The 142,961-nt window shown below is 45.9% G+C and overlaps 3 protein-coding genes, 1 long non-coding RNA gene and 1 pseudogene across 7 annotated transcripts; 2 read left to right on the top strand and 3 right to left on the bottom strand.

Moving 5' to 3' along the window:
- Positions 1–12,216: 12,216 nt before the first annotated feature.
- Positions 12,217–39,669, top strand: CRB3 (crumbs cell polarity complex component 3). The gene is made up of 5 exons (XM_080988406.1): positions 12,217–12,341; positions 26,084–26,332; positions 32,756–32,817; positions 33,874–34,014; positions 39,316–39,669. The coding sequence occupies exons 2-5, from the start codon at positions 26,257–26,259 to the stop codon at positions 39,397–39,399; spliced, it is 363 nt and encodes a 120-aa protein (XP_080844532.1). The 5' UTR covers positions 12,217–12,341; positions 26,084–26,256; the 3' UTR covers positions 39,400–39,669.
- A 1,487-nt stretch (positions 39,670–41,156) lies between these two features.
- DENND1C (DENN domain containing 1C) lies at positions 41,157–96,772 on the bottom strand. Of its 3 annotated transcripts, none has more exons than XM_080988109.1 (24): positions 96,723–96,772; positions 95,630–95,766; positions 92,331–92,395; positions 85,909–85,952; positions 84,190–84,239; positions 82,930–83,049; positions 78,701–78,770; positions 78,491–78,571; positions 77,105–77,194; positions 75,740–75,790; positions 73,738–73,848; positions 73,072–73,172; positions 70,902–70,947; positions 69,107–69,208; positions 65,842–65,967; positions 64,114–64,215; positions 63,785–63,872; positions 60,738–60,778; positions 56,861–56,932; positions 53,900–53,956; positions 50,702–50,839; positions 46,225–46,280; positions 42,557–42,779; positions 41,157–42,460 (listed from the first exon to the last, which is right to left on the bottom strand). In XM_080988109.1, exons 2-24 carry the CDS (start codon positions 95,644–95,646, stop codon positions 41,837–41,839), a joined length of 2,475 nt encoding a protein of 824 aa, XP_080844235.1. In that variant the 5' UTR covers positions 95,647–95,766; positions 96,723–96,772; the 3' UTR covers positions 41,157–41,836. The 3 variants fall into 3 exon arrangements, with proteins under 3 accessions (XP_080844235.1, XP_080844234.1, XP_080844236.1); XM_080988108.1 differs by having other exon boundaries at positions 41,157–42,463; XM_080988110.1 differs by lacking the exon at positions 50,702–50,839 and having other exon boundaries at positions 41,157–42,463.
- A 17,341-nt stretch (positions 96,773–114,113) lies between these two features.
- On the bottom strand, positions 114,114–132,113 carry TUBB4A (tubulin beta 4A class IVa). Its single transcript, XM_080988236.1, has 4 exons — positions 131,954–132,113; positions 120,743–120,851; positions 118,807–118,917; positions 114,114–115,906 (listed from the first exon to the last, which is right to left on the bottom strand). The coding sequence occupies exons 1-4, from the start codon at positions 132,008–132,010 to the stop codon at positions 114,849–114,851; spliced, it is 1,335 nt and encodes a 444-aa protein (XP_080844362.1). The 5' UTR covers positions 132,011–132,113; the 3' UTR covers positions 114,114–114,848.
- LOC308466982 (large ribosomal subunit protein eL21 pseudogene) lies at positions 115,913–118,374 on the top strand (annotated as a pseudogene). The gene has a single exon. The product of its transcript is annotated as a large ribosomal subunit protein eL21 pseudogene (transcript).
- A 2,086-nt stretch (positions 132,114–134,199) lies between the features above and the next one.
- Positions 134,200–138,006, bottom strand: LOC308467038. The gene is made up of 2 exons (XR_013981112.1): positions 137,796–138,006; positions 134,200–134,299 (listed from the first exon to the last, which is right to left on the bottom strand). It is a non-coding gene; the product is annotated as an uncharacterized lncRNA (long non-coding RNA).
- Between the last annotated feature and the right edge of the window lie 4,955 nt (positions 138,007–142,961).

The raw sequence follows: 142,961 nt of genomic DNA on the forward strand, positions 1-142,961 counted from the left end.
GGCAGCAAAAAGGTATTGGGCTGGCTTTGTGTTAAAGGCACAAGAGAAGGTAGGACTTTGGTTAAAAAAGAGCAGTAACTCTGAACTCAGTTGTGTGGTAGAAGTGAAATAAGTAAGAAAAATGGGGTCATCCCAGAACTGTGCATGTTGCAGTTTTATTTTTAATCCCTTTCCTAGCAATTTCAAACATGGGATTTGCCGAGTGGTTCATTGTTGAGCTGATGTTTTCTGTGAAATATCCACTGCATTTTTCGCTCCATAAGATGCACCTGACCATAAGACGCACCTAGTTTTTAGAGGGGGGATGCAAAGGGGGGGGGGAATTCTTTAAAGGGAGTGCTGAGCAGAGCCTGTACGCATCCCAGGCTCTGCTCAGCGCTCCCTTTCACGAGCCGCGTGAAGCGTGTGTGCAGCGCTTGCAGGCTTTTCGCTGAGGAGGGAGACGGGCAGCCCGTCAGTGACTGACACGTTGATCTACCCTAACCACATGGTAATTATTGTTTTGCAAACTTAATTTTTCTTCATTTTTAGTTTTGTAACCTAAATATTTGTATTTTTCAGATCAGACCATGGCTTCTTCAAGTAGGCAAAAATGTGTCAGTGTCCACTTATCCCCAGTATAAATATGACATATTGGCAAAAGTCAGAAATTGAAAGATAACTATAGCACGTACACGAAAATCGATTTCAGATTCGAAATCAGCATTGAAAGAACATATAACAGCAGCTGAAAAATCTCATGCAACAGAAAATGGGGGGAAAAATGTTCCCCAGTATATTGTGTATCCCAAGGGAATACATTTTTTTGCATACCTCCAACTGAACATGTTATGTTCAATGCTATATGTCACTTACATTTATACTCATGTTGCACTACTTTGACTATGTGTTTAATAAAATATTGAATTCTTGCGTTGTGAAAAACAAAGATTATGGTGAAAAGTGAAAAACATGAATTGCAAAAAAACCCCTAGAGCTTACAGAACAAAGCCAACTTCAGATATGAAATCAGCACATCAAAATTAGGTTAGAACAACTGCAGGTGTCAATGCAACAAAAATGTTGTTTCCCAGTGTCAAAGCACCCCAGGGTGCCACAGCACCCTGGTTGAAAACCACTGCCATACTGTTTGAGGAGGGCAGATCACTAGCAGAGAGGGAATAGTGGTAGAGCTTGGCAGCAGGGTGAGATGGGGGGCGGGCGGGCTACACATCGCTTGAGTAATCTTTGGATGGACCTTGTACTGGAGCTTGTACTCTTTTCCCCAATTCTTGCCATTGCTATCCTGGTGGCAAGTGAACTGGCAGAGTGAAGGGACTAGCAGGCTGAGCTGAAAACCAGGAAACCCCTGGTTTGAATGTCCCCTCTGCCATGTAGGCGCTGGATGGCTTTACGTAAGCCTCCCCCGCCCCCTCTCAGCCGTAGTCCTCTGCAATATGGTAGATAATAATGCCAGCTTGCTTTAGGATTGAGTAAGGAAGATTATGACTGAATGATCAGGTGATGGGCTTTGAACGCTTGAAAGGACTACATAAAGTGAAACTTCACAGCTAAGTACGGTAAGTTTACAGTACTTTGAATTTTTTTTATAAAAAAACTAGTTAGGTAATTAGCTCATAACATACTGTTAAAAAGAGGGTTTTGGGGGGATCATTCTGTATGATCCCCAAGCCCCTTTAAAAATATTTTTTTTATTATTATTTTCACATATCAAATTATTCCAGCAATTATATTTCCCCCCAATTTTTTCCTCTCCCATCTCCCCCTCATACCCCTCCCTCCCCCCTACAACTTCCCTCAGTTCCTCTTTCTGATTTATTAACACATACTATTCTCTGCATGTTATAAAAATGTAAAAATCTCTGAATTGTCCATCTATTATATTAACAAATAAATTTGTGTATGTTTATTCAAAACCTGCCAAGGAGTCCAATTCGTTTTGTTGTTTCTGTATTTTGTAAAAAGTTCCCATTCTTCTTTATAGTCATAGCTGTCCTTCTCACGCAATTTGTATGTCAGTTTAGCCAGTTCTGCATAGTCCATCAACTTCTCTTGCTACTGTTCTTTTGTCGGGATTTTTTCATTCTTCCATCCTTCCCCGAGCCCCTTTCAAACCTATGATACTGTGTCAGCGGGGGTGGGTGGGTAAGAAGAGGAAACCAGCCAAACCTTTGTTAAGGCTGGCCAGTTCAGTGTTGTCGTTTAACATATCCAAAGAAGCAGCTCTGTAGCCATTGAGGCAAATCGGCAGGCCTTTCCCCCTTGTGTGGCTGGGTGGCAAGTCAACTTAGGATAGATTCACAGTATTGCAGAGTTGGAAGGGACCCCAGGTGTTATGTACTGAAGTTCTCACCCTGGGCCAGCAGGGGGATACTGTAGATAGTTATGCAAATGAAGGATCGAAAGTGACGTTCAGTGATTGGATAGCTTTAGAAAATTGTTAGTTACGTTGTACTGGAGCTCTATATAAGCAGGCTGACTGAACCCTTCAGTTCAGTTCTGTACTGGCCTCTGAATAAACAAGAGCTGTTTGAAGAATCACTGTGTCTTCTGATATGTTCACCCACAACTTAACACCAAGGATCATCTAGTCCATGGGTCGGCAAACTAAGGTCTGCAGGCCGGATCAGGCCCAATTGCCTTCTAGATCCGGCTTGCGGACAGTCCGGGAATCCAGGCAGCCGGCATAGTGCACGCGCATGATGTTTTTTGTGACTCAGCCAGGCTTGGGGGGTCAAAAGTGAGGTGGGCAGCTGCTTGAGAGAAGCCCCTTCTCCGTCCGTCGCGCATGCGCAGCAATCTTTTCTTCCGGGGTGGGGAAGAGGGAAAAGGAGCCACAGGTCGAATTTCCACCATGGAGCTGCCGGTGACTGACCTCAGGAAGGGCAGCTGTGGTGGCAGGGGCTCAGAGGCGACTCAGGAGCGATACCTGCCGGTGTCTGTGGCGGCGGTGCTCGCTGCTGGAGGAAGCAGGGAGCGCCTGGGTGGCTGCACTCCGAAGCAGTTCTGCGCTCTGCTGGGGAGGCCACTCGTTAGCTACATGGTGCGAGCCATGGAAAGGTAAATAGCCGCCACCGCCTCATCTTCCCTCACGCGGGGAAAAGAACGTTTTAGCTTGAGTGGCACTGGCCTGACTTAGCGTGGCCAATGGCTTTTCCCTTCACCCACGCAAGCGCACACGCTCTCCAGGGCTGACAGGAATGGTGCGCTTACCTCAGCCCCCCACCCCGTCTTACGAGAGAAATAATAACTGTCAACGTGTAAAAAGCAAAGGAAGCAGCGTGGATGTATGAGGGAAACCCCCCCCCCCAAAAAAAATCACATTTGGGCAACGTTGGGGTTGGTCCCAATGAGGGTTTTTGCCAAAAATGCAGGTCATAATCATGGCAACATATAGTCCGGGCCCCCCACAAGGTCTGAGGGACAGTGGACCGGCCCCCTGCTGGAAAAGTTTGCTGACCCCTGATCTAGTCTAACCCCCTGCAAGCCAGGAATATGCAGCCCCAGGCTTACACCAGCTTATATACACCACAGTTACACCATATAACCAAAAATAAAGATGAAAAACAATAGGTAAAGGGGTGCTAGGTATGGGAGTTGTATGTGAGAGTTGGAAGGATGCTAGAAGGTGGAGACAGAGCTGTGTCTGCTCTGTGTTGGATCCAAAGTTGTGTCTTGGATGCTCCCCTGGAAACCTAAGAGAGAAACAAGATCTATTGGGGTGTGCTCAAACATACCTACACTCAGTCCCACAGATAATTCCTTTTCCCATCACCATCCACCACCCCTCACCCCACCCTTCTGTTAGAGCACTTTTAAGGATTGTATGAAATGTAGGTTTGTATGCTTGTATATTTGTAATACATGTGTATTAATGCTGAATTATTTTAACAATAAAAACTTTGAATTTTTTTTTAAAAAAAGATCTATTGGGGTGTTGATGTTGTGAGTCCCTATCTCCTGAACTTAAGTTAAATATAAATAAAACTATGTATCCTAAAAACACTTCAGTCTCTGCTGACCTTCATTCCAAGGAAAGTGAACCATCAGTAAAGCACTTGGAACCCCTAAAGTATCTTGCCGCTTGGAGACTGGGATGGTGTGAAACAGTACAATAGTTCTCTGCAGGGACCTGTTGCCATCCAGCTTGCTGCTCACTTTGATCTCTTTCTCCTGATGCATTCCATTTTTTGTTTTTTGGTTTAGTCGTTTAGTCGTGTCCGACTCTTCGTGACCCCATGGACCAGAGCACTCCAGGCACTCCTGTCCTCCACTGCCTCCTACAGTTTGGTCAAACTCATGCTGGTAGCTTCAAGAACACTGTCCTACCATCTCGTCCTCTGTCGTCCCCTTCTCCTTGTGCCCTCCATCTTTCCCAACATCAGGGTCTTTTTGAGGGAGCCTTCTCTTCTCATGAGGTGGCCAAAGTATTGGAGCCTCAGCTTCAGGATCTGTCCTTCCAGTGAGCACTCAGGGCTGATTTCCTTAAGAATGGATAGGTTTGATCTTCTTGCAGTCCATGGGACTCTCAAGAGTCTCCTCCAGCACCATAATTCAAAAGCATCAATTCTTCGGCGATCAGCCTTCTTTATGGTCCAGCTCTCACTTCCATACATCACTACTGGGAAAACCATGGCTTTAACTATACGGACCTTTGTTGGCAAGGTGATGTATCTGCTTTTTAAGATGCTGTCTAGGTTTGTCATCGCCTTTCTCCCAAGGAGCAGGCGTCTTTTAATTTCGTGACTGCTGTCACCATCTGCAGTGATCATGGAGCCCAAGAAAGTAAAATTTGTATTAAAACTTGCATCCGGTTTACTTTTGTGTGCCCTGGGCTTCCTTTGTCTTGGAAGGGGGTTGATTTATCTCCAAGTAATGATGGCATGTAAAACAAGTATGAGCTTCAATGTAGGTTGAGGTCTAGCGTTCAAATTAATTATTATAAATCTGCTTAAATTCCTGCTGGCATGAGAAACTATCCAAAGTATTTTGTTTCCCCTCAAAGTAGAAACAGGATGTGTGTGTCTGTAAAAAGAATGAACTATAAATAAACTATAGGCAACTCAAGTAGATATTGTAACTGTAAACAACTTTAAATAAATTATAAATAACGATAGGTAAATAGACATGATTCTTATACCATCTGAATGGAAAAACAACAAGAGCAGTCAGATGGGATCTCTTGATATGGTTGTTACAGTATTTCATTGAATTAGAAACCAACATCAGAAAACTGTAAATTTGGGGAAGCTAGAGAGAATTCTGCATTAAACTAGGAAGGGTCTGCATCATGAATACTGTATATTTGTGAAACACCCCCCCACACAGAGAATCCATGTTTTTCAAGCTGAAAAGATATAGGCGATATGAGACTGCAATTCTCTAGGTGGGAGCAAGTCCCACTGAACTCATAGATATATCTATAGGACTGCAGGGTAAATGGTGCAACAGCCAATGCAATAGCTGTTTAACACATGATATAATTTAGATGCATACTGAAATATACTGCTAGTGACTGAGACGAGGAGGTATGCACCCACCTATCAAAGAAAAGGCAGCATTTGTTCAAGCAGTGTGTGCAAATATGGAATGAACACAGAAAAGGTAGCGTTGTAGACTTAGGATAAACATAAGGTAAAGGTAAAGGGATCCCTGACCATTAGGTCCAGTCATGGCCGACTCTGGGGTTGCGGCGCTCTTCTCGCTTTACTGGCCGAGGGAGCTGGCGTACAGCTGCCGGGTCATGTGCATAGCTGTCAACTTACAGATTTGACAATAAGGGACCAGCAGCCTTGAAAATAAGGGACCAGCAGCCAAAATAAGGGACCTGCAGCCTCACCTGTTCCAGGCACTCCAGTCTTCCTGTCCTCCTGCAATCTGGTCAAACTCATGCTGGTAGCTTCGAGAACATTGTCCAACCAACTTTGTAACCAGAGGTTCAACTGAATAGAATCTGAATCATAGGCACCACAAGGCCTATGCAGCCTCAACTTAAGATGGCTCGCCGGCCTGGCTTTGCACTGCAAAGTCTGCAGCAGCATGTGTAACAAAATGGCGTCCAGCATTCAAAACCCCCCTCAGCTTGCATTAACTAGCCACACACAAGGCATGCAAGCTCCACCCCCCAGTCATTCTTAGACTTCTTATTGGGTGAGCAACACACCCAAGCAACACAGTTGGAGCTTCCCTCCTCCCTGGCCGGCAGGGAGGGAGGGAGAGGAGCTGCTTCCTTTGAAATTTAAGGGACATCATTTAAGGGACATCCATCAATAAGGGACAGCAGCGGGACATGGCGCTGGAATAAGAGACTGTCCCTTCAAATAAGGGACACTTGACAGCTATGGTCATGTGGCCAGCATGACTAAGCCGCTTCTGGCAAACCAGAGCAGCACATGGAAGCGCCCTTTACCTTTCCGCCAGAGCGGTACCTATTTATCTACTTGCACTTTGACGTGCTTTCAAACTGCTAGGTTGGCAGGAGCTGGGACCTGAGCAACAGGGGCAACAGGAGCTCACCCCGTCGCAGGGATTCGAACTGCCGACCTTCTGATCAACAAGTCCTAGGCTCTGTGGTTTAACCCACAGCACCACCCGCATCCCTCAGGATAAACATAGAAATTAATAAATTCTAGGATTGGGATTATTTGGGGTGGGAAGGGAGAAATATAAACGGCAAAGGAATTATTGGGTAGCCTGGCCAAACTAGGGCCATTAAGGGAACAATAGAGAGCCATTGAGGGTCATCAACAAGACAGCGGGAACTTCTTGCCCCAGGTGTGACCAGAGACTGGAGATTTGGAAGATTGCCAGGTAACTGCTCTGGGGGAAGAGCAAGGTGCTCCTGGGGAGAAGGAGGAGGAAGTAGAGCTGAGATCCATCTTGGAGGAAGAGGTGAAAGGTTCCCAGCACTGTTGTGAGCCACGCTGGAAGACCTGGACTCCCTCCATGCAGACTGAAGGTGTAAATAGGCGAATAAACCCTATTTCGTAAAGCACGACAGTCTCTGCCGTGTCTTTTATTCTGCAAAGGGACACAGACCCTGTGTGTGTGCCTATGACCCCATGCGCTCTGGCCACTGCTCGGTGGAGAGAGGGACGGGCACCGGGCTTTTCTAACAATATTAACAACCCAAAGGTAAAGGGACCCTTACCACTGGGTCCAGTCGTGACCGACTCTGGGGTTGCGACGCTCATCTCGCTTTATTGGCCGAGGGAGCCGGCGTACAGCTTCTGGGTCATGTGGCCAGCATCACTAAGCCGCTTCTGGCGAACCAGAGCAGCACACGGAAACGCCGTTTACCTTCCCGCTGGAGCGATACCTATTTATCTACTTGCACTTTGACGTGCTTTTGAACTGCTAGGTGGGCAGGAGCAGGGACCGAGCAACGGGAGCTCACCCCATTATGGGGATTCGAACCGCCAACCTTCTGATAAGCAAGTCCTAGGCTCTGTGGTTTAACCCACAGCGCCACCCCCGTCCCTAACAACCCAAAAGACATCTGCAAAGGTTTCATACAGCTCTCCTATTTGTGTGCCATATTTGGTAGCCCAAACCCGGCAATATCTTTGGCCTTTAGTGCAAACTCCAGCGGCAGATTGTAGCCACCGTTTGATAATTACAGCCTGATATCTACCCCTCTGATTAACATCCCTGCTGCCCAAAAGAGACATTGTGGCTGCATCTGGGTACCCAGATTCTAGTAGCCCCAGGCTGCCTCGCTCTTAACAGCTTTGCTGCTACCATGTTCCCGTACAGCTCCTGTTGGTTTCAGCGAGAACTTCCCGGCGGATTGTAACCGCTGCTAATAAACAGAAGAGGGAGCAGAATGACTTTCTAGCGCAGAAAACTTTTAGTATGTCCCTGGGTAGCACAATAGCCTTCCCTGATTAGTGTGTGTGCGTAACATTAAAAATACAATGGAAACTGCAGGTAGCTGAACTGTTCCCAATTTGGGGCAAAGGGAAACATCTTCTGTGCCGGGACAGTCCCAATCTAAAATTGGGTCAGGCCCTGCTTTGTATGGGCATAATAAGCTTATTGGAATTCTTACTCAGCTGCATGTTCAAGTCAAATAGTGAAACGAGAGGGGACAAGGTGGCTTGTCAGAGCTGTTATTTAGTCCCAGTACAGAAACTCTGTTCCCCCTTATTTACTCAGGCAATGCCGCCAGTTCATTCACCAGAAGTTCGTTCACCTGCACACCTTGTTTGTTACAGGATATCATCTGCAAACAGTGCCTTTCTGTCAGTTCTATAGTCCAAACAGGTCAGCCTCTGCTCCAGAGAAAAACTGGATATCCATCAGATGTGAAATATTGCAACAGGTTGAAACCAGACACGGGAGCATTTCAGTCTCAGACCCCAGGTTCCCCAGCCCTCTTCTGAGTCATCAAACTCAGACCCCTTTAAAAACAAAAATTGGAACCAAAGGAAGACTCCGGTAAGCTTACAGTCACTGTTTGACACTGGGGAATTTGGTCTCAACAGTTCCTGGAAATGGCTACCTCCTGAAAGAAAATTATTTTTCTTTGTTAGGAAACTTTGTGACCCAAAGCATCACACTCACCCTGATTGGAGTGTGATTGGGTCATTCAGAACATTGGTGCTCCTCATAGCACTGTGGCACACCTCATGGGCTTAGCCAGGGGAGGCAAGCAAATAAATAACTTGGTTTCTCCCCCCAAAAAACATAAAGCCTGCCCCCCTAAAATAAATCCTGGCTACACTCATGGCACACCTACCATCGTCTTGCACATTTCTTAACTTTTTTTTGGCCTGCCATCGTTTACACACTCACCTAGGCAACCACTGCAGGGATATGAAATAGTGCTTAATCTGTAAGAAATGGGTCGGTACTCAATTAAGTTTTATTTATATTTATAGACTTGTTGAAATTATTGGACCTAATGTAGTAATATTCATTAATGTTAATAGGTTCACTCTGAGTAAAACTTAGTTGAATACCACTCTTGGCCTATACAGAGCCACATGATAGATACAGATGATAGTTAGATAGATAGATAGATAGATAGATAGATAGATAGATAAACAGATGAGAGATAGCTTTTGTTGTGATAGGCCTTCCCCTTTGCTTTTTATTCCCCTTTTGGCAACAGACCTTCCAAGTGATGTAGAGTACATTTTTCTCCCACTAGGGGGAGACGTTTCACTAGAAAATAATATTAACAGGTGTCAAGTGGGGAGTTAAAACATGTAAAGTTGGAAATATGACTTCAGAGTTATTGGCAAAGAGCAGAATGGACTTGTAAATGCAGCCAAGAATCTTGGATCCTATTCCCAGCACAAGAAGTGGAATGGGATCTAGTGGCCCCCTCGTCATTATGAAGACTCTTGTGATTCCCAGCGCATAGTTGGATTGTATGCATGTTTACTCAGAAGAAAGCATCGCGTTAGTTCTGTGAGACTTACTCTCAAGAAAGTGTGTACAGTAACCACCACTGCAAAGCGGTGTGGCCTACTCTCATGCCTTTTATAGCTGCTTAGCATGCAGAAATAAGTCGGTGAAACTTCTCACAGCATAGAGATTTACAGTCAGTCAGTCGGTTTTATTGAACATAGCCAAAGGCTGCCGCAATGTACACAGAATCATTCAACAATTAAAAGAAAATATACTGGATTGATACAAAAGACTTAAAACATTTATATTATCAAGAAATTACCTTCTCTAAACAGAGCTATAAAAGTACCTTAATATACAAATTAAGACATTAAACAATAAAATTTATAAGCTAAAATTATCATATGGCCACTAATATATTAAAAATAATGTTAATTAATACAGTGTGCAATTATATTCGGAGTTTGGTGATAAAGATAGAATATAGCTTGATGTAGATAGGGTCAAATAAATTCATCTCCTTTACAGTTGGTGGCTACCTTAGCTATATAATTTGCTCTAATTTTCCTAGCGGCAGTTGTAAAGAGTGCTACACACCAGATCACATACTTATCTGTGTCTGCGAGGAGATATAAAATCACGTCAGAGGGGTTCTGGCCAGGGGACCTTGTCATTATAGGTGCTAAAAATATTTCTCTTGCTTCATTATATAAGGGACAGTGCAAGATATAATGCATAAGGTCCTCTACTTCAGGACATCCCCTAATGCAAACACGTTCGTTTTTTGCATAGAGATTTACGTTAATATCTGCTCACTACATCAACTGGCTTTTAAAGGCCCAGCTACAGGAGCAGGTTGAAAAGTTGGCAACCCTTTGCCTCCTGAGCATAGTCCCATCCTTGTTTGAAAGCTTTTCAGCTCAATGCCCTTTCCCCCTTTTACTGGCTCTGCTCCTCTTCCGTGCCTTTAAAAGCAGCCTGACACCAGAGACGCCAACTATTCAACCCATCTCTGTAGCTGTGCTTTTCATTGCAGCTTCATACAGTTAGGTGATACTGCTACTTCCCTTGCTGACTTGAGATGCGGTGAAGGCACAGCAGCAGGCCAAGACATTTTCTGATCTCTTGGCAACCCTGACTGACGCGTGCACACAAATTTAGCAGCGGAAGTTTTTTCTGACATGATGGTAAGTGCCCAGGAAGTTTCAGCTACTAAATTTCCTCTGTGTTTTTGCAAATGATTGAGGCTAAGACAATTTGGAAATACGGCATATAAGATCTTCCGCCTGAGCTGATCACCTCACCTTGCCTCAAGACCAGAACAACCATCTTCTTTATTGGCCAACACACTTAGGGCTCTCACAGCACCTCAATCTGTAGATTTTAGCAGATACTGCTGCTTAATCCCATACCATAAAGACCTTTACCTGCTCTTTCTGTGCATCAAGCTGCTATTAAACGTTATATAGAAGTAAACGAGACCCCCACCCCAAACCAGACTTTTTACTTCAGGGTGGTCCAACTTTTCATATTAAGTGAGCGGGTGGTGCTGTGGTCCAAACCACTGAGCCTCTTGGGCTTGCCGATCGGAAGGTCAGTGGTTCGAATCCCCACGATGGGGTGAGCTCCCGTTGCTCAGTCCCTGCTCCTGCAAACCTAGCAGTTTGAAAGCACACCAGCGCAAGTAGATAAATAGGTACCGCTGTGGCGGGAAGGTAAACGGCATTTCCGTGCGCTCTGGTTTCCGTCGCAGTGTTCCATTGCACCAGAAGCAGTTTAGTCATGCTGGCCACATGACCTGGAAAGCTTTCCGCAGACAAACGCCGGCTCCCTCGGCCTGTAAAGCGAGATGAGTGCCGCAACTCCATAGTCGCCTTTGACTGGACTTAACTATCCAGGGGTCCTTTACCTTTTACCACACAGAACCTGTGGGCTGCACACTGTCTTGTCGCATGAGGGGGTGGGGTGAGCGAGGGCAAAATTTGATGCTCCCCTCAGCCCTCCCACCTCTTTTCTAAAGCTGAGAAAAACGCTAACTAGGCTTTGGAAGCACCCTGCCAGAGCCCTTGCAGCTCATTCCCAAAGCCCAGAGCCTCGCTTACACTGTGCCAGGGCTGGGGCAGGGGCATCAAAAGTTGTCAAGGGCTGCCCAAAACGGCCTTGAAGGCCACACACTGGACCACCCTGTTTTATTTCTTCATCAGCTTCTTGCCAAGCGGAATTCAACAGGTGATGCTGTTTTCTGTCCCGCACCTGTAAGCTTCTCCTGGAGAATTTCGAATTTAACATAGGTGTGGTCAAGATGCCAGAAAGAAAAGCTGCCAAGCATACTTAAAAACAGCAGAGCCAATTGATGGGGATTTTGGAACCCAATCTTGGATATGCGACTGTAAAATTCTAATCTGAAAAGCCAAATAAATAAATTTATGTACATATAAAGGATTTTGGAACTCAATCTCGGAACAACATCTCTTCCCCACCCCAATATACCTATCAATATTCCTGCCGCCGGAGTCCATCTGCCTCCCCTTTGTAGCTTTGCCGAGGGAGGAATTTTGGGTCCTGAGCTCCTCGGGGCAGAGACTCACCTCCGTCTCTTCCTACTCCGTCCAGCTCCAGGGGCGCCGATGGTTCCAGCCAGGCTCCCGCGTCCCAGGCAAGGCGCCGCGAAGTGGAGGAAGGTCGGCGCCCACGACGATCGGACACTCGCAGGGCAGCTCGTGGGAACTCCGGTTGGCTGGCTGGCTAGCTGGCTGGCTGCCGCCGTCCAGGCCGTGCAGTCCTGGCTTCGGCCGCCGCCAGGTGAGCGGGGAGGCGGCGCCTCACCTGACTCAGGTGCACGGAGGGAAGTACCTGGGCGGGTCACGTGGCCAGGAGCGGGAGGCGGCGCCGTCGCGGGGTCGCCTTCGCGGGGGAACAAGCGCTCCGGCCGAAGCAGCTCCGGGATCGGGAAGGGCCCGACGGCGGCTGAGCAGGTGAGAGGCGTCGGGGCTGGGAGGAGGAGGGGGGGGGGGAAATGATTGGGGGTACCGGCCCCAGAAGAGCCCCACCGCGCGGCCTGGCAACCCACGGCGAGGGAGCCAAGTTCTGCCCGGGACACCTGCCGGACGGGCGTGTGTGTGTGAATTAGTTTCTCCTCCTCCGATCTTGCTGCTCTTAGGGTGATTTTCGTGGCACAGGTGGGGTGGAATAGAGGAGAGCCCCCTCCCCACTTTGGGGTCTGGACCTTTCCTGCCCCCCCCCCGGGGCCTTTGCGGCTGCCACCGTCCGGCCCGGACTTCCCTAAAAATGGGGAGCGCCGGTAGCCCCCCCAAAGCCCCCCAACCTCCACTTTCCCGTTCTTTCCTGAGCAAGAAGGTGTCTGCAGTCCGAAGCTTCCTGGCAAGGGGGCGCTTCTGTTCTGCCCCGGATCTGGGGCGGGGGGAAAGTGATTTCCCTTTTCTTCCTCTTCCCTCCTCCTCCCCCGCATCCACCTCTCCTGCTCGAGAGGAAACCGAGGCAGCTTTGCGTGGCATCTGCAAGGAGGCGCCGGACGAGGAGAGCCGGCTGCGGGGCCGAGCGAGGGGGAAGAGGAGAGTTGCTGCCACTGCTCGCTGTGACTTTGGCTTCCCAAGCGGCCGAGTTAACCATTAAGCAGCACGCCTGAACTGATCGCAAGCCAAGCGGGGAACCCGGGGAGAGGGGGGGGGGCACCTTCTTGACCCCCCCCCCCAATCTGGGCTTTGCAGGCTGGGAATAACCCAGAAATTATCCTTTGGGTTTGCAATAGTCCCCAGCCGGCTGGCTTCTTGCTGCTGCGGGTGTGTTCCTCGGTGTTGTTATGTTTTTAAAAACACACCACAAATTGCTATGGCCCGTCAGTGTGTGTTCTGTTTACCGTGCTGGGCTGTGTATCTGCTAGTACTTTAAAAAAAACATAATTACTCTGCTAAGCAATTCTAGGGTATGTTTGTGTGTGCACTCTCCTAGTTTAAGGACACGAGGAGCTGCGCCTTACTGGGCCAGACCAAGGTCTGCTTAGCCCAGCATTTTTATTTTCATTTTTGCAACCGGCGGCATGAAATAGCCTGCAGGAAACTTGCTAGCGCTTTACATTTGGCTCACCTGGTTATGCAAAGGAGGCCAGGGCTCCTGTGCCCATAAAAAGCACCACAATGGGGTAGGAGGAGGAATTTCAGCTGGCGAAGCCCTGGGTTCCTGCCCATGGTAAGAGAGCTGGTGGTGGTTCCAGGCCACCCAGTAGGATTGCCAAATGGCCAACTGGTAGAACAAAAACAAAGCAGCTTCACCCCATCTTGCTTTGCTTAATGGCAGTTAATATGTGCAAAACAACAGCTACTACTATGCTATAAGATCCACTGTCCTGTGACATCATATATAAGTTTGTACTACTGGTGAAGCCTAGGGTGGCGAAACAAGGCTAATATTCCGGAAATCCTTGTCTTAGACTCTGTGAAAGGATTCTGTGGAACTGCAACAACCTTTCGTGTGGATTGTTGGACTCTATGAACAGACAGGTGGAATAGACACTTTCACATATATGGACCTTATGCATAAACTGATTAGAGAATGAACTGATCCACTGGGTCTTCTACTTTTTTCGTTGAACTTTATGAGCTACAGTCATACCTCTGGTTAAATATGCTTCAGGTTGAGCGCTTTCGGGTTGCGCTCTGCGGCGACCCGGAAGTAACAGAACGCGTTACTTCCAGGTTTCGCTGCTTGCGCATGCGCAGACGGTCAAAATGACATCACGCGCATGCATGGAAGCAGCGAATCGCGACCCGCACAGGCGAGGTTGCGTTCGCTTCAGGATGCGAACTGGGATCCGGAACGGATCCCGTTCGTATCTAGAGGTACCACTGTACTTCTGTTGTAATCTACAATTCAATACAATGAATAGTATATATTATTTTTTCAAACGTACAGCCGGTTACGTCTTGTGTGTTTATTTAATGGCAGTTAATGGCAGCAGTTTGGAACACGCTTGGAATCACCGCATGGAGACCAGAACAGACATCTGGGGTGGTTGCTGTTCCTCCTCACACCTCCCTTTCGTTTTCAAATTTGACAAATATGCATGGCGCCAAATTAATTTTTAACCCTTTCTTGGTTAACATTTGCCTTTGATTCCCTGGCTAGAGCCATGCTGACTTCCTGAGATGTGTTTTGCTCATGGGTCGGCCTTCCTGGGGCCTTCATTTCCCTTGACTTCCACTTCCCTTGGAGATGGCACTGAAGCTTCATTTGGGGCTAATACATTTATGTCAGACTTCTGGCTGGTACAGCCAGGTTTTCAGAGTAAATAAATGCCCAGGTTTCCAACTTTTCGGACCAGGCCTTCGCTAGCAGTATTGCTCTGTTTTTGTGGGCAAATAATTGTGTTTCTTGAGGGTCTGGTGACTCACGTAACAAGCCTGAGAAGAAGGGTTGCCAGTCGTCTTTTCTCCTGGTCTCTGTGACTCCCTGGCCCTTTGACTGTTGGATGACAGGCAGAAATGAGCAGCTGAACTTCATTTGCGTGTTTAGAAAAGCTTTACCTGCTGAATTCTTGCTTGACCTGCTGCTATTAAAAACTCCACTAGAAATTACATCCTCCTGAATTCATAAAGTTTGTTTTTAAAAAATGCCTTGGATTGGCGTATGCTGGAATATTATTCAAATAGTTCTCAAGCGTTTCAGAACTTTGTATCTATTAGTGGAGTTAGATGTGTCCCTCTGTACTGAGTTCAAAAGGATTTTGTACCTTCTAGTTACCAGCTCCTGAACTGAGTATGAACAGGTGCTGGTATGCCTCTAAGCTATTAAAAGAGAGACACTCAGTAACTATTTGCAGGCAATTAAACTTTATTTACTTTAGGATTATTCCATGCTGTGTTTATTTCAGGCAGGAAAAAGTTCAGTGGTGATGGCGGGCTCACCCACCTGGGCTACAGGGAAAGCCCACGTCATCTAAGGCATAAAATCTGAATGGCAACTACCTTCCACTTGCTGACATGGGGCATAGTCTACCAGGGTGTTCCCAAGAATGGTGCTCTTCCATAGTGCCCATCCATCTAAATCAGAGCTGGGGAACCTATTGTCCTCAAAGTGTTTGCTGTACTACAACTCCCATCATTCCTGATGGGAGTTGGAGTCTAACTAAACACTGCCACAGTTCCCCCATCCCGATCAAAGTGGGAGCGTTTTCCCCTCAGAGGGGCAGATCTGTCTATGGTCTTCAATGGTTCCCCAGATCAACTCGCAGTGATGGCAGCCTCTGCTACACTGCAGAGAAGGGAATCTGAAGCCACTTTTGCAAAATTCGCATCACTCTCTGCTATCCAAGCCATAATGGTTGGGCACCCCTTTGTGTATGTCTCTGCATTCTCTTGGTAGACTAGGGACCTTGCCAAATACTCTTACGGCTTTGGCACACTGGCACCTCTTGACCTAAATTGCCCCAGGTTATATTTGGGCAGAGAAAGAAAAATCTGTCTGCTACTCATTAGGAGATACTTTCTCGGGGATGAGGAAAAAAATATTTGGTAGTAGTTATTGAAGCTATGTATCTCTTGTTGGCATTGGTCTAATTTTGTGCAGGGCTGGCCGGGCCTAATAAATAAATAAAAAAATAAAATAAATAATTACTTTTGCCCTGCCCATCTGGCCGGGCATCCCCAGCCATTCTGGGCAGCTTCCAACACGATATTAAAAACACAATAAAACTACAAACATTAAAAACTTCCCTAAACAGGGTCTTAGGATATTTCCGTTCCACCTTAAAAGGGAGCAGGCTTTGAGAGTCACAGAGTCTGCGTATTTCCTGTTCACAGGATGTTTATGTTTCCTATTGCTTTCGTTTCTCTCTCTGTGTCTGGAGACACTGATGCAGGCAGTCATGTTTTTATTTGTTCTGATCAACGCTGAATAAAACTTGTAAATAATGCTCTCCTGCATGCAACTTCTGCTGTGAATTATCTGCTGATAGAGTGTGCATGAGCTCTGGAATGTGGCAAGCTATTTCTAGAAACTCGTGTCGCTAATTGCTGATACTGTATCTACGGGAGATTGATGGATCGTCCGGCAGCCGGCTTGGGGGCCATGATGGACTTTGTCTCCCTGGCAGTATCCCAACACAGGGCTGCCTTCGGATGTGTTCTAAAAGTCAGATAGTTATTTATTTCCTTGACATCTGATGGGAGGGCGTTCCACAGGGCGGGCGCCACTACCGAGAAGGCCCTCTACCTGGTTCCCTGTAACCTCGCTTCTTGCAGTGAGGGAACCGCCAGAAGGCCCTCAGAGCTGGACTTCAGTGTCCGGGAAGAACAATGTGGGTGGAGATGCTCCTTCAGGTATACTGGTCAGAGAGGGGGGTACCTGGGGGCACAGAGTGGCAGTTGGAGAAGAGAGCCCTGTGTGCCATATGGTCTGCACTGTGCTCCCTAAAGTCGCCTGCTGCCCTCGGGCATGGTGGAGGACCTTTTTCTGGCTCTGGCGTTGAAGTAAGATCCGGTTGCCAGTTCAGTCAGCTTCTGTAAGTGGAACAGGGGGTATGGGATGTGTCACTATCTTGTCCTTCATCTCGGGCAGCAAAATGTCTTGGGCTAGCTAGCCGTGAGCCTTGTGGGCAATTTGTGCATGATGTGGTGTACGTAGTTCTGGCGCTTGCTCAGTCTTTCTGGGTATGTTTGCTTTCTTGCTTTGCACCATTGATAGTGATGCTGGCATTTTGAGTCCCGTCAGGGAAGAAGGCAGGGCATGAATAAAGACGTAATATATAATAATGATAATAATTTGTTCCTGACAAGGATCCAGCCTCACACTGTGATTCAACGTCACACAGTTACTTCACTCAACATAAAAGGAGCTTGTCATGCTTCCATAGAATTGGTATCACCTCCCTTTTTGAAAGATGACTCACAGAAACCTGCAAAGGTCATGGGAATGAGTCTTTGTCTTGAAGCTGCCTTTCTGACCTAGACTTCTCTTTGCCAAGGAATTTGAAACTGCAAGGATGTCTTGCATAGGAGCCCCAGGCAAGGAGCAGAATACAATGCAAATGTTTGCTCTTTCATATGATAGCACCAAGGTGCCTATCTTATATAAAGCCCAATAGCTCCTCGGCATGTTGGAGAGGATTCTAGATTATAGGTGCATACCAACATATGTGGAGGGAATGTCCACAAATAGAACAATGTTGGGAGAAAGTTTCTAAAGAGTTACTTCCGATTACGGTTCAGGCAATCCCAATGACTCTAGCTTTAGCCTTACTTAATTTATATACTGGTACTTCAGATATGGACCAATTAAAAAGTAGAGAATTAATAGCATATATATTAACAGCAGCTAGAATGGAAATAGCCAGAACTTGGAAAATTAACTTGCAATTAATGAATGTTGATCACTGGTGTAATATAGTCTGGTAAACAGCTATAATGGAAAGGTTGTTGCAAAAATTGAAGGCGGCAAGAGGAGAGAAAAAACAAGACACTTTTTTCACTGTATGGTATGATTTTATTAAATATACAAAAGAACCAGCATATATCACACTAGGGTGTAGATATGCAGGCAATATTCTAGCTCACTCCTATTATTGTGTATTTTCCAAGTTTATTTATTGAATAATTCATTGGACTGGGTTACTGTAATCACCTCATTATTGTACCCTGTAAAATAATATATTAAGAACCGTATTTTACACACCTCCAGTGATGCTTTTTTGTGTCAGATGTCGTGTTTTATGATTTATCGGTCTAAGAACGGAATTTAAACAATGGAAGGGTACCAGCGGTGGGAGGCCTCATTAGGGAAAGCGTGCCTCAGTTTAAGAATGGTTTCGGTTTAAGAACGGACTTAATAATAATAATAATAATAATAAATTTTATTTATATCCCGCCCTCCCCAGCCGAAGCCGGGCTCAGGGCGGCTAACAACAATCAAATAATCAAATAATCACACAATCTAAAAATATTTCATTATAAAAATTAATTAAATCAAATTGATGGCAACCAATTAAGCAAAGTTCTGTGCAGGTTGCCAGAGGAGGGAGTCAGGCTGCGCCCTGATCAAAGGCCTGGCGGAACAACTCTGTCTTGCAGGCCCTGCGGAAAGATGTCAAGTCCCGCAGGGCCCTAGTCTCTTGTGACAGAGCATTCCACCAGATTGGAGCCGCAGCCGAGAAGGCCCTGGCTCTAGTTGAGGCCAGCCTAACCTCTCTGAGGCCTGGGACCTTGAGGATGTTATTATTTGCAGACCGTAGGTTTCTCTGTGGGGCATACCAGGAGAGGCGGTCCCGTAGGTACGAGGGTCCTAGGCCGTATAGGGCTTTAAAGGCTTTAAAGGACTTCTGGAAAGGATTGAGTTCGCAAACCGAGGTACCACTGTATTGGTAGAAAATTAATTAATTGATAAAAGGCCCAGCTAGTCTAGTATTGTGGCCAGTTAGATGCCCCTGGGAAGCTCTTGAGCAGAGCAAGAGGCGAAATAGTTGACTCCCCAGTTATCTCCATATTTGTTAGGTGCCATAAGGTCATTAAGGTAATCGGCCTTCCCCAACCTGGTGCCCTCCCGATCTTTGCTAGAGCCGCTTGTAATGTGGTGGTGATGGTTTGTGCAAGTGTGTCTGTCCGCAGTTCCAAGTGGTGGTGGCGGGAGGCAAAAATCCCATGGCGGGGGGAGCACATCGAAGCCCACGAGCATACTGAAAACAGTCCTTTGGATCCCCTCCAATGTGTAATTAAGCAAAAGAATTCATCGCCACAGGACGTGGTCAAGCTTTTAGAAAGGGATTAGATTGATTCACTGGTGGGTACCAGACACAGTAACTACAAGAGGCAACCTTTTGTGTTGTTGACGGTTGTGGCTGCCAGATGTGTCTTGCTGGTGAACTTGCTAGGCACATCTCATGGTATTGTTGCAGGCAGAAAGCTGGGCTTATGTGGATGATTGATGGATCTGACTCAGTAAATTAAAATTCCTGCCGACATGACTATTATGCAATGGTGCAGTTTTGTTTCCAGCGCTGGAAATGGAGCGGCGCTTGACGTGTACTCCCACTGAACCAGTAATCTGGGGAATGTTCAGTTTGAAATGTTCTGCTGTGAAGCTGGTGGGGTGCTTGTGTGTTTTTGCTTGTGTGTGAAAGATTACCGAAATCGCCTGAAAACGGAAGGCACCAATGAAGTACTAGAACAGGGGTCAGCAGACTTTTTCAGCAGGGGGCCGGTCCACTGTCCCTCAGACCAGGTGGTGGGCCGGACTACATTTTGAAAAAAAATAATAAATGAATTCCTATGCCCCGCAAATAACCCAGAGATGCATTTTAAATAAAAGCACATTCTACTCATGTAAAAACACACCAGGCAGGCCCCAGAAATAACCCACAGGTGCATTTTAAATAAAAGGACACATTCTACTCAGGTAAAAACACGCTGATTCCTGGACCGTCCGCGGGCCGGATTTAGAAGGTGATTGGGCCAGATCCGACCACGGGCCTTAGTTTGCCTACCCATGTACTAGAACTTCACAGAGCTCCTTGAGGCCCAAGGTCTTTGGAGTGTTGTTTATATAGTGGCTTCAATGTGCCGTGTGCTTTGCAGAGAACAAGACTGCAGGTCCCTGGTGTGAGGAGCTTGCAGACTAAGACTTGACACACAGGAAGTGGAAGCAAGAATAAATATGTGGATTTCCCCTCAGTTATAGACGGTTGCAGACTTCGATGTAGTTGGCTGTGGCAGAAAGTCATGCTTCTCAGCAAACAACAATGTCTAGAATGTACATAAGGCCTGAGGACTGTTAACATGTGGGGGCCTGCTAACATTGGGGAGGTTGCTATGGCATAAGACAGCCTCCACCCTAACGTGATGCCCTTCAGATATTTTGGACTACAGTTTCAGTTGGCCTCAGCCTGCATGATGGGGGTTGTAGTTCACCCAGCAGAAAGGAGTTGCTGTGGGCTTCCCTTTCCTGGGTGTAGAGGCTTACAGATGTCTTCCATCTGAATCAAAGCACTTCTTCAGCCTGAGAAAGTGGCAAATATTTTGCGTTTGGATTAAGCCGTGGAGAGATGGGGTGGGGTGAGGACTTCATACAGGGGGGGCATACTAAGTGTTATGTACTGAAGTTCTCACCCTGGGCCAGCAGGGGGATACTGTAGATAGTTATGCAAATGAAGGATCGAAAGTGACGTTCAGTGATTGGATAGTTTGTATGCAAATGAAGGATCGAAAGTGACGTTCAGTGATTGGCTAGTTACAGAAAATGGTTACTGTTGCATTCTAGTGGAGCTCTATATAAGCAGGCTGACTGAGCTCCTCAGTTCAATTCTGTTCCAGCTTACAAATAAAGAGCTGCTTTGGAAGAATCGCTGTGTTGTCTGATATGTTCGCCCACAACTTAACACTAAGGGTGAGTACAGATACACGTTGTTTGAGCAGTTGAGAGCAGCTGTGGGTGGAAATGTAGTTGTGCTGTTTTGCAGCAGAGGCTGGCAGTGAAAGAGTGCCGACCGATGAGCATTGTAATGTCAAAAATTGACCTTCCCCCTCCACCCTGCTCAGAACAATCTTTCTGCTCTAAAATGGATCTTCATTTCTGAAATGGCAAACAAATGTTTCAGTCGGGGTGTTGCTAGACTCCTGACTCACATCTGTCCCAGCCAGCAGAGCCAGTGGTCAGGGCTGACGTTGCGGCAACATCTGGAGGGCCACAGATTCCTCATCCCTGCTTTAAAAGAATAAGCAATGAATGTTGTTACTGCCCCCTCAGTCCTTACAGAGCTGTGCTCCAGGAGTCTTGGCCCTCAACCAGGGTCTGTGCCCTGAAGGCAACCCTGTATCGGGAAATTTTTAATGTCTAATGTTTTACAATTTTTTATGTGCTGTAAGCCACCCAGAGTGGCTGGGGAAACCCAGCCAGATGGGTGGGGTATACCCATTTACCTAGTAACCTTCAAAATTCCCAGTCTCTTTTCACAGTGGTGAGATGGGGGAGGACAGTTCTCTTGCATTGCCAATGACCTTCAATGGCCCTGTGTTCTTTCTTAATAGCTTTAGCTTGGCCAGGTAATTTGCACAGGCTAGCTCAGGAATTCCTCTGCAGCTTGTATTTCTCTCTTCATATCCCAAATAATCAAAATCCTGCCATTTATTAATTTCTAGGGTTAGGGGATCCCCTCCCCAAACTTATAACAATATATACACTTTTGTTGTTATCTAGCTGTTTAGTTGTGTCCGACTCTTCGTGACCCCATGGACCAGAGCACGCCAGGCACTCCTGTCTTCCACTGCCTCCCGCAGTTTGGTCAAACTCATGCTGGTAGCTTCGAGAACACTGTCCAACCATCTCATCCTCAGTCATCCCCTTCTCCTTGTGCCCTCAATCTTTCTCAACATCAGGGTCTTTTCCAGGGAGTCTTCTCTTCTCCTGAGGTGGCCAAAGTATTGGAGCCTCAACTTCATGATCTGTCCTTCCAGTGAGCACTCAGGGCTGATTTCCTTCAGAATGGATAGGTTTGATCTTCTTGCAGTCCAGCCAGAATACTGGCAGAGCAGTTGACTGAGATCAGTGTTCAAATCACTGATAACTTTATAGCATGTCACAGGTATGTTTGTATGTTTTCTTATTTCTGAAATTGTATCGCTACCCCTTCAATGTTGCTGGCACTCCCAGGGTGCCCTACAGAAATAACAACAATAATAATGGCGCAATAATATTATAATATAACCAGAAAATAGTACAGCGTAAAACTCTAGTCAAAGAGGGGGCTATATGGTACCTTGAAAGAGCTTGGGTACAATACTTCAAAAAACGTAGGTGGGTGGAACAGTGCGGGGTGGGGTGGGGGTGGGGGTGGGAAGAGGCAGTGAGTCCTGCTTAAAGGTTGTTCAACAAGACTCCCCACTTCGCTTTGGGCTGCTTGCCAAAAGTGGGGGAAGTTGAGCCAGGAAGAGAGATCCTGCCCAGGTGTGGTTTAAATAAATAAATATGCTCTTAGCTTGCCTTCCTTCCTTCCTTCCCAGTTCCTGTGTGATGTTGCAACGCCAGGCTCTGTTCCTCTGCCATGTTTTCTTCCCTCCCTCAGGTTTCCTCCATGTCTGGAAGTGTGATGTTGCTTACAGGGACTGATGTCATCATGTGAAATAACTCTGTCACTCGGTGACTCTTGCCTAGCCCCAGCTTATGAATGCAAGCTGGCTATTTTTAGACCTCTTTCCCACCCAACCCTGAAGGTTTGAGCATTAAATTACAGTATAACCCTATAATAATGATGATGTTGATGATAGGGCCTGTGTCACTTTATGTTTCCCCACAACGTCCTTGAGGTGAGGTTTAGGCTGAGAATGTGTCTTGCCAGAGGCAAGACCCAACTCTTCCAAATCCAGGAAAATCCATTGTTACCCCCCTAGGCAGCATCATTTAAATGCTAATCTGTTGCCTTTATATCACATTGCCTCGGAGTGTTCCAAGCTTAATCTGGGTCAGTTTTGCAACTCTTTGTTATGTAGGCCTGTGTTATGTACCCTCAGTGCAGGGACAGATCAATCAGTGGCTTGCCTAAAGCCCAGCCAAAGAGTTCCTGCCTGAAGTGATCCAAACTGGGGTTTTCTGGTTCATAGCTCAGCTACTGAACCACCATGCTGTGCTAGTGGAAGTTAGGTCATAGGTTTCAGTGGGACTTATTTCGAAGTAAACGTGAAAAGATTGCAACCCTTTGTCAGCTTGGCTCCACTGCCTGCTATTTCACACATTTCCCAGCAACAACTCTTGAGGTTTCTCCCACTTTGCGCCCCAACACTGTGTGTCTTCTGAAAAATGAGTTACGGCCAATCCTGGGTCTCCAACAAGTATACCTAAATGAGGCACACATTTTTGAACACCTGCTCATTGCCCATGGGTTATCTTGATAGTGTAATGTGTGAAGAGGCCCTGGTAATCGCATGCATGATGAAGTCTCGCACAGGGTTGCTTTGGGTGGACTTTGGTGACAACAGAATATCTTTCTTCTTCTTCTTCTTCTTTGGCGATCACTCATAGTCGAGTAAGATTGTCTTCCATGAACACTATCTTAACAGTGAGTCCGTAAGTGGAGGTCAATTCTGGATCCACACATCCTTCCACAGTGGGAACATAGGTTTCCGGGCAGGAGTTGATCACTGTGAGGGTTTGCCAGACATGCCTTCCTCTTAGCACATTTCTCCCTTTCATCCTGAGTTCGAGCATCTTTGAAGCCCATGACACCTTTGGTAAAGGCTGTTCTCTAATTGGTGCTCATAGGCCAGTGTTTCCCATTTGCCACTGTTTATACTACATTTTTGTAGATTTGCCTTGAGAGAGTCTTTAAGCCTCTTCTTTTTACCTCAACCACAACATAATGTAACAAATGGCGCACAGATTTATGGTAACTGGTGACTGTGGAGAGGCAAGAAGTTGTAGAAGGAATCTAATATTGGTAAATAATTTATTGTATGCTACTTTTACGTGACTGCATTTAGTAGGAAAAACACTCAGGGCGATGCATCTCTTCTTCCCTTCATGGATGAGGTGGGCCTGATGTGTAAATTCACATACTTCAGAAGACAGGCACCGCTTGCTCTGTCCCTCTCTCCCCTGTAGCTTGTGGTGGTTTGGCCAGAATTTGACATAAACGACACTAAAATGATAACCTAAATTCTTATTTGTTAGCATTTGTTTAGATTTTACATGAGTTTCTGGCATAGGAATTAAATGAATAAATAATAAGTATCTTATTGTTAGAAAGGTAAAAGTAAAGGACCCCTGGATGGTTAAGTCCAGTCAAAGGTAACTATGGGGTGGCGGCACTCATCTCGCTTCCAGGCCGAGGGAGCCGGCGTTTGTCCACAGACAGCTTTCCGGGTCATGTGGCCAGCAGGACTAAACTGCTTCTGGTGCAATGGGACACCATGATGGAAACCAGAACGCACAGAAACACGGTTTACCTTCCCGCCACAGCGGTACCTATTTATCTACTTGCACTGGAGTGCTTTTGAACTGCTAGGTTGTGCCGACTCGAACTGCCGACCTTCCAGTCAGCCAGCCCAAGAGGCTCAGTGGTTTAGACCACAGTGCCACCTGCATCCCCATCTTACTATTAATGGAAGCCGTGGACCCTCCAGATATTGTTGGACTGGAACTCCATATCATCCCTGACTATTATTGCCCTTGCTGGCTGGGGCTGATGGGAGTTTGAGTACAACAGCCTCTGGTAGGGCACAGATTCCCCATCCCTATAACAAAGCACAACAAAAGAAGGCAGAGGGCCTTCTCGGTAGTGGCACCCACCCAGTGGAATGCCCTCCCACCAGATGTCAAAGAGAAAAATAACTACCAAACTTTTAGAAGACATCTAAAGGCAGCCCTGTTTAGGGAAGCTTTTAATGTTTAATAGGTTACTGTATTTTAGTGTGTGTTGGAAGCCGTCCAGCGTGGCTGGGGAAACCCAGCCAGATGGGTGGGGTATAAATAATAAATTATTATTAGTTATTTATTATTTTATTTTATGCAAGAAACGCTACAGATTGTTATTATAGAACAGCAGCAAATTTAGTACGCACTATTCATTACCATAGTGAGTAAGAAAAACACACAGTCCCTATTTTTAATAGGTATAGCTGCAGGGTGTGGTGCCGGCCCCTAGAAAAGAAAAAAAGGGCAGAACAGGAAAAAGGGCATTATGACCCTGATAATTGGTGAGTTGCTTGGACTTGCTCTTTCGCAGACCCACTTAGGGAGTGTTGCTAGGATAGACCTTGCAAGCTCACTTGGGGCCTCTCTTAAACTGACATGCCATCCCTGAGTATATTGGACAGGAAGGAGCGGCTAGTTCTGGCTCCCTGATGAGTGGACCTGCACACACGCACGCATACACATTTGCAAGTTTACATTACATTTTTAAGTAGAGGCAACTCCCTGTTTGCACGGCGGTTGTGTTCCAGGTCATTGGGCGCTTGCGTGAACTTGCGTATACTCGGAACACCTATTGAAAAAGCCTGCAAACACCCCATGTCACTTCCGCCCCTTTTTGTGATGTTTTGGGGTCGCTTCCGGGTTCAGCACGATGCACGCGTGTGCGGTCACGTACATATCGGACACACCGTTTTGAGTGTCACACTTCTGTTTTGAGTGTTACGCTGAGGTCTGTCTGTTTCTGCTACTTATTTTGCATTTTTGTTTTTGCGGCTTTTTTGTTTTGTTTTTGTGACTGTGTGGAACCCAGTTCAGCTCCTGATGGATTGATTGTGTGACTGCAGTACATTGTTTATTGCTTTCATCAATGATCTTGTTAGATAGTAAAATTCATGTTAAATAGCTGTTTTAGGGGTTGTTTTTCAAAGTCTGGAATGCATTAATCCATTTTGCATTACTTTCTATGGGAAAGCACGCCTTGGTTTTGGAACGCTTTGGTTTTGGAACGGACTTCAGGAATGGATTAAGTTTGAGAACCAAGGTACCACTGTACTGCTTTTAAAATAAGTAGTTCATATATATTGGTAGTTTTTGTAACTTTGCCTTTTCAGGAAAGTTTTCCTCAAATGTGGGGTATAAATAAAATAAAATAAAATAAAATAAATAATTTCCATGTTGTCAGGGATGCTGGGAGCTGGAGGCCAGCAAAGTCTGAGTGTGTTCAGGTTTTTCCATCCCTGCAAATGCAGGTAGCAGAAGTAGCCGTAGATTTTGGAGTATCACAGATTTCCTTTCTCTCTCCCTCTCTTTAAAAATTCAGGCCTTTAACTCCACCGTCGGATATTGCAGGACTTTAAACCGGCTGAAGTGTTTTGGAGGCAGCTGCGGGGCAAAGGGAGCATCTGGGCCTGTGGCTTCCCTTCCTTCCTTGGTGGAGGCAGTGGGGTAACCTCTGCCTTCCCCTTGCCCCACTCCTGGCTGGGGAGGAGGGTGATGGCTCGCTTGAAACAGCTTGGATTCCTTCTGGCAGTCTCTCTCCAGTCCTGCTTACAGCCCACTTTGTGTCAAGGTGAGTGCTCCCTTCGCTGTTGCAAACAGAGGAAAAGTGATCAGTATGGTGTGTCTGTGTGCGCACTGGCCTATATCTCTGGCCCTTAGAACTCTCCCAGGACCATGTTCCCTCCACAACCACAACTTCTTCCCCAAGCCTCATTTAGGTAAAGGTAAAGGGACCCCTGACCAATAGGTCCAGTCGTGACCAACTCTGGGGTTGTGCACTCATCTCGCTTTTTTGGCCGAGGGAGCTGGCGTACAGCTTCCAGGTCATGTGGCCAGCATGACTAACCTGCTTCTGGTGAACCAGAGCAGCGCACGGAAAAGCCATTTACCTTCCTGCCGGAGCGGTACCTATTTATCTACTTGCACTGGCATGCTTTCGAACTGCTAGGTTGGTAGGAGCTGGGACCGAACAACGGGAGCTCACCCCGTCGTGGGGATTCGAACCGTCGACCATCTGATCAGCAAGTCCTAGGCTCTGTGGTTTAACCCACAGTGCCACCCACGTCCCTAAGTCTCATTTACCTTGCTTCAAATCTTCCTTGAATGTTTTTTGTCTGGCTGCAATCAGTGGTGGGGCCTGGTGGCTCACTGCCTGGCGGCTCACGCGCGACATCTTTACGGGGTGCGCATGTGTGGCATCCCGTATGAGGTGCACACATGCGGCAGCCCATCGCTCACGTGGCGACCGCATGGGTTTCTGCGCATGCGCACTCTGTACAGCATGCTGCACATGCGCACTCCATACGGGCTGTCACTCGCACAGCATCCGTACGGGCTGTCGCTCGTGCATGCCGTCCATACAGCGCATGTGCGGCATCCCGTACAGATTGCACACACGCGGCAGCCCATACAGTCGCTGTGTGAGAGGCGCCCATACTGACTGCGCACACCCTCGGCCTCTCTACAGCTGGGGAGAGGCCCTAGGCCTGCAAAAGGGTTTCCCTCTGCTGCACTAAGTGCTTAGAGAGCATTCAGTGACCAACAGGCAGAAAGCTTTCTCTAAAATCAATTGTTTGCATCAATTAAGTGTTTTAAATTTGTTGTTAGCTGCCCTGAGCCCGGTTTTCTGAACTGGGAAGGGCGGGGTATAAATAAAAAATTATTATTATTAAAATCGCCTTCCCCAACCCCAGTATCAACAAATCTCCCCCTTTGGCATTAGCATGGATCTCAGTGTAACAGAACCGCCCCCTGGAAACCTGCCATGAGTCAACCGTGCAAAGAAGCCATAAAAGTTACTGGCATGCCTTAAAAAAGAAAAGAACCTGCTAAGCGGCTAGAAGCCTGTATTTTCGTGCTGGCCAGAGGGGAAGCCCCCCTGCATGGAAACACAGGGTGGGATTCAACAAATGAGTCCCACCAGCAAGGACTTCTGCTTGTGCAATGGTTCTTCCCCCCGCTCTCCTACCCTTGCACCCACTGCACCCCCCCTTAAAATGGACTCGGTGGAAATTGGGAGAACACCCAGAACAGCACATGGGGAGGGGATTGTTCTGTTTGGCAAGCCAAATTGCTTGGCGTGATGGAATGGTAATGTTAGCGGGGTGCTGAATTTCTCAAGCTAATAAAGAAACATGTTTTGAACCAAACAAGCTGGTTGGGGGCGGGGGGGGGGGCAGGGTCCCCTTTACCATTCTGCTTGGCTTCTGTGCTAGCTGTGGGTGGAGGAGGAATGGAGAGAGCTGTCACTCCTCTGTGAACCCACCCACTCACCTGCATGGAATTCCTGGTCTATTTGTTAAATGCAAGCCTGCCATAGGTTAACCTTTTTGGGGGCAGCCGGGGGTAGGGGGTGGAGGAAGCCATTCATACCTAGGAACCTTTAAGTTCCTAGGTATTACTGAATGTCAGCCCAGGGGCAGAGGAAGGTGGGGGCAGGCCGCCCTGGGTGTCACCACTGAGGGGGGGTGACAAAATGCCGGGCGGAACTCACTACGGGGCCTGCAGCGCGCCTGAGCCACACGTCTCTCCTGGGAGAGACTCAGTGGCTTGGGCGCGCGCAGGCTCCGCTCTGCCCAAACGGTCCACCGCTGCCTCCCCTCCCCCCAGTTGTAGGGTGGCTGAGTGGGAGGAGGCAGGCCTTAGAGGCCCTGCGGAGCGTCCTGCCCCAGCTGGCCCCGCCCCATGGGCAGCTGGCCCCACCCCTGGGCACAGGGCACACACGCTTTCCCAGGTGCCCGATTGGCTTGCTCTGTCGCTGTTTCAGCCTTCAGATACTATTCAATATAAAACACTGTTAGATGTTGTATCTTGCCAAACAGTGTTGCATGTCAGCAATAGAATACAGTGATACCTCGGGTTACAGATGCTTCAGGTTACAGATACTTCAGGTTACAGACTCCGCTAACCCAGAAATAGTACCTCGGGTTGAGAACTTTGCTTCAGGATGAGAATAGAATTTGCGTGGTGGCAGAGCGGCAGCAGTGGGAGGCCCCACTAGCTAAAGTGGTGCTTCAGGTTAAGAACAGTTTCAGGTTAAGAACGGACCTCCAGAACGTATTAAGTTCTTAACCCAAGGTACCACTGTCCTCTGCTTGAGAACGGGATCCATTCCGGGAGCCCGTTCGCAACATGAAAAGCCGGCAACCTGAAGCGCCATATCTGTGCAGGTGTGCAGCGCGATTTAGCACTTCTGCACATGCGCGAGCGGCAAAACCCAGAAGTAACCCTTTCCGGTACTGAAAAAACCTAACATGAAGCAAACGTAACATGAGGTATGACTGTACTCTTGAATCGCAACTACTAAATGTTGAGATTCTATCAAAATAGCAAGGATTGTCAAAAAACGGTTATCAGTACAAATACAGATGTAGATTGTCTGAAGAATATTTAACTTTAAAATTTTCAAAAAAGGGGGGGGGAGCAAATTCCTTCATGCAAATTCATTTTGGGGGTCAAAGTAACGCACGCTTCTTGCTAGGATTCAATTTAAGGGTGGATAGGTCTTTGGATCATTCTTGATCCTGAAATAGTTTCAAGGAAAGAGGCCAGGTCATCCCAGAAAGCAGAACGGAGCTCCTTTTTCTAGGAATGTGTCAGAGCCACTCTGGACTTCCTTGAAGTGTTTTTGTAGGCTTCACCTGTCAATTGCAAAGCACTTTCAGGGCGTGCCTCTGGCTCCCTTGGCCCAAGGAGTGAGCTCTGTCTGACTCACTCGTGCCGTCCCCAGCACAGTGGGTGTGGATTCCCCGAGAGAAGGCACAAACCAGGTTGCTCCACCATCCATCCTCTGGTTCCTGGGCAGTGCCCAGCCTGAAATGGAAACTGAATGCCTGAGAGAAAGAACTGTCTCAACAAGAACCACACCTGTCCCAGGAGAGATTGAAAGCCATGGGCTTAGCTCTGTAAGTGAAGGCTTCCGGAGGAGGTGCAGGTCTAGTAATTAAGGCCTCATGTGCCCAAGGGAGGTCCTTTCTGAAATGCACCTGTCTCCGCATCACGTGTCATTGATGAAGAATCCCCATGAAGAGTGCAGAGCCTGAGGACTAGTTGGTCTGTCATTAAACAAAAGTACTGTTTTGGGCAGGGGACAGGGGTGGACAGGTTTGGGAGACTCCCTGTTCCTGAATGGAGTAACTGTGCCCCTGAAGGACCAGGTTCTCAGCCTGGGAGTCAGTTTGGACTCACAGCTGTCCATAGAGGTGCAGGTCAATTCTGTGTCCAGGGCAGCTGTCTACCAGCTCCATCTGGTACACTGGCTGAGACCCTACCTGTTTACCACAGCATCTTAACAAAGTGGTTCATGCACTGGTTATCTCCCTCTTGGACTACTGAAATGGGCTCTATGTGGGACTACCTTTGAAGGTGACTCTCTTTGAACTACAACTAATCCAGAATGTGGCTGGCAGACTGGTGACTGGGAGTGGCTGCTGGGACCATATAATACTGGTCCTAAAGGATCTACACTAAGCACAATTTTTCTGAGCACAATTCAAAGTATTGGTGCTGTCTTTTAAAGCCCTAAACGGCCTCAGCCCAGTATACCTGACGGAGTGTTTCCACCCCCATCATTCAGCCCGGACACTGTGGTCTAGCTCCGAAGGCCTTCTGGCGGTTCCCTCACTGTGAGAAGTGAGGCTACAGGGAACCAGGCAAGAGGGCCTTCTTGGTGGTGAATGTTGACATCTTCCAAGTCTAACAGTCTTGGGGGCCACAATGCCAGGTCTGAAACCACGTTTGATAGCTCAGGTAGAGAATCAGTTGGGCAATAACAGTGACTGCTTGCCCCCTCCAGCCAGCCCCCAATCACACCCTGGAGGTACACTTGGTACTCGGGGGGCATTGCTGGTGGAGGCCAACCCCACACTGCTGCCCCACCCAGGCCTTAGTTATAGATGCCCCATCGGCTTCTTCATCCTTGATTAAATTGTGGGTGAGGGACACCTTATTATGGTCCAACCTGGCATTTTCAAGCAGCACCCAGAGACCCAGGTCAAGCTGGCATAGTCACCACCAAATCTTGAGATGGAAAAAGGGTCAGGACATGACACAGGCTGTATTTGCCTGTGCCACAGTCCAGACTCCAAAGTCTGAACTGAGCTCTCTTCAACTGGTTCACTGTTGACCCAGTGTCAAATCTCTGCTTGTCCATGACCACCGGAATTGGGCTCTCTGATGCTTCCCTCAAGCAGTCCAAGGTTTGCTCTTCCAGGCACATGATAGACTTAATAAATAACTCCTGGATGCCTCAGCAAAAGCAATACACCCACCCACTAACCAGCAGGTAAGAAATAAAACTCAAACCCTGACACCCCCCACAGGCATGGAGGAGGGTGTGTGTGGTGGGTGCAGTCCACCCTGAATGTCACCACCGGGGAGCGGGGACAAAATGCCGGGCGGCACTCACCGCGGGGCCTGTGCGCACCCCTGAGCCACGCATCTCTCCTGGGAGAGACGCGGTGGCTTGGGTGCGCACAGGCTCCATGCTGCCCAAACGGTCCGTCTGCTGCCTTCCCCCCAGCTGTAGGGGCGGCTGAGTGGGAGGAGGCAAGCAGACTCCAGAGGCCCCATGGTGTGGCCCGCCAGGCGCCCGAGCAGCTTCTCCCACCGCTGACCCCCCATTCCCTAGAGACCGTAGTGTGTGAGATGCTGTTTGTTTCTCCATGTGTGCACATCACTGATACATGCTCTGGCAACAGCTTTCTGCAGTGTTTGTTTGCAGTGCACATGCAGTGGAATAAATGTGTGAATGTGCCTCATGGGTACATGGTGTTCAGTTGGGTGCACTGTTGACCTCTGCTGTGCAGAAGCCAAAACTCTAATGTGTGGAAACTTTTCAATCCTGTTTTAAATTTGTTATTATGTATACTTTTACATACATACAAGGGACGTGGGTGGCACTGTGGGTTAAACCACAGAGCCCAGGGCTTGCCGATCAGAAGGTCAGCGGTTCGAATCCCCATGACGGGGTGAGCTCCTGTTTCTCGGTCCCTGCTCCTGCCAACCTAGCAGTTCAAAAGCACCAAAGTGCAAGTAGATAAATAGGTACCACTCCGGTGGGAAGGTAAACGGCGTTTCCGTGTGCTGCTCTGGTTCACCAGAAGCAGCTTAGTCATGCTGGCCACATGACCCGGAAGCTGCACGCCGGCTCCCTCAGCCAACAAAGCGAGATGAGCGCCGCAACCCCAGAGTCGGCCACCTTTATGCTTTTATAGTTAGGAGTCAGTATGAAACATTTTATGTCGTAAGTAACAAATCAATGCAAGGAACAACAATACCCCCCCACACTTATCTCTCCTCTCTGCATGTCAGATTCACATGCTCTTGGTTAAAAGGTGTATCTTCAGTGCATTCTTTGTTCTTTGTCGTCTAATCTGAACCCCTAAAAAAGAGACATTGCATATTCTTTTGTAATTCATGAAAATCTTTTAATAAAATTATTTATTTAAAAAAAGTGTGTCTTTTTGTGCAAACCTCATGAATTGGGCCATTCTGCAATACGGCTCTCCATGGGGAGAATGCCCTATGTTGCATGTTGCTTCTTGGCTGTGGTCTAATGAAACAGGGAGGAGTGTAAAATGATTTGCTGCCTGGCAAAAGATGGCCTGAGTCAGGTGGAGGCTTGTCCCTTCTCCTTCTCCAGGGATCAGCAACCTTTTTCAGCAGGGGGCTGGTCCACTGTCCCTCAGACCTTGTGGGGGGCCGGACTATATTTTTTTGGGGGAAATTCCAATGCCCCACAAATAACTCAGAGATGCATTTTAAATAAAAACAGACATTCTACTCATGTAAAAACATCAGGCAGGCCCTACAAATAACCCAGAGATTCATTTTAAATAAAAGGACACATTCTACTCATGTAAAAGCACGCTGATTCCTGGACTGTCCGCAGGCTGGATTTAGAAGGCGATTGGGCCGAATCCAGCCCCTGGGCCTTAGTTTGCCTACCCATATTCTTCTCTAACGCCTACTGTTTGTCTCTCTCCAAAACAAGGCACTAACAGCACTCCAGTGGAAACCACATCCTTGCCTCCCTCTCCTTCATATGGCCTTTCGGTATGTATGTCTGTCTTTCTTGGGCAGGGTCTGTGTGTGTCAGCATTTTTTGGGGGGGTGATCTTGAAGTGGGCATCTAATGCTGCCTAAGGGGGGGGGGCATCATTGTCTGGGTAAGGCAGGTGCAGACTGATCATAGCTTAGCTTGATCTGTCTTTCCTTACCTCAGGCAAGGGCACCTTGGGTCTTTTGAAGCTCTTGCCTGCAGTGGCAAATAGATAGATATTTACATGCTCGAGGCAGCTGTTATCACCACTACCCAAAAATAACTGCGGCCAATTGAGACAACATGGTAAAAAATTCAAGGGGAAAAAATGGAAGAGGGCTGGATTTGGCCCCCTCCCTCTGCTGTGGTCAGTTGATGATGGTATGTTACGTTAGCAGCAATGTTGACGACAAAGGACTGGGTTTGGGCAGCATCTCTGGGCTTAAAACCTGGCTTACAGTTCAGGTTTGCATCTGACGCATGACCCTCCTGGTGCTGTGCTGCCCATCAGTTTGCTCATAACAATTGGTGCAGCCACACCAGCAAGCCAAGCTGTTGATCAGGGCAGCCATATTTTTAAGAGATGCCCATGAATCTACACTGCGCATTTTGATTTGTGCAATGCAGGTGTGCAAGTCTAAGGAGCATGCAGGGGAAACCAGGCTTCCTCCCCCCCGCGGCATGTTATAATAATAATAATAATAATAATAATAATAATAAATTTATACCCCGCCCATCTGGCTGGGTTTCCCCAGCCACTCTGGGCGGCTTCCAACAAAGTATTAAAACACAGTAGTCTGTAAAACATTAAAAGCTTTCCTAAAGAGGGCTACCTTCAGATGTCTTCTAAAAGTCTGGTAGTTGTCGTTCTCCTTGACATCTGGTGGGAGGGCGTTCCACAGGGAGGGTGCCACTACCAAGAAGGCCCTCTGCCTGGTTCCCTGTAACTTGGCTTCTCACAGCGAGGGAACCGCCAGAAGGCCCTCGGTGCTGGACCTCACAGTGTTAGGCCCTGCCTCACTTTCCTCCGCTGTAATGATGTTCTCCCCCTTTTTCTTTCCCCGTGGCAGAAGTCGGAGCTGGCGGCAGCCATCGCTGTGCCCTGTGTTTTTGGGGGCCTCCTGCTGATCGGCCTCCTGGTTTTTATGGGACTCAAAATCCGGGAGAAGCGGCAGACAGAGGGCACTTACCGGCCCAGCAGCGAGGAGCAGGTGGGTGCCCGCGTCGAAACTAACACCAACCTCAAGCTTCCCCCGGAAGAGCGACTCATCTGAGATGGGGGAATGGGCTCTGCTTTTGGGTCTCAGCTTGGATGGAGCCACTCAACACACTGGACTCCAAAAAACCAAAAAACACTAACATTTAAAAGGGTGCTTCTGCTGCTGCCAGGCTTGAGGTTTCCCAGCAAGTCTCTTAAAGCTTTCCCTGCGGGCTGGATGTGAACTGCTGCACACAGGAGACACATGTGTTTTAGAATGGGCTTTGAGGAGCGGCTGGATCTCATGCATGCACACTGCCGGGAATGGCTAGAGGCAGACAGTTCAAGGCAAGATTGGATCCTGCCTCTCTGGACACACAGAAGAGAGAGGGCTGCCCCCCTCAGCCCACACAATGCCAACCGCCCAGTGCTAGATTTCCCTTCTCTTTGCTGCCCCAAAGAACGAACTCTTCTGACTCTAAGTGGGAGTGCGTGGAATTGCCACTCGAGCTGACACAGGAGTTGTTGCTTTTGTGTGAACAGGACAAGAGCAGAGGGTGGGTGGGGAGGCTGCTCTTTGCTTTAAGGGTCCTGCCGTGTGAGATCTGGGGCAGGCTTGCCTCTTTTGTTTTTAAAGAAAATGTATTGCGCTGTGCCTTTCAGTATGCCACTATTTAATAAAAACGAATCTCCCTTCTCTGGCAAGAGAAAAGTCGACACAACCTAGAGTGTTATTACCCTGTTGCCTTACGGTTGGCCAGTTTGAGTCGGCAGGTGACTCTTAAATGTTTCATAATAGGGAAGGGGAGAGCTGTGGCCCTTCTAGGGGCTCTTGGGCTACAGTTTTTCTATACTGGCCGGGGCTGATGGGAGCTGGAGTCCAGCAGCAGGGCCACAGATTCCCCCAGCCCTGTTTTAAATGACCTAAAGGAGGACCATACCAAATGGAAACCCAGCAAATAAACAGAGGCAGGCCCCCAAAAGGGTCTCAACAAGATACAGTGGTACCTCGAGTTACATATGCTTCAGGTTACAGACTCCGCTAACCCAGAAATAGTACCTCGGGTTAAGATGAAAACAGAAATCTTGCTCCGGTGGCGCGGTGGCAGCAGGAGGTCCCTTTAGCTAAAGTGGTGCTTCAGGTGAAGAACAGTTTCAGGTTAAGAACAGACCTCCAGAACGAATTAAGTTCTTAACCCGAGGTACCACTGTATTGTTAACCCGATTCCAAAACTTTGCTTTAGGTATTTCAAGTCTGCTTGAGCCTGTTCAAAAGCACCTTATACACATTATTTCAAGTCTTTCCAACAACGCTGTAAGGGGTAGGTCAGCATTATTATCCCCCTATTACAGATTGGGAGGGAACATCCAGACCAGCCCAAGTCGTCCTCCTGAACGCATGATTTGAACTGAGGCTTTCCTGATTCTCATTCAATCTCCTAGCTTTTGCTCCACGTCAGCTTTCATCAAAGGCAACTGCCGCTGCAGGTCTTCCAATCCTTGTTCCACTTTGGATATCCTATCTAACCTCTGCCTCAGGACTGCAACAGACACAATGCAGGAAGTTCAAAACCAAATAAAGTGTGTTTATGTGGGTGGGAAATGTCAGAAGGTCCCATTGGAAACCTTTGCTTCGCATTTGTATTAACCCAGGCATAGGCAAACTCGGCCCTCCAGATGTTTTGGGACTACAACTCCCATCATCCCTGACCACTGGTCCTGTTAGCTAGGGATGATGGGAGTTGTAATCCCAAAACATCTGGAGGGCGGAGTTTGCCTATGCCTGTATTAACCCCAAGGCCCTCTTAAGGAGGGGGTGGATGTGGAAGAGTTCCATGTTCATTTTACCCTTATATCCTGCTTTCCTTCCAAGGAGCTCAATGTGGCAAGTAGAGTTTTCCTCTCCCCATTTTATTGTCACAGCTCCAGGTTAGGCTAGGCTCAGGTACTGACTGCACAAACTGATAAGCCTTGGCTTAAAAAGCTACACTCTGCATGAACTGCAGGTTGATGCACAAAGCCGGCCGCTCCCACTTTGTGCAAGTGGTAAGACTAGGATGGGGTTTTAGCATTACATCCAGACTTGGGATCCTGGTTCGTTTCTCCCTAATCAGCTAGCTTGACGTAGGGTTGCCATATCTCCAGAATTCCCCGAAAATAGCTGGCAATTGGCCGTCGGAAACAGTGTCTGGGCGGAAATCGGTGAAACGTCCGGGAAAATCTGGGCGTACGGCAACTGATGTTGGCAGTGTCATTTTGGGCAATTTCCCTCAAAATTAGCTCAACAACTTTGCCACCCCCCAAAAAGAAAGCTCAACAACTTTTCTGTCCGGATTTTCACTTTTTGAAATATGGCAACCCTAGCTTGTCTTAAATCAAGGTTTCTTGTTGGTTTGCTAGGGAGAAACCAACCCTGAGCCTGCATTCAGATGTAACACAAATTGACTTGCCCTTCCTGGCTTATTTATCTGCTCCTATGAAGGGAAGGTTGACATATGAGTGATTGGGCTGTGTGCATGTTATGAAGCCAAGGTTCATAGGTCCAGATGTGGCCAGTAATTGCCTGGCAAGATGTGCAGACAGGCTGCCACATGGTTACTGTTAAAATCTCTTTGTACAGTGGCTATCTCCACGGGGCAAATTGGATGCCGTGCCTCGCCCTACAGTGCAAGATATCTGGTCTGTCTCAAGTTGATGGTGAAGCCAGGGCACTTGTGTGCCTGAGGAGTGAACTCCAACCACAACAACACTGTTGCTAATTAATATAAAGCACAACCCACCGGGTGCTCTCCTGCCTAAGTCCCATTCCAGCTCACTGGAGCTGTACTAGAGCATAATTAGGAGCTGCCCAAAGCTCAGTTGTGGAAGGTATTTGAATTGTACAGTTCTGGCAGCTCCTTCCAGGCAGTAATTTTGAGCAGCAGCCTTGTGCCTTGAGCTGGGGCGGGGGTGTATCCTAGATATTTTATGTGCCCTTTCCAGAAGCCTCCTCAGACTAACTTTAAAAAAAACAGAAACCTACCCTTTTGGGAGACTTAAACCTATTGGGGGGTGGTAAAAAAATCTCCCCCTTCCCTGTCTTTATAAATTGTGCCCTTGTGGTTTGTTTTTGACCCTTCACATTTGTGCATCTCTCCTTTGACTTTTTCCCCATTTGCCATCAACTGGATAGAGTTCAGATTGTGTTTCTATTATATTCTTAGAAAAGAGTAATTATTATTATTTTCTCCAGAGGGCAAAGAGCTACCCTGGCATCCTAATAATAATAATAATAATAATAATAATAATAATAATAATAATAATATTTATGTACTGTCCTATACCTGGAGGTCTCAGGGTAGTTCACATAAAAAGATCACAGTATATAAAATCAAGATAAAAACAATAACCCAATAATACCCCCCAAAAGAACCACATTTTAAAAGGGTATGGGATGTTAATCAGGTCAACCAAATAACCTGACAGGACCTGCTTCAGTGGAAGAGTGACAATTCAAAGGGTGGCAAAGTCTCGTATCCCACCACAGGCACTAGGTGGCAGAACTGCATTGCACAACTGGTTTCAGCGGTTCTGTGCCACCAAAGTCCTGTCTCTTTAAGGGAACTTTTTTTAAGGGCAGCTCCGGGTTCTTTTTGCACTTCCTTTCTGATCCATGACTCTCTTAGTTCTCCCAAGGAAAGGTGATTGTGCTTTGCTCTGTTTCCACCTCCATGCCTCTTGGATTTGGAAACGCACCATGTTTTACCTGGGGAAAGTAGGCTGGAGACTGCAACTTGCCTACAGACACACCATTTCAAATTGGCAGAGCTGCACAATACATAAAAAAATAGATAAATCTCCCATTGAATCCTAGAACTGTAGAGTTGAAAGGTAACTTGGGGGTCATTTAATCCAACCCCTTGAAATGCCAGAATAGCAGGTGTTTCAGCACTCATTGACCCCGTGTGAATGAGGGCAGACAAGCAAACCATTGTTGTTTTTTCCTTTCAGAAGTCTCCACTGTTTGAAACACTTGGTCCATGAACCTGCCCTCTAGTTTTGTTTTTCGTTTCTTAAAGGGAGGGGCCACTCAACAGATTGTCTCGGTATAAACTAGAGTTACCCTAAAATGCCAATGGACAATTAAGGCTGGTTACAAAGACTTGTGCCATACATTTAAAGCACCCTAAAATCCTGAGAACTGTAGCTTACCCCTCACAGAGCTACAATTCTCGGGATTCTTTTTTGAAGCGGGGAATGTACTTTAAATTTCCATGAGGAATTTTTCCTGCATGCGCTTGTGGGGCTTTTCTACAGCTCCCTTTTGCCTCAGTGGGATGTCTGTAGGAAAACATCTCTGGGGAATGTTGTCCTGTGGGTCAGTTTGGCTATCTGCAGCTCTAAGGCCGTCCAAAAGCCTGCCACTTGGAAGTGTCAGCCACTGGCACAGGTCTTTGTAAATTGTGGCTGTGGCCTTGAGGAATAGGAGTTTGGCTCTCACTGTGCTTCACTCATGTTATGTTTCCAACAAAATATCATTAAAAAGACACAGCATTTATGGGACACTGCTTGCTTTTAGTTCTGGGTTTCCTTAAGCTTCTCAAACAATATTATTTACACGATATCTTTCCAAACTTGAAACCACTGTCACAGAAAACTTGAATGGTTATTGTGGGTGTTAATGTTTATAATGCAGACCGAATGAAACGAAAGCCAATCGGGAAATGGGTCTATTGACTTTTGTCCTCCGCTTAGTGGTTCAGTCCACAGTAATCAATGCAATATACGACAGCATCTCAATTGGCTTTTCACTATAATAATCAGGATCTCATCACACGTTTTTACATCTAAAGTCATACCTTGGTTCCCGAATGCCTTGGTACTCATATGTTTTGGCTCCCGAATGCTGAAAACCCGGAAGTAAGTCTTCTGGGCTGCGAACGTTCTTTGGAAGCTGAATGGCTCCTGCAGCCAATCGGAAGCCGCGCCTTGGTTTTCGAATGGTTTCGGGAGTCAAACGGACTCCTGGAACGGATTAAGTTTGACAACCACTGTATGCTTGATAAGGTACAAATGCATGTCATATCTAGGCATGTGCAACAGGAGGTTGCATTGGGCTTCTGTGATGTTTCCTCAGTAGCATTTTGCCATGAGAGGCATTTTACCAAGCTGTTTGCAAAGGCAAGGCAATGTGCATGAGTTATATTATGTCCCTGTTTTTTAGGAGGAGGGAGAAGGCAACTTAGAAATGTACTCTTCTAAGTCTGAATGCTGAGATGTCTCCTTGTATGTCCTTGCACCCCTGATCCAATTGTTCTTTCACATCCTTGAACAGGTGGGATACTCAGCCAAATCAAATATGACAGTTGCTAAAACATGCAACTCTGATGCCAGAAGTGAAACCACTATTGCTGTATGATTCCCTGGTGGATCTCCCGGTGGATCAGGTCCCCCTCCACAAGCCAACAGGCTCCACTGCTTGCAGACAAATCTCCCCATAAGGCAGTAGCATTGTGCAATGCCTCAACATGGAAAGCTTCCACCCTAGAGGAGGAACGGTTAGCACCTGTTACAGAGAAGGAAGGGTACCTCTCTCTTCCTTCTCATTGCGAAGTCAATCCACTATTCTTTCTTCACTGAAACTCTTCCCCCTCCCTTTTCCTAAAATAAACTGATTTTTTATATTGTTGCTGGTTTCTGTTGATGCTTTGAGAAGACAAGACGTATGGGAAGCCAGTGGTGTTACCTTGTGCTCTGTGAACATAGGCACTGCCCTGTCCATAAGTATTCCCCTACTCCTGCAAGTTCTTATGTACATATGACTTTATTTCCCTAATGCCTTATGCTACCGACAGGTACTCTACTGCATGGATGGGGAATCAGCAGCCCCAAACAGCCACCATGGCTAAATAGTCTGGGATGATGGAAGTTGCAGTTCAATAAGATCGGGGTGGAGGTGGCGGATAGGGTCCCCATTCCCTTTGCAAGTTGTCTCAGAAAATTCAAAGCTTACCCTCATCTGCAAAGTGTAACATCCTCTGCTTTCATGTGCGTCGGCTGGGCACTGTGAAGTAAAAATCCCCCCAAACAAAAACTGCTGGCCCATCGTTCAGCCCAGACACTGAGGTCCAGCTTCGAGGGCCTTCTGGCAGTTCCCTCATTGCGAGAAGTGAGATTACAGGGAACCAGGCAGAGGGCCTTCTCGGTAGTGGTGCTCATCCTGTGGAACCAACACCCTCCCATCAGATGTCAAGGAAATATGCAACTATCTGACTTTTAGAAGACGTCTGAAGGCAGCCCTGTTTAGGGAAGTTTTTTATGTTTGATGCTGCCCAGAGTGGCTGGGGAAACCCAGCCAGATGAGTGGGGTATAAATAAAAAATTATTATTATTATTATTTATTAGGAGGGGGAGAGATTTTGGACAGATATTCCATCTGATAGTTGCTTGCTCTAGTCTCCCTCTGGCATCCTTTCCTCTAGAAAGGAAGTTCTCCTTCCTTTTAGGTCTTTAAGTAGAGGCTGGATGGCTATCTGTTGTGGATGCTTTAGCCAAGATTCCTGCATTGCAAGGGGTTGGACTAGATGACCCTTGGATCCCCTCCAGCTCTAAGATTCTACGATTCTGTAGTGTGCAAAAGGGGTTTGGAATGGCTGGAAATATAGGTATCATCTGTAGCCCTTGAGAAAGGGCTGCTCTTCACTGTGTAAACATTACACTGATGCTGATAGAGGCTGTTCCTGGCCGCTCCTTCCTGCTCCATTATTCATTCTCTGAGAAACAAGTTTTACCATCTGCATATGACAGCTATAACCTGGAAGAGTCACACATGTTTCCCAGTTAGTACTAAGATGGCTGTCTGGCTTCATCTCTGCAGAAAAAATAACACAAACTACATGGATTTCACTAGAGTGCCCAGGCACAGGATGATGGAATGAACTGATTCAGTGCAAAAACATCAGGGGCATAAGGATGCCTTTGGTGGGTCAGACCAAAGATAGAACTATTTGTGGGACATGGGTGGTGCTGTGGTCTAAACCACTGAGCCTCTTGGGCTTGCTGATCAGAAGGTCGGCGGTTCAAATCTCCACAACAGGGTGAGCTCCCATTGCTCTGTCCCAGCGCCTGCCAATCTAGCAGTTTGAAACACACCAGCACAAGTACCACATCTGGAGCTAAAGTTCCTTGGTTTTATTTATGTTTATTCACATGTGTGCACCCCCCCAAATTAACTGATGTTGCAGCCACTGAGTAGCAAGCAGTACATATGTTGAACCACCCCATGATGATAGCTTGTCCTTTTCCAGTTACATACTTTCCCTGATATGGTTTCCATATTGGGAAAAATTACATGAAGAGCAATTTCATGTGTTTAGGAGAGGAATGGTGCTAAAGCAGTCTTTCCCCCAGTCCCAGGAATATGACTGTACACACACACACTGATTTTTTCTTTAAAAATGTTTAGGGGTACTCTCATTTTCCTACTCATATTGAAATTCTGCCCTTCAATGAGGCCAAACGTAGATTCACAAAATGTTCAGGTGTATGAGTATCCCCAGAAAAAAAGCACTACTGTCTCCTAGTAGTGAGCAGGGGGCAGGTTACAAGTCAGGCAGCAAACGAGTCCTATGCACTGGGACTAGGAGGAGAACCCACTTCTGCTTCTAGAAGTCACTATTGATACCCGGAGCGATGGGGTGTTTCCCCCAGTGCCTTTCAAAGCCCAGAGCTGCCTTGTGGCACCAGAGGAGAGGCCTGTAGTGCAGCCTCCAGCCACAGAAGCTACTACTTCACCCCGGTAGTCAAAAAACAGACAGGTGTTCCTCTTCCAAGGCTACAGACTCCTCACTCACTTTCTAGGCCTCAAATCTTTTCTTCAGCTCTGACACTTTGGCCAAGGGCCGGGAAGTCAAGGAGTATGGTGGTCTAGTGACCACCCCAAGGGCTGACACACCGTGCTTGGTTTTGAAGTCGGTGTCCACATTCACTTTTCTTTGGGACAAAGCCGCAGGTGACTGGATGCCGGAGCAATTGGTTGCTGGTGGCTCTGCCTTGGCGGCGGCAATGGCTGAAGTGAGTTTGAGCATCTGGTCAGTCCTAGACTCCTGTCCGGACTCCACCTCAGTGCAGCTTTCAGTTCCATTTTCATTTGTGCTGGAGTTCTCGTGGTCTATATTCCGGGTCCATGCCACTTGCGGCAGCTCATAGCCAGCGGTAACAACTGCTGTCTCCCCTTGCGATGGAACTGCTGACTTCTCAGGGCAAGGAATCTCTTCGGGTTCAGGGACGTCACGGTCCCACTTCTCAAAGCTATTTTCTGCTGCTCTGGTGGACACTAGCAGAGCACTCTGCACATGCTCCTGATCCGGAGAGGCTGGGAGCAGGGTGCCCTCGGACAATGAGTCGTCATCATCATCATCATCACCACCATCATCCTTTTCCTCAGACAGGGGTTCATGGAGTGTGTTCCTGCTGGGCCTCTGCTACAACAGACAAAGAGACTGAGTTGGAATTTGCTGCTGTCCATGCTTGGCCTCTTTGACAGGTGCACAGAGAGCCAAACTAGGAGGGCTTACCTTGGTATAGAAGTTCCTCTCTTCTAGGTTGCAGAAGTCCAGGCTCCGCGTCCCATAGAGTGGCCGCTGGGCTTGGCTTGGCTCCAGCAAGTTTAGAGTCTCAAAGATTTCACCTAAGAGATCAATCCCACCTGTATCCAGAAAGTCCGGGTGCAGATTTTCAGTTTCTCCAGGCTCCAAAGAACAATCCAGCGAGCTTGAGCTGGAAGAGTTGGAAACTTCCCTGGAAGAATATATGTTTCACATGAGAAAAGTGATCAGGAATAAAATGCTGTACAGTACATCAGGGGTCAGCTTTTTCAGCCGTGGGCCGGTCCACCGTCCCTCAGACCATGTGGTGGGCCGGACTATATTTTTTGGGGGGGAAATGAACGAATTCCTATGCCCCACAAATAACCCAGAGATGCATTTTAAATAAAAGCACACATTCTACTCTTGTCAAAACACCAGGCAGGCCCCACAAATAACCCAGAGATGCATTTTAAATAAAAGGACACATTCTACTCATGTAAAAACAAGCTGATTCCCGGACAGTCCATGGGCCGGATTTAGAAGGCAATTGGGCTGCATCCGGCCCCTGGGCCTTAGGTTGCTGACCCCTGCGGTACATGAAAACAATGATGTTCGAAAGGTCCATGTAAAGTGACATGGGAGATCAGCATGTTCATGCAACACAATGGCCAAGGGAACCAGGGTTATTTGTCCCTCCTTGTATTGTTTCTGGCCCCGCTCAGCAAGATTTTGACTTCTGTAGTTTATGAAGAAAGCTGGAAAGGCAATTCATCCTTGTTTTGAAACTGGGTATGTTCAGTTGTCCCTGTCCCATGTGAAAGGCAGTAGGTTGGTAGGTGGATTTGCGTTGTTGTGATCGTTTATGGACTAGCCCCGGGCAGCGCTTGAGCTAAACACTGCTAATTATCACATTACCTGCACAACAGTTGAGCTGCACCACAGAACAGCTCCCAAATTTATTTTGGGTGTAGGTGACCTGTAAAAGCTTGTTTGGGCCTGCTCTGTTACCCTCTCACCACATCCATGCTCTCTGCAAAATTTCTGTGGAGCAAAACTCACAGGGACTTCACGAAAACAAAACTCAGCTTGGATGGCCACAGGGCATGGCTTACGCGTCTTTACAAGAGGGGCTGTGCAGCTACTCCAAGTACAGTGGTACCTCAGGTCACAAACGCTTCAGGTTACAGACTCCGCTAACCCAGAAATAGTGCTTCAGGTTAAGGACTTTGCTTCAGGATGAGAACAGAAATCGGGCTCCGGCAGCGTGGCGGCAGCAGGAGGCCCCATTAGCTAAAGTGGTGCTTCAGGTTAAGAACAGTTTCAGGTTAAGTACGGACCTCCGGAACAAATTAAGTACTTAACTTGAGGTACCACTGTACGACATTGTCCTGTTTGCTAAAGAATTCAAGAGAAGCCAGTTTGAATTCATTAGCAGATATGATCCTGTGGGAGGAGCCATCTTGCTACCGAAAGGCAATGCCCCACTTTGCATTCTGCCTTGTTGTAATGCTAATTTTTCACCAGTGATGTATCTGCAAGTTAATCACACCCGCTCTGGTATTAATCAGGGCTCCGCCTATTAATGGGACACAGTTCCTGCTGTCTCTTGCATTGCTGTGTGGGTTTTTTTAAAGAGGCATTTCTACATAGGCAGCTCCTGGCACCTTTCCATGCTTTGAAGAGGGCGGATATTTTCTGTCCATTTGATATGTCACTATGCACATTAAATACATGCCTCTCCTTAAAAAAAAGAAAGAGAGAATAGTGCTAAGGAAATCTGAAGATGGTGCTACTACTCTTCTCCTTCCAACACTTTTCTGTGCTCTCAGATGGCAGGAACCAGTGCATGCTCTGGTTATCTCCCGCTTGGACTACTGCAGCGGTGGGAAACATAAGGCCCAGGGGCCAGATGCGACCCAATCGCCTTCTCAATCCGGCCCTTAGACGGTCCGGGAATCGGCGTGTTTTTACATGAGTAGAATGTGTGCTTCTATTTAAAATGCATCTCTGGGTTATTTGTGGGGCCTGCCTGGTGTTTTTGCATGAGTAAAATGTGTGCTTCTATTTAAAATGCATCTCTGGGTTATTTGTGGGGCATAGGAATTCGTTCATTATTTTTTTCAAAATATAGTCCGGCCCACCACATGGTCTGAGGGATGGTGGACCGGCCTACGGCTGAAGAAGGTTGCTGACCCCTAGACTACTGCAATGTGCTCTACGTGGGGCTACCTTTGAAGGTGACCCAGAAACTGCAACTAATCCAGAATGTGGCAGTTAGACTGGTGACTGGGAGCGTCCACCGAGACCATATAACACCGGTCTTGAAAGACCTACATTGGCTCCCAGTATGTTTCCGGGCACAATTCAAAGTGTTGGTGCTGACTTTTAAAGCCTTAAACGTCCTCTGCCCAGTATACCTGAAGGAGCGTCTCCACCCCCATCGTTCAGCCTGGACACTGAGGTCCAGATCTGAGGGCCTTCTGGTGGTTCCCTCACTGCGAGAAGTAAAGTTACAGGGAACCAGGCACAGGGCCTTCTCGGTGGTGGCGTCCGCCCTGTGGAATGCCTTCCCACCAGATGTCAAAGAAATAAACAAGTACCTGACTTTTAGAAGACATTTGAAGGCAGCCTTGTTTAGCGAAGATTTTAATATTTGATGCATTATTGTATTTTAATATTTTGCTGGAATATTACCCATTCCATTGCCCATGGAAAAGCACAATAGAACTGTGACTGGCTAATGGCACCTGATGCCCTGTCAACTGCCAAGCAGTTGTCAACCCACTTTTTACCTGTGCATTTCCCCATCACTTTCCTTACTGCATAAAGTTCAATTTGGTGCAGCGGAGTGAGTTTCAAATCTACTTTAACTGCACAACTTGAATTTACTAGTATGTGATTTAATCCTACTGGCAAAAGAGCAACAATCTGCTAGTAGTGAGCTCTGGACCATAAAAGCTTATGCCACACTTTACTTCTTTTTTAAAAAACGAGGTTTATAAATAAATACATAAATTCCTCCTCAGAAGCGCGATTCAGAGGGGATGTTCTGTTTGGCTGTCTAAATTACTATTTCAGATTTGAAAATCATGAACCTAGAAGACAAATTAACTAAACAGTAGAACAGTTTTTCCTCAAGGTGCCAGCAGACTCTTCTGTTTTTACCACAAAAAGATGATGGCAGCTTATGATTATTTTTAATCATTTAACAAGACACAACAAATACCTCATCCCTGAGTGTTTATGGAAGAACAAATGAGTAAAACCACTGGTCTGTTTGTTTTTTAATCAGTTTGGAAATTATTTGTTTAAACATCTGTGGAACTCTGGAACACAATGACACCCCCAAGAGCAGTGATGGTTTCCCCTAGAGATAATCCTCCCATCCCTATAGGTTTACTCAGAACTAGGAAACTTCCTCTGAGCTCAGTGAGACTTATTCTCAGATTTAAGGGTGCACAACACTGTAGCCCAAGAGGTTTAACTGAACATGGTTTCCCCCCAGTCACAGAACCTAATTCATTGCAGCGAGGCTTGTGTAGGATCATTTCCCAGCAGATTCTGATCCACCTGCTGGGCCAGCCCTGAAACACTCACAGGATGTGGGAAGCAGAGCTGAGAACAGCAAAGAGAGTTCGGGGGTAAGCAGGCCTTACCTTTGTGACTCCAATTCTGTACTGCTGCTCTGTCTTTGTGGTCGCCTGGGGCGAGACTGTGAAGAGAAAGAGAGCACAACATTTATGCTATATGGTAATTTATGGACCTAATAGGTATCTAAAGCCATTTGCACATAACAAAATATGTAATTTTATCAAAGTAATAGTTGAACTGAAATACAATTAAGAAGAAGTATATTAATAGTGCAATACAATTAAGAAGAAGTGAAATAATTATTAAGCTCTAACTTAAAATGATTGGGGACCCATGACTTACATCATAGGAGCCTACACAACACAAAACACTGTTTCTGTACGTAGGTTTTATTTTATTTGTTTTTTATCTTATATTTTAGAAATGTACACCCAGGTTTTTTCCCTTCAATTTTTTTGGGGGGCCCAAGAGAGTGGGGCCCTAAGCTATAGCTTGTTTAAGGTAAAGGTAAAGGGACCCCTGACCATTAGCTCCAGTCGTGACTGACTCTAGGATTACGGCGCTCATCTCGCTTTACTGGCCGAGGGAGCCGGCGTACAGCTTCCCGGTCATGTGGCCAGCATGACTAAGCCGCTTCTGGCGAACCAGAGCAGCGCACGGAAACACCGTTTACCTTCCCGCCGGAGCAGTACCTATTTATCTACTTGCACTTTGACGTGCTTTTGAACTGCTAGGTTGGCAGGAGCAGGGACTGAGCAACAGGAGCTCACCCCGTCGTGGGGATTCGAACCGCCGACCTTCTGATTAGCAAGTCCTAGGCTCTGTGGTTTAACCCACAGCGCCACCCAGCGGCGTAGCGTGGGTTGTCAGCACCCGGGGCAAGGCAAGTAATTTGCGCCCCCTAACCCGGGGCAAGGCAAGTAATTTGCGCTCCCTAACCCGGGGCAAGGCAAGTAATTTGCGCCCCCTAACCCGGGGCAAGGCAAGTAATTTGCGCTCCCTAACCCAGGGTAAGGCAAGTAATTTGCGCCCCCTAACCCAGGGCAAGGCAAGTAATTTGTGCCCCCTAACCCCTAACCTGCCACCGCTGCCAGCTTCTTCTTGCTGCTGCCTGGTCTGGTCTGGTGTGGTTCTCTCCCGCGCTCAGCGCTGCACTGGGTGGCCGCTGCACTGTCCCTCCCCCAGATAGTCCCTCGCGCTCTCTCCGCACCGCACGCCTGGCACCCACCCCCTCCACAGTGGGCGGCGACCCAGCGGCTCGGATCGGATTCGCACAGCCAGCACTGCAGTGAGAGAGAGTGAGTGAGCCAGGTAGGGGCAGAGAGCTGCGAGTGCGAGCGCGCCCCCCCCAGATGTTGTGCCCGGTGTGGCCAGCCCCCCTGCACCCCCCACGCTACGCCACTGGCGCCACCCGTGTCCATAGCGCCACCCGTGTTTAGCTTATATGTAAATCCGGCACTGGACAGACACCTGTAGGGGTTCTGATCCCCTTGTCCAGAACAAAATGTCCTGGTGCTTAGCGGCCCTTTCTCCATTATTCAAAACTACATATTCCCCACTCTAGTGTAAGGTGGGGCATGGATTCAGCTGGAGACTCTCAGGACAGCCAGGCTGCTTTCTCCATTAGTAATACTACTACTACTACTACTACTACTACTACTAATTTGTTATTTATACCCCACCCATCTGGCTGGGTTTCCCCAGCCACTCTGGGTGGGTCCCAACAGAATATTAATAATAATAAAAAGTGATAAAACATCAAACATTAAAAACTTCCCTAAACATTAGCCATCATCCTTGGCAATCCTTAACACTGGATGTCTCTTTACTGCCAACAAACCCGCTTTCAGTCATTCCCTCTCACCGGGGAATTGTTGATCTGCAAGGAGAGCTAAGGATCTCCAACAGAGAATATCTGAGCACTCTCAACAAACTACAATTCCCTGTATTCTTTAGCAGAAGACATGGCAGTTAAATAGTACACAATGCCCATATGTATTGTGCAACTACAGTGGTGCCTCGCAAGACGAAAATAATTCGTTCTGTGAGTTTTTTCGTCTTGCGGTTTTTTTCGTCTTGCGAAGCACGGTTTTAACGGTATTAACGGTGTTAAGAAAAAGGAAACAAACTCGCAAGACATTTTCGTCTTGCGAAGCAAGCCCATAGGGAAATTCGTCTTCCGAAGCACCTCAAAAAACGAAAAACTCTTTCGTCTTGTGCGTTTTTCGTCTTGTGAGGCATTTGTCTTGCGAGGTACCACTGTAATTCAGCCAAATTTTCTATCCCGTTTTTCTGCTTTGCATATTGTAACTTATTTTTCGGTACAAATGTGAACTCAGCTCTCATGATTACAGTGCTGCTCTCTACATTTGACACAAAGAAGCACAGTCAGAAGTAGACTTTTGAATGCAAGGGGATATTAGGCGGTAAGATCCACTGAACCTATAAGGGCTTCCTTCTGAATAACATATTTAGGAGCTAGCCATACATGGGAGCCTTAAGGTAGCATTTTTTAAAAAAATCATCTGCCCCTGTTTCTTTACTTATTTACTCCCAATTTATTTATTCCTTAACTTTTGCATACTGATGCCTTTTGCATATAAAGCCAGACACAGGCAAAATTTGCAGAACATTTCTATAAAACAATGGGAGCTGCACTAATCTGCTCATTTCCTTATGTTAGAGCATGGGTCAGCAAACTAAGGCCAGCAGGCCGGATCAGGCCCAATTGCCTTCTGGATCCGGCCCATGGACGGTCCAGGAATCGCCGCGTGGATCGCCAGCGCGTACGTTCTTTCCCTCTCCTTCACACGGCGGCGGCAGCGGCAGTGCCTCCTCCCTCCCTCCTCCTGGCTTCTCCTCGCCCTGCCTAGAGGAGGGAGGGGGCTGGGCTTTGTTGGTGCCAGCAGCAGCAGCGCTCGAGCGGCCGCCATTTAAAGCAGACCCTCTCCAGAGCCCTTTCGTGCACCGCTCATTGTGCCACCGTTGCCAGCCCCTGACGCTGGCAAGACACAGGTAAGCAGCCACCGGGCTCGTGGTGCTTTTGCATCATTTTGTTTTTTCAAATATAGTCTGGCCCCCCACAAGGTCTGAGGGACAGTGGACCGGCCCCCTGCTGAAAAAGTTTGCTGACCCCTGTGAAATAAAAAATTAAGGTCTTATATATATAATAAATGTTCATAAATGTACCAAGCAAACACGTACATAAATATATAAACCACATGTCTGAAGCAGCACAGGAAAACAGTCCTGGAACCATTTTGACTCCTAAACTGACCAAATGTTTTCTCTGCAAAGTCAAAGGAAAATGGAAAAGATTCCCCATTTTCTTTTCATTAACAAATCCCGTTTTAAGGGTATGTCTGTGTATGAATAGAGTGAGCCTGTGACCTGGCTCAGGAACTAAGTATTTATCATTACAAAAGACTGGCCAGGATCCCCAGGGTATCCAATCAAGTAAGCATTAACAGGTAACTTGCCAGACAGGAGGTAAACAAAGCACTCAGATATCTCTTGAGCTACACCCCTTTCTGTGATGTAGGTATGATGTGTCTGGGGGCGGTCTTGGACTCCAAGGCTGGCAATTTAATATGTCTATATCAGGGCGGGCACACCTGGGTCCTGGGTCCACCTTTTCCTGTGTGTGAGGGGAGCACCCTGTTGCAACAGTTCAATAAAGATCAGGCTTACAAGCTGCTTTGCTTCTCAGTATTCTCTGGTTGGCCTCTGTTCTTGTCTCCGACTGATGAAGAACCTACAAAGGACTCTATAAGGGCTCATGTGTCCCCCATAAGGGAATAAGGGCAGATTTTGATTTATTACACCTGTGTTAGAGGTAAGCAACCTGGGCCCACCAGATATTGCTCGACTGTTGGGCCATAGTGACTGGGGCTGGTGGGAGTTGGAATTCAACAACCTCTGCGGGTCACAGATTCTGCCTGTTGTGTTGTTGATGCAACTGGCTTGCGACTATCAGACAAGTTCTTGCACTGATCTCCTGCACAGGAACATCCGTGACTCCACATTTGCACAGAGTGCATGCAGCAAGTGTTAAGGCTGCCCATTTGCACCAATGCAGATACAGTGGTACCTCGAGTTAAGAACTTAATTCTTTCCGGAGGTCCGTTCTTAACCTGAAACTGTTCTTAACCTGAGGCACCACTTTAGCTAATGGGGCCTCCCACTGCCGCCACACGATTTCTGTTCATGCTGAAGCAAAGTTCTTAACCTGAAGTACTATTTCTGGGTTAGCGGTGTCTGTAACCTGAAGCGTCTGTAACCTGAAGCATCTGTAACCCAAGGTACCATTGTACACTCTTGGGGGGATCCTCTTCCGGGTGCCCCCTGACCCGGTTCCTCTTCTTTTCCTCGCATGTTGTTTTAGGTGAGGGATAGGGAAATTATGACCTTTCAAGATTCCCAGTTCCCATCAGCTCCAGTCAACTGCCAGGCATGATGGAACCTACAGTCCAACACTATCTCAGGGTGGTGGCGGCAGTGCAGGCTCCCCACCCATTTTCAATTACTCAGTTCCCCCCTTACCTTCCCAAAGTGCTGGGTGATGGGCAACCGGCTTTGCAAGCTTTCAGACTGCCTATTCCTGGTGGGCATGATGGGGTCGGAGATATGGTCACAGTTCGAGGAATGTCCTCGCTGTCGATGAGGGCCTGTACTGGAATCCTAGAGAGGACAAGATTATTCTGAGCATAAGCTTTGCTTCCCATCCTGACCAGTGCCGGATTTATGTATAAGCTAAACAAGCTATAGCTTAGGGCTCCACTCTCTTGAGGCCCCCAAAAAAACTAAAGGAAAAAGAAAGCGGATGTACATTTCCAAAATTTAAGATAAAAAATAAAACCTACGTACAGCAACAGTGTTTTGTTTTGTGTAGGCTCCTATGATGTAAGTAATGGGCCCCACCTGCTAGCCTGTTCCCTAAAATATCACTGATTTGCTCATTTCTATATATAGGGTGCCTGCATTCTGCATTGACTGGTTGTAATAATTACTTTGATAAAATACATATTTTGTTATGCGCAAATGGCTTTAGATACCTATTAGGTCCATAAATTACCATATAGCATATATTCAACACAAAAAACAGCGACAATTTGTTGTTGACAAAGGACAGCTGGACATATAAAGGGCCCCATTACCTTCAGTAGCTTAGGGCTTCATCCAACCTAAATCCAGCCCTGATCCAGACCCCACACCAGCAGCTAGCTTGTCAAAGAAGAAGCTAACTGGAGAGGCTGCAATAGTTAGGTTTGCCATATGTCCAGAATTTCCTGGACGTATCTGGAATACTGCAGCCAGAAGCAGCGTCCGGCAGAAATTGCTAAAAATGTGCAGGAAAATCCGGATGTATGGCAACCCATGTCGGCAGTGTCATTTTGGGCAATTTCCCTTAAAATTAGCTCAAAAACTTCATTTGAACAGCCTTGTGTATAAAGAAGAGTTTGGATTTGATATCCTGCTTTATCACTACCCAAAGGAGTCTCAAAGCGACTCACATTCTCCTTTCCCTTCCTCCCCCACAACAAACACTCTGTGAGGTGAGTGGGGCTGAGAGACCTCAGAGAAGTGTGACTGGCCCAAGGTCACCCAGCAGCTGCAGGTGGAGGAGCGGGAGATGCGAACCCGGTTCCCCAGATTATGAGTCCACTGCTCTTAACCACTACACCACACTGGCTCCCCTTCTGGCAGGGGGTATTTACAGAAATAAGCTATATTGCAGGTCAATATGTGGAACGTACCCTGAGTTTAAGATAGTTAACTGTTTTTAAAGAAGGGCAATTGGACCTTGGTTACTTTTCTTTGAGTAGCAGCATGTCTACTAGCAGCACAGAATTGGAAAGGAATTATAAAATTATGCATGGCATAGAGAAAGCAGATAGAGAAAAGTATCTCCCCTGCCCCTGGCAACACAGTGTTGGAAGATTCAGGACACATAAAAGAAAATGATGATGATGATGATAATAATAATAATAATAATAATAATAATAATAATTTATACCCCACCCATCTGGCTGGGTTTTCCCAGCCACTCTGGGCAGCTCCCAACCAAAAATTAAAAGCACAATACAGCATTACATTAAACATTAAAAACCTCCCTAAACAGGGCTGCCTTCAGATGTCTTTTCAAAGTAAGATAGTTGGTTATTGCCTTGACATCTGATGGGCGGGCGTTCCACAGGGCAGGTGCCACTACCAAGAAGGCCCTCTGCCTGATTCCCTGTAACCTCACTTCTCGCAGTGAAGGAACTCCAGAAGGCCCTCGGCACTGGACCTCAGTGTCCAGGCTGGACGATGGGGGTGGAGACGCTCCTTCAGGTATACAGAATCACAGCCGTTTAGTACTTATTCATGCAGCGCATAGTCAAGGGTGTACAAAGGCGGGGCAGGCTGCCCTGGGCATCACTTGGGGTGTGTGTGACAAGATGACCCACTGCCCCCCAGCTGTAGAGTGGCTGAGTGTGCGCACGCAGTTAGTATGGCTGCCTCTCTCGTACACCGTCCATATGGGCGTCCTCTCACACGGTGACCGTATGGACTGCTGCATGTGCACCATTGGGCAGTTCACCCTGCCCCTCGGCATCCCATCCTGGGTGCTGGAGAGGGTTCCTTCGCCACTGTGCTTAGTTAATCTATGGAACTCCCTCCCACAGGAGTAAGTGATGGTCACCCACCCCAATGGCTTTAAAAGAGGATTAGACAAATTCCTGGAGGTGAGGACTATGGATGGCTACCAGCCATGATGACTACCGTATGTTATGCCTCTACAGTTGGAGGCATTAATGCTGCTGAACATCAGTTGCTGGAAACCACAAGAAGGGAGAGTGTTGCTCTTGTTGCCCTTGCGGGTTTCCAAGAAACACCTGGCTGGCCAAGGTGAAAACATGATGCTAGACTAGGTAGAGCATCGGCCTGATCCAATAGGCTCTTCTTCTGTTCGTAAAACATTCAATCATATTTAAAAACAATTTTCACCCAGGTGTTGGAAAAGGTTATTTATGTATGCCACTACTGCGGCTCGTGTTTTGTTCGCCCAAAAATGGAAAACAAGAGAAGTCCCAACTAAATAAGATTGGCAACTTAAATTGATGGAATATGCGCAGCTTGTGGACCTTACATCTAGAACAAGAGAACAAGAAGAACATAGGTTTAAAGAAGATTTGAAAATGTTTATTGTATATATGGGGGGGAACTGTGTTTATTTGAAAACATGGGCAGCATTAAGATAAATTCCACAGTGTAAATAAGTTTTGATGGATGTAATAATGGAATACTGAATGGTTCCGTTTATATAAAATACGAAGGGATTTATGTTGTGCAAAATGAACCATGGAAAGAGAGGAAGGGAAGTCAATGACCCTAAATTTTTGAATTTTATTGATATTGCATTTTATGTTGTATTCTATGCTGTTTTATGCTGTTTTCAAGTTGCATTTTAATCAGTGTTTTAAATTTGCTGTTAGCCGCCCTGAGCCTGGTTTTTAAACCAGGAAGGGTGGGGTATAAATATTTTTTTAAAAAAATTATTATTATATTATTATTATTGATATTTTAAGGTTGTTTAAGTGAATATTCTAACATCTAAAACAGAAATTTAATTTTAAAAAACCTCTAAAAGCAATTTTCAACTGGGTTTTAAACAAATGCAAAACAAGAGCCACTGAACACTCATCCAGCAGTACATCACCTTTAATCATTTTAAGGAAGAAGTCTGGAGTGGCTTACCTTTTCCATCAGACGGCTCCGCATATTCTTCAGCCGCATTTTGGCATGGCCTTTGGCCTAGACAGAACACGGAGTGGTTGTGAGGAGATATGCAGCACTCCAAACAGTGGGTTTGGGCCATAGCTAGTCTTACTCAGAGGAGACCCACTGACAGGGCTGGCCTGCCCATGAGAAGGGCTGAGGCAGCCACCATCATGTGCCAGAATCCCATGGGGCACTGCCCCCACAGGCCCCCTGCCTACCCCTGCCGCTGCAGAAGTGAAGAGAGGTGATGGCAGCAGATTCCACTGATATTCAGATGACCCTGGAAAGCAGGACTCCAGCGCAGGGGCAGTGTTAGGGGGGAAGCTGCACCTTCCTGTTTCGCCTACTGTCCCTGCCCATTGACAATAATATACTACACAACTAACGCAAGGTTCTACTCTGAGTAAAACTTAGTTCAATACTTCCCAGAATTTCAAGGACAAAGAAAAAATAGATCAGTTGATTGAAATGTGTAGCTTCTCAAGGCTGCACACACACACGGGGTGGGCTTTAGGTTTAGGGTGTAAAAAAAGAGCCATTTTGTGCAGTCTTCAGCATTGCATCCAAGTAGTTGGAATTTGCAAAATCCTCATTGCAACTACGGTCGTACCTTGGTTTTTGAACAGCTTAGTTCTCGAACGTTTTGGCTCCTGAACGCCGCAAACCCAGAAGTGACTGTTCCGGTTTGCGAACTATTTTTGGAAGCCAAATGTCCGACGGAGGCTTCCGATTGGCTGCAGGAGCTTCCTGCAGCCAATCAGAAGCCGCACTTTGGTTTCCGAACATTTTGGAAGTTGAACGGACTTCTGGAATGGATTCTGTTCAACTTCTAAGATACGGTTGTACTTAAAAGCACATTCAAAGCACATTTCCCCCCTGAAAGAATTCTGGGCAACGTAGTTTGTTAAGGATTGCTGGGAACTGAGGGGATGCTCATCAAATTTGCAGGTGACACCAAACTGGGTAGCTAATGCTGCAGAAGACACAATCAGGATTAAAACAACCTTAACAGACTGGAGAACTGGGACCAAACAAACAGAATGAAATTCAATAGGGTTCATAAGGTTCTACACTGAGGAAGAACCAGATGCACAAATATAAGATAGGGAACCTGGATTATTAGCAGTGCATGTGAGAAATTTGGGGTCTTAGTGGACCACAAGCTTTAACATGAGTCAACAGTGTGATGCAGTAGCAAAAGAAAGCTAATGCTGTTCTAGGCTGCATCAACAGAAGTCTAGCGTCCAGATCAAGGGAAGTAATAGTATCACTCTACTCTGCCTTGATCAGACAACACCTGGAGTCTTGTGTCCCGTTCTAGGTGCCACAATTTACGAAGGATATTGACAACCTGGAATGTGTGCTGAGGAGGGCAACCAAGATGATCAAGGGTCTGGAAACTAAGCCTTATGAGGAACAGTTGAGGGAGTTGGGGATGTTTACCCTGGAAAAGAGGGGATATGATAGCCATCTTCAAATATCTAACGGGCTGTCACATGTGTTGCAGGAATTTATGTATAGGTTGGTTGGGGGTTGCCCCTCCAGTAGCTATCATGCACAGGCAGCCCACTACCAAAATCAGCACAATCACTTTTGTGATTTTTGTGATTTGTCCCCACAAAACACTTCATCACAGTTTCTTCCTATCTATTCAAAGGGCCTCTGCTGCACAATACCAAATGTAAGAATTCACTGATAAATGTATCTATGTACTGGCTCACTGGGAAAACTTCAGAAATTCATATAGACATGTGAGCTCAGCTACTCAGCAGCCCCTCTGCCTGAGTGATAATCCCTGGCATCCTGATACCTGAGGGCCAGACAGGTAGCCATTCCAGAAATAAGAAACCCAGATGAAGACAAAAGGGTGTGATTAACTTGGCTGGGAAACAGGGAAATGGAAAGATCTCTTTTGTTACACTTGATGGGTGTTTGGTGGAGGGCAAGGGGAACCATGGGGTAGGGTCCAGGATGATCAGATTACTGCCACCAGACCTCTCCTTTCATGATGTAACCATGATGAGTGATGTAGTTGGGGGGGGGTGTAACATGGGGATTAAAGGTAAAGGTAAAGGGACCCCTGACCATTAGGTCCAGTCGTGGCCGACTCTGGGGTTGTGGCGCTCATCTCGCTTTATTGGCTGAGGGAGCCGGCGTACAGCTTCCAGGTCATGTGGCCAGCATGACTAAGCTGCTTCTGGCGAACCAGAGCAACACACAGAAACGCCGTTTACCTTCCCACCGGAGCGGTACCTATTTATCTACTTGCACTTTGACGTGCTTTCGAACTGCTAGGTTGGCAGGAGCTGGGACCAAGCAACGGGAGCTCACCCCCTCGTGGGGATTCGAACCGCCGACCTTCTGATCGGCAAGTCCTAGGCTCTGTGGTTTAACCCACAGCACCACCTGCGTCCCTTAACGTGGGGATTAGCAGCTAATAAAAGTTTGAGGGCTCTTTTGTTCGGGGCTTCCATCTTGTTCCACCTTGTGGCAGATGGGAGTCCTGTTGCGACAGTCTTCAATAAAGACCAAGCCTACTGGCTGCTGTTTTGCTCTGGTATTCCTGGCTGGTGTCCTTGTTTTTTGTCCAAGGGAACCCTCAGATTTCTCTGTTAACACATGGAGGATGGAGCAAGCTTGTTTTCTCTTGCTCTGGAGGCTAGGACCCGAACCAGTGGCTTCAAGTTACAAGAAAGGAGATTCTGACTAAATACCGTATTAGGAAAGACTTTCTAGCAGTAAGAGCTGTTCAGCAGTGGAACGGACGCCCTCGAGAGGTTGTGTACCTTTCCTTCCTTGGAGATTTTTAAGCAGACATTGGATGGCCCTCTGTCATGGATGCTTGAGTTGAGATTCCTGCATTGCAAGAACCAGATGACCCATAGGGTCTTTTCTAACTCTACAAGTATGTGATTCTATGAAAAAAAAATGCCTTACGTATTGATATGCATTCCTGACAGCTGGATTGGCCTTGTTTTTCACGGTACTTATCAGGGCTCCTCCACCTTTCTAAGGAGAGAGAGAGAGAGATGAAGCTTAGGCACACATCTATTAGGAACAACACACTCAAAAAGCACTAGTGGGCAAGGATGCTAGCAAGGGAGCTTGATTTAATTCCTGGCCAACCAAAAAGAAACAAAAAAAAAAAAAAGCAATAATCTTGCAAAGTAGGTCACCACTATTACCTCCATACTGCAGATGCGTGCTGATGTTGAGAGAGAAATTCATGCTCTGACCCTTAGCTATTATATTTCACCAGCCCACATCAAGGACAAAAACACAGAGCTTGGAGAATCCAGGAGGCCTGTGTTCACCCTGCCCTGCCTGGTGGATTGGCAGAATCGCACCACTGCTTTCTCGGCTCCAGACCCTGCTCCAACTGCGATTCCTGTGGCCAGCCCCCTCTCCCGTGCAATGGTCAGATCCTGACCTCTCCCACTCTGCTACACTTAATGGTGGCTCATGGCTGGGTGAATTCTATTCATTGCATGGGACGCAGGTGGCGCTGTGGTCTAAACCACTGAGCCTCTTGAGCTTTCTGATCAGAAGGTCGGTGGTTCAAATCCCCACAACTGGGTGAGCTCCCATTCTGCTTTTCCAGCTTCTGCCAACCTAGCAGTTTGAAAGCACACCAGTGCAAGTAGATAAATAGGTACCACTGCAGTGGGAAGGTATTGACCTTACAGGAGCCAGAATCCAGTACAAAAAGGGTATTGGAACGGATTCAAGAATTTGGACAAGTAGCAGGTTTCAAGCTGAATAAGGCAAAAAACTAAGGTCTTAGAGAAACAATTAACTGTGAATGAGAGAGAGAAGTTTCAGGAAGAGACAGGACTAACACTGGTTAAGAAAGTGAAATATTTAGGGGTTAACATGACTGCTAAAAATGTGAATCTATTTAAGGATAATTATGAAAAATGTTGGATTGAAGTGAAAAAGGATTTAGAAATATGGTCAAATTTGAAGTTATCACTGTTAGGCCGAATTGCTGTGATAAAAATGAATGTGCTGCCAAGGATGTTGTTTTTGTTTCAAACATAACAAATTTTGGATAAGATGGATTGTTTCAAGAAGTGGCAGAAAGATATTTCCAGATTTGTTTGGCAGGGCAAGAAGCCTCGAATAAAATTTAAGATATTAACTGATGCTAAAGAAAGAGGTGGATTTGCCCTGCCAGACTTTAAACTTTATTATGAATCAGCGGCTTTTTGCTGGCTAAGAGAATGGCTGCTTCTTGAAAACACTGACGTGTTGGATTTAGAAGGTTTCAATAATGTATTTGGTTGGCATGCATATTTGTGGAACGATAAGGTAAAAGCACATAAAGCGTTTAAAAATCATATTGTTAGAAAAGCATTGTTTAATGTTTGGATAAGATATAAAGATTTCTTAGAAAAGAAAACCCCAAGATGGTTGTCACCAATGGAAGCGGAGGCACAGAAAAAACTCAATATGGAGGCCAGATGGCCGAAATATTGGGAAATTTTGGAACAAGATGGAGATAGATTAAAATTGCAGAGCTTTGAAAAATTGAAAAATAGAGTGCGAGATTGGCTCCATTATTATCAAATAATGGAGGCATACAATTTGGACAAAAAAGTTGGCTTCTAGGTGGAAAAATCAAAATTGGAAACAGAATTGTTAGATTCAAAAATTAAGAATTTGTCAAAAATGTATAATTTGCTGTTGAAATGGAACACTCAGGATGAAACGGTGAAATCAGCTATGATAAAATGGGCACAAGATGTTGGACATAACATAATGATGGCTGACTGGGAACAGTTATGAACCACAGGTATGAAATTTACGGCATGTAATGCCCTAAGAGAAAACTTAATGAAAATGATTTATAGGTGGTACATGACACCAGTCAAGCTTGCAAAAATTTACCATTTGCCCGAAAATAAATGTTGGAAATGTAACGAGACTGAAGGCACATTCTTTCACCTTTGGTGGACATGCCCAAGGATTAAGACATTCTGGGAGATGATTTATAATGAAATGAAAAAGGTATTTAAATATACCTTTTTGAAGAAACCAGAGGCTTTTCTCCTGGGCATGGTTGGCCAATTGGTGTCAAAGAAGGACAGAACTTTCTTTATGTATGCAACAACAGCAGCAAGGATACTCATCGCAAAATATTGGAAGACACAAGATTTACCCACCCGGGAAGAATGGCAGATGAAGTTGATGGACTATATGGAACTGGCGGAAATGACTGGCAGAATCCGAGACCAGGGAGAAGAGTCGGTGGAAGAAGATTGGAAAAAATTTAAAGACTATTTACAGAAATACTGTAAAATTAATGAATGTTAGAAAAATGTTGGAATGAAGTTATATGGCTTTAGTAGAAATGTTATAAGAATCAAGTACAGATAGATTAATAGAGCATTAAAGGAAAAAATAAGGTTAGAATGAGTTAAGATAATTATAGGATAGAAAACAGAGGAAGATGGAAAGGAATTGCTGAAATAATTAACAGAAGTGGAATACAAAAAGGGAGGTGTGAGGAGGTCGTGGAAATAAGTGAATGAAAGATGGGATAATGAAATTGTTTGATTTATTTTTTTGTTTTTGTTTTGTTTTGTTAATTTAATGTATTGTATTGTATTGTATTGTATTGTATTTTTAGTGTTTAAGTTTTTGGAAAAATAATAAATATTATTTTTTTAAAAAAGTAAATGGCATTTCCATGAGCTCTGGTTTATGTCACGGTGTCCCATTGCGCCAGAAGCGGTTTAGCCATGCTGACCACATGACCCAGAAAGCTGTCTGTGGACAAACGCTGGCTCTCTTGGCCTGAAAGAGAGATGAGCACCGCAACCTCATAGTTGCCTTTGACTGGACTTAACTGTCCAGGGGTCGTTTACCTTTTTTTTTTACCTACTCATTGCAAGGTCAAGAGACCCAGACATCTAGAGTTGGGCTTGGATCTGGAAGTCAAGGGTTCAAGTCCCACATCTGCCACAAGCGGCCTTGGGCAAACCCCTTTCTTAGGTTTTCTTCCTCAACAGCACAAGCATGTTTATGGCCATACTGTTAATAATCACAGCAAAATTTATTTGTAGCCTCTCTAAAGATAAAAATACAAAACCAAACCTCCCTGAAGTCAAGTCACATTTTTAAAAAAGATGAGAATAAAAGGTGCTGAAGAGCTTTACATGTTTGTATGGTATTATCCTGAGATGAATGTTATTTATCACTGTTTTGGTTCCACTGCTATTCTATCTTTATTTATTCCTAGTGTAGTCTTTCATGAGGGACGTGGGTGGTGCTGTGGGTTAAACCACAGAGCCTAGGACTTGCCGATCAGAAAGTCAGTGGTTCGAATCCCCGCGACGGGGTGAGCTCCCGTTGCTCAGTCCCAGCTCCTGCCAACCTAGCAGTTCGAAAGCACATCAAAGTGCAAGTAGATAAATAGGTACCGCTGTGGCGGGAAGGGAAACAGCATTTCCATGCTCTGCTCTGTTTTGCCAGAAGCGGCTTGGTCATTCTGGCCACATGACCCGGAAGCTGTATGCCGGCTCCCTCGGCCAATAAAGCGAGATGAGCGCTGCAACCCCAGAGTCGGCCACGACTGGACTTAATGGTCAGGGGTCCCTTTACCTTTAGTCTTTCACGATACTTTATGGTGGATGCATTTTTAATCAAACGTCCTAATTTTATAATTTCACGCTTATATTATGTAAGCTGTTTTCTGGGGGCTCAGCCCTAAAAGACAGCCTAGAAAAGACCTCAGCGCAAACAAAACAGGTAGCTGTGAGGAAACGAGATCACAAGGTAAAAGAAGATGGATGGAGTTTCATTCATTTACCTTTAGGTTCTCCACCCAAAGCTGATAGGAATGCATGCTACCTGGGGAGAGAAGAGAATACAGGTGAGTGTCCCTGAGGGCCTTGACTTTGCCTTCACAGAGATTTGAACTGTATATTCAGAGTAACTCCTTATATCTGCCAACCAGTGTACAAAGGATCCACATCCTGTGAAGAACTGGACGCAGAAGGCAGCTCTGAACACATTCCCTAAACAAAAAAGGCTCCTAAATGTAGGGGGAAATGTGTGGGTGGGTGCTGGTGGGGAAACGGCATGGGATTCCCACAAACTTATCCACTTACTTATTTTATTGAAATTCTATGCCGCTTGAAGGGGGGGGGGGACCTCAAAGCAGTTTCCAAAAAAAATGATAAAACAATATACTTATCACTAAAATGTACGACCGTAATTTAAAACATACAGAAGATTAAAAATAGGGTTGCCATATTTCAAAAAGTTGTTCAGCTTTCTTTGGAGGGTGGGGCCAAGTTGTTGAGCTTTCCTTAGGTTTTGAGCAATTTTTAAGGGAAATTGCCAAAAGCGACACTGCCAACATGGGTTGCCATACAGATTTTCATGGACATTTAAGCGACATTTTTCCAACTATGTCCAGGAAATTCTGGATCTAGGGCAACCCTTCCTTAAAATCACAATAAAATAAGACTGAAGCAAATTATAACTCCTATATATTTTCCAAACATCTGTGTAGGCTTGTCTGGGGCAACCCAGCCAGATGGGCACAGTATAAATAATAATTTTATTATTATTATTATTGAATAAGAATGTATTCAGCAGGCACCAAAAGGAATACCGTAAAGGTGCCTGCTTGATATCAATAGGCAGGGAGTTCCAGAGTTTATACCGTATTTTTCGCTCTATAGGTCGCACTTTTCCCCCTCCAAAAATTAAGGGGAAATGTGTGTGCGTCCTATAGAGTGAATGCAGACTGCGCGGCTAAGCCCAAAGCCAGAACAGGGAGATGGAGCGCTGCGATGAAGTGTTGCCTTCACCCCACTGCCCTGCGGAGGCTGTGGAGGCTGTGAAGGCTGTCCCCGCAGCCAGAACAGCGAGACGGAGTGCTGTGGAGCACTCCGTCTCACTGTTCTAGCTTGCGGACGGCTGCACAAAGCCTCTGCAGGGCAGCGGGTTCCTTTCACCCCGCTGCCCTGCGGAGGCTACTAAGGCTGTACAAAGGTGGGGGGAAGGCTGCAACGTTCGAGGGGCAGCGGGAAGCTTGGGGGGCAGCGGGAAGGCAGTGCGCCACCTTTGCGCTGCTCCCCGACTTGGTCTTTGAGGCTGCCGGTGGGGAAAAGCAGCGCTTCCCCCCACCGCCAGCCCTACAAGCTCAGGGGGCAGTGGGAAGGCGGTGCTCCGCCTTTGCGCTGCTCCCCGACCTGGTCTTTGGGGCTGGCGGTGGGGGAAAGCAGCGCTTCCCCCCGCCAGCCCCAAAGAACAGGTTGAAAGGAACCCAAAGCCTCCGGAGCCCAGCTTGAACACCTTGAATGCACAGAACGCACCTTGTTTTAGAGGGGGAGAACAAGACCCCCCCCCCGTTCTCCCCCTCCTATGGTCCGGTGTGTCCTATAGAGCGAAAAATACGGTATATCATTGGAAAGTGTTGCTAACCACACCTTCCCTAAGGCTGTATCCAATCAAGTTACACTCATGGGAGACCCACAATTAATGGACCTAAGTGAGTCATGTCCATTGCTTTCTATCAGTCTACTCCATGTCGGAGTAACTGGTTACTAACGTGGAAGCATCCTACAATCTCAGGAGTCTCCCAGTAAATTCTTGCTGAGATTTTGGAGACTTCCGGGTTAGAGCCATCGGCAATGGCGGAGTTCCTCTGACCGAGAGGAACCCGCTCCGTGAAAATCGGGTCTTGCCGCCGCGGCGAAGGCGGAGACCCTCTAAAAATCACAGGCAGAGGAAGCCTGGGAACGTGGGATTCGGCTGACACCAGGAGCGCCTCCCCTACTCGCAGGGAAACCCTTTTTCGGGGATCAGAAGCGACGTGGGGTGAGTGGCGCGGTGTTTTGAATCAACCGCTACTTTTACGGAGTGAAGCCGCACAGCCGTTGCCGGAGAGTGCTGACTTTTTCCTGTGGACAATTGGACTCTAAACAAGTACCCGTGAGTAGAATGGAAAATTGGATTAAGAAACATTTTAATTTGGCACTGAAGAAGATCTGCAGAAGGTACATGGAAAAGACTTAAGAGCCTCGGACATAAGATCACCAGGTTGATGGACTAGATGGAATGGACAAGAAGGACTGACAAAACCCGAGAACAGGAAGAAGAGACGTTGGATGAAGATTGGAGGGAAGTTTTTAAAAAAAATTATTTTGAGAATTAGTGTAAAATTGACGAGTATTAGGAAAATTGTTGGAATGAAACTATTTGGCTTTAGTAGAAATGATATAAGGAGTTATGTACAAATAAGTATTAAGTTTTAAGGTTTAAGGTTTTCTTTTTTATGGTAAGATAAGGTTAAATAAATTAAGGTAAATTGAATGACAGAATATAGTGAAAGATGGAAAGGATTTGTTGAGTTAATTAAAAGGTTAGATTGTTAAGATAAATTATATAAAAAAAATTGAGAAAGATGGAAAGAATTTGCTGAAACAATTAATTAAATTAGAATACAAAAAAGGGAGGTGTGAGGAGGCTGATGAAACAAGTAAATGAAAGATAAAGATATGGAACATTGGATGTGTGTTTTAATGTTATTGTTTTTTTCCCTTTTTTGCTGTATTGTTGTATTGTTTTTTATGCTTTTCTTTTTATGTATTGTAATGTATGTTTTGTCAAATTTTTTGCTGTTTTCTTTTTTTCTTTTTTCTGTAATTTTTAAACTTTTAATAAATATCATTTAAAAAAAAATTCTTGCTGAGACTTTGTTGTTGTCAAAGCTTCACCTTCACCCCACAAAGGGAGGGGTGTTGAGGAGGCCATACGACCTAGGGCTGTGGCTTGGTGGATCGTTGGTGGATCCATTTCCATGTTATCAGCAGAACAGCAAAAACAAGGGAGGTTCTGCCCTACCTGGGGACAGGCTTCTGTTGATCTCCTGCTCAAAGAGGTCAGAGAAGTCCTCTCCTGCATTCAGCTTCTCTAGGCGGTCATCTACGAACTGGTGGAGTTGAGGTTGGGTGCAGCGTTGGGGAGAGAAACAAAGGAAGTCATTAGAAAATATGCAGGAAGAAGTCATCTTCCATGGGAGAAGGAAGCACGCACAGTGTCAGCAACAGGTACACACAAAGGAAGAGGAAAACAGTCAAATGCCTTTTGCCTGTCGATTTGATAGCGGTGCTTAAATAGTGGGAAATCATCTTGTTTGGAAGACCTGCTTGGGTTTCTCCATCAGCCCATACCTGCTTGAAGAGCTGCAGGTGCACGGCCCGTTGGAGGAAAGCCTGCATGGCACTGGAGCCTTGTTGCAAGAAGGTGTCTTTGCAGAAGGAGATGGGCTCTCCCTGCAGAGAGAAGAGAGAAAAGTTGGGAGGTAATAGTCAGCTGGAAGGTGGGAGAGAGAGAGAGAGACCCTTGCAAGCAATATAGGTTAAGGTTACCAGATGTTTTTCAATGAATCTGGGGACACATTAATTAATTAATTACTACACGTTCGGGTCATTGATGCTGCAGCTACGGTGGTGGCAGAGGGGCAGCCGCCACCTTGACCTCAACCGCCACGTTTCCCCTTCCTCCAAGGCTTCTATCTCCTTTCTCCATGAGCCTGGGCAGCCCCTGAGTTGTTGGTTCTTTGGTGGTGGTGGTGGGGAAGCGGTGTGCTGTGGGTCAGGCAAGGAGGGCCGAGAGTGGCAGTAGCGGCGAGGCTCGGGCAGCGCAATGCCTCCCTTCCCATCGGAGGAGCCCCAATCCCATTCCTACTTGCATGCAAGCAGGAGGGGCTGGGATCCCTCAGCTGGGAAGGGAGGCCTCCCGTTGCCTAACTGAGAGATCCCTGCCCCGTCCTGTGAAGCCTCCCTTCACAGCTGAGAGATCCCCGCCCCGCTCCTGCTTGCACGCAAGTAGGAGTTGGGAGGCTGCTCCGATAGGCAGCATGAAGCCTCCTTTCACAGCTTAGTTGCTGGGGTCAGGGAAGGTGGAGGTAGCCCGAAAGCTGCATCTTAGAGCCCCTGCAGCACCATCATATGGGGACTTGTGAGCAGCTCCTGAAGCCAGCCAGAGCCAACTGCTCCGGTCTGCTGAGACTGCCGCCGCTGCTTTTCCCAGGGACATTAGATAAAATCTGGGGACATTCCGGAGATGGAATTTGTCCGGGGATTTATTTTATTTTATTTTTTAAATCATTTTTATTAAGTTTCCCATTTTAACAATCCAATCAAATCACATTGAATGTTCCAAATTATTCATATATATATCAAATACAGTGGTACCTCGGGTTATGCTTCAGGTTAAGAACTTTGCTTCAGGTTGAGAACAGAAATCGTGCTCCAGCGGTGTGGCAGCAGCAGGAGGCCCCATTAGCTAAAGTGGTGCTTCAGGTTAAGAACAGTTTCAGGTTAAGTACGGACCTGCGGAACGAATTAAGTACTTAACCTGAGGTACCACTGTAGTCCAAATATTCTGCCTAAATTATAAATTTTGGGGGGCGACTTCCCATGCTTCAAGTTTGGTGGGGCTCTGATCATCTCATATCTCTCCTGCCTTGAATAGTCTTTCCAATAGTTCCTTTAAATCTTATGTTGTTAACTTTCCTTCTTTCATGGCCTCTGAGTTGTTTCCACAAGTGAGTTGAAATAAGCAGTGATGTGTTTCTGTGTGGATTTTATGCGTATGACTCTCCACTGTTGTTGCAGTATCTCCTCACACGCTGGTGTTTATGCTGAATCAATCCAAAAGTCATTTCGCTGCTGGCAGACGCCATCTTCTCTCAATTCCGGAATTTGTCCGGGGATTTATTCACAAATCTGGGGACTGTCCCTGGGAAATGGGGACGTCTGGTAACCCTAATATAGGTATGCATAGTAAGTGCTCACATGGGATAAGGAGAAGTTGCTTCCAGGCAGCCTGTTTACTGAGCATTCATCATGATTTCTTTGCACAAACGATGAACCAAGAGGAGTCCAGCTACTCACCGGGTTGCAAACGAGAGCCTCGCGGTAGCTGCCAAACAGCAGTGCCTGTGCCCTAAGGAAAGCTCGGGCGACTCCATCCCCAGTAGTCGCTGTCTGTTTCTTCAACTGGAACTTCAACAGAGAGACCTGTGCGGGGAGAGGAGGAGGGTTACAAACTCTTCTTTGACCAGGAGGTCCTCCCACAAATCACAAGAGGGTGTCTCAACCACAATTTGTACCCAGAAGCCCCAACCAAGTGCCAGGGCCCTGTCATATGTCCCACTGCCATAGGGTTGCCATATTTCAAAAAGGAAGAAGAAGAAGTCCCAGCAAAGGAAGAATGGATACCAAAACTTATGGAATATGCAGAAATGGCAAAACTTACCAGAAGAATTAAGAAATCAAAATAGCAAACTTTTTTTATATATATAAAAGAATGGAAATGGTTTATGGAATGTTTACAGATAAATTGCAAACAGATAAAAACACTAACAGGATTATTGTAATAACCTGCAGTTACATAAGGGTATATTTTTAAAGAAGATAAAAAGATGAGTAAATTAAGTGAATCTGGATAATGCAGAAGATATTAAAAATAAATTTAAGGAATTGCAGGAAGAGGGGGAAGGAAGTCAAGTTTTAAAATGTCAAGATGATTGTAAAATCAGGAGAATGTGAAAATCACTGCCCTAGGAGTTTCCATTGGTAAGGAATGCAGGGCAGGGCCTTTTCTGCGGCAGCACCCTGGTCATAGAATTCTCTCCCTAGGGAGATTGGTCTGTGGAGGTCAGGTAGGCCACAACCTTGATAGCTTTTCTGTAGGCAGTAAAAAAACACTGTTACGCTACTTGGCTCTTTGTGGTTTTAAGATTGAATAATTTAACTCTGGGACATAGGAAGCTGTCTCAGATAATCGGTCCAATTTCCAGAAACCACAGGAAGGGAAGTGTGCTTTTGTCCCCAGCACCTGTTTGTGGGCTTTCTGTGGGTCTCTGGCTGGCCAGTGTGAGAACAGCATGCTGGACAATTGTTCCTGTTATAGGTAAAGGTAAAGGGACCCCTGACCATTAGGTCCAGTCATGGCCAACTCTGGGGTTGCGGCGCTCATCTCGCTTTACTGGCTGAGGGAGCCGGTGTACAGCTTCCGAGTCATGTGGCCAGCATGACTAAGCTGCTTCTGGCGAACCAGAGCAGCACAGGGAAATGCTGTTTACCTTCTCGCTGGAGCAGTACCTATTTATCTACTTGCACTTTGATGTGCTTTCGAATTGCTAGGTTGGCAGGAGCTGGGACCGAACAATGGGAGCTCACCCTGTTGCGGGGCCTCGAACCGCCGACCTTCCGATCGGCAAGTCCAAATGGCACAGTGGTTTAAACCACAGCACCACCCGCATCCCTTAGGACGGTATAGAAGGCAGTATAAAAACACTTTTATAAATACAAAAAGAAATATCCTATCCCCCATGCCAATGCTAGGTCTGTGATTTTGGGCGACATAGACAAAATGGAAGTTGTGACACTGTTGGGGTCATGGGATATTTGGCAGTCTTGCGTGCCAGCTTGTCACTTTCTGGTTAGCATTTCATAGTGTTTTATTTTCTACCTTTCTCAAGGTGGAAATGACATAAATGAGAAGAGACATGTGAATATTTTGCCCTATTAAAAACAGTGCTGAATTTGAAAACTTAAAACCACTCTTCTGCTGATCAGCTACACTGGGAGACCCCAAAATTTAAGAAAGGGAGAGAAAAAATGTATATTGCCTCATCTTTCCAACCATTCATAATTTTATAAACTTCTGGCATGTTCCCTCTTGCATATATTCCCCACCTAAACTAAACGCAAACAAAAACTTTAGTCTTTCTTCGTATGAAAGTACACCATACATATGTAATTTTACTTTCTTTTTCTATTCCTTTATCCCACCTGACAATATCTTTTATGAGATGAACACCCAAAAGCTGTACATGTGGCTACACCATAGAATTATGTAATGGCACTTTTGCTTTCTGTTCTCATTTATCTGAAGGGAGAGGCCACACACACACATAAAATGAGCTGAAATTCTGTTTCCTGTTTATGCCAAATTAGTCATTGCAGAAAGAATATTTGAGGGTAGATACACAAATAGTGCTCTTGGAATTCAAATATGACTAACATGGCACTGGAGGATGTGATATCAGTTGCATGCAAACAGCAGGTTCAAAAATAGACACTCTCTCAATTTATTTAGGGCAGGATTAACATAAGTTGTGTGCATAGAACAAGGTCCATTCAGGGTTCTCCAAATCTTCTCTGGAGAGTTGGAAAAACCCCAGAACAGCTTTAGGGCGCATACAGGGGAGAGGAGAGGAAGAAATTCCCACTGAGCAGGCAGACCTCATTTCCCATGTTCATACGCCATGTAGCACTATGTTGAATGCCAGCCCACAATGGTATTCAATTTAGTATTAGAATAGACCAGCTGACATTTATGAACATCACTAAAGGTTTATCCACATTTCCTCTCGTCCTGCCACTTCCCCTAGGGAAAACTGCTCTTTTGCGCTCAATCAGAGCAAACAGCAATTTGGGTTTTTCATGGATTGCCATTTGTTCCGATTTAGAGCTAAAGAATGGATCGGGGGAAGGGGAGTCATGTTTTCTAGGCACATGACAAGCATTAGTGTGGACAAACCTTAAGTTAGGCCCATTGATTTTAATAAGTGTACTTTTTGTAAAACCCACTGTATGGGAGTTATATGGCAATCATTAGGAGTTTATGACCTTCATCTGTATGGAATGTATCTGAGAAAGCTCAAAACCTGAACTGTTTTTATGAATTGTATTTGGAAGTTAGAGAGTTAAGGAACATTACTAGGCAAAAAAATGAACTCTCTCTCAAATAGCTCAACTCCCTCTATCAGAACATAGTAGAAAACGGCAATTTTCACACATTGGCAGAATATCCCAAGAGTTTATGCAGGGCCATTTCCCATCTTCCAGTTCTGCTAATACATTTTCAGCTGATATATTTTCAGAACAGAAGATGGGGCAGCAATGAATCAGTTGCTTTAAAGTGAAAGTTCAGTACTGGAAGCTAAACTTTGCATACATAAAAAACAACTGTTAGAAGATAGCTGTGATAATTCGAGGCAGTGGGGAGGAACAGGGGCTATTAGTGGGAGAAAAGAATAAAGGCAGGAAACCATGAAGGACCCAGGGTGTTCAGAAGGACATCAAAACTACCTGCGCTATAGTTTATTATTGTTATTTATTATCATCATCTTATGAAATCAATACTAACTACATCACTTGGGAGGTTTTCCAGGTCCTGGAAGGGCGATTCAAAGGTGTTGCTGTCAATGTTGAGAATGACGACATCTTCCAGGGCCTTGCTCCTCACTCTCTGGAGGAATCAAAGACAAAAGAGAGAAACTAAAAGAGAGGCACTGCTTGCTCCTCTGTTCGCTGCCTTTGCAAACTGCTGTCATGAATGTTAAATGTGACCCAGCTCCACTTGATCTCTCGCCACTCTTGGGGAGGGATCCCTGGCTCACAGCACTAAGTTGTTCCTACAAAGTGGGCACGATGTCTGTGCTCTGCCTCCACAGTTCCAATTTCTGGAAACCGTGGGAGAGGAGAGAGTTTTGGTGCTTATGTTCTGCTTGCCAGTTTCCCACAAGCATGTGGTTGCCCACTGTGAGAACAGGATGCTGGACTAGATGGACCACTGGCCGTATCCAGCAGACTATTCTTAGGTTCTAAGCATCATAGAAACAGAAGAGATGGGTGGGCCAAAGGGCTTATACTCAACCCACCAACAGTAAAGGCAGGACCACCTGCCTGCCTGCCACACACCAAGCCTCCATCAACTTAAGCCCAGGATCATGTCATCTGGACTGCACAAGCATGTTAGGATTTTTTTCTATCCGAGCTGCTCCAGCGAGTGGTACTGTTGTACTATGTTTTTGTATACATCATGTGAGTGTCTGAGAGAGCATGAGACAGGAAGTCTGAGTACTGTTGGAGTACTGTTGGAAGTTGGTTTCACTTCTGAATGTGTTGCTGTTCTGTAAAGGTAAAGGGACCCCTGACCATTAGGTCCAGTCGTGGCCGACTCTGGGGTTGTGGCGCTCATCTCGCTTTATTGGCCAAGGGAGCCGGCATACAACTTCCGTGTCATGCGGCCAGCATGAAGAAGCCGCTTCTGGTGAAACCAGAGCAGCACACGGAAACACCGTTTACCTTCCCGCCGGAGCAGTACCTATTTATCTACTTGCACTTTGACGTGCTTTTGAACTGCTAGGTTGGCAGGAGCAGGGACCAAGCAACGGGAGCTCACCCCATCGCAGGGATTTGAACCACTGACCTGATCAGCAAGTACTAGGCTCTGTGGTTCAACCCACAGCACCACCCGCGTCCCTTTGTTGCTGTTCTGTACAGGTGCTCAAAGAGCACAGACGTGCTGATGGAGTCTTTGTATTATAGACTGTAAATAAAGTAGTTTTAGAGCTACTGATTCTTCTGCAATGGTATGCCAGAAGACGAGTGTTCTCCTCTCAGGAGAGACGGGTTGCTTATCACCGGTCCCTCTGGACTGAGGGAGATTTACAGCCAGGGAGGACCACTGGAGAGATGCCCCGATGACTTGGGAAGTTAGCGGCCTTCCTGGGTGTGTTTCCAACAGTCCAGAGTGATGGATCTATTGACAGCCATCAAAGAAGAAGGCTGCAATCCCAGAGGTTTAGGCCCAGAATCCTTGGCAATGTCACTGGCAATGTCAGGCACAGCTGTTGAGTTGAGACTGAAGTATGGAACAAACATACTTTGCTCAACAGTACCGTACAGCCCACACTACGAGTGACCACAAAATGGCGGCTGCCCTGGGTGTCGAGGCTCCGTTGATGTTGACCAGAACTTCTTCCCACCCACCCAACCACCCGTCCGTCCTCTTGCACCTATTCATGGAACATGTGGGTTCCCCTACTCTTCATTACATGGCTGTTCTGTGCCTCTGGGGCCAGGGATTGCAGGACTCAGCTGAAGGCTCGTGAGAACTGACCTGTGAGGCCAGGGGAAGAATGGATTGGTAAGCTCACCTCCATGAAGCTGGTGTGGATTCCTATGAGGTAGGGCATGGGGGCACTGTCGAGGAAAGAAAGGAAGGAAAGAAAGTCAGAACTGGTTCCAGATTCAGGTGGGCTCAGAGCCCCTGGCTGAACCATCCAGATTGAACCCCCTAGCAGTGGACAAATTAGCTCTTTTTTCTGCCTCTCCTCCATCCTCCACCCCACCCTACCCCGGATAAAGACCCTCTACAGTGGTGCCTCGCAAGACGAAATTAATTCGTTCCGCGAGTTTTGTCGTCTTGCGATTTTTTTCGTCTTGCGAAGCACGGTGTCGGGAAAGTTTTGGAAAAGCTTCAAAAATCACCAAAGTCTTCAAAAACCTCAAAAAAGGCTACCACACCGCGTTCTATGAGTTGCTCCTCGAAGTCAAGTCGCAACTGTATTAACGGTGTTAAGAAAAAGGAAACAAACTTGCAAGACGTTTCCGTCTTGCGAAGCAAGCCCATAGGGAAAATCGTCTTGCGAAGCAGCTCAAAAAACAAAAAACCCTTTCGTCTAGCGAGTTTTTTTGTCTTGCGAGGCATTTGTCTTGCGAGGTACCACTGTATTTAAAACCTTTTCTTATGAGGCAATAATCAATATTTTTATTTATAGACATAGTTATGAACATATCCTTTAGCTGATTTTTCACACCCCCACTTCACCTGTGCCCCTAGCGGGGGTCTTCCTCACCATCCCCTAGCTACGGCCCTGGGTGGCTCCATTGAACCCTGCCTGACTTTGCCCCTGGGGGGGAGACATGCCCTTGAGAACAGGGAAAAGTCCTTCCTTCTGTGAGGAGCCACACCCAGGCGCAAAACAGATCAGATTGGTAAGGGCTTTCCAGGGAAAACAATGTTACTTCTACGCATGGTATCTGAAGAAGTGTGCTTGCACACGAAAGCTCATACCAAGAACTAACTTAGTTGGTCTTAAAGGTGCTACTGGAAGGATTTTTTTATTTTGACTATGGCAGACCAACACGGCTACCTATCTGTAACTTCTACGCATTGTCTTTCATTTCACACACACACACACACACACACACACGAAATTGATGTCTTTAAACACACCAAAGATTCCTGCTTCTAATGTGCATTGAAGTCCACAGCTCATTTGCAATGAATTAGGAACAAGGACCTCTTATAATCACCCCTAGGCCCTGGGAAGGGTCCTGGGAAGGGTCCAAGCCTCCTCACAGCGGATGCCACAGACATTGGGGGGGGGGGCAAGCCCAGGGTGGGAGTACAGGCAAAGACTTCTTTTTCTATTGTTCAGCTCTCGATGCTCCACTTTTCTGTCCTTTGTCTACAACAGAGACTTGATTTGAACGACAGCTTCCCAAATCACAGCAGCAGAGACTCAAATTGTCAGGATAAGAAACAGCAACTGGCTGCTGAGGGTCTATGCCTGGTGCCTGCCTTGCTCTCGCTGTTGATTCATTGCAGACATCACTATATCGCTGCCTGTTTATTTATAGGCCATTTCCCCAGCAAACACCCCTCAAGTCAGATGCCAGGAACAGGGTGGATTGAGGTTCGATGAGGCCCTAAAGCTACTGAAGGCAATGGGGCCCTTTATATGTCCAGCTGTCCTTTGTCAACAACAAATTGTCACTGGTTTTTGTGTTGAATATATGCTATATGGTAATTTATGGACCTAATAGGTATCCAAAGCCATTTGCACATGTTGCCATGCAACCCGTCCATGCAGAATGTAGGCACCCTATATATAGAAATGAGCAAACCAGTGATATTTTAGGGAGCAGGCTAGCAGGCGGGGCCCATGACTTACATCATAGGAGCCTACACAACACAAAACACTGTTGCTACATGTAGGTCTTATTTTATTTGTTTTTTATCTTATATTTTGGAAATGTACATCCAGGTTTTTATCCCCTTTACATTTTCTGGGGTGCCCCAAGAGAGTGGGGCCCTAAGCTATAGTTTGTTTAGCTTATATGTAAATCCGGCACTGTACAGGCAGGAGCTGGGACAGAGCAACGGGAGCTCACCCCATCGCCGGGATTCGAACTGCCGACCTTCTGATCGGCAAGCCCAAGAGACTCAGTGGTTTAGACCACAGCACCACACACATCCAGCTTTCAGTCTTACCCCCTGCCCTGCCCAGTGCTTCAAAAAGAAGAAATGAAAAGGCTCACCAGCAGTAGTCAAGGAGGTGCGAAGGCAGCACCGGGATGTAGATGTGCTGCCAGTGCATGGGATACAACATGGAGAGGGAGGCCTGAACACAGGCTGTGAGCTGCAGGGAGAGAGAGAGGGTTAGGAGATTCCCCTTAGGATGGTCTGACTCTGCTCAGAAGACCAGAACCACCCTCTAAGTTACAGCCTGTGCCTTACAGGTGGATTCCGCCCCTGTAGAAGGATCAGCCTTGTCCTCTTCCTGAAAATTGCCAGGATTTTGGCCTGGTTTTGGGGTCTCCTCCAGATTCAGAGGGTGGGTGGGTAGGTGTCAAGCTAGCCTATTTTCCACTATGTCCATGTCTATGTCAACACTGCTAGACCTCTCCCTACCAGGCAATCCCCCCCAAACTCCCAGACCTCTGCTCCTTGCAGTTTGGGGCTTGAGCCAAAGGAGACCTGGCAACTCTCTCCTCCCTGAGACCTGCAACTCAGCTATACAGCTGCAAACACAACGTTTTTAGTGTGTTTTGAATGCATTCCAGAACTGTGACACTAGATGGCGATGGTGAGCTAACGGCAAATTCAATATATATTTTAAACTTTTTTCCTGAAAACATTTTTGCAGCATTTTTTATATGTTCCACCCTCCTCTCCCTCACCCTCAAGCATCTACTTGCCCTCACCGTGCTGAGTTTTCTGGTGGTGAGCAGGATCCGTCGCTCATGGAGCAGGCTCGCATACAGGCGTAACATGTTGTTTGCATCCACGGCCACAACAAATTCTGTCAGGTTCCTCTGTGGGAAGGAGCCAATGTCCGGTTAGGTTCTCCAGTGCAAATTTGGCACACACACCCCAAATTGTTCTCTGTCCTCTATTGTACTCTGTGTCACTCATGGCAATACAATGCATCCAGCTCTCTTACTTCGTGTTCATCTTCTGTTGTCTTTTTTTCTAGGAACAACATTACACCAGGAAATGCCTAGTTGCAGCACAGAAATCGCTTTAATGTCTGGGAAAATCCAGACATATGGCAACCAATGTCGGAAGTGTAGATTTTAGCGAATTTCCTTTAAAAAAAGCTCAAAACCATCATGTGTTTTTTGTGGGGGTGAGTGGGGAGATTTTTTCAAAAAGCTCAACATTTTGGGGCAAAACCTTCATATTTTGCAAAAAAAAGCTTTGCCATAAAAAGCTCAACACCTTTTGAGTTCACTGGGTCCATCTTGTAGGCGATGGATTGGGGATTAAATCTGTAGATCGAAATTTAAACCTATCCCCTGTGTGTAGGAGAAATACAAAAAGGAACCCTGTGTATCTGAATGCATTTTGCAAATTATCACTCATTCGAGCTGCAGTCTCTCCTTTCTTAGCGTGGACCAGCTGTTCCAATGTCTATGGGCCTCACCTCTATTTTGCCTAGCAACTGCTCTGCTTAAAAGCATCCTGATGGTGGTGTATTTTGACTACTGGAGTGAAAGTCTCAACCTGGTCCTCTCCATACTTTTGGCATCTAATTCAGCGCTGCCTACTCTGACGGTTGGTCTCCAGCAGAAGTCTTTCTCCCATCAACTGCTGCCTGATCTTCTGAAACTAGAGATGGCAGGCATTGGACCAGGGACCTTTTGCTTGCAGGTCTTGTGCTCTGCCACTGAAATACAATCCCTTTCTCTCCTCTTTCATCTCTTGTGCTAGGAACAGGTCCAGCTCTTGCATTGCTTACCTGTCCCAGCAGATGTCAAGGCAATAAACAACTATTTTACTTTTAAAAGACAACTGAAGGCGGCCCTGTTTAGGGAAGTTTTTAATGTCTGACACTGTATTGTTTTTAATATTCGGTTGGAAGCTGCCCAGAGTGGCTGGGTAAACCCAGCCAGATGGGCGGGGTATAAATAATAAATTATTATTAAATTATTATTATAGCTGTTTAAAGTGCAGCAGCAGCGGCCTGTCCACAAAAATCCAGCAAAAATCCCCATCTTGCCCTCCTATTCCCACTTTTCACAATCCACTCCTTCCCCTAGGTTGCACCTGACTATGTTTGCCATTCATTGCACATTATACTCCTGCCCAATCCCCAGCCCTGCTTGGAGAAAATGCCCTTTTGCAATGAATCACTCTTCCCTCTATTTTGAAATCTTCATAGCATTGCCAGACCATGTCCTACCCCCAGCCCATTCAGGGCTCATCCAGACTTCCACTTTCCCTGCCGCTTTGAGCAACTGTCGGTTGGGTTTCCTGCAGTTTGCCGTCTGCTCCAATTCAGTGCGAAAGAGTGAGCTTTCCAGTGGCGCAAAGAGAAAACCACTAGCAGAAAATCTCTCAGAATCATGCTTTCTAAGCACAGGGAAAGCAAAAGTGTGGGTGATCTCTCCTTGCCACTCCACTGCAACAAGAGCTATTGTATTGGCAGTCACGCCACACACAGAATCTACATCCTGCTCCCTTCTTTTTCCTCCTCAATGTCATCAGGTTTTTCTGGGGTCGCCCCCTACCATGTGGGAGCTGAAGCGGATTTTGGGCGCCAGCAAGGGAACTAGGCTTGTGTGACCTACATTACGCCACTCTGGTGGATTAAGGCTGATGATTAAGGAGACATCATTTCCACAATTGTGAAAGCAAACACTGCCCCTACAAACCACAACCACCTCTCTCAAAGCTCCATGAGACGCTGCAAATGTGACTTACACTTTCAGGGATGGTGGGGAGTTTGCCTTGGTCAGGGGCAATGAAATAAACCTGGAAAAGAGGAAGAAAGAGGTTGGTGATGATCTGGTCCAGCTAGAAGAAGACTCTGTGAAACAAAAATTGTGGCAGTGGTCCGAGTCTCTCTCTCTCACACACACACCCCTTATTTTTATGGATAGTAGCTGACTGGCCAACCAGCATATTACACCAGATCAAGCAACGCATTTAATAATAATAATAATAATAATAATAATAATAATAATAATTTTGTTAAAATTTATATCCTGCCCTCCCCAGCCGAAGCCGGGCTCAGAGCGGCTAACAACAATAAAAGTAACACAGCATTCTAAAATCAATTCATTCTAAAATCAATTCAAAATCAAATTAATGGCAACCATTGGGCTAGAGTTCTGTGAGGATTACCAAAGGAGGGGGTCAGACCAGTGCCTTGGCCAAAGGCCTGGTGGAACAGCTCTGTCTTGCAGGCCCTGCAGAAAGATGTCAAGTCCCGCAGGGCCCTAGTCTCTTGTGACAGAGCGTTCCACCAGATCGGGGCCACAGCCGAAAAAGCCCTGGCTCTGGTTGAGGCCAGTCTAACCTCCCTGAGGCCCAGGACCTCCAAGATGTTTTTGTTTGAAGACTGTAAGATCCTCCATGGGACATACCAGGAGAGGTGGTCCCGTAGGTATGAGGGTCCTAGGCCGTATAGGGCTTTAAAGGTTAAAACCAGCACCTTAAACCTGATCCTGTACTCCACCGGGAGCCAGTGCAGCTGGTATAGCACCGGGTGAATGTGATCCTGCGGAGAGGACCCCATAAGGAGTCTCGCTGCAGCATTCTGCACCTGCTGGAGTTTCTGGGTCAGTCTCAAGGGCAGCCCCACCTAGATTCTTGGCTGATCTCCCAATAGGAGATCTTGGGCATCCCCAGAAAAAGGACAGATTTGTATAAAGGATGCATATATGCAAAACTAGATGTCTTGGTGCAAATTTAGAAAATTGCCATAATTTAAATAATCAAGGGGTCTTGGGGCATCTTAAAGACTAACACATTTATTATAGAAGAACGTTTGTGGACTCAGACTTGTTAGTCTTTAAGATGCTGCAAGACTCAGTTGTTTTTGCTGCAAGAGACTAGCATGGCTGCCCCTCTGGGGAAAAAAAATGAATAGAAATACATTAGGGCAAGAAAGTGACCAGGTGATTTGTGTGCCTTCTCAGTCTTTCCAGTCTCAGTCTTTCTCAGTCTGCTTTCCAGATGCCAACTGCTGATGGGCAAAATCAAGTTGCCTTCTCTGTTCTTCGTTTTTAGGGTTCTTCATTCCCTGTAAAGGACACAGCCCCCCGCCCCCGACTCCTGACTCACTGATGCAGTCCCATAGTCCAGATCCTGGCTCTTGTCTTGTTTGTTTGGATCCTTCTCAGTGGAAATTTTCAATTTGGTCATCTTTAGATCCTTGCAAGACAACAAGAAATGGTTAAAAAGGGGGACACATACACCACACAACAAATTAAAAGAAGATGGATGAGGAATTGTTTACATTTTTAGTCTTTCAACAATAATGCATCCATTTAAAAAAAACAACAACACCTTCGTTCATTAGACTCCACATACTTCCAATTCCATATAATCTGGAGGCATCGTAGAAAACATTTTATACCAGTTTACTAAATTGAGGAGTTCAGGGATATTGACATAGACATTGGAACAGCTGGTCTGTGCTAAGAAAGGAGAGGACTGCAGCTCGAATGAGTGATAGCTTGCAAAATGCATCTGGTAACACAGTGTTACTTTTTGTATTTCTCCTATACATGTGGCATAGGAGGTTTAAATTTCAATCTACAGATTTAATCCCCAATCCATCACCTATACAAGATGGACCCAGTGAACTCAAAAGGTGTTGAGCTTTTTATGGCAAAGCTTTTTTTTTTTTGAAAAATATGAAGGTTTTGCCCAAAAATGCTGAGCTTTTTTTTTTCTCTTCAAAATTTCCCCCTCAAAAAAACCCCACCATGATGGTTTTGAGCTTTTTAAAAAGGAAATAGCATCAGCTGCAGGTGTGTGTGGTAATTATCAGGATAAGTGCAGGCTAACTTTACTGACAGTTGTAAATAGACAAATTCTGTACACTGCCTAAAATTTCCTTGACATCCATCAGATGTAAAGGACATAAACAACGATCTGACTTTCAGAAGATATCTGAAGGCAGCTCTGTATAAGGAAGAGTTTAATGTTTGATGTTTTACTGTGGTTTTATAATTTGTTGGAAGCTGCCTAGAGTGGCTGGGGCAACCTAGTCAGATGGGCAGGGTATAAAAAACACGTTGTTGTTGTTGTTGTTAAAATTTAAGACTCTCCTCCCATGGCATTGTATTGAGGGAAATTCTCCATTTGCACCTCTTGGAGGTGGGGAAGATTCCCTCCTAATGCAAATTCCAACTTCAGAGGGCGAAATTTCCCCCTGGAATGAAGTGGGGGAACAAAGATTCCAGTAATTATCACCCTCCCCACTAACTCTTTCCTGTGTATAGATGCAGGGATGGCGACATGCCAGGGGTCCTGCAAAATGCAAAGATGCCCCCCTTTGACTCTTGGAGTGCCCCCATCCCTCACAGGAAGCCCACACAGTTGTTTAAAGGCACTACCAGGAAAACAACAAATCATGGCAATAGGACTCAAAGCTCAGCTGTTTAAAGATTTTTGCGTATCTATGGGAGCAGATTCTTCTGTGTCAGAGAGGTGAGAACTTACAAATTCAAGGCTGATGGGGCTGCTGAGGTCAGGCACAGGGTGGAGATAAAGTGCAGACAAGAACACATCCAGCTCTGTGAACTAGTGAGAGAGGAGATAAAGGCAGAGATTGGTGTTTAAATGGGAATGCTAGGAATCTGGGGGTGTGGGTGGGAACAGCACAGGGCAACTTGCTGGGCTCTGCAAGGAATCCAGAATTTCTGACCTCACCTGCTCCTTGGCCAAGTTGTCTGCGATGTAGTTCAAGATCTTGTAGAAAACTTCAAACCAGGGCACGTAGCTGCAAAGAGAATCAGCGTCAGGGGCACAACTGACCAGGCAAGGGGCCAGCGCTGTCTTTAGCATATGCGCCACCGGGGTGCAAAGATCAGACCAGTGCTCCCAAATTTAGTTTAGCCCCCAAATTAAGACCACCACACTTAAAGTTATAAGTATTACTTAGGCACCTACTTAGGAGAAACATCAGTCGTGTCAAAGGTGCCATTGACCCCACGTAGCAGCTCAACGCAATACGTAACATAATATTTGATGTAAGAGTTAATCTGGAGTGCACGCGCCATTGAGAATGACCAGCACAGAACTATGCAGAACTAGATAAACTAACAGGAAGGATTCGAAACCGGCGGGACCAGAAATTCACAGAAGACTGGAGTAAATTTACGGACTATTTGAGAAGTATTTGTGAAGATCAGACGACGTTTGTAGGTTTGCAAGAAGTTTTGTGAGGAGTATTATTGGAAGTATTGCAAAAATGGAGCAGGGGAAGGATGATTTGTTAAGAGATGTAAAGGCAATATAAAGTTAAGAAATGCGTAAGAAGTGGTTAAAACGGTGGATCATCAGAGGTGCTGATGGAAGTCTAAAAAGATTTTATAAGTGATAAGTTTTGTGGTACATTTTATAATTTATATGTTAAAATCAATAAAAAATATTCAAAAACAAACAAACAAACAAAAAGAGAATGACAAGCGCTGTCGTTGTGAATGACAAGTGCCGCTGCTGGCGCAGCGTGTCTTTGGTAAATGAGCGCACAAAGTCGAAAGTCCTTTAGTGAAACAGTAGGTATACATTTTGGTAATACAGTGAATACAGTGGTACCTCAGGTTACGTACTTAATTCGTTCCGGAGGTCCATTCTTAACCTGAAACTGTTCTTAACCTGAAGCACCACTTTAGCTAATGGGGCCTCCCGCTGCTGCTGCTGCGCCATTGCCGCACAATTTCTGTTCTCATCCTGAAGCAAAGTTCTTAACCCGAGGTACAATTTCTGGATTAGCGGAGTCTGTAACCTGAAGTGTATGTAACCCGAGGTACCACTGTACTTAGGTATATATGTATTTTGTTTTTCTAGCTTGATCAAAACTATTTATTATTTCATAACAGGTAGATAGTTAAGAACTTAGGCGGCCTCAGTGGCGGCCGGCGGGTGCCCCCCAGAGTTCAGCACCTTGGTGCCGCACACCTCTTGCACCCCCGGGTAAAGACGGCCCTGCAAAGGGCAGCATGTGCTTCATGCCAGAAGCTTCCATTGTCCAGTCCTTGCCCTCCCTGGTTGGCAGGGCTGGCAAAGACCCCCAGGCAGCCACGGCTAGTCAGAGGAATCTGTGCTGGGCTTAAAGGCATCAATGGTGCACTGACTCCTTACAAGGCAGCTTCATGCTGCTCTGAACATGGCTGTCTCTCAGAGGCAGAGCACATCCTTTGCACACAGTGCTGTATTTATATGGGGAAAGGGGCCAGTTTGCACCATGCCCTCAACTCCTCCCATCCCACCCTCATTTGCTTGCTCTCTCACACAAACCCTGACACCATCCTACTACTATGGTCACTTGCCCGCCCACCCAATCCCCCTTCTCCCTTGTGGGATGTAACATAAGCAGTCAAATACAACATTTCCTGTTTGCCTAGAGTGGACATGCAGGGGAATGTTGGTGCAGCCAATTGAACTTCCTGTTACACCTGGTCTGGAGCATCCTTCCTTTGCATGTCACCAGGTAGGTGGGCGTGACCCTTCCAGACCCCACAAAAGGTCCAGTCACACAGCCACCTTCCTCTTTTAATGCCTTTTCTTCTCTTGGACTGCACTGTTGGCTCTTAGTCAGCAGCATGTGGGATGAGTTCCCATATGGGATGAACTCAAACCCTCTTCTGTAACTCTAAGCTAAAGTCTGCCTTCAGGGATCCAACTGTGAACTGAATGTGAGTAAACTTCTTATTACTTTTAAAAGAAGACTGTTGAGTCTTCATTCTTTTAGGAGGGAATCAAAGGGGTCTTACCAGGAATAATAGAACTTAAAAGATCCTAACAAATCTGCAACTAGCTTCCTAGAGGGGAATGTACTCTGCTGTACGAATAAACTCACTAGCATGAGTTAGGAAGGATAATATTTAATCAATATATCCTCTCCTGCTACCCACAATATTCCCACACCCCTTGCCCATTTGCCTGTTGCTGCTCCCACTGCCACTGTGGTGGCAGGCATGGCCTCCAGGAGACACTTTGCCATGGCCCTTTTACAATTGCCCAAAAAGCACCTTCCAGGAAGCTGCCTGGCGGTCGTAAAAAGGTCACATCATAGCACCTCTGTGGGAAGGTGGCAGCGGGGAATAGGAGGCGCATACCGCCTCAAAAAAACAACACCCCCCCCCACTGTTTGTATGTACAGACATACTTTGGGTTGAATATGCTTCAGGTTGAGTGTTTTCAGGTTACGCTTCGCGGTGACCCGGAAGTAACGGAACGTGTTACTTCTGGGTTTCACCACTCACGGATGCGCAGACGCTCAAAATGACATCACGTGCATGCGTGTAAGCGGCAAAATGCGACCCACGCATGCGCAGACACACAGACATGCAGTCGCATGTTACGTTCTACTCAGGATGCGAACGGGGCTCCGGAACAGATCCCGTTCGCATCCAGAGGTACCACTGTATAAGGTTCCAGCACCCATCCCTGACAGCATCTCATGCAGGAGGGATGGAGAAAGGCTGTGTGTGTGATAGTCACCACCAGGCAGAGGAGAAGCATCTGCTGCTGCCTCCTCTGAGACCAGAGGTCTCAATATTAAGGTAAGTTAACTTAGGAATGGTCACTGGTGGAAAGCTTGCCGTCGTCTCCTACTTTTTACTCCTGCAGCTGCCGGAGACCCCTACAGAAGCCACTCCAACCAGTTGACAGGCCCCCTCTTAACTTATATGGGCTGGGATGTGGTGGGTTGCTATGGGGAAGGTTGGGGAACTTTGCTTCCATGAATTTCCTTAGATTAACTTCCCTAGCATCCCATCCCACGTTGTTCAGCAGGGCCTCCCTGGCCCTCCAGAAAAGCCATTGGGACCTGCACTTCCTTAGCTAAGTATACATGCCAGGGTATCTTAATTAGAACTTTATTATTATTTATTGAATTGATATACCACCCTATACCTGGAGGTCTCTGGGCGGTTCACAGAAAAGATCAACATAAAAACCAGAATATATATGACCAAAATAAAAACAACAACCCAATAACACCCCCCCAAAAGAGCCACATTTTAAAAGGGCATAGAGAAGTGAAATTGGCCCCATGCCAACTTAGTGGAGAGGCACATGGGTAACTCTGTGGCAACTGGGCTTCTGCGACAGCTTGCACCTGCCTGCACTTCTGCTTAGTCCAGGTGTGCGGAACCTCTGCCCTCCAGATCTTGTTAAACTACTGTGCCCATCATCCCTGGCCACTGGCCACGCTGGATGGGGCTGATTGGAGTTGTAGTTCAGCAACACCAGATATCAGGGTCTGGCTGGATGATGAGGAATGGTGGGAGACGGCAGCTGGGGAACCCCCAAGGGAACCCCCAGGGGAGGAGGGCTCAGAGCCTGGGGACTGGTGGTGGGACACTGAGGAGAAGTCAAAGGGAGAAGACTGGGAGGGCAGGCTGGATGCTGAAGGGGCAGCAGGGTTTAGTGAGCAGGAAGAGTCTGTGACAGGGAACAGTTCAGGCTCTGGGGCTGAAGCAGAGGTGGGGGTTTAAGAGGCTGCTGAAGAATCCCAGGAGTCTTCCTCTCCTGCTCCTCTCCCCTGGTCTCCAAGACCGCACAGAATAATGAGGAGAGCAGAACAGAGACCAGGAGTGTGCAGGCACTTGGGAAATATCCAGGAGATGAGGAGAGGTACGGGGGTAGAAGGCAAGGAACCTTCAGTCCTGGCAACTGCTCTATAGGGGCAAGACCTGCTGGGAAGCGTTGCTGAGTTGTATGCCATTTCCTTGAATAAAGAGTTAACTTCACTGACAACGGACTCTGCTTCTTTGTGCTGATTTGCATCTGACTCCAGCCCTGACACCCAGTGGGCCAAAACATTTTGTAAGTTTTAGGGGGGGGTCAATCCACACCAAGAAAATGCTTCCCCCCATGACATGAAAATTCCCATCCATGAGAAGAGGCTGAGGAAGAACAAACCATCCTACCTGAGGATACACAGGCAGGTGCGGAAGGCCACGGCCAAGCGGCAGAAACCAAAGCGTTGCTTTCCGTCCATATCGGTGAGTACAAAAGTGAAATGTTGGATCGTGGGACTCTCCTTGACCCTTAACAAAGAAGTGGGGAGACTGGGTAAGGGGGTGCCGTTTTGGAGAAAGATTGCAATAAGTTGGCTAAAGCGACAAACTGCTAATACAGTAGCACATATGCTTTGGTAGGCAAAACCCAGTGAGATGAATGCACAAAGCAATTGTTTAAATGTCATATGAATGCAGGAGGAGATAATATTCTCCATATAGTCAGGCTGGTAGGCTAAGAAAGAGGTAGGCACAGGTCTATAGCACATTTTTATGCAGAGCAAAAAAGGTGAGTAGGGAAGGGGCATGATAGCATCTTATATCATTGTGCAATGCGTAAATGCTACTAATTTGTTTCTTATTTCCAGATGGAGGCTTCCTATCACCCCCAAACATAAAACCTTTCCATGCAGGTAGTTCATCACATGCAGTTGACAGTCAAAATAACAGGTGCTGTGTTGTTCAATAAGGAGATCAAGGGACATACCTGTATGTGGGAACTTCTGACCCCATAATACAGTCGTACCTCAGCTCCTGAATGCCTTGGGAGTCCCAGTGTTCTGGCTCCCGGACGATCGAAAACTAGAAGTGAGTGTTCTGGTTTCCAAACGTTCTTTTGGAAGCCAAATGTCTGACGGGGTTCCGTGGCTTCCGATTGGCTGCAGGAGCTTCCTGCAGCCAATCAGAAGCCGCACTTTGGTTTCTGAACATTTTGGAAGTCGAACGGACTTCCAGAACGGATTCCGTTTGACTTCCAAGGTACAACTGTAGTTGAAATGGGAGAGAATGGTTTTGCCAATATGAAGCAGAGGACAAAAAGTTCCCTCCAATGAGGGTAGACTTCTGCAGGTCCATATCTACAAGGGAAACTTGTTACACAAGGATTGATCCTGATCGCTGAGGTGCTCTTCCTAGCTAGGTGAAGGGAGCTACAAACAAAGAGGGGGCTTCATGAGGGTTGCTAATTGACCAGGAGAAAAGTACTGTTGTGACCAACAGCAATTTTATCTGTAGAAATCAGCAAATAATGCTTCTTGTTGTGTGGTGCTCTGTGCATCATATTGCTGCCAAAGGCACCGCTTGCAACAGCTGGTTTCAAGAGCTGGCGAGCCTAAGTTGCAAGGGTGCATAAAGTGCATGGAGACCCCATTCTTTCAGGCCACCACGTACCTTTCGACATCAAAGGGGAAGCAAAACTTGGGCAGTATCTGGACTGAATCCTACAGGAAGAGAGAAGGATCCTCGGTTATCACAGCCTGAACCCGGCAGACAAACTTAGAGGCACCTTGAGAAAAACCTTTGGTTGGCAAGGAGGAGCCTGCTGCACGTACGGAATGATCTGAATTTACAGCACAATCCTAGGCAGGTCTGCTCAGAACTGCCCACCCCAGTTCCATGGGGCTGAGTCCCAGGCAAGTAGCACTGCAGCCGTGGCCTCCTTTGCAAGTTGAATGCCAATCATTTGCAAAGCATGCAGTGTTTCCCCACCTGCTTAGAACCAAGAGTGAGGGGGAACTATTGCCCTCCAGATGTTGATGGACAGCTGCTCCCATCATCCTGGACCACAGGACGCCCTCCAGATGTTGCTGGACTGTAAATCCCCACCCTTGGGCTTATATGGAGTGTGTGTGCACCTATCTGCCTGGCAAAGTGCCTAGGGCTGTTTCCAGATACTCCACAACGTTCCTCCAAAATCTCTCCTTGCCACACGCACAGTATTTCACATTTAAGTAAAGGTTGCTTATGCAGCCTTGAATTAGAACAACTTGCCTGGCAGCCATAGGAATTCCATTGGGTAAGTGGTATTTCATGCAAGAGGACTGGCACAGCAGCCAGCTTGCTTTGTAGCCTGCAAATTGAGAATTCTTCTGTGTTGCCAAGTTACTAGCCTACAAGGCAGTGCAAATGGCCTCTATTTAATATCTTCCAATGCCTTTAGCTTCTATAAGCTGTTTAATTGCTCCCATTTTATCGTCATGCCAGGAAAAGCTTCACCTGTTTAATTTTTGTGTGTCGGGTTGTTTCCCCAAATCCAGAAGAAGAAGAAAAAGCTGGTGACTCTTGAGCATGTTAACGGAGAAATCTGAGGGTTCCCTTGGACAAAAAACAAGGACACCAGCCAGGAATACCAGAGCAAAACAGCAGCCAGTAGGCTTGGTCTTTATTGAAGACTGTCGCAACAGGACTCCCATCTGCCACAAGGTGGAACAAGATGGAAGCCCCGAACAAAAGAGCCCCCAAACTTTTATTAGCTGCTAATCCCCATGTTACACCCCCCCAGACTACATCACTCATACATCACGGTTACATCATGAAAGGGGAGGTCTGGTGGCAGTAATCTGAGCATCCTGGACCCTACCCCATGGTTCTCCTTGCCCTCCACCAAACACCCATCAAATGGAACAAAAGAGATCTTTCCATTTCCCTGTTTCCCAGCCAAGTTAATCACACCCTTTTGTCTTCATCTGGGTTTTTTATTTCTGGAATGGCTACCTGTCTGGCACTCAGGTATCAGGATGCCAGGGATTATCACTCAGGCAGAGGGGCTGCTGAGTAGCTGAGCTCACATGTCTATATGAATTTCTGAAGTTATCCCTGTGAGCCAGTACATAGGAACATTTATCAGTGAATTGTTACATTTGGTATTGTGCAGCAGAGGCCCTTTGAATAGATAGGAAGAAACTGTGATGAAGTGTTTTGTGGGGACAAATCACAAAAGTCACAAAAGCGATTGTGCTGGTTTTGGTAGTGGGCTGCATGTGCATGATATCTGCTGGAGGGGCAACACCCCCCCCAACCTATACATAAATTCCTGCAACAAGCACATGCTAGCAATGATTTTGGAATGCAAAGTGGAGTTGGGCAGCAATTGTGCAAAGGGGGACTGACCTGGTCATCGAACTCCGGAGGGAACTGTCTAAGCACTTGAGGATCTGCGCAGGGAAAGAGAGCGGAAGTCAGCATATGGAACAAAGACATAACCCATTTCAGAGGGATTTATAGGAGAGCCAAGCTTGCTTGGGACAGGCCACAGGAATCATGATTGCCCCTGTTGTCCTCCTAAAGCTGACTGCTTAAACATTAGGAACATAGGAAGCTGCATTGTTACAGAGTTAGACCACTGGGCCCATCTAGCTCAGAGCTGTCTGTATCAAAGGCAGCCAACATGGTTCCTTCCAATGGTTGCTGGATTTAAGCTCCCATCATTCACCCTGACCAGGGACCAAGGTGCTGATGGGTACCAGTGCTCAGCTGCATTTGGAGGGCACCCTGTTGGCTAGCCTTGGGTTGTCAGACTTTCAGGCAGGAGTCACACTTTCGCTTGCCCCATATTTTGATAGGATTGGATACCAATTAATTTCCCCAAGTCCGAGAGCTTTCCTCGTCGTTCCATGGCTGTGCCTTGGGAAAATCCAATTTTACCTGTTGAATCAGAAGCGCCGTAAGCAAAATACCTCTTTGGCTTGCCTGCACTTCTGATGAGATCTGATTCAGTGGGTCATATCTGATTTTTGCAAGGCACAGCCATGGAACAGAGAGAAAAGCTCTCAGACCTGGAGGAATTCATCAGTACACAATCAAAATATGGGGCAAGCGAAAGTGGGAATGAGCATTGAATCTGTTTCCATCTCGAAGTTCATATTTATCTCAAAGTAATCTTTTAGAGTCTTTTGGGCCTTACCAATTATTTGCTCATTCCTCAGCAAATCATCATTCATTCTCCATCTGTAGGATCCCTGCAGAGACAATTTCATCTCAAAAAACACTGCATTGTGGTCTGAGCAAGTCTTAGGGCATATTTCCACTTGCTCCCACTGTTGTTATTTAACAGAAAAATGACCCGTTTTTCTGTCTCCGTGAAAGCATGGTTCCTGTCTCATTTCTTCCAACCTCTAGAGGAGATGTTGAGAATGCATTTTTGGAAAAAAAAAATGCAATTATGCATACACACCTACACAAAGTTGTTTAGTTTGCAGCTCCCCCCACCCTCTCCTGGGTGGATGCATCTTGACAATAATACATGCAAATGCATGTCCATGGACATATAATTCCCTCTGAGGGTCTGCAGGGGAGAGCAATGCAAAAGGTCCCAGATTCAGTCCCTAATTATCTCTGGTTAAAAGGATCAGGAAAAGGAGGGCTCTCAATAAAGCAAAATGGGACAGTGTCTCACCAGCCAGAGACGCCCAAGCAGACATCTCAAACTCCATCCTCTTCCAGAACCCACCCCTGCCCCATGCAAATCAGAGGTCATAAAATTAAATATTATTTTAAGCAGTTTTATGGTCAGTTCACTAACCATATATCCAGAGAACAGGTCTCCTTTTGCCCACTTGCGTTATTCTCACCAGGGTGGTGGCTTTGATTTGCCTTTCCATGATTGATCTATGCATACAGCTTTGTGTTTCCTACTCAGGACCCACTGAAGAATATCTCATCCAGTTCAATCTTTGAATAACAGCTTTGAAAAACTTTTTCATACTCTCCAGTGTGCTACCCTTGCCGTTGTGGCGGCACAGGGCTGCCGTTCTGTGATTGGACTTAGGCTACTTGTTGAATGGTTCATTTATCCAGTCTGTATAACGTTTACTGCACATGTAACTTGTTAAGATAGAGTTGTACATTTATCCACTCCATGTTTACAGTATCTTCAGGCTTTGTCTTGCACATGGCACCTTAATATGTTTGTTGTTTGAATGGTTATAAGTCTATCTCTATTCTAGCTATTATTCTAGTAAATTTGGTTTTATACTTATAAGCCAGTTTGTAATGTTGTTGTTTTGCAGTTCACTAACATCTCTTTGCTCCAGAAGCCCAGTGCACAACTGATTTATCAAAGAGTAAAGGAAGACAGTCCTTGTTGTAAGAATAGGATGTTACAAAAACATCTATTTTCATTTGTGGACGTGCTAGGAATAGTGCAGTTCCCCCTCCGTCTTGTGTGTAATAGAAATCCATTTGACGAAACCTGAGAGCAGAGATGCCCTAAATGAGAAACCCTCTGTACGGTGAACCATGAGGCCCAATACCTTGATTAGCTTTTGCAAGCCAGGACTGCCTAACTCTGAAACTGGTTTTCAGTGCTAGAAAGCAGCAACAGCCAACAGAAAATGCCTCCAGGCTGAAGATGTGCACATTTCCCTCACCGCTGAAGAGGCACAGCCCCATTGCAGCTGAGATTCGAGGCCTGGCTTCCAGGCATGCGTGAGACCCTGCACCTCAGTTGCACAGACTAACCTGCACACACACACACACACACACAGGAAGGAGAGAACCGGATGGGACATGATGAAAGAGTTTCATGCTGCCTCGGGCTGCCTCTGGGCAGAGACGGGGTTTCTTCCTTGCCGGCTTCCTTGAGCAGAACAGCTTAAGCGGAGACTTCCCTTTCCCCTCTCTTTCTTATTTTTAACAACCATCCAACTGTTAAGTTGTGGGTGAACATATCAGACGACACAGCGATTCTTCAAACAGCTCTTGTATATTCAGAGGCCAGAACAGAACTGAGCTGAAGGGTTCAGTCAGCCTGCTTATATAGAGCTCCAGTACAATGTAACTGTAACAATTTTCTAAAACTATCCAATCACTGAACGTCACTTTCGATCCCTTATTTGCATAACTATCTACAGTATCCCCCTGCTGGCCCAGGGTGAGAACTTCAGTACATAACACCAACGGTCATTTTAAGCCATCTGGAGAAAACCACAGCAGCAAGGGGGAAGGGGTACATAAATTAAGCACTATGTCTGTCAAATAGGGACACCTGGAACTGGAAGAGGCGCAGGTGGATAGCGACACCAGTTCCCTTAGGTCAGAAGTTTCCAAGCTTTTTTAGTCCACAGCTCCCTTGCCCAACTCCATTCTTTCTGTGGCACGCCTGTAGGGCTCAGGAGCCCAGTTCTGTCACCCCTTGCTTGCAGAGCTGGCAGCCTCTCTCCCTCTTTAAGACACCCTCCCTTGTGGAGGGTTCCCCCAGCCTCCTCTCCTCTCTCCTCTCCTTAGGAGTCCTCTGAGCAGCCACTGCTGCTGCCCCTGGTCTCTGAGCTATATCTCTATTGCCCCAAAGAGAGGTGCCTCCTGGTGAGCTTATAGCCAGGTCTGCTGCAATAAACACCTGTTATGGCCTCAGTGAAGAACAAGAACGAGACTGGAAGTGCTGCCTGAACAAATGCTGGTTCCATAAAGATACCATGTGATTTTTGTCCCTATACCAGGCTAGTTCCAGAACTGGCCCATCCTCTATGAGCCACTTTTAACAGGTGGCTAGAGCCGCTCACCTGCCAATCACCTAGGACCGGATTTAGGTTTGATGAGGCCCTAAGCTACTGAAGGTAATGGGGCCCTTTATATGTCCAGCTGTCCTTTGTCAACAACAAATTGTCACTGGTTTTTGTGTTGAATATATGCTATATGGTCATTTATGGACCTAATAGGTATCTAAAGCCATTTGCACATGTTGCCATGCAACCGGTCCATGCAGAATGTAGGCACCCTATATATAGAAATGAGCAAACCAGTGATATTTTAGAGAGCAGGCTAGCAGGCGGGGCCCATGACTTACATCACAGGAGCCTACACAACACAAAACACTGTTGCTGGATGTAGGTTTTATTTTATTTGTTTTTTATCTTATATTTTGGAAATGTACATCCAGGTTTTTTTTTCCTTTAAATTTTTTGGGGGCCCCCAAGAGAGTGGGGCCCTAAGCTATAGCTTGTTTAGCTTATATGTAAATCCGGCACTGCAATCACCCACTGCCCTATGATGTTGTATGATTCAAATTCAAATATATAATTGGGAGCACACTCAGTGCATTCTGGGTTCTTTCTTTTAAGCCCTGGCTTTAAGTTGCAGCTGCAAAAATTCCTGCTGAAAGTGGGACATGCATTTGGCATTGAATGCAAGTGCAACTCCTGGCAGGCTCTGGCAACACTCCAGAGCTCTGAGCAGGAGCTTGCAGAGGAAGAACCGGGAACCTGCCCATTGCTCCTCTGCTTGGTTGCTTTACCTGCTCCACACCTGATGTCATACGATGGCAGGTGGGGGGGAAAGATGGCAGGTGGGGGGAAGCAGCCTTGTGGATCAAATTAGGACTCAGCCCAGGCCTAATGTGGTCTGCAGGCCAAAGGCTCCCCATGGCTGTCATAGCAGAACTGAGTGTGTTTCTATTTCAGCAGTTTCCGTAAGCTGCTTCGAGAGCCTCTCGAGGCTGTACAGCGGATATAAATATTATAAATAAATAATATTGCCAAAATTACATGCCCCTTGAGTTTCGTCCCAAGCAGGTACAGCAGCGGTAGGCTGTTGGTTGTCCCCCACCTGTTGCTGGATGGCCAACAGTCGTGAATGATGGAGCTGGAGTCAAATAACAGTGGAACCTTCCTGGGGTACTGAGTTGTTGGCTAAAGACCCCTCTAGTCTAGTGTCTTGTTCTGAACTTTAGCCAGCCAAATGCTTCTGGGCAGCTCACATTGCTTGTCCCACCCTGGCAACTGGTTCTGAGTGATACAACTTCATCTGAACATAGAAGCTGTATTGAGCTATCCCAGCTTACTCCCATTTAAAGAGTACTCCCTCTATGACTCTGTCTAATACTCTTTTATAACGGTCTAAGCCAATTGCTACCGCCATATTTTTCAGTGCCCCCTGAAAACATTCTTCCTTAGGCAAACCTGCCCAGATGCTTAGAAATGGTGGTGTGAATTTAATCTGTTTTCTTATTTTAACGTCTTGCATGTTTTAATGTATTGTAATCTTCCCCCGATGTATAAGTCAAGTGATGTAGAAATAAATATACTGCAACCTTGAGGTCCATTTGTTAATTATTTGCTGTGCTGTGCAAAGAAAGGCTCTGTTTTCTCCGTTCTGCATCTATTACCAATCCACTGGTGCTGAGATGTGATGAGAGAGGGGAGAAAAATGATATTTGACCCATTCTCTCCACATTGTGCAGGATTTCATTCCACCATGAGAGACATTTGTAGGAAGCGCCTTGTAAGCAACCCGAAAGTAGACAACCTCAAACCAACTCTAGCTGCTGAGCTAAGCGCTTTGACTGCTGTGGCTGACTTTTACTTCCTTTGACCACCACAGGTAATGGGTAGTTTCAAAAATGTCACTCAGCTGACAGTGGCATGGGGAGGGGAGCAATGTCCAGGGATTCACCTGCAGCCCCCTCCCTGTGTTCTTCTTAAATCTGCTCTGGAGGGTCTCCCAGCCCTGCAGTGTTGGGGCTGCAGGGACAGAACTGGATGATACAACCCCATGGGCACCACTGGATAGCTCAGTTGTCTAGAGTGTGGTGCTGATAACACCAAGCTTGCAGGTTTGATCCCTGTATGGGGCCAGTGCTAGATTTACATATAAGCTAAACAAGCTATAGCTTCAGGCCCCACTCTCTTGGGGGTCCCCAAAAAATTTAATGGGGAAAAAACTGGATGTACATTTCCAAAATATAAGATAAAAACAAATAAAACCAACATACAGCAACAGTGTTTTGTGTTGTGTAGGCTCCTATGATGTAAGTCACGGGCCCCGCCTGCTAGCCTGCTCCCTAAAATATCACTGGTTTGCTCATTTCTATATATAGGGTGCCTACATTCTGCTATTTATAATTATTAGTAGTTTGCATCATATATTTACACCTATTGTTATTTCATGGTTTAGAAGTTTCTAGAGACTAGATTATGAGTCTTTGTAAATTGTGTTTCTAAAGGAACTTTTGTTATTGCTAAATGCCAGTGTGTTTGCATTATTAAGTTTGTGATGAATAAAAAATCATTTTAAGTTAGAGCTTAATAATGATTTCACTATTAATATACTTCTTAATTGTATTTCAGTTCAACAATTACTTTGATAAAATACATATTTTGTTATGTGCAAATGGCTTTAGATACCTATTAGGTCCATAAATGACCATATAGCACATATTCAACACAAAAAACAGAAACAATTTGTTGTTGACAAAGGACAGCTGGACATATAAAGGGCCCCATTACCTTCAGTAGCTTAGGGCCTCATCCAACCTAAATCTGGCCCTGGGGGCAGCTGTATATTCCTGCACTGAAAGGGGTTGGACTGGGTGATTCTCAGGGTCCTTTCAAACTCTACAATTCTATGGTTTGTGATTGGGATGTGGATGAGATAGTAGCAGTGAGACAGAAAAGGAAAGGACTCACCTTTGACTTGGGATGGTTCTCAGCCCACTTTCCCCCAGCAAGGGCTACCCAGAGCCTCCTAAAAATCTGGCCCACTGATGCACAAACATCCCACCCCAAAAAGCACCACTTCCCACCATAGATGAGACTCACCATCTTCTGCAAGCGTTGGACAGGCAGCTTCAAAGAACAGATCAAATATTTTCTGAGGATTTTCCCTGAAGAGAGAGAAGAGGGACCAAGGAACTCAGAGCTGGTAAGAAGAGGCAAGAAGAAGAGCTTTGAGCAGACCCATGGATTTATTGGACAATATTTACAAGGATGGAGAAGTGTCTCTCTCTGTATGGGCAAAGCAGCAACAAGTTCTGGCAAGAACTCACAGATCTCACAATATTTTGATGAATTCTAGTGAGCTCCCGAAGGAAACCACCGCCGATGCCTGTGCTGCTTCTCCACCGGTGGTGAAGGTGGCGGGGTGGTTGGGGCACTAATGGGGTCACAGCCTCATGGGTTTCTCATGCCTGACGCAGTGGCCTCACCTCACCTCATGGGTGGGCCAGGCTCCTTCTCAGTTCCTCCTCCTCTCCAGCTTTCTTCCCCAGATCACCAGGACCCTAAAGCTCTCTCTCTCTCTCACACACACAACTTTCTGCCTCTCATATTCCACCTCATTCCTCCAAATGCCACCCTTACCCTCCCTTAATTCCATCTGCCCCTGCTTCTCCTTTCTCTCCTCCCACCATCACCAAAGAATTAAAACCACCACACACCAAGAGACCCTTCTCCCAGCCCAGTCTTCCCTTAACCCGTGCAATTATTTGCTACAGACGTCAGTACCCCTTCCCCCCTTCCTGCCCACTTCTCCTTAACCCACTCCTGCCTTTAGACCTTTGGGAAACAACCAATGGAAATAGTGTGATGACGAACTAGAACAAATATAGTATATTCACACACACACACTTCCTGTGATACTGAACTCAGGTGGTGAGTGCCGACAGAAATAGAGCCACTGAGAGATAACAGGGAGATATCTGCATGTTCTGGTAAACTCCAAGTTTGCAGAAGTATTTTTTTAATTTAAAAAAACCAGACAAACCCTTAGGCGCCCCTCCAAAAAGATCCCCTCCCATCCCAATGAGGACTGGCCATGCTCAAGAGCCGCAGAATGTTGCCTGTCATGTTGGAAAATAAAAGCAAGATTCTGGGTTGTAGGGGAAAGAGGAAGGTGTGGCAGACTGGCAAGGGCGTTGATCAGGCGGGAGGTGAGGAAACTGCAACGTTTTGCCACACATCCTATGTCTGTGGGTATGCATTTTTAGTGCTGGTGCTGACCTATAAAGCCTTAAATGGCTCAGGACCACAATACCTCAAGGACCGCCTCTTTCCATATGAACCTACCCGGACCCTGAGATCATCTTCTGAGGCCCTTCTTCATGTGCCGCCTCCTCAAGAGGTCCGGAGGGTGGCAACACGAGAACGGGGCCTTCTCTGCAGTGGCTCCTCATCTGTGGAATGCTCTCCCCAGGGAAATCCACCTGTCACCTTCATTATACACCTTTAGGCGCCAGGCAAAAATGTTCCTTTTTAACCAGGCCTTTGGTTGGTCTGATTTACATCGTATGCCCTTGTAAAATGTGGGGGTTTTTTGTGTGGGGGGGTTATTATTGGGTTATTTTTTATTTTGATTATATATATTGTGGTTTTATATTTTGATTTTGTTCTGTGAACCACCCTGAGACTGCTGGGTATAGAGCAGTGTATAAATTCAATAAATCATCATGATCATCATCTGATTCCCAACATTCTGTGACTTCAGCATGATCAAACTGATCCAAAAATGATAGAGGCAAACTTAATCCTTAATATCTGAAGTCTCCAGTCTTACATCTCCATATAATATATTTTAACAATCTGTAAAATAGGTCCATCTCTCTGTAAAGTTAACACTTCAGAGTCTACTTTCTTTCCTTCATATCAGTTTGGTTAATTTGTCCATTTATATCAGCTCCAAGCAGTTTAATAACGATTCCCAATTAGATGCAGATTGCTGAGAGTGCCATATTCTAGCATCTAGCCCACTCGATCTTTCCAACTTTAAACAGGATCTCTGTACTAGTAGTTCCTAAGCCTATATCATCCTTATCCTCAGTCACATAAAACAAAAGCAGCATAGGAATTAATCTCAAAGTTTCCCCTGTCAGATCAGATATACACCATTTGTCTCCAAAAATAGTGGCTATTTGGCACTTTGACTGCATGTGCAGAAGGTGTGTATTCCCTGATCAGGTATATGCATGGTTACACATGTTCATTCTATTATTTTTGCCTTACAAGTACTTTTCCTTGCAAAATGGTGCTTATTCATAGTTGTTGTTTTTTGGATCAATGAAGCAAAAAAATATTTCATTCCTGCGGTCATGAGGGTGCTGTGAGTTTGAAATGTGAAACTGCACATGCTCAGAGTATTTCCTTTCTTACATCAGAGTTGCCAGACTTTAGTTTGTATTGCTCCAACATGTCAGGAATAAAGAGGCAATTGGAAGGCATGAAATGGTAGACTGGGGTGGGGCAGAAATGTTAATTGTGCCCTCGCAACTGAAGCAATAAACAAGTCTGTGTGCACCTAAGTTATATGCAGCCTATCTGAAGTACCTGAGCTGAATTTCATGCCAGGAATGTTGTGCCTTGGAGATACCAGACTGAATAATATTTCTACTTTTCTTCCTGGTTCTCTCTGGTTAAAAAGTGATATCAGGTACCAGAACTGGTAAAGAGAATCTGGAAAGTAGCTGCCATTTAGGACAGACATTATATCATCAGTGGCATCAGCAGAAAACAAAATACGGGAAGAGCAAAGTCCCTTGCAGGAGATGACCTTTATTACCATGGCCAGCTTCTGAAGACAAATAAATGACTATCCTATCTGTTCCTATCCTACCAGTATTTTCTGTGATGTCTTGGCTCTTGTAACCCAATGGCTGTTGATTCTTCAAGAATCCCACCACACACAATGACCTCCTAAGACAGGAGTGGACAACTGTGAACCTCCAGATGTTGAACTCCAATGTCCATCAACTCCTGCCAGCATGGCCACTAGTAATAATGGAATAATGATAATGGAAGCTGTAGTCTAGCAACAACTGGAGGGTCACAGGTTGTTCACCCTGGACCTAAAACTGTTTACAAGCCAAGAGATTTCCATGCACGGCCATCTGGCCTGAATCAGCAATTAATTATCCCAGCAACACACAACTTGAAGAGTTGGCCCATAGCATGTCCTCCAGCATTGCAAGGTGTTCTAGTGGGATACAACTCTCAGGTCAGTTGGAGGAGGAAATAGTTTCAGGTAGATCCTGATTTACTTTGCTGCATGGAAGAATTAAAACCGAAGGAAAGTGAAGGTGAGCAGGCTTTGCAGACACAATCCCCTACCCTGCAGCCCATGGTCTTACTTGATCCGGGATCCCATCGTCCTTGGCTCATTCCATCACATTGTCATCTGCTGAAGCACCACGGCGGACTATCTTTCCTTGCATCTGAACAAGTGGACTGAAGCCCTGAAAAGTGACAAATCTCTCTAGGGCTGAGTCTGGTGCATAAAAAGAAAAAAAAAACACATGCAGGGCATTTCCTTTGTGGCTTTTTGTTAGAGGAAGTATGAGGCCTTAGCTCACTGCTAGGGTGGAAGTTTGGGGGGGAGGGGTGCTTGTTGCTTGAGTCTTGCTCTTTTCTTTTTGCTGTTTCCTTTCCCAGCACACCTGAACCTTCAAGCCAGGTTAGCGGCAGATTCTGGGAGGCGAGCAGAATTTTGGATCAGCTTAGGCCTTAGACTAAAGGGAAAGGAGGAAAGGGATGTTTCTGCTGGCAGTACGGCCTTTCTCTACTCCTGCTTTTGTGGTGCTTGGAGGCATTTAGAGAGTTGCAAGGATCGTTGCCTGCATCCTCTTTGGATCAGCACCATTACCTCCTCCCAGTGCTTTTGGATTCCTGACTGGATTAGCCTTTGGTAACTGGTGGCTACTAGCTACTGCACACCCTTCTTGTGTGCGTGTGAGAAAGGAGAAACAGTGTGGCTGTCTAAATGTAGCCAGCAAAAAGAAGGAAGTCCACATTTTTGCAGCTGGCTGACAAGAAACAGCAGGGAGGTGGGGGCTGTATGCTGTTGTACGGTATGCTGATGACAACGTAGTGTGCGCACACTCAGAGGATGACCTCCAAACCATCCTAAATATCTTTGCAGAAGCTTACGAAATGCTTGGCCTATCACACAACATCCAAAAAACCAAAGTGCTGCATCAACAAGCACAAAACAACCCCTCTGCAGTCCCACAAATCCAACTCAATGGTGTAACGCTGGAGTCAATCACTTCTCCTACCTGGGCAGTTATCTTTCCACAAGGGCCGATATTGACGCCGATATTGACGCCGAAATCCAGCATTGCCTGAGCTCTGTGAGTGCAGCTTTCTCCCAACTGAAGTGCAGAGTGTTTGAGGACCGGGACATTCGCAGGAAAACCAAAATGCTTGTTTACAAAGCTATTGTACTACCAACCTTACTGTATGCTTGCGAAACATGGACCACTTATAAATGCCAGTGTACTGTAAGAAGCAAAGATCACCAGTGTCGAAGCAGTGATTCTTCAACATCAACTCTGATGGTGTTTCCTGCTTGGCAGGGGGTTGGACTCGATGGCCCTTGTGGTCTATTCCAACTCTATGATTCTATGATTCTATGATTCTAACTTTGTTGGACTGGTCATGTGCGGAGAGAAAGGGAGAAACATGCTAAGAGGAAGACATGTTTGGCAAACCCTCACCATGATCAACCCTCAACTATGTCCCCACTGTGGAAGGGCGTGTGGATCCAGAATTGGCCTCTACAGTCACCTACGGACACACTGTTAAGACTGTGTTCATGGAAGACAATCTTTTTTTAAAAAAATAATTTTTATTGATTTTTTTTTTAAAAAAAAATTGCAAAACATCCATCTTACATATAATATATAAAAACCACTTGGCCATCTTGGCCTGAGACTTCTCTCCTTCTCAACTAATGGTTTTCCTAATTATACTCTAATATTGCATTTTGTTATTATTATTACCCTTAAATCCAAATCTTAAATACACCATTTAAACATCATATTGATAATAGCTGATAACGATGCCAATTGTTTACAATTGTCTCTCCAATACAGTACAATGCAAATTTATTCCAGTCTTTCAAAAAGGTCTCGTCCTGCTGGTTCCAAATTTTCCCAGTTAATTTCGCCAATTCGGCGTAGTCCATTAACTTCATCTGCCACTCTTCTTTTGTTGGGATCTCTTCCTTCATGGAAGACAATCTTACTTGGCTATGATTGATTGCCAAAGAAGAAGAAGAAGATCTGAGGAACTGATGAAACTTTAATGGTGGCCCTTAACTATTCGCTCTGTCCTGCCCAGCTTGTCAAACAAAAAGATGTGACAATTCTCTTTTTAAGTAAAATGACCTAGTAACAACTCCTGAAACTTCCTGCCACAGGAAGATGTAGAGAGTATGAAATGGCATACTTAGGACCACTTGGTAACCAGCCTTTGCTCAGCTGCTTTGCTTGCTAATAGGAATTCATGCTTCCTCAAGGAGTCTTACTCACTAAATTTGTTATGCACTAAGCTTGGATCCTAGATCAATAGGCAAGTAGAATCCTAGAATGCAACAACTGATTGGCTTGCAGGAAAAGACCAATCAGGCTCCAGGAGGGAAGCAGAATCAGCCAATCAGACGGAACTCATTGTGTAAATAATGTATATAAAAGCCTGAGGTTTGGGGGGCAATTCAATCACTGTTTTACAAGCTGCAATAAAGAGCATGAAATCACTACAGGACTCTGAGTATATTTCAAAATTAGACATTCTCCAGACTGAGTACCTGCAAGGGTGGGGAGCAGGGCTGTCAGGGACAGGAAAAAAGGTATTGCAGGTTTGGATTTGGAGACAAAGAGTGATGCTTTTAAATGGCCTGGAAGGGAAGGAGTCCACCCTGATGTAGAATCACTGTAATTTTGATATTTTAAAGGGTTTTCTGTTTACCGTATTTTTCACTCCATAAGATGCACCTAGTTTTTAGAGGAGGAAAACAAGAAAAAATATATTCTGAATCAAATGTTGTACTCAACTATTTAATAAACTACCTATTTAATAAACTAACTATATCAGAATAATATTTCAGTTCTTCTCCTTTTCCTTCTCCTCCTCCTTCTCCTCCTCCTTCTCCTTCTCCTTTTTAAAGAACTTTCCCAATATTATCCTTAATTCTGCAGCTTCTCTTTTCCACTGACTTCCTGACAGGCAGACACAGAATACAATGAAACAGATAGGAAAATGTGTAGACGTGAGTTGGTTCTGCATCTCTTTGCAGCCTCTGGCTGTATGTATGGTATTTTGCTTCTGCCTGTTATGTTGGAAAAGGGGAGGAACATGTCAGAAGCAACAGCTCTCTGGAATGGCATTAAGCTGCTGCCATCTGTGAGCAAGAATTGGCGCACGTGCTCCAAAGGGAATGTGAGGTCATGGGAACGCTTACTACATGTTGGGACAAAATCCCAGGCCAGCTGTTGAGCAGCTCACTTCCCAGAAGCCAGGCTTTTGAAAACATTTGTACTGAAAAAAATACAGTCAGGGTACAAGAAGCATCACAGTGGCCTAGTTCTTAGGGAGGTAGCAAACATGTGCCAGCCTGCAGATGGGAGCTCATATAAAGCAATGCCTGCTCCCTCTATATGCAGAAAACAAGCATGTCAGGGGGAAAGGATCAGTGCCTAGCTGTCTCCTGGACATGCTAATTTGCTATGCACTGTTTTAGTTCTTTTTAAAATGGAGGTGATTTTCCACTTGCAGTTTACAAGCCAGGTGAGTAATACAGTGGTACCTTGGGTTACAGACGCTTCAGGTTACAGACTCCGCTAACCCAGAAATAGTACCTCGGGTTAAGAACTTTGCTTCAGGATGAGAACAGAAATTGTGCAGCAGCGGCATGGCAGCCGCAGGAGGCCCCATTAGCTAAAGTGGTGCTTCAGGTTAAGAACAGATTCAGGTTAAGAATGGACCTCCAGAACGAATCAAGTTCTTAACCCAGGGTTCCACTGTAAGAGGGAGAACTGGGCCAGAACCTAAGGGGTAAAAATATTTTTAAAAATCTTTGTAAATTGAGAAACTGTCCCTTTAACTTGTGAAGGTATAAGGAGGAAACTTATAAGCGGTATTCCACATAATCCATTTGCTCACTGGGGGATAAACTTGCTCCCACCTTTTCCGTGTTATCATTATTATGGCTAAAGAGTACACCTGAAAGCAACATGCAGTTATTTAAACACTTTAATATTTACTCGAACAGTGCTCATATTTTGTTTGTGTTTTTTTTTAAAGCAATTTATTGGGTTTTACAATAGAAATAAACATAATAAACAATATAACATTTGTCTTAACATAGTTTCACATTTTCTTTGGACTTCCTCACATCTCCCGCTCCCACTTTCATCGTTATAACATTTTGTCAGCAATTTATCATCTTATTTAGATTCTTATATCCCTTCTATGTTTCATAATCTTATAGTTCTCGAAAGGAGTTAAATTTTCACAGTCTTACTTATTTTCTTAAAAAAAAAAAACTTCTAAGTTTAGTGGTGCTCAGTTATTTTGGTCTAGCATCTTATTTAGCATTCGCTCAAATTACAATGTTTTTGTAAATAATTCTTAAATTTCTTCCAATCCTCCTCAATCCTCTCTTCTCCCAGGTCACGAATTCTGCCGGTCATTTCAGCCAGTTCCATGTAGTCTATCAGTTGCATCTGCCATTCTTCCAGTGTGGGTAGATCTTGAGTTTTCCAGTATTTTGCGAGAAGTATCCTTGCTGCTGTTGTTGCATACATAAAAAATGTCTGGTCCTTCTTTACCACCCCTTGGCCGACAATACCCAAAAGGAAAGCCTCTGGTTTCTTAGTGAAGGTATATTTAAATACCTTTTTCAATTCATTATAAATCATTTCCCAGAACGCCTTCACTTTAGGGCAAGTCCACCAGAGGTGGAAGAACGTTCCCTCACACTCTTTACATTTCCAACACTTATTATCAGACAGGTGGTAAATTTTTGCAAGTTTGACTGGGGTCATATACCATCTATAAATCATTTTCATTACATTTTCTTTCAGAGCGTTACATGCAGTAAATTTCAATCCATTACTCCACAACCTTTCCCAGTCCTCAAACATAATATTATACCCAATGTCCTGTGCCCACCTTATCATAGCCGATTTAACCGTTTCATCTTGTGTATTCCATTTCAACAGCAAGTTATACATCCTTGAAAGTACCTTAATCTTTGGTTCTAACAATTCTGTTTCTAGTTTCGATTTCTCCACCTGGAACCCTAGTTTCTTATCATTTTTAAAAACTTCTTTAATCTGAGCGTAATGTAACCAATCTCGCACTTTGTCTTTCATTTTCTCCAAACTCTGCAATTTCCAATTATCTCCATCCTTTTCTAGTATTTCCCAATATTTTGGCCATTTAGCCTCCATATTGGGTCTTTTTCGGGCCTTAGCTTCCAGAGGTGAAAGCCACCTTGGTGTTTTATTTTCCAGCAAGTCTTTATATTTTGTCCAGACATTAAACAGTGATTTTCTGACAATATGGTTCTTGAAGGCCTTATTTGCTTTAACCTTGTCATACCATAAATATGCATGCCATCCAAAAGTATTGTTAAACCCTTCCAGATCTAACACGTCAGTGTCTTCAAGAAGTAGCCAGTCTTTTAGCCAGCAGAACGCTGCGGCTTCATAATACAGCTTTAGGTCTGGCAGGGCAAAGCCCCCTCTTTGTTTTGCGTCAGTTAGTATCTTAAACTTAATTCTGGGCTTTTTGCCCTGCCAGACAAACTTAGAAATATCTCTCTGCCACTTCTGAAAGCACTCCTTTTTGTCCAAAACCTGAAGTGTTTGAAATAAAAACAACATCCTTGGCAATACATTCATCTTGATAGCAGCAATTCGGCCTAACAAAGAAAGTTTCAATTTTGACCAACTGTCTAAGTCTCTCTTAATTTCTGTCCAACATTTTTCATAATTGTCCTTAAATAGACTTAGATTTTTTGCTGTTATGTTTACCCCTAGGTATTTTACTTTCTTAACCACATTAAGTTCCGTCTCATTCTGAAACCGTTCTGACTCTGTATCAGTCAAATTTTTTCCCAAGACCTTAGTTTTCTGTTTATTTAATTTAAACCCAGCCACCCGACCAAAGTCATTAATCAGTTGTAATACTCTTTTCGTACTAGGCTCTGGCTTCTGCAGGGTCAAAACCAAGTCATCTGCAAAGGCTTTTAATTTGTATTGTTTCTGTCCGACCTGAATTCCTTCCACCAACCGATCCCCTCTAATCATGTTCAATAGCACTTCCAGAACCGAAATGAATAACAAAGGGGAGATAGGGCAACCTTGTCGTGTCCCTTTTTCAATTTTGAACTCTTCTGTAACCACATTGTTAACTATCAATTTAGCTTTCTGTTCTGAATATATCGCCTCAATCCCATTCTCAAAACCCCGTCCCACTCCCATCTCTTTTAAATTTCCCATCATAAATTTCCAGGAGATATTGTCAAAGGCCTTCTCCGCATCTATAAAAATTAAAACTGCTTTTGTATTTATATCTGTTTGCAAAAGTTCCAAAATGTCAATAATGTTCCTTGTATTAGCAAACAGATGTCTACCTGGGAGAAAGCCGGCCTGGTCCTTATGAATTACTTCATTTAAAACTTTTTTAAATCTACTTGCCAAAATGTCTGCAAATATTTTGTAATCCACATTTAGAAGGGAGATGGGACGATAGTTCTTAAGTTGTGTCTTTTCAGCTTCCGACTTTGGTATTAATGTGATAAACGCTTCCTTCCACGACTCCGGTGCCCTCTTCCCCTCCATAATTTCATTGCTGACCTCCATCAAAGGTTGTATCAAATAGTCTTTTAATGTCTTATAGTACTTGGAAGTCAGCCCATCTGGCCCTGGAGATTTGCCGAGTTGCATGTTCTGAATGGCTTGTTCAATCTCCTGTCGTGTTATTTTAGAATTCAGGATTGTCCTATTTTCTTGTGACAATTTAGATAGTCCATTTTTTGCCAAAAATTGTTTAATCTCAACTTCGTCTTGCGGCCCTTGGGTGTATAATTTTTTGAAGTATCTCTGGAAACACTTTCTAATGTCCACTGGATTCTGGATGTTTTTTCCATCAACCTCTAAGTTTGTAACCGTATTTAATCTTTGTCTTCTCTTCAACTGCCAAGCTAGCAGTTTTCCACATTTATTCGCCGACTCAAACGTTTTTTGTTTCATTAATTTAACCTTCCATTCAATTTCCTGATTTATCAGTTTAGAATATTGTGTTTGATAAAGTTTAATTTCTCTCAGAGTTGGCTGTGACTTCGGATTCACTCTTAATTTCTTCTCTAATTCTTTTATTTTATCCAAGATCTTATCTTTTTTCTCATTTTGTGTTCTTTTCTTTACTGCATTCTGTTGTATCAAGAATCCCCTCATTACAGCTTTGCTTGCGTCCCAGACGATTCTTTTTTCCACCGTAGTATTCATATTTATCTCAAAGTAATCCTTCAAAACTTTTTGGGCCTTCTTGGTAATTTCCTGATCTCTGAACAAATTGTCATTCATCTTCCATCTAAAGGATCCAGTTGGTAGTAGTGTCATATCCATCTTTACTGCATTATGGTCGGAACAGGTCTTTGGGCAGATTTCCACTTTTCTGACCTTAGGTGCCAGGCCTCTAGAAATCCATATTTGGTCGATTCTTGTCCAGGTCAGTTGGGCTTCAGAAAAGAATGTTCCCTCTCTTCCTAGTGGGTTCTTTGTCCTCCAGATGTCAATCAAATCCATATTGTCTGTCATTTCAAAAAAGGTTTTAGGTAGTCTGCCGTCTTTTGTAACATTTTGACTTTGTGACTTGTCCATGTTAGTTGATACGACCCCATTCATATCTCCCATCATTATGATGTTGTTGTAGTCCAGATAGTCCAGCATTGTCTCCTGCAGCTTCTTGTAAAATTCCGATTTCCCTTCATTAGGTGCATAGATTCCTAATATCAACAGTTTCTCTCCTTGATATTGTATCTCAATAGCCAAAATTCTTCCATGTTCATCTTTAAATAAGAATTTGGGTGACAGGCTCTCTTTTGCATATATCACCACGCCTCTCTTCTTGACTTTATCCGACGATACAAATTCCTGGCCCAATCTTTTATTTATTAACACTTTTCTGTGGAGCCTCGTCACATGTGTTTCTTGTAGACAGATAATGTCCAATTGTTCTTTTTTTAATATGTGAAATATTTTCTTCCTTTTTTCCGGAATGTTACAACCATTAATGTTCCAACTCAGCAATTGCAGAGACATCCTGAATTGATCTGGTTATTTCTCCAGGGGTGGTATCTTCTCTGAATCTTCAGGTTCCCCAGGTGCTGGTGTTGATGCTGGCGTTGCCCCAGGCCCAGAGGGTAATTCAATTCCTTTTTGAAGGTCCTCTCCGTGTGTAGCCAAAAATTTGTCTCTCTCTTCCAATGTTCTAATTTTAACCTTTCTCCCTCTAAAGGTAAAAGATATTCCTTGGGGGAATTCCCACCTGAATGGAATTGCGTTGCTCCTTAGTAGTTTAGCAAGTTCAGAATAGGCGGCTCTAAGATCCAGCAGTTGTCTTGGAATATCTTTATAAATTTCAATTCTTCTATCCAAAACCTCCAGTGACTTTCCGTAGTGTAGGCCCAAAATCTTATCCCTTTCCTCCTTTGATCTCAATGTTATCAAACAGTCTCTGGGCCTCTCCTTCTTTGTGAATCTTCCAAGTCTGAAAGCTGACATAATTTTAAAGTCCTTTTCTTCCAAATTCCAGAACTTGGAGAATTCTTTGGTCAAAAACTCAGTTAGATTTCCTTCTTCTGCCTCTTGTAATGATCTAATCCTCAAATTATTCTCACGATTTCGCAGTTCTATCATAGAAAGATAAATCTGATGTTCCCCAACTTGTTTAGTGAGTGGTCTTACCTCTTGCTCTAAATTTTCCAATTTTTGTCTGGTATCCTCAGCCAATTTCCGATTTTCTGCTGAGGCCTCCGTTAACTGTCCAATTGCTTGTGTATTCTGTACCACTTGTATAGTTAATTTATTTAGACATTCTGTATTTTTGTCAATCTTTGCTGATTGCACATCTACTTTCTTGTCCAAAGCTTCCAATTTTTCAAAGATTTTGTCTAGAACAGAAACAGATGCTCCTGAGGCCATATCTTCCAATTGTAACTGCTCTGCTTCACCCTCTCCCTCTTTTGCCTGTGACAAGGCAACTTCTTCAACTTCTACTTCTGAGGGCAAAGTAGGTACAGATGATCTGCGTGTCTGCGAGGCTGAGGTTAGAGTTGTTAAAGTTGTTTGTCTAACTCTCCCTCTTTTTCTTGTGCCACTCATTCCAACGTTATCTATCAGTCAAGGTCACACTGAGTTATTCCCATGGGAATAGAAAGGCCCAGAGCAAGCAAACAACAAGGGAATCGAAAGTAAATGTACATGTAAAGTCACTGTTTTAATCCAATCCTCTAGAGGGAGCTTAAAATGTCTTTCAGAGTCTAATTTAATATCCAAGAACCTTCAGATACAAATGTTTAGCAGAGTTTATAAATGGTCACTTTGTTACAGACAGTGCTTATTTGTCTCCAAAAAGAATGTTTCAATTTTAAAAGGTCTCAATACCCTCAGATTGTTGCAAGTTCCAATATACAGTATCCAAATCTGCAGTACTGACAGCTCAATCTCTCAATGCTCAGGCAGCTCCGGACCCTGGGTTTCACCTTCTAATTTGTAATCCAATAAAAGGAGGAAAGTCAAGTGCAAGTAATAATTCCAAATCTTTAACTTAAAGTCTTTACTTTAGGTTGCAAGTTCAGTAGATGCTTAGATCTGTAAAGTTTAAAATCTCTTTCTTTCAGCCTCCACTCCTCCAACTAGTTGCTTTTTTCAAGTTCAATGGCTGCGGAAGACGGACTTCCTGTTTCCACGTCTCTCCGCTTTCAGCCAAGTTCAAGCAAATTAAGATTTTTCATTTAAAGTCTCTAATTTCGAGTGATTCAGTCTTTACTCACGAATAAGTTGCTTTTCGTCCGAATCCGAATTTTGACAGGAAAAGGGATCAGCGCTCACCGGCAGCAGCAGCGCGGCTTCGCTCCGCAGACTGTGAAACAGCTCTCAGCGCCGCAACCCCCCTCCACGCTCCGGAGCCCCTTACGGGGTTCCTTTCGCGTTTGGAGGGTCGCTCAAGGCGCCCACCGAGCCTCAAGACCCCAGGCTCTTGCTGCCTGGGGTTTTCCGGAATGGGTCTCCGCTTCGCCGTAGCGGACGACCCGTTGTCTGTGGAGCCTCCTCTCCCGTTCAGAAGAGGACCGCCATTGCCGTTCGCGCCGCCCCCGGAAGTCCGAACAGTGCTCATATTTTGATGTCAAAATTGGGGTTTGGCTTTTGCTGCCCAACTCCCCATGGGACTCGGAGTGTCCTAAGTCCATGATCAGTCAGAGAAGAATGGATGGAGACAGAATATTATTGAGGGGAAGTGTGTGGAACAGGTCTCAGTGTTTCGATTTCTGGGAATGGAGTTGAGAGATGACCTAACCTGGGGAGAAAACAGCAAAGACCTGATAAAGAGAGCACAACAGAAGTTATATTTTCTGAGAATCCTTCAGAAAAAATCTGTCAAAGGGCCTGTTGATGGCATTTTACCATTGTACTGTGTATTAACTTATGGTCTGTGTGTGTGGTTTGGGAGCTGCACGGTCAGGGAAAAAACAATGCTGTCCAAGGTTGTAAAGACTGCAGAGAGAATAATTGGGTGCACTCTTCCCACCTTGGATCAAATCTATGCTTCCAGGTGCCATAAGAAAGCTGCAGAGATAGTGCGCACCCTGGAAATGATCTCTTCTAGCTTCTGCCTTCTGGAAGAAGGTGCAGGGTTATAAAGACTAGGACTAACCGCATGAGAAACAGTTTCTATCCAAATGCGATTTTGCTTTTAAACGCAGTGTAAGGTAGTCTCTGTGGGAGTATATTGTATTTAATTATGGGGTATCCCCAGGCTGGGATAGTTGGGATAGCAGGCTTGTTGGTTTTTGAATGTCTGATGTAGATTTTTTTCAATTTCGTTGTTCTGTATGGGGCAATGACAATAAAGATTATTGTATCATATTGTATCGTATCATATCCAGTGGAAAGCAAGGCAGGCTTTTATTTTTCTGTTGCAACAGAGTTCCCTCTCCTCCTTCGAAGGAAGGAGAGACTCTGAGCAAAAGTGTGCAGAAACCTTTAAAGACTTTTGACATTGGCCAACCCCCTTAGCCAAAGACCACCCCAAAATCATCATACATACATCATAAGTGGTGGTCTACAGCAGAAATGCTGTCTGCCAGGATACCAGTTAAGGTTGCTGATTGCATTACCTGGGCAGCCCAGCCATTCTTTTGAGATGGTTAATACTTTAGTTCCTGAATCCAGGTCACAGGCTCACCCTATTCATACACAAATACGCCCTCAAGACAGGATTTGTAAGCCAAAAGACAATGGGAAGGCTTTCCTCATTTGCCTCCCTTACTTCAGAGGAATATTTGAGGTCATTGAGAGAGTCAAAATGGCTTCAGGATTGTTCGCCTGTACTATTTCAGCCGCATGGTATATATATTTAGATATGTGTGCATTTATGAATATTTATTCTATATTTGAGACCTTTGAATTCTTATAGCAATTTAAAACAACTGCATAACCTTTAACTGTACTGCATTTGGGTTTTGGCTGTTCTGTATGGATTTTACATCCTCCCACCTCCGTTACCCTCCTTCGCTACAATATTTCTGGCTACAGGCTTAATTGTCACAATGTCAAAATCTTCCCAAAGTGATGATCCAGGCATAGAATCATAGAATTATAGAGTTGGATGTGTCATTCCTAAACAATTAGAAAAGGGCAGGAATAAAAGGCATCTGAATAAACTCAGGGAGCTAATTTCTTGGCTCATACATACATGTTCTGCAGTTCCGGCTAGTCTGCCACACTCCATGTTACCAATCAGTCAGTCAGTCAGTCAACCTTACTGCTGCCAACGTCGCCACCCAACCCCAACCCCCTTCACCTCCCCCCCCCCACCTCTTTCCCACTTTTCTTCCTAATGTCTTTCAAATCAGAACCAGTGAAGGCGGTGAAGGTCCTGTGTGAGTGCCTGGAGGTGGTTGGAGGATGGATGGCAGCTAATGGATTGAGGTTGAATCCTGACAAAACAGAAGTAATGTTTTTGGGGGACAGGAGGCGGGCGGGTATGGAGGACTCCCTGGTCCTGAATGGGGTACCTGTGACCCTGAAGGACCAGGTGCGCAGCCTGGGAGTCATTTTGGACTCACAGCTGTCCATGGAGGTCAATTCTGTATCCAGGGCAGTTGTTTACCAGCTCCAGTGAGAGCCAGTGTGGTGTAGTGGTTAAGAGCAGTAAACTCATAATCTTGTGAACCTGGTTCACGCCTCCACTCCTCCACATGCAGCTGCTGGGTGACCTTGGGCTAGTCACACTTCTTTGAAGTCTCTCAGCCCCACTCACCTCACAGAGTGTTTGTTGTGGGGGAGGAAGGGAAAGGAGAATATTAGCCGCTTTGAGACTCCTTAAAGGGAGTGAAAGGCGGGATATCAAATCCAAAACTCTTCCATCTGGTACGCAGGCTGAGACCCTATCTGCCTGCAGACTGCCTCGCCAGAGTGGTGCGTGCTCTGGTTATCTCCCGCTTGGACTACTGCAATGTGCTCTATTTGAGGCTACCTTTGAAGGAGACCCGGAAACTGCAACTAATCCAGAATGCAGCAGCTAGACTGGTGACTGGGAGTGGCCGCTGAGACCACATAACACTGGTCTTGAAAGACCAACACTGGCTCCCAGTACATTTCCGAGCACAATTCAAACTGTTGGTGCTGACCTTTAAAGTCTTAAACGGCCTCGGTCCAGTATATCTGAAGGAGCATCTCCACCCCCATCGTTCTACCCGGACACTGAGGTCCAGCGCCAAGGGCCTTCTGGTGGTTCTCTCACTGCGAGAAGCCAAGTTACAGGGAACCAGGCAGAGGGCCTTCTCGGTAGTGGCGCCCACCCTGTGGAATGCCCTCCCACCAGATGTCAAAGAGAACAACAACTACCAGACTTTTAGAAGACATCTGAAGGCAGCCCTGTTTAGGGAAGCTTTCAATGTTTGGTGTATTACAGTATTTTGATATTTTGTTGGAAGCCACCCAGAGTGGCTGGGGAAGCCCAGCCAGATGGGCGGGGTATAAATAATAAATTATTTTTTTTTAAAAAAATGTCTCAACAAATGAAACTGATCTGTAAAAAATGTTACTTGTGGGGAAAAAGAGAGAGAGACATTGCACAAACTTTTGTAAACCAAGAAAATCTTTAATAAAAATACATTTTTAAAAAAACCTTACTGCTGCCTAGCGCTAAATTTCTCTTTTGCCAATGAAACTAACCATCACCTGTTCATAGCCATGCTGGAGAAGTCCTTTGTACGAATGCAATGAGAAAGGGGTGTGAGGTGGACCAGGCCTTTGTGTGAAGAGTTCTCCCAGGTAGAACATTTTTTTCCTGTTGCTCTGCTCCTAACCATTGTTTGTCTAGATTGTGTGGGATAACTAGCCTCATTTAATCAACATGCTTAAGTCTAATGAATGCATGAAGGGGTTAATATCATAGGTCAAACTGTCCTGCCAAGCTTAGCTAGGTTGCTCCCTCTCACCTTGGGAGGAAAATAATCATGCTTATTCTTTCCTTCTCAATCTACTTGAGAAGCACATGACTCTTGCAAGCCGCTCTTGAATTCTATACCAATAATTTAGGCACCATCACCGATGTGACTAAGTCAAGTTTTACAGACTGTGCAACTTTTTTGAATGCTGTATGGAAAAGCACATGAATCGGACCTTTGAAGAATCTGTAAGTAAACCAATTTTCAACTTACCAAACGTGTGCTCTTTTCCTATGCTGGGGAAAGAGGGAAATTCAGAACTCACAAGGGCATATTTTAAAGATCTAACAGCCTATATCCCCACACTTTGCTTTGCTGCATGTTATCCGATTTTAAATCTCTGCTGGGATTCTCTCACCTACCTGAATCTTGGCATGCAGGAAATTCTCCTTTTATACCTATATTTTCCTTGCACCGACAGATTGGTCACGGCTTTTTTGAAGCCACTGGGCACATTAAACTCACAGAATTAAAGTTGTTTTCTTGAGCAGACCAATGCCTTAGAGCTGATGCAATTAAAAGGAGCAGAGAGAGATGAAAAATCCTTTAAATTCTGTGCATGTTATTAAAATGTGACCAGCAATAGTGCGTAACACTGTGTCCTGTTAAACAGGCCACTTGGGGGAGCACAACATGCCAGTATAATGGAAACTGCACGAAACATCAGCTAAGGCTAGTCTGCAAATAGGAAGTCATGGAGGGTGGGGATGTTGCAATGGCTGAATTAGTCATGCAAAAGATGGGTGAATCACTTTCCCCTCTGAGCGCTACTCCTCAGGGCTGGGCACCTCTGCTATGTCACAAGAAACCCTTCAGTCTTTAGCTATTACATCAGCTTCTGCAGCATATCCGATCATCTAAGCAGGACTAGCACAGAAAATCCTCCCACTGATGCTTTTGGATTTTCTTTCTCAGGATTGCCTTTTGGTGTTTTCCTTCTGCCTTCTGCTGCTGAAAACTGAGCTGACATACTAGGTCCGTCTAATAAAAACAGAGAACCATAGCCTACAGGTGGTGCCCGGCCTGCCCTTTCTAAGACACACAAAGGGGCCCATTGTGATGCTGGAACACTTCCATGGAGCGGGTGAATCGCAACGCTCTCTTCATTCAGAAAAAGCTGGCATCCTTACACGGGTTAGGGTGCCAATATAATGCAAGTGGAACATTTGGATGAGAGGGCAGCATTCTTGAAGTGGCACGGAGTAGAGGCTAGAGATCAAGGGAATCCACATTGGCCTAGGAAAGGTAGTTGAACAAGTCTGTTCTGGTGGAAGCCGGCAGCAAACATGTAAGATGGCTTTCTCTAAGTGTTTGTTTCTTCGGCAGTTGCCTGGGAACAGCACCTGTTTGGCAGGTTAACTTCCCCAGGTTATAACAGCCAAACTTATTCCAACTGAGGCACCTTTTAAAGACACTCAGCTTTGGGCAGTTCTAAAACATAGGGAGACACTTTTAAGCAGCAACAGACCAGGGCCGCCTTTCACACATGCGCCACCGGGGTGCAAAGATCCGCCCAGTGCCCCCAAATTTAGTTCAGGTAAAGGGACCCCTGACCATTAGGTCCAGTTGTGGCTGAATCTGGGGTTGTGGTGCTCATCTTGCTTTATTGGCTGAGGGAGCCGGCGTACAGCTTCCGGGTCATGTGGCCAGCATGACTAAGCCGCTTCTGACGAACCAAAGCAGCGCACGGAAACGCCGTTTACCTTCCCGGCGGAGCGGTACCTATTTATCTACTTGCACTGGCGTGCTTTCGAACTGCTAGGTTGGCAGGAGCAGGGACTGAGCAATGGGAACTCACCCCGTTGCAGGGATTCGAACTGCCGACCTTCTGATTGGCAAGTTCTAGGCTCTGTGGTTTAACCCACAGCGCCACCCGTGTCCCTTCCCTAAATTTTAGCTTAGCCGCCCCCAAATTAACTTCTACAGTGGTACCTCAGGTTATAGACGCTTCAGGTTACAGACTCCGCTAACCCAGAAATAGTACCTCGGGTTAATAACGTTGCTTCAGGATGAGAACAGAAATCACGCAGCAGTGGCACAGCGGCAGCAGGAGGCCCCATTAGCTAAAGTGGTACCTCAGGTTAAGAACAGTTTCAGGTTAAGAACGGACTTCCAGAACGAATTAAGTTCTTAACCCGAGGTACCACTGTATTGAGCTTTTTTGGGGAGGAAGGAAACCAAAGTTGTTGATCTATTTTTAGGGGGGGAGCAAACTCCAAGTTGTTGAGCTTTTGGGCGGGGGTTGCTCACCTGTAACAATGACACAGCAGAAAATACTGCTTTTGTTTCCTTACTCGGGAATATTTGACACTACGGAGTAACAGAGCGATGGAGGAGGGGGCAGGGACTTTCACTCCATTGCTTTGCACTGCCGCCAATCAAGAGGGACTGGTATACAGTAGGTATACATTTAGTGCCCCCCAGAATTTGGCCCCTTGCACCCCCGGGTAAAGGCGGCCCTGCAACAGACATAGGTACAATCAAGGCAGGTCCACCCCACACCTACCATGTCAACTCACCAAAGCATTATTTTTCCATTTCAGAAGAATGAAATGACAGCCATTGAGCTGCAGTATATGGTAGAAAGTAATGGAATATACACTGTATTTCTCTTGCCTAGACTGTGTTAGATCTTGCTGCAGTCTTGTACGGGAGAAAGTGCATGGGCTCTAATGAAAAAGATGGAGAATGGAGTCTATTTTGTGTAGCAGCCCACTCCATTTCTTAGTCACACTAGAGTAGGACAGAAGCATAGGGACAAGTTCAATGTAGATTAAAATGCCTTTTTTAAAAAAAATTGAGATTTTCAATTTTATACATTTCAATAATTTTATAATCATTTTAAAATCTCAAAACTTTACTTCCTTCCCCCTCTTTCTGCATATTCGAATTAACTTTATTTTCTCATTTATTCATCTACTTTAAATATATACTCTTATAAAACTGCAAGTTATTACAAAGAATCCTGCCAGTGTTCTTATCTGTTTGCAGTTTATTTGTAAATATTCCATAAACCATTTCCATTCTTTTATTAAAAAGTCTGTTGTCTTGATTGACTATTTTTCGAGTGAGTTTTGCCATTTCTGCATATTCCATAATGGGTAGGCAAACTAAGGCCCAGGGGCCGGATCCGGTCCAATTGGCTTCTAAATCCAGCCCACAGACGGTCCGGGAACCAGCGTGTTTTTACATGAGAAGAATGTGTGCTTTTATTTAAAATGCATCTCTGGGTTATTTGTGGGGCATAGGAATTTGTTCATTCTTTTTTTCAAAATATAGTCCGGCCCCCCAAAAGGTCTGAGGGACAGTGGACTGCTGACCCCTGCCTTCCAGGAACAGTCGTCCCCACCCAGGAACACAATCCACATCCTGTGTTCCTACAAATGAGAGTGTGTGCCAAGGGCTTAGAATTTCTCTTGCTTAACCTCTATTAAAGGGAAGCAACAGAGTTTGGGCTCCTACCTACTGTTCCCCAGCTGTCTCATTGAGCAATTCTTCTGCCTCCCAAACAGTGGTGTAGTGTGGGTTGTCAGCACCCGGGGCAAGGCAAGTAATTTGCGCCCCCTAACCTGTGGATTTTAGCACTGATTTTAGCACTGCGAGTGCGAGCGCCCCCCCCAGATGATGTGCCTGGTGCGGCCGGCCCCCCCTGCACCCCCACGCTACGCCACTGCTCCCAAAGAGTCCCACAGGTAGTGCTTACCTCACACGTTCAAATACACCTTTGGAAGAATAACTTCTCTGTGCTTTATAAATGAAGGCCAAACTCTGCACCCCCCTGCTAATTTCCCCCTTGCGCTGCCACGGAAATGCAACAGGATACAAACAGCTCTGGATATCTTAATCAGTTATTGGCGGTACTCTTCCAATGTGCAACCCAACTAAGTAGCAATTGATGCAGAGTAAGGATCTTATTGTCTGTGTAATCATCAACTAGGAGCTCCCAACGAATTACTCATATTGGACAGGTAGTGAAAACAAGGAAGGGAAGCCTGTTCTACTAACTGAACCTGTAGCCCCTGAACCTGTTTGTCCCACACCCTGAGAGTTTCCTCACCCTTCTTTTGCTGTAGGCTATTCCAACCCCCATATCCACATGCGTGTGAAATGGAACCACCCCAAAACCAGGTCATAGTCCTATTGGTTCCTAGCAGTGGTGGCACGAAATGGAGCTCATCAGTTCTGTGGATTTCTGTCAAAAGGACTTGAGGGGAAATTATTTTTTCATTCTTTATTAAATTTATACACCGCCTTTCATTTGAAGATCTTGGGGAGGTTCACAAGAAAACAAATACAGGGTAAAAGGACAAAGCAAACAGTTAAAACAAAGCCCAAAACAAAACAATGCCCTCTACTCCCAGAAACACATTTAAAAGGCCGTAAGAACAGGCATAGGCAAACTCGGCCCTCCAGATGTTTTGGGACTACAAGTCCCATCATCCCTAACCACCGGTCCTGTTAGCTAGGGATGATGGGAGTTGTAGTTCCAAAAACATCTGGAGGGCCGTGTTTGCCTATGCCTGCCGTAGAATATAAATTAGCCTGGTTGAAGAGGAACATTTTTTGCCTGGCGCCTAAAGGTGTACACAATGAAGGCAGCAGACAAACCTCCCTGGGGAGAGCATTCCACAATCAGGGAGCCGCTGCAGAAAAGGCCCTACATCATGCTGCTACTCTCCAAACCTCTCGTGGAGGCGGCACATGAAGAAGGGTCTCAGATGACGAATGGAGAGTCCAAGTCAGTTTATATGGGGATCAGGCGCTCCTGAGCTGGGAAAGAGGTGCTTGTGTGTGGTGGGGGGAGACACTTAATGCTTGACTAGGTGATCCTTAGGGTCTCTTCCAACTTCAGTTCTATGACCTTCCGGGATTTTGGCATCCAAAGTGTTCCAGGTTTTTGCAAGAACACAAATGAAGGCCGCTTCCAAGCCACAAGGCTGAAACCAATCGGGCATCATAGTTGGAACTGCACCAACCTCTCCCATTTCTCTATTCTTGCACATGACTCTGTATTGCTGGTGGCTGACTGGATGGTCCTAGGAGTGGGGAAGCCCCCCAGCAGTACCTGTTCAATAATTCACATTAGCCCGTTATCGTTATTCAGTAGTTTATTATGGAGACATAACTGCTTTGACAGCAAACACTCAAAAGGGGGACTACATTTCACCCTAAAGGACAGAGCCCCACCCTCCTCAAACCAACCCCCCCTGAGTTCCATTCATCTTTTCTTTAAGCCCAGCATGGATGGAAAAAAAACAATGCGAGTTACGAGTTAGTGCATACTCATCTCTGAAAACAAAAAAACTCACATGACCACAGAACACTAAGGACAGACATTGCAGCAGGAAAGGTGCCTTGGAGGGTGGGCAGAGAGGAAAGAAGGGATGTGGGGGTCAGCTGAGAAAATATAGTGCTTTATAGCTAGACATATTACCCACTTACTGCCATTCCCGAACACGACTCTGAAGCCTCTACCCCGTCACCAATTCTGCAGCCATCACTCCCTTTTAAACATTTGCAATGAGTAGGCGGGAAGGACTTAAATTCACAACTCTTTTAATTGCTTTAGGTTGGGCTGGAGCAGGGATGGGGAAACGGCGGCCCGCCAGACATTGCTGGACTCGCAACTCCCATCGACCCTAGCCGGCATGGCCAATGGTCAGGAAAGATGGGAGGTGAAGTCCAACAGCAGCTGGAAGGCCGTTGGCTCCCCAGCCCTGGCCTAGAACGCTCAAGTCTATGCCAGCGCAAGCAGTATGGTCCATTGGTTCAGAAGACTGGTGGGAAGAAGGAGGAGTCATGGGGGAAGGAGAAGGAGGAACTCTTCATGCTACTTCTTCTTCTGCCTCCTCTTCAAACTCCCCTTCTTCAGCAGTAGCATCTTGGTACTGCTGGTACTCGGAGACCAGGTCGTTCATGTTGCTCTCGGCCTCTGTGAACTCCATCTCATCCATGCCCTCGCCTGTGTACCAGTGGAGGAAAGCCTTGCGGCGGAACATGGCTGTGAACTGCTCAGAGATGCGCTTGAAGAGCTCTTGGATGGCCGTGCTGTTGCCGATGAAGGTGGCGGCCATCTTGAGGCCGCGGGGCGGGATGTCGCAAACCGCCGTCTTGACGTTGTTGGGGATCCATTCCACAAAATAGCTGCTGTTCTTATTCTGGACGTTCAGCATCTGCTCGTCCACCTCCTTCATGGACATCCTGCCACGGAAGACGGCCGCAACCGTTAGGTAGCGCCCGTGGCGTGGGTCGCAAGCTGCCATCATGTTCTTTGCGTCAAACATCTGCTGCGTGAGCTCGGGCACGGTCAAGGCCCGGTACTGCTGGCTGCCGCGGCTGGTCAGGGGGGCAAAACCGGGCATGAAGAAATGGAGGCGAGGGAAGGGCACCATGTTGACGGCCAACTTGCGGAGGTCAGCGTTGAGCTGGCCGGGGAAACGGAGGCAGGTGGTGACGCCGCTCATGGTGGCGGACACCAAGTGGTTGAGGTCTCCGTAAGTGGGAGTGGTGAGCTTTAGGGTACGGAAGCAGATGTCATACAGAGCCTCATTGTCAATGCAGTAGGTCTCGTCTGTGTTCTCCACCAACTGGTGGACTGAGAGAGTGGCGTTGTAAGGCTCCACCACTGTGTCCGAAACCTTGGGTGATGGCACCACGCTGAAGGTGTTCATGATACGGTCGGGGTATTCCTCGCGGATCTTGCTGATCAGGAGGGTCCCCATCCCTGATCCGGTGCCCCCGCCTAGCGAGTGGGTGAGCTGGAACCCCTGGAGACAGTCACAGCTCTCGGCTTCCTTCCTGACCACATCTAGGACAGAGTCCACCAGCTCAGCTCCTTCCGTGTAGTGGCCTTTGGCCCAGTTATTCCCAGCACCACTTTGACCTGAGCAGCAAGGAGAAAGTCGGGAGTGGGGGGTTAAAGGTCATCACCTCGTTACTGGCCTCTTCTGAACAATATGGTCTCTTTTAAGAAGGCAAACCATTCGACTCTTATTACTAAACTGAAAACTATGGAGAGATCTGGTCTGGATAGAGATATTGGATTCATGTCTCATTACACATGCTAAAGCTATTTTACTCATCTGCATACTATCCCTTGATTTTTCCTGTAGGACTAACTGCAGTCGTTATCAGTCGTCAACAGGTTTACCATACCCATTGAGCCAATCACCCATCTCCTACTATCCTTCTTAGAAATATCCCACCCCACCTTCCCACTATATATAAGGGTCTGGTGACTTCTGTTTCAGGGTATCTGAAGAAGTGTGCATGCACAAGAAAGCTTATACACAGAGCAAACTTAGTTGGTCTCTGAGGTGCTACTGGACATTCATTCATTCATTTATTTATTTCAACTGCATCAGACCAACATGGCTACCTACCTGTATTCATTTGACTCTTTGTTTTACATTGCCCCCTGAATAATGACCCAAAGAGGTGCCCCCATTCATGGGGAACAAAAACACTTCAGAACTGACCTCTCACTCCCATTATTTCAGCTTGGCCCAAAGATTACAGACCACTCCTGTCACCTTTGGGTGACATACCTGAAGCCTCAATGTAAGGTAGTATTCAGGTAACTTAACAGTTGCAATCCTTACCATGTCTACTAAGATATAGTCCTACTGAATTCAATGCAGCTTACTCCCAGGTAAGTGGAGTCAGGATTGCAGTCTAAAGTGTCAAAGCCATCCTTTCCAAGCTCCCAGGGACCACTAATAACTGTTGTGTAAGTACATTACGTAACAGTTTGTGCATACAGATCTAGTTTTGATGAGAAATCTCCACCATAATTTAAGTAGTGGGTTCCTAGCCCTTATGTTTTGGAGAACTGCAGGGAGCTTACGTAAAACATTCCTGTACTTAGGGTGTGGTGTTTTCGTGCCCTGCATGACTAACTGCTCCTTCGTGGCTTCCTATCATTTGCTTTTGCTAAGAATAATTATCTCTTGCAAAAAGTAAGAACCTTAAAAAAAACCAAAAAACCTGCTGCTTTAGAATTACATTTACAGAACTAGGACCTAAGCCAAATAAGAGTTCGTGCACAAAACATTGATCTCCTTATTCTCCACAAGAATCTTTTTTAACTGCAAAGAACCTTTCCCTCGAATAATCCTCATACCCAAATGTTGCTATTTCAACCTCCCTTACCCCACTGATTTACATTATATCTGACCATCTGTACATCACAGGAGCTGGTAGGTATAATAAAAGCTGACTTTCTGCATCATAGAACGCTGTTGCTATTCCCCAGTTTCCCAACCCAACCCTTCCCCAAGCTGCAAGCTCTCCATTCTGGAACATTCCTCCTCCTCCCCACAATGTAAACCAGGTCAAACTTCCAAGTTTTGCATGTGTCAAGTAAGGAGGGAGCAGCTTCCATCAGCACACTCAGAACACACATGCCTGTGCTTGTGGAACAAAAAGTAGTACAGAGATAGCCAAAAGCGGTTGCTAGCTCATTCTGGCTCTTTCCTCCAGGCCTCTCTCTTGGCCTCCCTCTCTCTCCCTCTCACACACACACAATGGGGGCAATTTAATTAAGAATTGCTTTTGCATAATGCATGCTACATCAAGCAACTGCCGTTTTTAACTTGGGACATAGCAAATAAGGTTATTCCTGCTAGCAGAAGGCACCCTGGGCATGAGCAGTTCCCCCCAAAGGTTGAATTGGTGCCACTTTGGGCTTTTTCATTTGGTGCCAGGTATCGTGACATGAAACTAATTCATGTGTATACCCACCCCACCCTCCTAGAAGGGAGGTCATACGATGGATCTCAAGATGGTCCCCTTGGGCCTTTCAGCCTCAGACGCCATCTTACAGTAAACAGTCAAGATGACCAACACCAAGGAGAAGAGGCGGACACGTTACATGTTCTCAAGACCCTTTCACAAACATGGTGTGGTCTCTCTCGCTACCTACATGCGCATCTATAAGAAGGGTGATATTTTAGACATAAAGGGCACGGGCACAATTCAGAAAGACATGCCCCACAAATGTTACCGTGGCAAGACAGGAAGGGTATATGACATTACCCAGCATGCTGTGGGCATTATTGTGAACAAGAAAGTTAAGGGCAAGATTCTGGCCAAGAGAATTAATGTGCGAATTGAGCATATTAAGCACTCAAAGAGCAGAGACAGCTTCTTGCAGCATGTGAAAGAAAAGGAAAGAAAGAAAAAAAGAAGGAAAGGAAAAGGGAATTTGGTTTGGACTAAAACGCCAGCCTGCTCCTCCAAGAGAAGCCCGCTTTGTGAGAAACAATGTCAAGGAGCCAGAGCTGCTGGAACCAATTCCATATGAGTTTATGGCATAGTGTACGTGAACAAAATAAAATACCATGTTGAGGACTTGGAAAAAAAATAATGTCATGGCTGAACAGAGATTTGAACCTGGATCACCCAAGCCCAACACTATTTTCTGCTTCATCACCCAGCTACCAAACAATTGTTTCTCCACTCCCACCATGTCCCTTGGAAGACACGAAGCTGCCACAACACTGGACCTTCTAGGTCTGAATTGTCTTCAGGATTTCAGGCAGAAGTCTCTAAGTCTACCTGGAAATGCCAGGGACTTTCTAAATGCCAAGCAGACACTCTGCCATGGAGCTACAGCCCCGTTTGCCTATGTGGGCAGCAGATCACAGTTCAAGTGCCTCAGGTTTGACCTCCTGTGATCAATTACAGCTCTCTCTCTCTCCCCCCCCCCCCAACATCCTTTAGCTTGGCTGGGCAACATTTGCAACTGCAGCTCAGCGATGCTCCTCCGCAATAGTTCCTTACCAAAGACAAAGTTATCAGGCCTGAATATCTGCCCAAAAGGGCCGGACCTGACCGAGTCCATGGTGCCAGGTTCCAGGTCGACCAAGACAGCTCTGGGCACATACTTGCCACCTGAAGGGAGAGAAGGAAAAAGGCTTTTAGAAGTGTTTAAGAATCCGCCCTCCCAACAGATATACTAGCATTTAATCTGACCAGCTCATGTTGAGCAAATCACCCAGTTCAAAAGATGGGAGCACACTAGTGGGCTGGCTGGGACTGGTAGGGGTTGAAGTCCAGCAATACCTCCCCATGGTATGTGGTACCTAACAAGGCTCCCGGTGTCTACTCCCAAGAGCTCACAGTGACAGCTCCTTGGGCAGCTTACAGGGCCTAGGTAGCTTCACTTCAGTAGCAGACTTGCCTCTAGGTCTTAACCATCCTCTGGGTTCGCCAACAAAGAGAAGAAATACCGTATTTTTCGCTCTATAAGACACACCAGACCACAAGATGCCCCTAGTTTTTGGAGAAGGAAAACAAGAAAAAAAATATTCTGAATTTCAGAAGCCGGAACAGCAAGAGGGATCGCTGCGCAGTGAAAGCAGCAATCCCTCTTGCTGTTCTGGCTTCTGGGATAGCTGCGCAGCCTGCATTCGCTCCATAAGGCGCACACACATTTCCCCTTACTTTTTAGGAGGGAAAAGGGTGTATTATAGAGCAAAAAATACGGTACTTTTGAGACACTTCTGCAGGGAGGGTTGCCACCACCACCATCCCACAAAAACCGCTAGGCCCTTCTACAGAGATTTTGCAGCAATTCCAGAAACAGTTGGCGACAGCTGCCATAGGCTGTTATTCCCACACTCATTCCTCATCACAGTCCCATGCCAGGGACTGATCCCATGAAGAAAGCCAGGAGACTGTTCTGCGAGCCAGCAGATCCCATTTGCTGGTGACACCAGACTTACTGATTTAGTTCAGTCTAGGCACCTTCCATCTCAGTCCCCACCCTCAAGTCTATTATGATCCACACTTGGGATACATAGGGATAGAGAGATCAGGCGCCACTACGTCAACAGAAAAGGATTAGCTGGAGGTCATCTTATAGAATATAGCAAAGTGCTTTCATATGGGGCTGGGAGAGAGAAAACAGCAGATCAAGGCTTAATTAGAAGAGACAACAGATCTGAGAGAGAGCTGCATCAACTGAATTTTAGTAAAGGCAAAAAGGTAGAGGACCCCTGGACGGTTAAGTCCAGTCAAGCTTGACTATGGGGTTGTGGTGCTCATCTCGCTTCTCAGGTCGAGGGAGCCAACGTTTGTCCACAGACAACTTTCCAGGTCATGTGGCCAGCATGACTAAACCGCTGCTGGTGCAACAGGACACCGTGATGGAAGCCAGGGCACATGGAAATGCAATTTACGTTCCCACCGCAGTGGTACCTATTTATCTACTTGCACTGGCATGTTTTCGAACTGCTAGGTTGGCAGGAGCTGGGACAGAGCAACGGGAGCTCACCCCGTTGCGTGGATTCGAACTGTCGACTATAGCCTAGACACAAACTGAACACAACCATATATAGGGCCCATCAAAGTAGGGTACAACAGAGATGCCACTCTGAATACTGCACTTCTGCTCTTAAAATAGCAAATGTTAGCCAGGAATTGGGAAAGTCAGGACTGTCACTTTCTATGGCAGGATGGGGAACCTGTGACTCTCCTGCAGTTGTGTGATTACAACTCCCACCCTGGGCTGTGCTGTCTGGGGCCAAGAAGACCTGGAATGCAGCAATATCTGGAAGGTCACAATTTCCCCATCCCTGATCTGTGAAAGGCAAGAGGGAGTGCAGAGAAAGTAGCTGATCATAGAGAGGAGCTTGGGCAGCACGGAGGAGCATGGAAAGAGACAAGGAAAGAATTCTGAACTGTGAAATGGAACAGCAGTGCTGCAGGAACAAACCTGAGGCCTCATTGTAGTAGACATTGATCCTCTCCAACTGCAAGTCGCTGTCTCCGTGGTAGGTGCCGGTGGGATCTATCCCGTGCTCATCACTGATGACTTCCCAGAACTGTAGCAGGTGAAAAAAGGTAAGAAAAGGGGGATACAACATTAAGGAGTCATCTGACCAAACCCTTCTGAAAACCAGGTCTAGCCTGGCCTCTTGTGAGGCAGAGTAGCAAGTGGCAGATTTCAGGTGGCCTTTAAGACACTTCTGTACCTTTTAGTTCTCATTCATTTCAGTGGGAACTGAGTGGGTTTCTTCCCAGTGCACAGGGCCCCTGTGCTAACACAGGGAGGAACATTTGGGTTTTACCACCTTGCGCACTGGAACAGAGAAGGGGGACCTGTGGCCCAACAGAGGTTGCTGGACTTTATCTCCCATCAGCCCCAGCCAGCAGGGCCAAAGAGTGGGGGCCGAGGGAAGCTGAGATACAACAGTATTTTGAAGGCACAGATTTCCCATTCCTGCAGCAGTTAAGCAGCTCCAGTCACACAAATGCCTCCCCTCATCAGTCTCACAGGTAGGCTATCATTGCAAGGGGATGAATTTCGTCCCAGCTGCAGTTAGCTGCCAGTAGTATCCATTGCAAGAGAGCAATGAACTCAGATACCTCCGAGGAGGGTAGGCTAGGTATCAGCACCACCCCCTACTTCAGATCATTTCACCAGTTGGCGTGTATTGGATTTGCTACCCATTATCTCAAGCAGCAGCCAATTGAGGGTATTGGTTGCTCTTCATTCAACAAGCCCTGACCTCCAAAGGAACTTGGGCAACAGAAGACATTCAGCTTTAGGGAGAAGCAAACTGACAAAGCGATTCAGCACACGGTGGTTTCCAAACGTTCTACTCTCTTTTTTATTTATATTTATATTTTTTTAACATATCATTTTCAAATAATTAAACATACTTTTACATCTTATACAATATTTCTGGACTTCCATCAATCACATCTGAAAATTTTCCAATCTAATCACTTAATATACATTTCTTACTTTCACTATTACCTTTAAATCTCAAAACTAATCTCTCTTCTTTCTCTATTATGCAATATTTCGTATATTTTTCCTTACAAAACTTCTTGTAGTCCTTCTAATGTAATTTGTTGATTACAGTTGCTCTTCAAATAGTTCATATATTTTTTTCCAATCTTCTGCAAATCTCTGGTCCCACAGGTTTCAAATCCTAACCTGTCATTTTATCTAGTTCTGCGTAGTCCATTAATTTTGTCCGCCATTCTACGTTCTACTCTCAAGGAATGCTTTCTACATAAGCTTGTCTGTCAGAGACCGCTTTGCAAAGAACAAGAAGGTTTGGGGAGAGGTTCTAGAAGGCGCACCCTTGGATTCTGCTTGCCCCGTGTTTCAAATGTCTGCTCAGACACTCACTGGGTGACCCTGAGTCAATCACCATTTCTCAGCCTATCCCACTCCTTAGAGGGATTTTCCAAGGGGAACATGGTGGCTGGAGATGGCAGTGAGGAACTAGGTATGTTCAATTCAGGGTGGTGGTTGGGCCTAGCGGGGCAGACTTGTGGCGTCACATGGGATCCCAAGCACACACCCGAACACTTCCCCAAAGCCTGAATACTGCACACTCAGTGACAGAGAGGAAAAGCTGCTGCTTTTCTTAAAGGAAGCACATCTTGAAGAGGACAACAGCAAGGAACAGGGCAGATTTCACAGGCTTCCATCCAATAATTAACTTTGCTGCCTGCCACCACTTCCAAACCAGCTTTCCTAGCCACTCCTGTGTCACCTGGTCATGCAGGGAGGTGTATGGTATAGCCCTCATGAGATTGCAGCACTACTAGAATGGGAAGGCGTTCCTTTGAAGGGCCCCCAACAAAGTATCCTTGCATGTAGAAGTCTAGTACGCCAAGAAGGATGCTTCTAGAATTGTTTGTCTCCTTCACAAGTTAGGCTTCTACCTGCAAGAGACTCTTGATATGGAAACACTTCCAAACAACCACCCATATGTATTTTGAAAATGATACAGCCTGACTATAGAGAGGGACCAAAGCACAGCATGCAGAAGGTGCCGGGTTCAATTCCTGGCACCTCCCAGCATATAGCTGGGTGAGAGCCCTGTCCAAAACACTGGAGAACTACAGTCCATCAGCGCTGCTGATGGTCTGACAAAGTATGAGGCAGCTTCCTGTTCCCCTGTATACCACATTCTTCCCTGAGTGTTTGGACCGAATGTTGGGAGCATCAGAGCTGCCTATAAGTGCATCTGCTTGAGAGAGAGACCTGATGCCGTACAAATATTATTAGCACAGCATTGGAAATGTGTCTCAGCTAAAGACTGGCAAGTTAAATTAATGGAATATGCTGAAATGGCAAAATTGACAATGAAACTAAGAGGAAGAAACAATAACAAATTTAAGGAAGATTGGAAGGAGTTTATTGCATATATTCAAAAGCAATGTACTCAGGTTAATACATTGGCAGGGTTTTAATACTACTTGTAATTTAACTTTGAATGGATAATAAGTAATAAAATGGTTTGTAACTTTACAGTGGACATGCAGTACATTGATAAACAATGGAACCAAGGAAGGGACGAGGGGGAAGTTATTTTGTTTTGGTTTGACACTGTTTTATTTTTGAAAAATTAATAAAATGTTATAAAAAGAGAGAGACCTGAACATGGGCGAGCGGCCACCAATAATGTCGTGTGTCTCTCTCTCTCTCTGTGTTTTGTTTTTCCCATTAGGCAGACACATTGTATTGCTAAGTAACACGTACAATGAACTATAGCAACAGAGTAACATAACACACAACACACACACACACACACACACAGCCTCGTGTTATATTTTAGATACATGATTTGACTGCAGAAACCACACCTGTGATTTAACACTGCAACTAAGGAAGCAACCCCATTGTGGAAACTCAACAAGTTGTCATTTGAACTGAGGGATCAGGTCACCACCATCTGGTACCAACGCAACCGCTTCACAAAGCCCATTCATTGTGTCATGAGGAGCCACCCAGGTTTGCAAGTCAGCTGTGATCCCCCAAGGAGCCAATTAGAAAAGGGGTTGCACATGTTGGCTCCATGCACTTCCTGCTCAGCATGAGCTTGAGCTTGCAAGATTTTTGAGGCTGGGAATAGGTGCGACCTGTTAGCGCCCTTAACACATTTTAAGTTGGTTGCATGGCAGGGATGTGGAACCAATGGCCCTCAAGTTTTGGATCACAATTCCCACCAGTCAACTGCTGGGGATAACATCTGGCGAGCCACAGGTCCCCATTCCCCAGTCTTAGAAGAAAGTGAGAAACCATTACTATTGCACTGAATCCTTTTAAGAAATGACATCGCAGCCAGGGCCAGATTTAGGTTTGATAAGGCCCTAAGCTACTGAAGGTAATGGGGCCCTTTACATGTTCAGCGGTCCTTTGTCAACAACAAATTGTCGCTGTATTTTTGTGTTGAATATATGCTATATGGCAATTTATGGACCTAATAGGTATCTAAAGTCATTTGCACATGTTGCCACGCAACTAGTCCATGCAGAATGTAGGCACCCTATATATAGAAATGAGCAAACCAGTGATATTTTAGAGAGCAGGCTAACAGGCGGGGCCCATTACTTACATCATAGGAGCCTACACAACACAAAACACTGTTGCTGTATATAAAGTAAAGGTAAAGGGACCCCTGACCATTAGGTCCAGTTGTGACTGACTCTGGGGTTGCGGCACTCATCTCGCTTTATTGGCTGAGGGAGCCGGCGTACAGCTTCCGGGTCATGTGGCCAGCATGACTAAGCCACTTCTGGCAAACCAGAGCAGCACACGGAAACACCGTTTACCTTCCCGCCGGAAGGGTACCTATTTATCTACTTGCACTTTGACGTGCTTTCGAACTCCTAGGTTGGCAGGAGCAGGGACCGAGCAATGGGAGCTCACCCCGTCGTGGGGATTCGAACTGCTGACCTTCTGATCGGCAAGTTCTAGGCTCTGTGGTTTAACCCACAGCACCACCCACGTCCCTCTGTATGTTGCTGCGTTGTGCATTGCTGTATGTAGGTTTTATTTTATTTGTTTTTTATCTTATATTTTGGAAATGAACATCCAGGGTGTTTTCCCCCCTTTAAATATTTTGGGGTCCCCCAAGAGAGTGGGGCCCTTAGCTATAGCTTGTTTAGCTTATAAGTAACTTCAGCACTGGTCGCAGACCACTTCACTACAGAACCTGGTTGTTTTTCAAAGGATATCCTCACTGCCGAGCCCATGGAAGACCTGCCTAAGAGTCTTCAATGCAGCGATCATAATAATGAACTGTTTTACAGGCCTGTCCACAACACACACGGCGTTAAGGAACAGGGCATCCTTCCACGGCTCTCTACTTTTCCTTTTAGAAATTAAACATTGCCCCTGCCCTCCCTTGACATCAGTTTGTGCACAAAAAACATTTCAAAAAACATTTCAAACTTCCACAAGTTTCAAAGCAAGGTGGGTTGACATCCTGACAACTTGCAGCAGAGAAATACTGCAGTGACCTTCTCTAGCTCAGCTTAATGCTGTGGCTGCACTACAGCCAACAAGTGTGGGGAAAATCCCAGGAGAATGACCACTGCCAAGAAACTATGGATCCTGTCTCCAAATCCTAACTGGAATGAGCAAAGTAGGGTGGATGGAATGGTGAGTGGGAAATACTAACTAGGCAAGGAAAATACCTGTCCACTGTTTCAGGAGCTAGGTAAGAAAACACTTGTATGTTTTGAAATAGTGGAATTATGTATACTAGATGCCCAGAAGTTTGATACTGGGAATACAACCCAAACTCAGATATTCTGCTTTAATGGGGGAAGGCAGGTAAATCCAAGATATACAGGATTTAGGAGCATTCCTAGCTGCCCTTCAGCAGTGGCACCCACCACATGAGGGTCACAGCATGCACCTGATAAGAGACAGTCGACAAGGAGGCAAATGAGGGGGGGCGGGGCGGAGAGCAGGTAAAAGGTCAGGCAAGAATTCACACCTAAGGCCACCTTTTTGTGGCATGTTCCCAGGCAACGGGTTCTCTGATAGGCTCTAGCTACCAGAGCAGCTAGATTTAATCAGAGGCAAAAGTGGTTCAGAAGTCAATAGGGATGGAGTGAGTGCTCTTTGCCACTCTTCAAGTCTGCTGCTCATGTCCATCCAAATATTTCAGCACCAAAGGTTGAAAACTATTGATGAGGCACAAGCTCTAATGAAATGAATGGGAGCTGTGCAAGAGCACTGCTGGTTCATTTCAAAAGAGTTCCTGCAGCAGACATTCCCCACTGATGCAGTGCTTTTTGATGGTGTCCTCTTACTAAGCCACTAACTATGTAGAGAAATCAACTGATGTACCAGCCCTAGGAAATCCACTGTTAAACTTGACATCTCAGTTCTGCTTTGGAAACAGACTAAGCTTTGGGATCTCTATTCACTATTTTCCTCCCCCCTTCTATCCCCACAAATTTTTGGCTTGGCTTATTTGTGGTTGCCATCAGCACCTCCCGTCCTTGAGTCCTGTGGCACACAGAGACCTTGGGAAATGAAGAGGTGTTTAGCGTCAGGATTTCACAGAAGCTGCAAGCAGAGCCTTGCTGCATCCACCTTCTGCAAAAGCCCAGCGGAAAGAGAGAGAAGCTACCCTCCTTTCTTTCCCAAAAATTCTCTTGGGCCTCCCATGAAAGGGCAAAGGGTGGCAGCTGTCAGCAAGCAATTTGTAGAAACCAGGTTACCAAAGGGGCAGACGGGAACTGGCCAATGCTGGCATGCTACACTCTTAGATGCAGTGATGGGGCGGTGGAGATAACGGGACCAACATGGCCCTGGGGTACCCAAGGTAGAGAAGGGAACCTGCGGCCGTCCAGATGCTGTTGGAGCCTCAACCCCCATCAGCCCCAGTTAGCACGACCAGTAGTTGGGGATGATGGGAGGCCAGCAATATCTGGAGGGCCACATGTTCCCCCCCATCCTGACTTAAGGGACAAGCAGACTGTAAAGGGAAGTCTCAAAATTGTGCTGGCACCAGGTTCACAACAGGTGTTTAGATATATGGTAGCTGCAGAGAGCAGGTGACTCTCAAAACAGCCTTCCTGACTCCCACCCAACCTAGGGAGCATTGCAGTGGTATAAGACTGAACTGTGAACTACTAGGAAATCTCTTTGCCATGACTTCACTAAGTGGCTTAAACAAGTCTACACTCATTCTATGCACCAAACAAAATAAAAAAATTCATTCCAGTAACACCTTAGAGACCAACTAAGTTAGTTATTGGTATGAGCTTTCGTGTGCATGCACACTTCTTCAGATACCAATTTTGGCACACTTCTTCAGATACCTACATTTTGGCACACTTCTTCAGATACCGAAAGCTCTGCAGACCTACCATACACAGTTGCTGCAACAACAATAACAACGAACGTGCTTTTTACACCCTGATATACTGTATTAATATTATGAAGACTACCTCCTCCCTTCTCAAGAGCTTGGGACAGAACCCCCTGGGCTCACACTTGCTCCCCAAAATCTCTCCCACTGCATGTTTGCCCTTCCCTTAGGCAGCAAAACCTGTGCTGGGAATAAGCTGTCATGACTTAAGTCTGAGAGGCTTAAAAGAGTAGATCTCCCCGGCAGAGCAGCATACAAATAGGGAGCCCACTGCCTGAAATCATATCATACCCCCTCCCTCCTCCCCCTTGCAGACAGAGCACTGTGCACAGCTCTAAAATGGAGTCGCTCTGTCAGTCTTTGCTTTCCTCACACTGCTGCAGGAACCGCAGCCCTGTGAGTGGCAGATTCTATTTATACCCAATGCCTGTAAAAGCCCGAGGGTGGAGGAGAGCTTGAAGGAGAGTCCACAAGGGTGGACACAGACATTGGTGCACGCTTTAACACCACCTCTCTCTGTGCAAACACACATACACACACCCAAGAAAGCAGCCGGACCAGCAGGGAGAGGCAAGCGCTGCAGTCATAAATCCAGCAAAGAGAGCGAGGGGGCTTCTAGCCCAAGAGGCTGGTGTGCTGACAGCAAAGATGGCTGACAGGCTTCGACAGGCTGCAGGAAAAGGCTGGAAATCACAGGCTCCAGTGACGTGTTCAAAGAGAACACACCCATTCTCCAGCACCCTGCCTGCACTCGCAACGGCCCTTTGAAACTTTGCTGCCATAAACGAGGGCCATGCCTTTCCCAGATTAGCGCTGGAACGCCTGGCTTTCCATTCTGCACTTGGTCCCCCAAACAAACAGCCAGTTCTAGCTGGCAGCTTCTTCTCCATGTGGCCGTGCCTTAAAATGAAGAGGGGCCTTCCATCTCAAGCAGGCAGCCACCTCCCATCTTGCGTGCTTCAGGCCAAGCCCATTTTTGTTTTAAAAAAAGTTACCACCCAATGGGAAGAGGTGAGCACGCAAGACTTCTCCCCGGGAGCCTTCTGCTGGAGCAGCATGCCCCTGCACATTGAAAACCAGCCTGGGAGCACAGCTGCTGCCTTTGTTCTGCAGGAGGTACGTTATGTGAGGAGAGAGCAAGCCGGATCTCATTACCATAAAGGGTGAGGCTACTATTTAAGCCAGCTTGGCTCTGTGCAGAATCGCTCCTGAATGAGCACAGTGTGTGTGTGTAGAGGGGTAGGGAGACACATCAATGCAACTGCTGCTACAGCTGCATTGAGCCTAGAGGTCAAGATGAATCTGCTGTCCCAAGAATGCATCAATTCTACATGGGCATATGTTTGCGTTCATCCCAGCATGCTGAGCAGATAAGTCTTTGAGCTCTGGTTATTAATGCCTTCAGATCCTCACCAGGTTCAGCCATGAAAACCAGACAGATGTTTAAGGCAGGGAGGGAGAGAAGCTGATTTTTGTGTGTGTGTCAGAAGAGCTACAGCATAATCTTCAAAGGGCATTGCAGTAAAACAGCTGCCAGCCTAGTTCTGCAGCCATTCTTAGTGAGGAAAGTCACCAGGACTTGGGATAGCCATCTTGATGAGAGGCCTGGGCACATGGCCTGAGAAGCAATTGCCCTGGCACGATCTTCCCCTGGAGGGCTAACAAGTGAAGAAACTCTGGATGAGTCAAAGATTGATCCCTCCCTTGCCAATCTCTCAAATGGAAGAAAAGTGAGCTTTGCAATGGTGACTCAGGTCTGACTCTCATTTAAGTTATAAACTGGTGTCTGGGCCATACCATTTCTGACTGCAGGTGGGGGTGTGCCTGATGGAAAGCTTCTCCTTGTAGAAGACAAGGCCAGAGCCCTTCTCCCCAATTTTTAGCTTGCTGTGTGGAGAACTACTTTGCATGAAGCAGCTTTCAGTTATTTAAGCTTCTGCCTGCCATCCACCTGTTTTCTTTAAAAAAATCTTTTTTATTAAATATTTCTTAATTTACAAAAATACGTGCATTGTCTCTTTTTTCAAGTTGCGCTTTCTACAGATCAGCTTCATTTGTTGTGAGACACTGTTGCATACAGTGTTAGGTTAGGAAGAAAAGGGGGGAAGAGGGGGAGGGGCAATTCTTCTACTTAGTGTTATGTGTGGGGTTTTGTGTCAGCGTCACCTGTGTGGGTTCTCTTACTATTCACTTGTGGCATTTCTTTGGCAGTGAGAGAGGCTGGGGGTGACCTAGGGTGTAGTTGGTTGTCTTTGGTTGGCTGTAGTGAGATTTGTTTTGGTGTGTGAGTGGGGTATGTGCGTGTGTGTGCTTTAGTTAGACCTCAGCGTATCTTAATTAAGTCTACAAGGAAAGCTGGTTTAGCAGCAAGGACTCTCCCTCCTATGCATTTTCCTCATAAAGTAAATAAAAGCTTTGTAGAAAGGGAACTATCAGCAGCTTTCCCATGTGAGAACCTGAAGGCTCACCCACCTCTCCACAAATAAGTAACTCTTGCTTTTGATGGCAACCTTTGTGTTACCACTAACAAGGGTGGAGCCCTTCTGAGGGTCAGGGTGGAAAGGTGTGTTTCATTTCTAACCTACTTCCTCTCTCCATCTGAGAAAGGTGGGGAGGAATCCCTTTCTGAGGGTTTGGTAAGCCTGCAGTTTGTGGGTGCAGGTTAACAGTATCAATTCAGAGGGGTTGAAGGCAATTTGCAGTTGCGACAGAGATCTTCCAATGCTAAATGATGGGACTAGTTGGGCCCACTGCGTTCCTTTCAACCAAGTTCGGGCCAAGACACGAGGGATGGTTAATTCCAATATACTTCTTCTGGAATAAAATCCTAAAGGTTATTAATGAACTGTTTAAAGTGAAGCTTTCAATAGACTTTGATTTCATGACAATGGGTATACTTGGGGAAACGGCTATAGAGAAAGGGGACCAGTTTACTTTCAAAGCTATGATATTAGCGGGAAAGGCAGCAATAGTTTTAGGTTGGAAAGATAGAGAAAAATGGACAGTAGAGGCATGGAATAGTTATTTGTTTGAACTAATTCAGTCAGACATTGTCGCAGTAACGTCACAGGAAACAACATGGAAGGTCAAGTCCACCATGATAAGGAACAGATGGAACTCCTATCTTCAATGGATAGAAACTACTGGAACAAAAGACATTCGGTGGAAACTAAAGAGGCTATGCCCGTGGCTGAGGATAATTGTTTGAACCCTTCCAATGGATATGGGGGTGGGAAGGGAGGGGAAGGAAAAATTGTAAGGGAAATTTAAAAATTGGAAGGAGATAATATAATGTATGTAAAAATCCCAAAATAATAATTAAAAATAAATAAATTCCAATATACTTCTGGCCATAATGGAGGTTGTCATGACACAGATCAACAAACATCCCCCCTCAAGCACCATGGGAACTGACCTAAGTAAACAACCAAACAGAACAGGCAATTTTAGGTGTGCTAATTTAGCCCAATAAGCATACCCAAAGGGTGCCCATCCTACACTGCATGGAAACCTGGTGCTATCCAGATGTTGTTTGACTACAACCACCATCGCCTCTGACCACTGGCCTGGCTGGCCGTGACTGATGGAGGTGAAGAGTCCAGCAACACCCAGGGGGCCCTAAGTTTCCCCATCCCTGGACATCCCTCCCCCTGTTGGGGGAGGACAGAATGCCTTCTGTTTGATTCTGCTTTGCACCAGGCAGAGTCCTGACACAGTTCTCATTCCCCTGTTGCTGCACAGCGTCCGCACCGCAGTGTGCTTGGCACATGTTGATTCTGCTGCATTCTCACGCAGCATTATACAGCATGTTCGGGTTCCGTCTGCATCCATGTTAGGGAGGGAGAATCTTGTGCCACGCGTTCCTTTGGGAAACGTCTCCAGGCTTCCCAGTGCTGTCCCACTAAACTGGACGAAGCCAAAAGGTCGCCTTGATCATCATTTGGAGGAAAGGAGGGAGATCGATGAAGCGATCAAATAAAAAAGACACCTCTCTTCAACGGCTGGGTGGCAGCAGGGAAGCTCGGCCAAGCCTCGCCCTCCCTCCAGACCTAACCAGACTGCGCCAAAATCTCACGGAGGAGGGAAGGGGGTGTCTAGCCTTCCACCAGCGACGACGGAGAGCCCCGCCTGGGAATCCGTCTGCGGCGCAGGAGAGGAAGGGGGCGAAGATCCCGGAGGAGATCGCCCCCCTCCAGATGCCTTCGTAAGCGGCTAAGGGCGGAAGCCATGTTGGCGGCCGCAATGCAGAGATCCGCAGCCCCGCCACACACACACACGCGCGCGCGCGCGGGAAAACAAGGCGCGCAAAGGCAGCGCCAGACGCGCGAATCGGGGATCGGTTGGGCGCAACCGAGGCAGCCGCTCTCTCCGTGGCGCACGGAGCCAAGCGCTTCGTCATCGTTCCCGGGTTCCCACCCTGCGCTCCAGGCACGATCCGGCAAGGAGCCGCCACCGGGAAGCCGCCAAGCTACAATTCCCCACGGGGGTCGGGGTAGGGGGCAGGGAAAACTGGAGGACCCCCCACCAGATTTAAGTTTTCTTTACCCCCACCCCCCCGCATGGCGCGCGCCAGGCCGCCCAGGAAAAAGGCGCCGAGATCGTGGAAGAGGAGACCAGCCGATGCGCCTCCGCCCAGCTGGGAAGGGGGCGAAGGGTCCGAGCGCCCTTTTCGGGGGGTCCGTCCGCCCGTCCCGAGAGCCAGGAGGCCCCATGGCCGGGGGGGGGGCAATCGGAACCTGGCCCTAGTTCCCCCACCCCCGGGTCCCCGTGCCCCTGCCCCGTGCCCTAACCTTGGCCCCGATCTGGTTGCCGCACTGGCCGGCCTGCAGGTGCACGATCTCCCTCATGGTCTTGTGGCGGTGGCTGGACGCTGCGCAGGGACTCCGATCCTCGTCTCGCCGCTCCTTCGCGCTTCTCTCCCTCTGGCCACTGCGCTCGCGCGCCTTAAATGGGGCCCGGCGGGGAAGGGAAGGGCAGGCGCCCGTCACTGCGCATGGGCCGAAGCTGCCCGACGACGCAGCCTCCGCCGCCGCCGATCCTCCCCGCCTCCCTCGCCTGTCAGCCTGCCCGGCTGCGGCCGCGTTACCAAGACGCCCGAGCGCTTGGCCTCTTCTGTGTCCTGGCCTGGTGCGTCCTGTAATTCTACTCAATACTGATCCAGAGCAGAATTCCCAACGTATAGTTAGCAGAGCAAATACTTAAACACGTTGCGGGATCCCCCCCCAAAATAGACCAGAGGCAATTGTATTTCATCCAGCAGAGCAATGGTCACAAATCCAATACATTCAGGACTGGCACTGTCCATAAGAAAGCCAGTTGCTGCAGACTTAACTTAAACTTACAACAACTTATAAGAAGACCAAGCTTTAACACTTAGCATACTATCTACAGAACATCACACAGAAGGAAAGAGAGATAGAAAGAAAGTGAATCCCAGGCTCCTTCTGGCCTATTATTACAGTCTTAGTAAATGCATAAATGCTCAAGTCACGAAAGAACTTAGCATATGAAGTTGAATGTTTATAAATATATCAAAACCGTGAGAGAGAACTTACTGAAGAAGCCCGAGACACTTCATAGGCGAAACAGGTGACAAACGCTGGCACCCTGTCTAACTCTTGTGTGTAACATCACCGACTCTTTGCTTGATCAAACTTATCCTCGTCGATATCTAACCCTTGAGCGCCACATCGCCGACACTTCGTTTGATCAAACTTACTTTTGTTGATTATCTACAGGAGCCTGGCTAAAGGAACTTTAAAGACTGAATTTTCCTTTTGGACACAATTTGAATGAGTTTTCTGTTTGTGGCTTCTGTAGTAGATCTTGTACATAGCTCTCTCAATTTTTGGATTATTAATATAAGATTTAGAACATAGAATGGTTTGGTAGTGTTCTGTGTGCCGCTTATGTGCTGTTTACTTTATACTGGTCTGCTATTATTACAGTCAGCATGACCTTGACGGAAGAGGTAACACGACCAGTTTAAGCCAGCTGTATTTACTCAGCTTCTCTGAAGGAATAACCCAAACATCATGAACCTTCTGCTTGTTTCTTTCACACAGAGAAACTTCCAGAACCCTCTTGAATTAATTAGAATAGGAAAGTTCTCTACACATCAGATCAATACTTTCTGCACTAAGAAATGCAAACTGACATGGTGTTGGGGCACTGGGGGGGGGGCTAGGGGAGCAGGAAAAGCACCCCTGCTTGAGCTCAGAGGTGCTGCGATGCCAACTGCTGTTCCCTATATTTGAGGACGCACGGCATGAGCAGGATGCTGCCAAGATGCTGGACTTTGCCCACCTGCGTTGGCCGTTCGAGAGGAAAAGACTTGTAATGGCAGTGACAGTCTAGGCCGTGGTCCTGAGCCGTGTTCTCCAGTGGGGAAAATGCATGCCTGTGGCTCGGGGGTCTGCAATGGGTGCTTAAAAATACACCAAGTTATTCAGGGAAAGATAACAAATCCCCAAACGGAGTATAATACTTATTCAAATAGAGTCATCCTCACCTACAGTGGTGCCTCGCAAGACGAAATTAATCCGTTCCACAAGTCTCTTCGTCTTGTGGTTTTTTCGTCTTGCGAAGCACGGCTATTAGCGGCTTAGCGGCTATTAACGGCTTAGCGGCTTTAAGAAAAAGGAAACAAACTCGCAAGAACTCGCAAGACGTTTCGTCTTGCGAAGCAAGCCCATAGGGAAATTCGTCTTGCGGAACAACTCAAAAAACGGAAAACTCCTTCATCTTGCGAGGCATTCGTCTTGCGAGGTACCACTGTATAGCCAATACAGTGGTACCTTGGTTGTCAAACATAAACTGTTCCGGGAGTCCGTTTAACTCCCAGAACTGTTCGAAAACCAAGGTGCGGCTTCTGATTGGATGCAGAAGCTTCCTGCACTCAATCAGAAGCTGTGTTGGACATTCAGCTTCCAAAAAACGTTCGCAAACTGGAACACTTACTTGGGAGCCGATTTGTTCAGGAGCCAAGGTGTTCGACAACCAAGGTACCACTGCACTGAGGGATTTTTCCCCCCCCCAGAGCAAGGAGTTCCCCAACGTTCTGTTTTTATACTTTTTGCAGTAGGAAATAATCCAGCACTGGATTTAGACACAGGGTGTGCATTAGTGAAGTGGCACTTTAAAAAGAAGAAGAAGACGAAGAATTCTTCATTAGAATTCTGTGATTCTTTTTTTAAAAAAATAGTTTTCATTTCATTTTAATACACCACATACAAAAAGAAAATGTGAAGATACACAGATATCCATCACCTAACAACTAAGAAAGAAGAAAAGAAAAAAATACAAAACAACCACACCAATACACTGAATATTGCTCAAAATACATTTAACATAAAAACGACTTTTTCCTATGTAGCTGACTTCCCGTCTACTCCTTACTTCTATTTCTCATCCGTTATTCAGTGCCATATTATAGCATATTTCGGCTTTAATGTTATTTATTCTATCCTAGGTTTTCCATCAGATTTAAAACTCCTACTGAAGTTATTCAAATGCTGCTACAGACTTCTAACTGCCGTTGCTATTTTTCAAATAAATTTTAAAGACTTCCCATTTTGTGGTAAATTCTTCCTTTGATTTATTTTTTATTCTTTCTGATTACTGGTCTAATTCTGCATATTCGGTCATTATAATTCTGTCATTCTATGGTGCTGGAGGGGACCTTAGCGGTCATCTAGTCCATCCCCATTCTCAAGGCAGTGTCTTGCAAACGCAGGATGGAACCACAGCATCCCTTGCAGATAAGCCTACCAGCCTCTGCTTAAACCCTGCCCCCCAAAAGAGAGCCCATCACCACCACCTCCAGAGGCAGTCTGCTCTATATAGTCTAAGGGTGCTTACAGGGAAGAGGTCCTCCTAATGTTCAGGCAAATTCTGCTTCCCTGGAAAGCCTCGGAAGTCAGGGTGTGTGTGTACAGCAGCAGGGGGAAGCCTTTTTCAGCTCAAGGGCACATTCCAGGGCCGGTCCACCCAGGAGGCAAGGTGAAGCAGCCGCCTCAGGTGGCAGGATCCACAGGGGCAGCAGATCTGGCCTTCAAGGAAAGCATCACCCACTGCTGCCGTGGACCTTTACAGGGTCACCTTGGCAAGTAGGAGGTCTCCCACCCTTGCTTCTGATGCACAGCTTCACTCACCCCTTCTTGCCTGTTGGGGAGAAGCAGTTGTCGTTTGCCTCAGGGTCTAAAATGTCTTGGACTGACCCTGACACATTCCCTTGCAGTGGGCGTGTCTGAGGGTGTGGCCCAAAGCAAAAGTGGGAGGGGCAACGTGCGCTAAGTCTTACGTTTGCGCAATGTGCAGCATTCAAGCCGTGCAGTGGTCAGAGATTACTACACATAGACTTAAGGAACTGAGATGTGTTGTCACTCCAGATTAGTGGCTTGGGGGTTGTGGTCCCCCGCACCCTCTGGACACCGTACACCATAAGATGCACCTGACCATAAGATGCACCTAGTTTTTAGAGGGGGAATGCAAGAAAAAAAAAATTCTTTAAAGGGAGCGCTGAGCAGAGCCTTTATGCATCCCTGGCTCTGCTCAGCGCTCCCTTTCACGAGCCGCATGGAGTGTGTGTCACTGTCACTGACGGGCTGCCCTTCTCCCTCCTCGGGGAAAAGCCCCCAAGACACACACACTCCACACGGCTCTTTAAAGGGAGCACTGAGCAGAGCCTCCCGCTTGCATTCGCTCCATAAGACGCACACACATTTCCCCTTACTTTTTAGGAGGGAAAAAGTGCATCTTATGGAGCGAAAAATACGGTATTTGCAGAGCTTCCTATTAACTTGTTGCCATGTCTGCCCAAGCTGGATGAACAGATTGGTATTGTGTGACTACATGGGATGCCATTCTGAGGGTATTAATTACCAGGACGCCAGAGTATCTATTATCCCTTATTATCCTATTATATGCTGGCATCCATTGAAAGCTTGGAAGCTGCACGAAAGGAGGGGAGACCCAGAGAGGCAGATTCCATTCAAAGCACGGAGCAGGTGGGTTTTCTATCAACTATGCTTGCAAATGCTCGCAAGAGCCTGTGAATCAGGGCCTTTTGCCTGGCCCATGCCAGGCAAACAGCCTTTAAACAGAGAGCAATTTTAAGGCTACTACCCTGCACACATTTCTCTAGGAGTAAGCCACACTGAATGTAGTGAAACGTGACTAAAGCATCCCTGACAGGTGGCCATCGAACCTCTGCTTAAAAACTTCAAATGAAGAAGAGTTCACAGCCACCTGAGGGAGTCTGTTCCACTGGCAAACAGAAATTTCTTTACAATGTTTAGCCAGAATCTCCTTTCTTGTAACTTGAAGCCATTGATTCAGGTCCTACCATCTGGGGCAGGGGAAAACAAGCTTGCTCCATCTTCCATGTGACAACCCTTTAGATATTTGAAGATGGCTATCATATCTCCTCTCGTAAAAGTTTAATGTGCCTAAAATGCTATGTGGAGGTTTGCATTTTCAGAATGTCTGTTCTGCAGAGAACGGTAGCGAGTACAGAAGGCGCTTGTGTAGCTAAAGCCACAGCAAGGGGGTGGAGTCTTTGTTTCTTCCTTCCTGCCAATGAATATCTCTCAAAGGAGACCTGCACATGGCCAATACTTTGGGAGCACGTCTGATTGTGCAGAGTCTGTTCACATGGAGCACTGGTCGGGGCATTCCACTGCTCTGTCTGAACTAATACTGTTCTAAGCTTGGATCCTAGAACAATAGGCAAGTAGGATCCTAGAATGCAACAACTGATTGGCTTGCAAGAAAAGACCAATCAGGCTCCAGGAGGGAAGCAGAATCAGCCAATCAGACGGGACTCATTGTGTAAATAATGTATATAAAAGCCTGAGGTTTGGGGGGCAATTCAATCACTGTTTTACAAGCAGCATTAAAGAGCATGAAATCACTACAGGACTCCAAGTATATTTCAAATATGCTCTAGATTAGAGATGGGCACAATATCTGGTTCTCAGAAGCCACTGGCATATCGAACAAACCACTTGCTAAACTGAATCTCTCTCTGGGACAATCAACAAGTAAGAACCTAAAGAAAACTGGACTGCATTGCTCATTGTTTAAGAGCAATGTGTCAATTTGCATTTACAATATATATATTTTGTAACCATTTTAAAGAAGTTTGCGATAAAACTTTGGAACTCTTTTCTTGGTGTGGAGAACTTATCGATTCACTCTCTGCCCAAGGCCCAGATCAGAGAACTCCAGTCACGTAACTCTAACACAGGGGAGGTGTTAAACACACTGCACATTCACTTTTAAACTATAGTTAAGCTTTTAACCATGGTTTAAAATGATGTGTGAATCAGGCGAGGGTCTTCAAACTGGACTTCATAATTATACTACGTGTTTCTTTTGTTAGGGTGGTGGAAGTTGTTTGTAGGAGATAATGAAGATGAAGTAACCCAGAAATGTTTATATGGTAGTGGTCTGGTAGCAGTGTGCCCCTCTATCTGCCCCAAAATGATTTCTTTTTAAAAAAAAAGAAAAGAAAAAGAAAAACTGCCTAGTATTATTTCCTCCCTATTGCAACCCGGAAAAGGAAATGGAAGCTGAGAAGCCATGTTATTGCTATTATTAATTAATTAATTTGACCGATTGATTACTTACCACTGAAAAATCTTTAAGTTCCTTATTATGATTATGATCTTCTGCATATGCCATGTTGCAAGTAGGACATAGTCCACAGTTATCACCTGTTATCACAAAGTACAGTTGAATATTAAAGATGTGTCTATACAGTATAGCTCAGCCACAATGAGGAGTGAGTCATGGGAGGAGTAATCACATGACTTTCCCTAGTTATATAATTAAAAAAATAGAGACCAATCCACGCCAAAACTGACTGATTGGTTTTGTGCCAGACATTCAGATAAAGCAATATCTCATACTGTAATCCAGATGCAGACAAATAATAATAACAGTTAATTACGTAATAGGATATGTGGATATTTGAAGTTAATAATTTTTGCTAACAGAGTACATGTATCTAAATCAACTGAAATCATAATGCAGTCATGATGAAATCTGGCAGTACAGAAAAAAAAAGATACCATACCAAACACACTCTAAGTTGCAGCAAAGATAAATCTAATTGCATTTTCACTCCAGTCAGCATCTCAACAGACCCCCTCTAACCCAAAGCTAAGTTGAATACAGATGTGATCCTGTCTTCATTTGTTTGCATACAGGCACCTTTGTGTGGTGAGGCCCCGGGCCCCGCAGTTCCCTCAGAAATAAACAGAAAGACACGAATATGTTGGGTTAATGGGATAAATCAGGCCACAACTTTATTGGTTACAGATGTGAGCGGTTTGGCTTAGGCAACTGGGTGAAGCAATGCTCCATCCTGACTCCTGCCCGTCTGCAGGAGACCTGAAAGGGTCAACCACTGATAGGGGGAGCCCTATGATGTACATCAATTGAGCACCCCCAGGGCCACTGATGGGGTCATGGCATGGCCCTAGCCCATGCCCATGCTTCAGACAGGAACCACACCCCCAGATCCCTTTAAGGCGAGAGACAGGCCAGAGGCAACAACCGCCCCTCCCATGACAAGGCTTACCCAATGCTTAGCCGCCACCCGAGCCAAAAGGCTTGCCACCAACACCCTCATACCTGCAGCCAACCCCTAATGCCCTTGACTATATCGGCCAGCCAAATATCATTGGTAAGGTAAACACCATCACAGTGCAACAAGGCCTCCTGGTCAAATGTAATGGTGGGGTGCCGTATCACCCAGCCCCACAATAGTTGCACCTTCTGTGCCACGGCACAATCCGCAATTTTCCTGGCCCTGTTGATTGCCGCCTGGTGGGGCAACCACGCCAACCACGCCTCTCCAGGAGTTGGGACCGTATTATCATCAATTCCAGGAATAAGGCGACCAAATTATCAAAGTCTTCTTTGATGTTCTAGGTCAGATCAATGCCCTTCCTTTTATCATTTTGTTATAAGAATTTAAGGTCTCAAATATATAAATTAAATGTTCAAGGCAAACACGTACATAAATATATACACCACGTGTCTGAAACAGTATAGGAAGAAAGTCCTGAAACCATTTTGACTCTCCCAAACTGACCAAATGTTTCTGGCCAAGGAGGGAGGAAATGAAAAAACCTCCCCAATGTCTCTGTGCTCACCAATCCTGCCTTAAGGGCACATTCAAGGTGTGAATAGGGTGAGCCTGTGACCTGGATTGAGGAATCAAGTAGTTACAGTGGTACCTCGCAAGACGAATGCCTCGCAAGACAAAAAACTCGCTAGACGAAAGGGTTTTTTTGTTTTTTGAGCTGCTTCGCAAGACGATTTTCCCTATGGGCTTGCTTCGCAAGATGGAAACATCTTGCAAGTTTGTTTCCTTTTTCTTAACACCGTTAATACAGTTGCGACTTGACTTCGAGGAACAACTCATAGAACGCGGTGTGGTAGCCTTTTTTGAGGTTTTTAAAGACTTTGGTGATTTTTGTAGCTTTTCCAAAACTTTCCCGACACCGTGCTTCGCAAGATGAAAAAAATCGCAAGACGACAAAACTCGCAGAACGAATTAATTTCGTCTTGCGAGGCACCACTGTATAATAACAAAAGAGTGGCCAAAACCCAGATAATGCAAGCAGGTAGCCTGCCAGACAGGAGATAAACAACACAGGATTCTGTTTTAGACCGCCCCCTGTAATGTATGTATGATGTACTGGGGGGGGTGTCCTGGGCTGCACCCCTTCTGTGATGTATGTATGATGTTTCTGGGGGTGGTCTGGAGTTTGAGGGTGGGCAATTCTAAAAGTCTACATAAGGACAGGCACACCTTTGTTCTGGGTTCTCCACCTATCTCCTGCGTGTGGGGGAGCACCCTGTTGCAACAGTTCAATAAAGATCAGGCTTACTAGCTGCTTTGCTTCTCAATATTCTCTGGTTGGCCTCTGTTATTTTCTCCTACCAATAGAGAACCCACTTAAGGACTCCATACGGGCTCTTGGATACCCCATAAGGGGAAAAGGACAGATTTTGTTTACAAGAATTTCAACCGTGTAAAAGCAGGACTCCCTCCCCGCAACCTCTTGAAAAAAGAAACTAGGGTGAGTTGTTGTGTTATTCTGCAGTATTGTATTACTTTTGTTTGCACACAGCAGGAGCAAGTGCCCGCCTTCCTGCTTAGGAGGCCAGAAGGCATTTGTGGGCAGGAGAGTGATTTAGCAACAGAGAAGCTATGGCTTCCTTCAGCAGAGACTCCTCATTCTGCAAATAGTTAATAAAAGTTTTTATTATGTTTATGGACATCATGCATTCTGTAAGTTATTCTTATACAGAATAACACACTTCGCACATGAATAAGAACAGAAAGTTTGTCATGAGTTCTGGGAGATAATCCTTTGCTAGGCTGATGGCTTGTTAATAGTCCAGGATGCTTGACTGAAGTTTTATCAGTGGAAGCTAATGGCAGGATATATTCCCCTAATGGCTTGGAATTACTCATTGCTAGAAATTGCTTGCTTACTCTCCACCTTCTCTGATCCCAGTGTCCCTCCTTTGCTAAAAGAAAAAAAAAGAAGAAAAAGGCTAGAATAGTACTCTTAGTTCCTGTAAAAGTCGAAAGCAGCTATTTGCCCTTCTATCCTGCAGATTCTCTGTGTTGAAAACCATCTATGTATTGCAATGGATAAATATAACAAGTGGAAAACTTGCACCATTTTAAACTGGAAGTGGTAATAAAGACTGTGCTCTGTGTGTGACTGGCTTGGGTCAAATGCTATGTAAAACCATAGTTAACATAAAATATGGTTTGCTTGTTTGTATATTATATTTATTTACATCCCACCTTTTTCTGTGTGCCAGACAGTCTGCTTTTTCTGCATCACACTGAGTCTTTTGCAGTGGAGTCCTCCCTTCTCAGACATCTCTGGGATTCTCCCTGTTTCTACTCGCAACCTTTTGCGTAGCTGGTCACTTGAGGGCAGACAGCCTCAAAAGACCTGATTCCTTGCGGAAGGGGGGCTTTGTGCCTGATACAATGGACCAGGATGAAGACCACGTGCCTGGGAAAGCAGCCCAGGGAAAGAGCAAACAGGAGCAAAAGTACTGGGCCCGAGTCCAAGTTATACATTATACAACAAGCTCCCTTCCTTCTTTCATCTGAAGTCTCTTTTTGCTGTTCCAGCCCTCAATTATGAGCGCTCCCGATACCACCTTTTGCTTTTTTTCTTTCCTCCTAACTCTCAGTCCAGGTTTTGGATGCTCTAGCTAGGGATAAGATAAGTTGGAAAAGGCTTGGGTTTTGGCCAGCCAGGTGCTTGATAAGCTCCCTGCTTTTGCAGTCCCAGGCAGGCAGCAAAATCTGGAGGCTTATGGAGCCCTAGCTGGTCTGCCATGAATGGCTAGTGGGATGCATTTTGCCTAGTTGTGCCACACAACGGGTCACTCACGGCTCCAAGTTCAAACAAGCTCAACTTCTCTCGAAACTGGCACAAGCAAGCTGCCCCTTGCCACCTCTTGGACATTGGGCCATATGAGGCCAACTGCTCTTAGGCACAGACAAGCTTTGTAATGGCAGCAGGAACTGATGTTCTCCATGAATGGACGCAGGGGAGCAATTCTGAGGAACACCAGCAGAGAAGTGGCACCCACGGCAGCCACCATTTTGAGATCGGTCATACTTAATAAGGGTACAATTATTTTAAATCAAGGGGGAGATTCAGTTAGAAGAAAATGGTTACCACAACTACCTCAGGAAAGTTCTGGACATCATTAAAGTAGGTGAGAATTTGCATCATTGCTGTAAGCAATGCCAAAACCTTCTTTGGTAATTCTACTTCATCACGAAGACAAACATGACAGGCATACCAAAGCAGGACCGTTTTCTTTAAATAACTATTGATTTAAAAGCTCCCTTTAATCTCGCCCAGTGATGGGGAATCCCAGCGCTCCTCAGAAGCTTCCCTGAAAGACAGCAGGCTCAGCGCTATTGATCTTTCCCTGCTGTGGGAAGTTGTCTTAGAGTGTAGAGACTAGAACATTTCCCAGAATCCTCTACAGCCTAGAAGGAAATGGATCTCTGGAACTAGAAAATTTGACAAACAAAGAGCCGCTCCTCACATTACACATTATGACTAATGTGTATAACTTTCTCCAGTATGAATACTCATGCTGTTCCACACAGATGGAAGGATGTTTCTATGTATGCCTCTTTCAGGCCGAGTGTGAAAAGAGATCCAATTTAGAACTGAAGGTGTCGCATATAGAGAATAATAAAATCATAAAACTGTAGAGTTGGAAGAGAGCATCTATGACATAGGGCCATTCAATAGCTCTGGTTAGATCACCAGCGATAATCTTGACAATCCATGCAACCACTGAACTGATTACCATATTTTACTGCAGAATCACCACATTTTTAATCCTGATTTTTCTTTTTCTTTTTTTAAAAAAGGGGTGTGTGTGACTATTATGTGGCGAAAAGCCTAAGGGATGACCGTTATGTGAGGAAAGAATTTTTATTAACAAACATACTTATGCTTATTATTTGTTACTAACTGTTTTGGTGCCATCCAAGTTTCTTGTGCCTCACTCATGACAGTTTTGCCCACCCACCTGCTCCCCTCTCGCCTTTGTCTGGTACTGAGAATGCGCATTGAGAACACCCCTGAGACTATTATGCAGTGAATGCTTTGGAACCGATTTTAGGCCCCCCCCCCAAGGGTGCGACTGGTATGCAGTGGTGACTATTATGCGGTGAAATACGGTATTACTGATGATCTCACCAGGGAGACATGCAAACAGCTA

This window comes from Podarcis pityusensis (genome assembly GCF_964106645.2).
Source record: "Podarcis pityusensis genome assembly, chromosome: 17".
Lineage (NCBI taxonomy): Eukaryota > Metazoa > Chordata > Lepidosauria > Squamata > Lacertidae > Podarcis > Podarcis pityusensis.

What these genes read in the sequence shown, in the direction of transcription:
- TUBB4A (XM_080988236.1), bottom strand. Translation starts at nt 132,010, where the DNA reads ATGAGGGAGATCGTGCACCTGCAGGCCGGCCAGTGCGGCAACCAGATC. An exon ending in GCAACCAGATCGGGGCCAAG is followed by an intron (nt 120,852 to 131,953) that starts GTTAGGGCACGG and finishes CACCTGCTACAG; the next exon opens with TTCTGGGAAGTCATCAGTGA. An exon ending in GCCTGATAACTTTGTCTTTG is followed by an intron (nt 115,907 to 118,806) that starts GTAAGGAACTAT and finishes CTTGCTGCTCAG; the next exon opens with GTCAAAGTGGTGCTGGGAAT.
- DENND1C (XM_080988108.1), bottom strand. An exon ending in ACAACTTGGCCAAGGAGCAG is followed by an intron (nt 78,572 to 78,700) that starts GTGAGGTCAGAA and finishes CTCTCTCACTAG; the next exon opens with TTCACAGAGCTGGATGTGTT. An exon ending in CAACAGAAGCCTGTCCCCAG is followed by an intron (nt 60,779 to 63,784) that starts GTAGGGCAGAAC and finishes TTCTCTCCCCAG; the next exon opens with GTAGCATGCATTCCTATCAG.
- CRB3 (XM_080988406.1), top strand. Translation starts at nt 26,257, where the DNA reads ATGGCTCGCTTGAAACAGCTTGGATTCCTTCTGGCAGTCTCTCTCCAG. An exon ending in CTCCTTCATATGGCCTTTCG is followed by an intron (nt 32,818 to 33,873) that starts GTATGTATGTCT and finishes TCCCCGTGGCAG; the next exon opens with AAGTCGGAGCTGGCGGCAGC. An exon ending in GGCCCAGCAGCGAGGAGCAG is followed by an intron (nt 34,015 to 39,315) that starts GTGGGTGCCCGC and finishes ATCCTTGAACAG; the next exon opens with GTGGGATACTCAGCCAAATC.